The 144,179-nt window shown below is 35.1% G+C and overlaps 4 protein-coding genes and 2 long non-coding RNA genes across 10 annotated transcripts; 4 read left to right on the forward strand and 2 right to left on the reverse strand.

The window, feature by feature from the left end:
- Positions 1-2,747: 2,747 nt before the first annotated feature.
- On the forward strand, positions 2,748-11,524 carry LOC126912408 (uncharacterized). Its single transcript, XR_007707110.1, has 3 exons — positions 2,748-2,893; positions 5,185-5,498; positions 10,796-11,524. It is a non-coding gene; the product is annotated as an uncharacterized LOC126912408 (long non-coding RNA).
- Positions 3,441-4,948, forward strand: LOC126912409 (uncharacterized). Its single transcript, XR_007707111.1, has 2 exons — positions 3,441-3,720; positions 4,825-4,948. It is a non-coding gene; the product is annotated as an uncharacterized LOC126912409 (long non-coding RNA).
- Positions 5,891-32,970, reverse strand: LOC118263499 (voltage-gated potassium channel subunit beta-1). Of its 4 annotated transcripts, none has more exons than XM_050704312.1 (22): positions 32,735-32,970; positions 32,561-32,655; positions 32,113-32,214; positions 30,575-30,709; positions 25,721-25,826; positions 24,772-24,928; positions 21,740-21,813; positions 20,836-21,069; positions 20,407-20,500; positions 19,799-19,947; positions 19,636-19,715; positions 19,419-19,551; positions 19,186-19,322; positions 18,996-19,092; positions 18,800-18,915; positions 18,587-18,723; positions 18,345-18,507; positions 18,172-18,262; positions 18,035-18,085; positions 14,503-17,480; positions 7,899-9,855; positions 5,891-6,794 (listed from the first exon to the last, which is right to left on the reverse strand). In XM_050704312.1, the coding sequence occupies exons 1-17, from the start codon at positions 32,772-32,774 to the stop codon at positions 18,396-18,398; spliced, it is 1,998 nt and encodes a 665-aa protein (XP_050560269.1). In that variant the 5' UTR covers positions 32,775-32,970; the 3' UTR covers positions 5,891-6,794; positions 7,899-9,855; positions 14,503-17,480; positions 18,035-18,085; positions 18,172-18,262; positions 18,345-18,395. The 4 variants fall into 4 exon arrangements, with proteins under 4 accessions (XP_050560269.1, XP_050560268.1, XP_050560270.1 ...); XM_050704311.1 differs by having other exon boundaries at positions 18,996-19,104; positions 32,735-32,968; XM_050704313.1 differs by having other exon boundaries at positions 18,996-19,104; positions 19,799-19,926; positions 32,735-32,967.
- Positions 30,618-32,065, forward strand: LOC126912407 (uncharacterized). Its single transcript, XM_050704316.1, has 2 exons — positions 30,618-30,743; positions 31,200-32,065. The coding sequence occupies exons 1-2, from the start codon at positions 30,731-30,733 to the stop codon at positions 31,655-31,657; spliced, it is 471 nt and encodes a 156-aa protein (XP_050560273.1). The 5' UTR covers positions 30,618-30,730; the 3' UTR covers positions 31,658-32,065.
- A 3,918-nt stretch (positions 32,971-36,888) lies between the features above and the next one.
- On the forward strand, positions 36,889-56,215 carry LOC118263479 (uncharacterized). Of its 2 annotated transcripts, none has more exons than XM_035575506.2 (11): positions 36,889-37,731; positions 40,000-40,197; positions 40,506-40,638; positions 42,774-42,942; positions 43,025-43,140; positions 43,447-45,215; positions 45,300-45,441; positions 45,845-46,005; positions 46,228-46,352; positions 47,820-48,026; positions 48,261-56,215. In XM_035575506.2, exons 1-11 carry the CDS (start codon positions 37,348-37,350, stop codon positions 48,331-48,333), a joined length of 3,477 nt encoding a protein of 1,158 aa, XP_035431399.2. In that variant the 5' UTR covers positions 36,889-37,347; the 3' UTR covers positions 48,334-56,215. The 2 variants fall into 2 exon arrangements, with proteins under 2 accessions (XP_035431399.2, XP_035431407.2); XM_035575514.2 differs by having other exon boundaries at positions 42,774-42,939.
- A 767-nt stretch (positions 56,216-56,982) lies between these two features.
- Positions 56,983-61,129, reverse strand: LOC118266113 (secernin-3). Its single transcript, XM_035579492.2, has 6 exons — positions 60,563-61,129; positions 60,201-60,394; positions 59,601-59,907; positions 59,168-59,359; positions 58,959-59,093; positions 56,983-58,180 (listed from the first exon to the last, which is right to left on the reverse strand). The coding sequence occupies exons 1-6, from the start codon at positions 60,719-60,721 to the stop codon at positions 57,968-57,970; spliced, it is 1,200 nt and encodes a 399-aa protein (XP_035435385.2). The 5' UTR covers positions 60,722-61,129; the 3' UTR covers positions 56,983-57,967.
- Between the last annotated feature and the right edge of the window lie 83,050 nt (positions 61,130-144,179).

Here is a 144,179-nt window from a genome sequence, read left to right on the forward strand (position 1 = left end):
ACCATCTCGAATATTTCATTTAATGTTTCATTGATTTTCAGGTTATTTAAGATAGTAGCAAATACATAAATTTTAATTTTTTTTGAGGAACGTGGCAAATTTAAGGGAACCAAGTATGTATTTTAATTTCCTATGGTTAAAACAGTTCTTAAATGCCTTCATCACTCAAAAACCACAATTATATCAGTGTTGGTGTTCCTGCGCTAAGCTTACCCTAATGCAGTAAGACGCTTACACGGCCAACACAGACACATTCAGCGACGGAAAGATATGTTGAAATTATATGTCATTTTACATCGCACTCGTATTGGAAAAAGAAAGGTAATATGTACAGGGACATTTTCCAACACCAGTGGTTTAAGTTTGAGTCTCCAGTATTTCACATTACGCCAAAAAGTAAGTTTATGTTTAATAATTGAGGCGAGTTTTTGAACTGAAAGCGCCTCATTGTCATTACAAACGAAAAGTTGTCACGTTAAGTTAGAGTGATGTGTGACATTGCGTTATTTAAAATGTTCTATAATTTAGATTGAGACAGAGTTTTGTGTGTGTATGATAGCAGAACATTGAAATAAAATGTTGATAAATTTCCGCCGCTGACTATGTTAAGAATGAATAGTCATGATAGATGGTATTTAGACACAAACATATGAAGCAATGCGTTGTTATATGACGGTATATACCTCGTTGTTGATAAAGAAGTATAGGTCTAACGGGATTTAAGTGATTTCTCAGTCCCTTTGTGATGAGAAATTAGTCTCATTGCAGCATATTTTTATGTCTTTCATGACGACAAAAGTTATTTCGTAATTGAATGTTGATGTAAACATAAATTGTAATGTAGTCACCGCTTTGACTAACTGTTATGAACGGTCGTCCACTGTGGGAAAGAAATGTATGGAATTGCATTTTTCTTCTAGGTCCGATGTAATTTGCGAAAGTTACAGGATTTATGTTCTCATGTCTTTGGTTGAACGAAACCTAAAGTTCGTATATGGACCAAGCCAGCGGTATACTAGTTCGCAATCGTTTACATCAACATCCTAGGGGATTAAATCATTCTTTAGTGTTGTCTGTATAATAAACACCGATAGTATTTATGGTGCACGCCTTACTGCCTAATAACTACTATAACTGTATGTACAGGCTACTCGCATTATACCTATTAGAGTCTCACATAATCAACTGTTTAATTTATTATAAAATATATTTTTTATATGTTATATCTAATCATTATAGCAGATCTATATATCACTCTTATTAAATTTACGTCCTAAATACGAATATTGGATCACAGTGGCTGACCTTACTATGTTAAACTTATCCTAATGCAAGAAGACGCTTACACGGCCAACACAGACACATTCAGCGACGGAAAGATATGTTGAAATTATATGTCATTTTACATCGCACTCGTATTGGAAAAAGAAAGGTAATATGTACAGGGACATTTTCCAACACCAGTGGTTTGAGTTTGAGTCTCGAGTATTTCACATTATGCCAAAAAGTAAGTTTATGTTTAATAATTGAGGCGAGTTTTTGAACTGAAAGCGCCTCATTGTCATTACAAACGAAAAGTTGTCACGTTAAGTTAGAGTGATGTGTGACATTGCTTTATTTAAAATGTTCTATAATTTAGATTGAGACAGAGTTTTGTGAGTGTATGATAGCAGAACATTGAAATAAAATGTTGATAAATTTCCGCCGCTGACTATGTTAAGAATGAATAGTCATGATAGATGGTATTTAGACACAAACATATGAAGCAATGCGTTGTTATATGACGGTATATACCTCGTTGTTGATAAAGAAGTACAGGTCTAACGGGATTTAAGTGATTTCTCAGTCCCTTTGTGATGAGAAATTAGTCTCATTGCAGCATATTTTTATGTCTTTCATGACAACAAAAGTTATTTCGTAATTGAATGTTGATGTAAACATAAATTGTAATGTAGTCACCGCTTTGACTAACTGTTATGAACGGTCTTCCACTGTGGGAAAGAAATGTATGGAATTGCATTTTTCTACTAGGTCCGAAGTAATTTGCGAAAGTTACAGGATTTATGTTCTCATGTCTTTGGTTGAACGAAACCTAAAGTTCTTATATGGACCAAGCCAGCGGTATACTAGTTCGCAATCGTTTACATCAACATCCTAGGGGATTAAATCATTATTTAGTGTTGTCTGTATAATAAACACCAATAGTATTTATGGTGCACGCCTTACCGCCTAATAACTACTATAACTGTATGTACAGGCTACTCGCATTATACCTATTAGAGTTTCACGTAATCAACTTCATATATTTTTTTATAGAATATATTTTATATCTCATCGTTATAGCAGATCTATATATCACTCTTATTAAATTTACGTCCTAAATACGAATATTGGATCACAGTGGCTGACCTTACTATGTTAAACTTATCCTAATGCAAGAAGACGCTTACACAGCCAACACAGACACATTCAGCGACGGAAAGATATGTTGAAATTATATGTCATTTTACATCGCACTCGTATTGGAAAAAGAAAGGTAAGTTAAGTAAAGTTTGAGTTTGAGTCTCGAGTATTTCATATTATGCCTATATATATCATTTCTAAAATGATACGTTTTGTTTTATGTTTAATAATTGAGGCGAGTTTTTGAACTGAAAGCGGCTCATTGTCATTACAAACGAAAAGTTGTCACGTTAAGTTAGAGTGATGTGTGACATTGCGTTATTTAAAATGTTCTACAATTTAGATTGAGACCAAGTTTTGTGTGTGTATGATAGCAGAACATTGAAATAAAATGTTGATAAATTTCCGCCGCTGACTATGTTAAGAATGAATAGTCATGATAGATGGTATTTAGACACAAACATATGAAGCAATGCCGAGCTGTGTAGAGGTAAATACATACTTTATTGTCGATCGACCAATACACCAGGATTTCAGTGATTTTTCAGTCCCTTTAAGATATGACAACGCTGTCATTGCAGCATATTTTTACGCCTTTCATGACACCAAAAGTTATTTATTTATGAATGTTCATGTTGATGCATATTATATTATTATTTACATAGCCTGTTATCGATATCAAGATCATAGCGTTGTTTTACCTAAACTGTTCGGTATAAAGTTGTTACGGTAATCGATGACTTTTGCAATATGACTGTTTATATGTATCAGAAATTATTAAAACTGATTTTTCTGTCATTTTTAAAGTGATTACGAATTCACTGAGTAAAAATGTCTCGTTTAGCATCTTTTCGATAACTCCAAAATGTTTAATGTTTTGAATAATTATGCTTTTACCGTTTTACTTGAATGAAACCAAACTAACAACTAAATGGTACTTTAATTTTCATTAACACTAATGATTGTTTCATTCTTTTTTATTGAATATGTAATAAACACCGAAAGGTCGTATGGTGACACGCCTTCATGCCTATTAACCTACAGGATAATCCTGTTACCTATAGCAGAACACTGTTATATTTATGGCAAAGAGAAGGGGCTAAGTTAATGTTTCTCTGTTAATCAGGTCTTTTGGATTTTGAGTAGAATGCCTAAACAGTCTAATACCGAAAATTATACCAGTGACTGCTATTCCTGCGCTACGCTTACCCTAATGCAGTAAGACGCTTACACAGCCAACACAGACACATTCAGCGACGGAAAGATATGTTGAAATTATATGTCATTTTACATCGCACTCGTATTGGAAAAAGAAAGGTAATATGTACAGGGACATTTTCCAACACCAGTGGTTTGAGTTTGAGTCTCGAGTATTTCACATTATGCCAAAAAGTAAGTTTATGTTTAATAATTGAGGCGAGTTTTTGAACTGAAAGCGCCTCATTGTCATTACAAACGAAAAGTTGTCACGTTAAGTTAGAGTGATGTGTGACATTGCGTTATTTAAAATGTTCTATAATTTAGATTGAGACAGAGTTTTGTGTGTGTATGATAGCAGAACATTGAAATAAAATGTTGATAAATTTCCGCCGCTGACTATGTTAAGAATGAATAGTCATGATAGATGGTATTTAGACACAAACATATGAGGCAATGCGTTGTTATATGACGGTATATACCTCGTTGTTGATAAAGAAGTATAGGTCTAACGGGATTTAAGTGATTTCTCAGTCCCTTTGTGATGAGAAATTAGTCTCATTGCAGCATATTTTTATGTCTTTCATGACGACAAAAGTTATTTCGTAATTGAATGTTGATGTAAACATAAATTGTAATGTAGTCACCGCTTTGACTAACTGTTATGAACGGTCGTCCACTGTGGGAAAGAAATGTATGGAATTGCATTTTTCTACTAGGTCCGATGTAATTTGCGAAAGTTACAGGATTTATGTTCTCATGTCTTTGGTTGAACGAAACCTAAAGTTCGTATATGGACCAAGCCAGCGGTATACTAGTTCGCAATCGTTTACATCAACATCCTAGGGGATTAAATCATTCTTTAGTGTTGTCTGTATAATAAACACCGATAGTATTTATGGTGCACGCCTTACCGCCTAATAACTATTATAACTGTATGTACAGGCTACTCGCATTATACCTATTAGAGTTTCACGTAATCAACTTCATATATTTTTTTATAGAATATATTTTATATCTCATCGTTATAGCAGATCTATATATCACTCTTATTAAATTTACGTCCTAAATACGAATATTGGATCACAGTGGCTGACCTTACTATGTTAAACTTATCCTAATGCAAGAAGACGCTTACACAGCCAACACAGACACATTCAGCGACGGAAAGATATGTTGAAATTATATGTCATTTTACATCGCACTCGTATTGGAAAAAGAAAGGTAATATGTACAGGGACATTTTCCAAGGCCATGGGTTTGAGTTTGAGTCTCGAGTATTTCACATTATGCCAAAAAGTAAGTTTTGTTTTATGTTTAATAATTGAGGCGAGTTTTTGAACTGAAAGCGCCTCATTGTCATTACAAACGAAAAGTTGTCACGTTAAGTTAGAGTGATGTGTGACATTACGTTATTTAAAATGTTCTATAATATAGATTCAGACAGAGTTTTGTGTGTGTATGATAGCAGAACATTGAAATAAAGTGTTGATACATTTCCGTCGCTGAGCCTGTTAAGAATGAATAGTCATGATGGATGGTATTTAGACATAAACATATGAAGCAAAGCCGTGCTGTATAGAGGTAAATACATACTTTGTTGTCGATCGACCAATACACCAGGATTTCAGTGATTTCTCATTCCCTTAAAGATATGACAACGGTTTCATTGCAGCATATTTTTATGTCACAAAATGCTATTGCGTATCGAATGTTGATGTTGCCATGTTGCTCCAAAATTTTTGATGAAATAGTTTAAAGTTTTGAATATTTATTTTACGCTTTTAACGTTTTTGGTTGAACGAAACCAAACTAACCAGTTAAAGGGTACTTTAATTTTCATCAAGACTAATGATTTTTTCATTCTTATGTATTGAATGTGTAATAAACACCGAAAGGTTGTATGGTGACACGCCTTCATGCCTATATACCTACAGGATAATCCTGTTACCTATAGCAGAACACTGTTATATTTATGGCAAAGAGAAGGGACTAAGTTAATGTTTCTCTGTTAATCAGGTCTTTTGGATTTTGAGTAGAATGCCTAAACAGTCTAATACCGAAAATTATACCAGTGACTGCTATTCCTGCGCTACGCTTACCCTAATGCAGTAAGACGCTTACACGGCCAACACAGACACATTCAGCGACGGAAAGATATGTTGAAATTATATGTCATTTTACATCGCACTCGTATTGGAAAAAGAAAGGTAATATGTACAGGGACATTTTCCAACACCAGTGGTTTAAGTTTGAGTCTCGAGTATTTCACATTATGCCAAAAAGTAAGTTTATGTTTAATAATTGAGGCGAGTTTTTGAACTGAAAGCGCCTCATTGTCATTACAAACGAAAAGTTGTCACGTTAAGTTAGAGTGATGTGTGACATTGCGTTATTTAAAATGTTCTATAATTTAGATTGAGACAGAGTTTTGTGTGTGTATGATAGCAGAACATTGAAATAAAATGTTGATAAATTTCCGCCGCTGACTATGTTAAGAATGAATAGTCATGATAGATGGTATTTAGACACAAACATATGAAGCAATGCGTTGTTATATGACGGTATATACCTCGTTGTTGATAAAGAAGTACAGGTCTAACGGGATTTAAGTGATTTCTCAGTCCCTTTGTGATGAGAAATTAGTCTCATTGCAGCATATTTTTATGTCTTTCATGACAACAAAAGTTATTTCGTAATTGAATGTTGATGTAAACATAAATTGTAATGTAGTCACCGCTTTGACTAACTGTTATGAACGGTCGTCCACTGTGGGAAAGAAATGTATGGAATTGCATTTTTCTACTAGGTCCGAAGTAATTTGCGAAAGTTACAGGATTTATGTTCTCATGTCTTTGGTTGAACGAAACCTAAAGTTCGTATATGGACCAAGCCAGCGGTATACTAGTTCGCAATCGTTTACATCAACATCCTAGGGGATTAAATCATTCTTTAGTGTTGTCTGTATAATAAACACCGATAGTATTTATGGTGCACGCCTTACTGCCTAATAACTACTATAACTGTATGTACAGGCTACTCGCATTATACCTATTAGAGTCTCACATAATCAACTGTTTAATTTATTATAAAATATATTTTTTATATTTTATATCTCATCATTATAACGGATCTTTATATCACTCTTATTAAATTTACGCCCTAAATACGAATATTGGATCACAGTGGCTGACCTTACTATGTTAAACTTAACCTAATGCAAGAAGACGCTTACACAGCCAACACAGACACATTCAGCGACGGAAAGATATGTTGAAATTATATGTCATTTTACATCGCACTCGTATTGGAAAAAGAAAGGTAATATGTACAGGGACATTTTCCAAGGCCAGTGGTTTAAGTTTGAGTCTCGAGTATTTCACATTATGCCAAAAAGTAAGTTTATGTTTAATAATTGAGGCGAGTTTTTGAACTGAAAGCGCCTCATTGTCATTACAAACGAAAAGTTGTCACGTTAAGTTAGAGTGATGTGTGACATTGCGTTATTTAAAATGTTCTATAATATAGATTGAGACAGAGTTTTGTGAGTGTATGATAGCAGAACATTGAAATAAAATGTTAATAAATTTCCGCCGCTGACTATGTTAAGAATGAATAGTCATGATAGATGGTATTTAGACACAAACATATGAAGCAATGCGTTGTTATATGACGGTATATACCTCGTTGTTGATAAAGAAGTACAGGTCTAACGGGATTTAAGTGATTTCTCAGTCCCTTTGTGATGAGAAATTAGTCTCATTGCAGCATATTTTTATGTCTTTCATGACGACAAAAGTTATTTCGTAATTGAATGTTGATGTGAACATAAATTGTAATGTAGTCACCGCTTTGACTAACTGTTATGAACGGTCGTCCACTGTGGGAAAGAAATGTATGGAATTGCATTTTTCTACTAGGTCCGAAGTAATTTGCGAAAGTTACAGGATTTATGTTCTCATGTCTTTGGTTGAACGAAACCTAAAGTTCGTATATGGACCAAGCCAGCGGTATACTAGTTCGCAATCGTTTACATCAACATCCTAGGGGATTAAATCATTCTTTAGTGTTGTCTGTATAATAAACACCAATAGTATTTATGGTGCACGCCTTACCGCCTAATAACTACTATAACTGTATGTACAGGCTACTCGCATTATACCTATTAGAGTTTCACGTAATCAACTTCATATATTTTTTTATAGAATATATTTTATATCTCATCGTTATAGTAGATCTATATATCACTCTTATTAAATTTACGTCCTAAATACGAATATTGGATCACAGTGGCTGACCTTACTATGTTAAACTTACCCTAATGCAGTAAGACGCTTACACGGCCAACACAGACACATTCAGCGACGGAAAGATATGTTGAAATTATATGTAATTTTACATCGCACTCGTGTTGGAAAAAAAAGAATGGTAATATGTACAGGGACATTTTCCAAGGCCATGGGTTTGAGTTTGAGTCTCGAGTATTTCACATTATGCCAAAAAGTAAGTTTTGTTTTATGTTTAATAATTGAGGCGAGTTTTTGAACTGAAAGCGCCTCATTGTCATTACAAACGAAAAGTTGTCACGTTAAATTAGAGTGATGTGTGACATTGCGTTATTTAAAATGTTCTATAATATAGATTCAGACAGAGTTTTGTGTGTGTATGATAGCAGAACATTGAAATAAAATGTTGATAAATTTCCGTCGCTGACTATGTTAAGAATGAATAGTCATGATAGATGGTATTTAGACACAAACATATGAAGCAATGCCGAGCTGTGTAGAGGTAAATACATACTTTGTTGTCGATCGACCAATACACCAGGATTTCAGTGATTTCTCATTCCCTTAAAGATATGACAACGGTTTCATTGCAGCATATTTTTATGTCACAAAATGCTATTGCGTATCGAATGTTGATGTTGCCATGTTGCTCCAAAATTTTTGATGAAATAGTTTAAAGTTTTGAATATTTATTTTACGCTTTTAACGTTTTTGGTTGAACGAAACCAAACTAACCAGTTAAATGGTACTTTAATTTTCATCAAGACTAATGATTTTTTCATTCTTATGTATTGAATGTGTAACAAACACCGAAAGGTTGTATGGTGACACGCCTTCATGCCTATTAACCTACAGGATAATCCTGTTACCTATAGCAGAACACTGTTATATTTATGGCAAAGAGAAGGGGCTAAGTTAATGTTTCTCTGTTAATCAGGTCTTTTGGATTTTGAGTAGAATGCCTAAACAGTTTAATACCGAAAATTATACCAGTGACTGCTATTCCTGCGCTACGCTTACCCTAATGCAGTAAGACGCTTACACAGCCAACACAGACACATTCAGCGACGGAAAGATATGTTGAAATTATATGTCATTTTACATCGCACTCGTATTGGAAAAAGAAAGGTAATATGTACAGGGACATTTTCCAACACCAGTGGTTTGAGTTTGAGTCTCGAGTATTTCACATTATGCCAAAAAGTAAGTTTATGTTTAATAATTGAGGCGAGTTTTTGAACTGAAAGCGCCTCATTGTCATTACAAACGAAAAGTTGTCACGTTAAGTTAGAGTGATGTGTGACATTGCGTTATTTAAAATGTTCTATAATTTAGATTGAAACAGAGTTTTGTGAGTGTATGATAGCAGTACATTGAAATAAAATGTTGATAAATTTCCGCCGCTGACTATGTTAAGAATGAATAGTCATGATAGATGGTATTTAGACACAAACATATGAAGCAATGCGTTGTTATATGACGGTATATACCTCGTTGTTGATAAAGAAGTACAGGTCTAACGGGATTTAAGTGATTTCTCAGTCCCTTTGTGATGAGAAATTAGTCTCATTGCAGCATATTTTTATGTCTTTCATGACAACAAAAGTTATTTCGTAATTGAATGTTGATGTAAACATAAATTGTAATGTAGTCACCGCTTTGACTAACTGTTATGAACGGTCGTCCACTGTGGGAAAGAAATGTATGGAATTGCATTTTTCTACTAGGTCCGAAGTAATTTGCGAAAGTTACAGGATTTATGTTCTCATGTCTTTGGTTGAACGAAACCTAAAGTTCGTATATGGACCAAGCCAGCGGTATACTAGTTCGCAATCGTTTACATCAACATCCTAGGGGATTAAATCATTCTTTAGTGTTGTCTGTATAATAAACACCAATAGTATTTATGGTGCACGCCTTACCGCCTAATAACTACTATAACTGTATGTACAGGCTACTCGCATTATACCTATTAGAGTTTCACGTAATCAACTTCATATATTTTTTTATAGAATATATTTTATATCTCATCGTTATAGTAGATCTATATATCACTCTTATTAAATTTACGTCCTAAATACGAATATTGGATCACAGTGGCTGACCTTACTATGTTAAACTTACCCTAATGCAGTAAGACGCTTACACGGCCAACACAGACACATTCAGCGACGGAAAGATATGTTGAAATTATATGTAATTTTACATCGCACTCGTGTTGGAAAAAAAAGAATGGTAATATGTACAGGGACATTTTCCAAGGCCATGGGTTTGAGTTTGAGTCTCGAGTATTTCACATTATGCCAAAAAGTAAGTTTTGTTTTATGTTTAATAATTGAGGCGAGTTTTTGAACTGAAAGCGCCTCATTGTCATTACAAACGAAAAGTTGTCACGTTAAATTAGAGTGATGTGTGACATTGCGTTATTTAAAATGTTCTATAATATAGATTCAGACAGAGTTTTGTGTGTGTATGATAGCAGAACATTGAAATAAAATGTTGATAAATTTCCGTCGCTGACTATGTTAAGAATGAATAGTCATGATAGATGGTATTTAGACACAAACATATGAAGCAATGCCGAGCTGTGTAGAGGTAAATACATACTTTGTTGTCGATCGACCAATACACCAGGATTTCAGTGATTTCTCATTCCCTTAAAGATATGACAACGGTTTCATTGCAGCATATTTTTATGTCACAAAATGCTATTGCGTATCGAATGTTGATGTTGCCATGTTGCTCCAAAATTTTTGATGAAATAGTTTAAAGTTTTGAATATTTATTTTACGCTTTTAACGTTTTTGGTTGAACGAAACCAAACTAACCAGTTAAATGGTACTTTAATTTTCATCAAGACTAATGATTTTTTCATTCTTATGTATTGAATGTGTAACAAACACCGAAAGGTTGTATGGTGACACGCCTTCATGCCTATTAACCTACAGGATAATCCTGTTACCTATAGCAGAACACTGTTATATTTATGGCAAAGAGAAGGGGCTAAGTTAATGTTTCTCTGTTAATCAGGTCTTTTGGATTTTGAGTAGAATGCCTAAACAGTCTAATACCGAAAATTATACCAGTGACTGCTATTCCTGCGCTACGCTTACCCTAATGCAGTAAGACGCTTACACAGCCAACACAGACACATTCAGCGACGGAAAGATATGTTGAAATTATATGTCATTTTACATCGCACTCGTATTGGAAAAAGAAAGGTAATATGTACAGGGACATTTTCCAACACCAGTGGTTTAAGTTTGAGTCTCGAGTATTTCACATTATGCCAAAAAGTAAGTTTATGTTTAATAACTGAGGCGAGTTTTTGAACTGAAAGCGCCTCATTGTCATTACAAACGAAAAGTTGTCACGTTAAGTTAGAGTGATGTGTGACATTGCGTTATTTAAAATGTTCTATAATTTAGATTGAAACAGAGTTTTGTGAGTGTATGATAGCAGTACATTGAAATAAAATGTTGATAAATTTCCGCCGCTGACTATGTTAAGAATGAATAGTCATGATAGATGGTATTTAGACACAAACATATGAAGCAATGCGTTGTTATATGACGGTATATACCTCGTTGTTGATAAAGAAGTACAGGTCTAACGGGATTTAAGTGATTTCTCAGTCCCTTTGTGATGAGAAATTAGTCTCATTGCAGCATATTTTTATGTCTTTCATGACGACAAAAGTTATTTCGTAATTGAATGTTGATGTGAACATAAATTGTAATGTAGTCACCGCTTTGACTAACTGTTATGAACGGTCGTCCACTGTAGGAAAGAAATGTATGGAATTGCATTTTTCTACTAGGTCCGATGTAATTTGCGAAAGTTACAGGATTTATGTTCTCATGTCTTTGGTTGAACGAAACCTAAAGTTCGTATATGGACCAAGCCAGCGGTATACTAGTTCGCAATCGTTTACATCAACATCCTAGGGGATTAAATCATTCTTTAGTGTTGTCTGTATAATAAACACCGATAGTATTTATGGTGCACGCCTTACTGCCTAATAACTACTATAACTGTATGTACAGGCTACTCGCATTATACCTATTAGAGTCTCACATAATCAACTGTTTAATTTATTATAAAATATATTTTTTATATTTTATATCTAATCATTATAGCAGATCTATATATCACTCTTATTAAACTTACGTCCTAAATACGAATATTGGATCACAGTGGCTGACCTTACTATGTTAAACTTATCCTAATGCAAGAAGACGCTTACACGGCCAACACAGACACATTCAGCGACGGAAAGATATGTTGAAATTATATGTCATTTTACATCGCACTCGTATTGGAAAAAGAAAGGTAATATGTACAGGGACATTTTCCAACACCAGTGGTTTGAGTTTGAGTCTCGAGTATTTCACATTATGCCAAAAAGTAAGTTTATGTTTAATAATTGAGGCGAGTTTTTGAACTGAAAGCGCCTCATTGTCATTACAAACGAAAAGTTGTCACGTTAAGTTAGAGTGATGTGTGACATTGCGTTATTTAAAATGTTCTATAATTTAGATTGAAACAGAGTTTTGTGAGTGTATGATAGCAGAACATTGAAATAAAATGTTGATAAATTTCCGCCGCTGACTATGTTAAGAATGAATAGTCATGATAGATGGTATTTAGACACAAACATATGAAGCAATGCGTTGTTATATGACGGTACTAGCTTTTGCCCGCGACTTCGTTCGCGTGGAATAGTGACTTCCGGCAAATTTTTGGTTTTAACCACATAGTTCCCGATCTCGCGGGTTCTCTTCAAAAATGAGATGTGGAAAATATTCCAGGGAACTCTTCAAAAATCAACATAATGAGTTCTGCGTTTGAATTTAATAGATGTATACTCACTTAGGGCATTGAAAAAATAGTTTAAAAACGGACTTAAACTAACTTAAAACTAAAGAAAGCTACGAATTACGAATTTATAACAATTAAAAAAGAAACTATATTACAACCTATCCTCTATGCTATAATAACCAAGCTTAAACTAAATAATTTAAAAGAAACGACTTAAATCTAATCTAATTAATTTATAAATTAGACTTACAATTTTATTAAAAAATCTAACTACAGTAACTACTAATAATCGATATCAAACTAAACCTACGTTAAATAGTTTAACCAGAAAACCAGGAAAACCCAACAAATAAACTTATTAATTGACAAATACAACGAAACCAATTTAGAATATACGAAACAGCAGGACCACTACAGACAAATAATCATACGACTGATAATACACTTTTTCTACGATAGTACCGAAGCGCTCGGCCGATACCCAACCAAATGAATGTAACGAAACCATAGCGCGATCTATTTCGATCTATCGAGGATAAAGACAACTTGGATTATTTATTTATACTCCGTTCGGGCATTTTCTTTGTACTAAAAGTTTAATTATATTGATATTATTTTTTTCATACCTTTTTACTATTTATTTACTTTTTTTCGATGAATTAAAACAATAACATGAACCGAAGTCGTGTAACGATCGACATAGAATTATCTATACTCCGTTAGAGCATTTTCTTTGTACTAAATGTTTTGTTATATTGATATTATTTTTTTCATTCGATAAATTAAAACAATAACATGAACCGAAGTCGTGTAACGATCGACATAGAATTATTTATAAATAATTTATTTCTTATTTTTATTTTTTGATTTTTGAAATAAAAATATATCTATGTCCTTTCTAAGGTTCTAAACTATATCTGTACCAAATTTCAACCAAATCCGTCAAATAATTGCGGAGATTAATGGTATAAGCATAGAATGTTCGACGTGATTCTTTAATTTGACATAACTTTTTTATTTATGAACCGATTGACATGAAACAAACACTAAATGTAAATTTAAGCATCCCACAATATATTCGTGAAAACCGCATCCAACTCGGATCAGCCGTTTCTGAGATTAGCGCGCACAGACGAACAGACAAACAGACAAACAGACAAACAGATAAACAGACAAACAGACAAACAGACAAAAAAAAGTTAATTACATTTTTGGGTTCGACATCGACATAACAATAACCCCTGCTATTTTTTTTATTTTTATTTTCAATGTACAGACAGCACTTTTCTACGATTTTATTATATGTATAGATATACCTCGTTGTTGATAAAGAAGTACAGGTCTAACGGGATTTAAGTGATTTCTCAGTCCCTTTGTGATGAGAAATTAGTCTCATTGCAGCATATTTTTATGTCTTTCATGACGACAAAAGTTATTTCGTAATTGAATGTTGATGTGAACATAAATTGTAATGTAGTCACCGCTTTGACTAACTGTTATGAACGGTCGTCCACTGTGGGAAAGAAATGTATGGAATTGCATTTTTCTACTTGGTCCGAAGTAATTTGCGAAAGTTACAGGATTTATGTTCTCATGTCTTTGGTTGAACGAAACCTAAAGTTCGTATATGGACCAAGCCAGCGGTATACTAGTTCGCAATCGTTTACATCAACATCCTAGGGGATTAAATCATTCTTTAGTGTTGTCTGTATAACAAACACCGATAGTATTTATGGTGCACGCCTTACTGCCTAATAACTACTATAACTGTATGTACAGGCTACTCGCATTATACCTATTAGAGTTTCACGTAATCAACTTCATATATTTTTTTATAGAATATATTTTATATCTCATCGTTATAGCAGATCTATATATCACTCTTATTAAATTTACGTCCTAAATACGAATATTGGATCACAGTGGCTGACCTTACTATGTTAAACTTATCCTAATGCAAGAAGACGCTTACACGGCCAACACAGACACATTCAGCGACGGAAAGATATGTTGAAATTATATGTCATTTTACATCGCACTCGTATTGGAAAAAGAATGGTAATATGTATAGGGACATTTTCCAAGGCCATGGGTTTGAGTTTGAGTCTCGAGTATTTCACATTATGCCAAAAAGTAAGTTTATGTTTAATAATTGAGGCGAGTTTTTGAACTGAAAGCGCCTCATTGTCATTACAAACGAAAAGTTGTCACGTTAAGTTAGAGTGATGTGTGACATTACGTTATTTAAAATGTTCTACAATTTAGATTGAGACAGAGTTTTGTGTGTGTATGATAGCAGAACATTGAAATAAAATGTTGATAAATTTCCGTCGCTGACTATGTTAAGAATGAATAGTCATGATAGATGGTATTTAGACACAAACATATGAAGCAATGCCGAGCTGTGTAGAGGTAATACATAATATATGTACGTTGTTGTTGTTCGACCAGTACACGTCTTGCAGGATTTCAGTGATTTCTCAGTCCCTTTGTGATTTGACAACGGTCTCATTGAATCATATTTTTATGTCTTTCATGACACTTTAGTTACGTTGTTATTCTATTCGTCATTCTTTGGTGTTGGTATCTGTGTAGTAAACACCGAAAGTTGTAATGGTGTATAAATTATGCTAACGGTATGTACAGGCTACTCGCATTATATTTAATCAAGTACAATGAATCTGTGCAGTGCGGTGAGTCGTCACTTGCTTGACATTTATACAAATAAAATTTAAAAATCACTATTTTCGGTTCCTGTGCTTCTTTTTATATGTACACATCCTTAGCTTATTTTATGGAATGAAATATATGTTTATGTATTTATTATTTTTAATTTAGATAACATGTACCTACCTATGTGTCGAATAGAACTGGCCACTAACGTAAGAAGTAACAGCTGTTTGGCAATAGCTGAATGGAATTATTCTATCTATCATAATTATGCGTATAGTAAATATTATATTATTTTCTTAACTAATTCGTACAATCCTTAAACATTTTCGACGCATATTAATGCGCATATGTACATTCTTATCCTAATAGACGATTATTATCCTAAATATTATATTATTTTCTTAACTAATTCGTACAATCCTTACACATTTTCGACGCATATTAATGCGCATATGTACATTCTTATCCTAATAGACGATTATTATCCTAAATATTATATTATTTTCTTAACTAATTCGTACAATCCTTACACATTTTCGACGCATATTAATGCGCATATTTACATTCTTAACCTAATAGACGATTTTATATTATAGATTAGATTAGTCGACATAATTATACCGGTATACTTTCTAATGTAACTTTACAATTCCTATCTCATGAGATAAATCAGGGATAGTCTAGCATATTTTGATTCAGTAGAGTATTGTAGAATAACCTAAATATTACAGAGTTTAAATACGACAGATTTTTTTAATTTATAGTAATATTTGAGAAAATTGAATATTATTTACAGGTGAAACAAATATTTTGCCGTCCGCGCCATTCCATGTGATAGCCATGGTGTGCACGAGTTGCGGCATTGTTTTATCAATAAAAAGGATGATGAGATTTTTTCATTTTTGTTATATATTTATTTAAATTGATAGTTATCTGGTATTCTTTTATCAATTTCAAATAATCAAACTTTATTAGTGGTCATCACCTATTTAGCCGTTAAGTAAGAGGTAGCCCTAGATATCGTAGTTATCCTGGCTACCTGGTAGCAACTAGCCATATAGCAACGTTCAATTGTGCTACGTCGTTTGTTGTTAAAAGGACTACAATGGGTACCGATGATCATGACGAAATCAGCACCGTAACCGTGTAGGTACATCTGTACCACACTCACACTGAATTGACCAATCACACGTCGTCCCTACGTTATATTCATTTTAAAGATTATGTATGTTCGAGCCGAGATGGAAACCGAACCCACACTTGGTCGAGATAAAACTAGTATTTCTGTTATATTACTTTGATTTAATTATCTATGTATATGACTTGTATGAATGAGTATGTACCTAAGTTAAAATGTAATAATGCAAAATGTCGAAAGTGCAGAATATTATAAAAGGTTCAACTACTATGTTTAAGCCAGACTAACAACTTTAAAAGAGACGCAGTTCAGTGATTTGAAAGCCATATTTAAATAAGATAAACATTTTTTTTTAAATATAAGACTCGACTTCTCAATTCTGTATTCAAAGGAATCATCAATTTTTTCCGTAATTAGAAGTATTTACACATTCAAATATAGAACAAAACATTTCATTGGAAAGTTTAGCGCCAATCTCGATAGTTTTGCCATCCGAATATTAACCTTTCCGCCTAGGAATTGGAGACCATAATTTCCTAATATCATTTCAACGATTCGCAAATTGATTACGATTACTAAACACTACAGTGTGAAGTACTTGGTGCTTGCATCTCCTGTGGCATTCTAACAGCTGGTGAACCGTCCACAAAGTTGTATAGTGGACAATGTTTTATTCTAAGTAGTACCTAAGCACCTATCTTACGCTACTTGGTTGTTCACGACGAACATCCCCTACGCATGCAATACATTACTTGACATTGTTTACACTACATTAAAAGATTTCGAGTGCCAATTACATCTACAAGTATTAAGTATATGTAAATACAACTTATTATTATACGATTGATCCAGGATCTCATCCACCTACTTGCATAAGAAATATTTTCCATTAATCTCTAACCATCACAGACTTTTTTCAATCACTTAAAGTCCTTTTATTTAACTTGATGCCTTTGATTTACCTGTAGAGCAGATTTTATCAATAATTTGATATCAGGTATTATAAGAAAGTTGTTAAAATGTTAATGAGGCAGTTCGTGCAAAATCACGGGTTTTATAAGAACCTTATAGAAAAAAATAGCGGAAGGGTCGTTTTTGTGCTGCAGTAGGGTAGGTTATGGATGCTAATCTGTGTCTAGTCTGTGTTGAAATAACCGTAGTTTTAAGGAGAAACTCGAAGGACTGCTATCACGCCACGTTATTGTAATTACATTTATTCTACCAGTCCCTGGAACTTCTATGTAACAGTTATTTCTACACAGCAATATGTTTGCTAGGAGACGTATCGCGTTTCAGTAGGTACAAAGGTAGATGCACAGGTATCAGTAGAACGTGTACATTCAAAAGCAATCAAATTACGGATCAGCGGGCGAGTTCAAGTCCAAACGGGATTTCCTGCGGTCTTTGCCGAGGGATAACTGTCCAGAAGTGGACCGTTGCAAGGAAGAAGACCGCGGACGTGCCGTGTCAGATTTGGACTTCTTCACTTTACTGCCTCCGCTAGCTGGTTGCTTACCTTTCAACGATGACACTGATATCACGACGTCAGTGGAGACTCCATCTTGCTCTAAACAAAGAAAATGATACTGTCAGACTTAGAAACAAGTAAGTAATGGAGCCGCCTACATGAACAAGAACGTTTTCAGAACTTACCAGTACGTTTAATGACCTCTCCAGCGTTGTTTAAGAAGAATTTCGGTTTGGAATCCTTTTCTTTTTCCTTTTCCTTATCTTTCAGAGATTCCTAAGAGCAAAACATTATCAATTAACAAATTGTTTTAATAAATTTATGAACTTTATGTAAATCTCACTTTTGTTAAATTTACCTTTGATCTACTAGATTTGGAAGCAGAGTCAGTGCTTCCGCGCCACCACGGTCACTGAATCTCACAAAAGCCCCGCCCGGGCTCCTTACTGGGGGTGGATGCCTCAGGGTCAACTACATCTCCTTCAGGCTTCGGCGATCCTGTTCCCGATGTAGTAGCCCCCCTGATCACAAATACATTTATAACTCAAATTCTAGCTGTATTAGTAAAATGACAAAAAATATAATCGTGTAGGCGCTTACGTCATGTCAACCCGGACGGTATTGTTATTTTGTTGGTTACGCATTGCCAAAGTGGACACCATCGGTGGGCGTTGTGGTTTGTTCGCAAGTAACCGCTCAATCTCGATCATCATTATCGGTGTAAGCTGTGGTACAATCTGAAAAAGTATGCATTTTAAATCTTGTTCTAGTCTAATTTAAAACGAAAGGTTTTCAATGTTCGATAGCCAGTACCTGGAGTGCGTGAATGTTCTCTTTAAATTGTTCAACGCTGGTAGCACCCAGCAGCAAACAGTTGACTGACTCGTTCTTTAGACACCAAGCCACAGCCAATTGGCTCATTGAGCAATCTGTTTGAAAATAAAAGTTCTGTAATAAAGCACAAACACATAAAGTATTGCAATAAATCAATAATGTAAGAAATACAAACTTAATGTATTGGCCAGGTTCGAGAGATCGCGCAGCTTGTCTCCGTATGTGCGTGGTTCTTCTCCAGTCACTTGATCCTTGCTGCTGGAGATGGGCAACTGCAAGGAGTCCTATTATTAAAGTTACACAGTAATGACCTTTTAGAAGAGAATGAAATTAGTTATTAAGCTTTGTATTGTAGTGGTAGGTACCTCAGGAACGGCCAGATCTTCTTCACACCAGCTAAAGGTGCTATATTTTCTGTTGAATCGAGATTTTGCGAAGAGGCCAGTAATTTCCTCGCGGCCTAGACCTTTACCAGTAGTAATAGCGGACCATGCCATCATGCCTGGTGGACAAAATTAACATAATTCAAGTGTGTATTAACCAAAACGTACGGTCAAGTATTCGGTGCCTACTGCATTTAATTTTGTTTATCACTCACCAACTCCGATCTTATGATACAACTCAGGCATATAGAGTTCAGGCTTTTCTCGGCAGAACATGTGATACTCTGTTTGTTCTACTATCGGAGTTATGCAGTTGAACTGACGGCAGTTGCTGTACGCATCCATTATCTGCAAGTCATTTAACAGAGTCACCAATATGAACAATGACGTAGTGGTAAAGGAAACCAATTTAAAAAAATCTCGTTTCCTCACCTCTGCTGGTGTCCAGCGCGCTGTCCCCCAATACATGACCCATCCTTGATTTATCACGAAATTCATTGCTCGTACCAACTCTGTGGAATTATTATTCTTTTTAATCCTAATCCTACTAAAACTTTATCACCAAGCATTGAATAAATTCTGTATTTCGACTAACCTTCCATAGGGCAGACAGGGTCGACTTTATGCAGGAGGACTACATCAATGTAGTCCACTTGTAGTCTAGCCAATGACGCCTTAACACTCTCAACTATGTGTTTGCGAGAGAGGCCTCTTTCATCTGACCTGTTATTAGTATGAGCAAACCTAGTAAATGGAGAGTTCACAGCGTGTTAGCAATTAGCGAGCGAGAAGCACAGGAAAAGCGACATTGTAACACATGGTCAGCAAGTACCCTAACAGCAAAGTCAAGCTTACACCACTCATCTTTACATGGTACAATATTTTAAATACTCCTTGGTCGCTACTAAAAATGTAATCGGTATTAGTAATATAAATATGGCGACAACATCAAAATGCTTGGATAAACTATGAAGTCATACAAACCACTAACATTGAAGGTAACAGAGAGGCACGTCAACATTCAAGAGGCATAGATACTAGGTAGTCGCTAAATTCACTACGTTTATCCCCATTCCATGTAGAAAATCTAAGAAGGTCGGTGGTGAGGGACATCTATTGTCACAGGTCGTGCAAACAAGTAAATACACAGGACAATGCATTAGAGTCAGGTGAACAGTATACACCTGTGACACCAACACTTACTTTGTGCTCCAATATACTTTGGTGGTGATGATAACGCTCGTTCTCCGCACGTTGCGCTTCTTTAGTACCCTGCCCAGCTCAGCCTCTCCCTTGGCTATTCAAATAATAGTTACGTTAAATTTTAAGCTTTTGTATACAACAAAAATGACTAACTGATTCATTTAGGTACTATCAATGACAGAGCATCGTCTCGAGATTGTGCATAGTTACACAAATATTAAATTATTGACTGCACGCTGAAGTGGCTGCGCGAACGGTTACCGCGAGGTGTGTCGTGGATTCGATCACCCGTTGATTCGTTTCTGTGTTTGTAAAAGTTTATTCAACTCCCCATTGAACTGATCGTTCCTTCACCGAAAAATAGACAAAATCTCGAGATGACCTAAAATCAATCAATCTACGACTAAAATAAAATAATAAAATGCTAACCGCAATGTGCTTCCGACAAATCGAATAGGTTGATTCCGTTCTCCAGGGCAGTCATGATGACATCTTCAGCGCAATCTTCGTTTAGCATGGCCCATATTCCTAAGCCGATGTTGGGCACTCGTAAGCCAGATTTGCCCAAATTCTTGTATCTCAATCCTGGAGTCACCACTGATGGCATGGTGGTATGGTTTCCCATATAAGTTGACATGTGTCGCGACACATTTACCTCGCCGGCTGTGTACAAATTATCTCTGTCAGCTAAGTACAAAATCTATTCAATATTTTCCTACTATTGTCATTCAAATCGCCCATTATTTTGCGATCACCTTTGCAGATATGCATGTATTCATGACTATCTATAGTTTCATTCCTAGAGGTGCCAAAAATACGTGCGTGCCATGACTTCAAATTTTGTTTTCTCCACTAAATAGATACCTAATTCATTTAAAGTTATGAACTATTCGTTCACCAAATACGTTTACTTTTTAATTAAGAAAAACTGAATGAGATTGTTTTGGTTTCATAAGCCAAGTTTTTGTGGTTCTTGTTTACAATGAGTGCGGCAAGCGAATAATACACCCCTGTCTGAACAATATATCATTCAGCATCCTCGGAGTCATATGTCAACGGGCTGAATATGTTATGTAAATTTTAGACAACAGGAAATTGCAAGTCAAATGATACATTTCTAGAAATATCGACAAGAATTTTGCATTATTTACGAGATGTTTGTTGAATTGCAAATGATTTAGGTTCAGTTTTGCACTTATTACCAGCGAACACGAATATTTCTTCGATGAGCCTACACGTGAATACACAAGGAAGTTGTTGCCAAAACTCTATTTTAAAATAAAGAATAAAAATAAATATCAAAAGCCAATGTTATTATAATATTTTAACGTACCTTGATCCAACATTTGTTGAGAGTTAGCACTAAAGTCGTCCATACAATCCAGGGACGCGATGGGTGCCCGACAACTAAACAAATATAAACATTTTATAATTAGTTTTGTCGCCAATTCCAGTTTAACACAAATTTAATGAGAAACGTGTTAATGTTTATCAAAACGTATTTCGTTTTTAAAATACACTTTGCAATGTTCTGTTTCGTGCTGTTCACTGAAACAATATTACAGAACTAATTTACTTTTTATTGAAAGCGTGGCGGTGTTTTAAAAATAACATCACTGAAGAGCTAAGAAAGTTTGAAACTGTCTAAATTCTGTAATTTATATTCCGCCAGTCTATATGCTTATTATTTTTTCGATTCATATTATCTTATATTCTTTTATATTTTGAATTTGATACATAGTTATTGTAACAGACTACTGCTGTGGTGTCGTTAACGATACATTTTTTATTTACGGATGTAAAATGACGCTATAGTCTTGTAAATCGTTCGAATGACGGCTCTATTGTTCCCCAAATAACAAAGTAAATTACCTAAGTACCTATTAAATAACCTACCTATACCTAGAAGACATAATTACCTACATTTTTATTTACTAATTAGACTTTTATTTACGTTTTACTTCTAATTTATGTGCGAGCTACGTAGATGATTTTTATTATTCGAAAAAATTTAACTCTAGTTCTAAGTCTAATGATAAAATAAATTTCTACCTACTTTAAGCGTATATCGAGTTTTCTAAATGAGAAAATCGCTATTTTTAATGAGTAAGGCCTAAAGCATTTTATGTCCATGTTTTAAAGCTATGGCTAATGTCTAAAGTAGCAGTTTGTTGCCATTAGACATGATGTTATTAATTGTCGCAGTTAATGATATAAATATGTATTTACATGAAATTAATATATTACGTTGGTTTCGCTAAATTATTGTGACATGCATAATAGTCGCAATGACCGTTTGTGATGTGTTTGTCGCATTTCTATTATTAGTGTCTTTTTTATAATCGGCCTAAATCGGTGAGACGATGTTTCTTAAAATATCGAAACTGAAAGAAATAACGAAGTAAGAAGTAGATATAGAAAATAGGTACTAGGGTTATAGTGAAAGCAAGGAAGTAGGTGTTAGGCAAGGTGGTGAAGAGACAATGTGACACAGTAATACTTTTATCACCATACCTGTGGGTCGTAGCCGGCCAACTCTGTCTCTGCCATCAGCATGAGGCAAGCCAAGCGATCATATAACTATCGCCGCTCATGTCTTAGGCGGCTGGCCACCTGTGGCGAGCTGCACCATCGCGTGACGTGGTTACGTAACGCCGTAAGGTGTAACAGCCGACTAAGATAAAAGCTGTCCGTGATACCTACTCGCATGCGAAGATCGCGGTGTGCGATGCTGCGTAGTGCGCTCTCAGCTTTATTTGCCACTGGGAGAAGACATAACATTGTAGATGACAACTGCAGTTCGCGTCGGCTGTATCGCTCTAGGCAAAATAGTATTGTGAGTCGAAGACGGCGTGTCATGCGAAAGTCGCTGAGCGCAATGTTGTCATGCAGGCGCTGCTGGTGGTGGCAGTAGCGGTACGTCTTCTCCCTGTACGGCTGTCTTCGAATATACAGTTACCGATATATGGTGGGCATGGGGTTGGAGTCGACGCTCACGCTGTCTGGCGGCCCCAGGGGCGTGTGGGGAGTGCATCGGCTGATGGTGGACTCGCTGCGAGACATCTGCGAGCCCTCCTTGCCGCCGCCGACCTCTGCCCCCTTGCATTGCATCTCGTGACGCCTCATTCTGCTCCTACGCTTAGCAACGGCATCTTATCTCCCTACAAACATCTTATCTGTAACGAAACGTTCATACGCCTCCGCCGCACACCGACCCACACATATACAACCCCACAAAGTCAACTCAAGGATAGGACACGGCGGGTTTAGTTAAGTAACACACTCAAGGAAATAGACACAGATACATGCAAGCCCTACGCTAACATCTAGTCAGCTAAGGGTACACAAAACCGAGTGATCCACGTCAAAGGAACATCTAAGCGTAGAACTATCGCTCTTGAAATTAAACAAAGACTAGGAACGTAAAATTGCCGATAAGTGATCACGAAAACCGAACCGAATCCACCAGGAGTGTCGCACTCACCAGGGTTGCCTGGAGGATCTACGTACTAAACATCTGATGTTGCGATGCGACACGTCGTCAAATATACTGCGAACCTTACGAGACTGTATTGCGGGCGAGGGGAGGGCACGGGCACCGAGCCGCAGGGTGGTGCCCCGCCTGTTCAAGTTCGCGCATGCGCGATTGATTGCTACCGATTTGTTCTCTTTCTTTATTCATCCCCTAGCCGTCATTTTAAATTTTGTGTTTTTTTCAGCTTGAAATAAATATTATACAGGCAACCTAATATTTTACTAAGAATATGTAGGTACCATTTGTTGACTACGTAGATACTTAATTTGTTTTTTTGGAGCAGTAAATTATGTCGATCTAGTTCCTAGTTTAGATTTTGGATTGGATTTGAAAAAACTTAAGTAGCTTCTAAGTACTTTAATTGTAGGTATTTATTAAATTTCCTACCTAGGTACTTATTTTAAGTAACCTTTGGCTACCTACTTAAGTACTCCGTCGTCTTTTCAGAAGTATAGATTTGTTTGAACAGTTCCTAAAGAATAACTTAAGTAACTTTCTAGTACCGTTGCAGTCGCTGAAATAAACATGTCAGTAATGCAGGACTGCAGCTTGCACAGGAGTAATGTTAAACCTAAAATTGAAGATCAGTGAACCTACATTACGACGCCTGTGTCCGGTTGCTCAGCAAAGTAGATCTGGAATAGTACAAAATCCCACTTCCCAATGGCGGATACCGAAATATTCTGTGATCATTTTACACACAATTATTGAAATGTAATATAATATTCGCTTAAGCCTTTTCAGAGCATCAAAGGTTTACATTATTTGTGTGTATTTTTAGCAGAGAACATTCGGCACCAGCATTAGCAAGGGTGAAGACCACGACTTACCCCTGGCAGGAAGGCGGGCGGCCCAAGTCATCGTCGGCATTGGAACTGATATCAACGGCGGAGGTTTGCCAGTGATGCTCACTGGTGACATTACATTCAGCGCTGACTGTAATAACGCAGCCCCCCGGAGAGCCACAGTCGCTGTCTAGGGAAGCGTCTGCGAACAAAGGAAACCGTGTTCATAAACTGCTCGCGAAAGTCAATCTGAAAATGGATATACGTGCCGAGACTACCCCATTTAACGTGTGTTCTGTTTTTTGAATGAAAGCGGGTGAATGAAACTTGAAAACGTAGTAAGTACGGTCAACGGTGTGAACAACCACCTAAACCCGGTACCTATTATTTTTGGCTTTTTTGGTAGATTTTTTATTAAGGAGGGTTTAATCATATCTTGAACATGAAATCCTCATAGGATTACTTCCAACATAAACTACCTACATTTATACTTTATACCTTCATTTATAAATTATTAAGATAAATACTTAAAAATGCTAAATTACAGAATTTTTGATTAACATACGCACACAATTTTGTATTGGTGAACTACACTAATATTGTTTATTGTCACCATAATTATAACAATTAATTATGCGCAAGGAAGATAAGTGTTAGGAAGTAGATATATAGATATATATTAATAGCGACCTGTCCCGGATCAGCACGGTTAATTAGAATGATATATCTATTATTAAATTCCTATTTAAGACGAAGGTTATTTAAATGGATGAGTAAGGTTTATAGATAAATTACTAAGTAAAAAATCGCATCCAAATCCGTTCAGTAGTTTAAATGATCTAAGCCTATCTACGTAGGGACAAAAAAGTAACTAATTTTATCCTATGTTAAGACATTTTTATAAACGACCCCTAACGATTATTCCAGTTTACCTGTACTGATTTTTTCTAATTTAAAAATGATTAACATAAAATTAAAGTATATAATGACTTACCCCGGCAAGGGCCAAATCTACTGAAGTTGAGGATGATCCCATCATCGATGCTAGTGCTGGACTCCGGTTTTGTAAGCTGCGTACTGCACGATTTTCTCAACATGTTCTACGCGAAACAAATTAGTCAATTATTTATCAAGAACTTCTCATTCATAAAAATATAGAAATTCTCAAAAAATACTAACTTAGTCGAAATGAGCCCGGCCGCGGCCGGCTGCGGCGGCGCGGGCTCGGGAGAAGGTGGGCGTGAGATGTAACTCGCACTAAACCATCGGAAAAGTTCCGGAAACTACACTATTTATCACAAAATAGTCTCAAAAACATTTTATAATTTAACACAAAACACTACTAGAATAAATTTAAACTGAACTCTGAATAATTAGCACACGGTAGCGGAGCGAACGCGGAAGCCGACTTGTTGCAGCAAGGCGAATGTTGCATCTATTGCACCGTTGCGTCGCCGTCGATCCCGACAGCTATTCCCTACCTATTTTTATAGGTCAATATATTCGCGCATGTGTCGAAACCCGATAATTTATGACATGAGCACTAGAGTCCCTGGATGGCTAGATAGGGCGGACCTCCCTTCACGCCGACGGTGCAGTTTATTGATTCATCCTTCCGGACTCAACAGATACGTTCAGATTTCTATAGGCAACCGGACCGCCATATTTTACGCCCCATACTCTATTACAGAACAGTTATGTCTGGAGTATGGAACCGGCAAGAAGTTACCTGTTGTCTTAATTACGCTTTTAATTATTTTGTGCGGAGAGTAAATCTGTGTAATTAGTGTCATTTTATGTTTGCTAGAACTTCTAATCTTATCTAAGTACGTAATAAAATCAAGTGCTGATGAACTTAAATTAAAGAGTGGGAAGCTGATTGAAACCGAGGGCTCAAAAGGTAAGTAAAACCTTTGTTATTCCACAATAGACACCTACCTATATAATAATTTCACTCTCTCTTGTTTCAAAATTTCGCGCCCATTGTACGTACTTCTGGCGCGAACCACAGAACAAATAGTAGAAACTCTAATTCCGTGTTATTGATAAATGTTAATCAGCGAATTCTAAACTTGTGCCGATTTTTTCACAATCTTACGTGTGACTTATTTGCGAATTTATAATCAGATTTTTAAATTGTTTTTGCATTGTTTTATCTTTAAGAAATGTTGATCACACTAAGATTTTTACCGTGCGGAAATCGAACTTGGTACAAGATGGCAAGACGGCAGCCGGTTGCTCAGCCACCGCGCCAATCGTGCACACAAGGAAACTCAATTTACATCCCAACAAACATTATGGCTGCAAATAGAGCTTACTTTAGAACCTAAAGTGTTATGAAGGTAGAATAGTAGCTGCAATTATAGATTCAGGCGCCAAAAGAGTGTTAGTAATAAAATATAACGCTTATAGTAACAAAGCAGGTTTATAAGAGCAATATATGGAGGTTAAACGCGTAGAGCAGCGATTATTATCCCTACAATACAGACCAAAGCTTCTGTGTTATAGCTTTGAGCGAATTTTACGACTATAAGATCTATATAAGAAATTAACATTTACTATTAACTTCTAAAGTTCTAAGCAAGCTACCACAAATTCTTTCGGAGCGCTGATAGTTGCACAAAAGGAGCATTTAACGCTACTAGCTCTACAATGGTGTTCATTAAATCTTTTACAACACCAAACTCCTAAAGTGATACAAAACTCCCTTGTATGATTTAGGGCTGAATAGTAGCGATATTTCTCCCTATTATAGAACTTGTAGTGTCAAATATAGCTTCTATATTACTTAAGGTTGAATTATTGAGTTCGTTACCACTTTAGTACCTCTAATTGGTCACGTGACGAACGTAAAATGGCGTCGCAACATAGTTCCTCTCAAAAGCGTTTTAAAACTTGGAAAATTCAAAGTAGAACCGGTGGAAATAGACGGAAAATTTTGAAAGATTATCGTAATATTTTAAACTACAACGTTGCAAATGCAAACTTATCGCCAGATAACCTGAATGAGAATGGAAGTGTCACTACACGCGGTCAAGTGGGGAACTTACTTGAAGATGAAGGTTCCGCATGTAATGGAAGTGATATCGCATCTGCAAGTTTTGATGTTTCTGAAGAGGACCGATGTTATTACTCATTGAGTAGTGATGATGAGGATGATCCGAGTGAATATATTAAGAATCTTCATTTTAGTGAAAAATTGAGGGCATGGTCCATTGAGAAAAATATTACACAAACTGCTATGAAAGATTTACTGTTAATCTTAAATGACAGATTTGGCATGATTTGTAGGGTTTTTGGAAAATAACTACGGATCCCCAAATTCATGCGGCCACCATTTTTAGATACCTAATGAAGTTAAGTAAAAACCGTAAAACGTACGAAACGAAAACTTAATACAATGAAGATATTTATTTTTCTAGCGTTCTAATACCAGGGTCCCGACACAAGTCAATAGGCAAAGTTTTGTTACATATTTAGTAAAAAAATGTTTTTCTCCATGTGAAGCAAAACATTTTATTAGATAAATTCGCAACAAAGAGTGGGCGCTTCAATTATTTGCTAATAATATATACACATATTCACAGTTAACTTACCTTCGCAATGAAAATTCCGCTTCAGCTTCCACTAACAACGATTTAAAATAATACACCCAACTCCGCCATTTATTTTCGTAAACACAAAATGTGTTATGGTTGTTTGATAAATCTTCATTCATTTAACATATTGCAACGTTATAAAATAAAACATACCGCATTAGCCGGCTATGAAAAAAGTAAATTAGACGCTAAAATTTCTTATTGTAGATCTATACTGCAACTCAAGGTGTTACAATTTACCTTATTGCCACCCTCTAACCGCTCAAACAGTAAGTAAGGTACATCATAGATCTACTATGCCACTTACGGAGTTTATATTCATACATTTGCTCCCTTTATAGCGCTCAAAGCAGCATGTAGCTCTACCATACCGCTTGAGGAGTCACTAGTCACTTAAATACTACTCTTACAGCGCTTTAAGTCTCAGTTAGCGCTACTGAACCTCCACAATTGCTCTACTATAGCTCTTAAATTCATTCTGTAACTCCACTATATCGCCACTGTGGAACCTAAGGCTATAAGAACTTGTGCCCAATCCAGGGGTATAATAGAGTTATAGCTCGCTATAACTCCTATGTGATAGCACTTATTGATGACCTTAGGATCTGTTTAGCTCCTTTATATAGCTGTTATAACTCTTATATTAGCGCTTAATGTTAGTTGGGATATGCTTGCATATGGTTTGCTTATATGCAAAACAATGACTAACTTTTAATACATGAACATATGTTTCAATTTAAATAATTTAACAGAAAAGATCTGCTATTTTTAACAAAAGAGACGTTTTATTTTTTTGGTAACGTAAATAAAGTAAGAATTTTATATATGAATAACTACCTACTTCCGCACGTTTTCACCCGGTCTGCCGGGCTCCTATTGATCGTAGCGTGATGTTATAAAGTCTATAATCTTTCTCAATAACTAGACTACTCAACACAAAAAGAATTATTCAAATCGGTACAGTGGTTTAGGTGTAAATACACAGATCACGTCTCTGTAAGTAACTCACGAGTTTCTTTCGTATTTATATAGTTTTTCCGCCACTGGTCGGCTTCTACTGGGCATAGCGTGATGTTTTATAAGTATATTATAGCTTCCTCGATAAATGCACTATCAAACACAATAAGAATTATTCAAATCGGACCGGTAGTTCCGGAGATTAGAGCGTTCAAACAAACTCTTCAGCTGTATGTGTTAGTATGAGTATAAATAGAGATACATTTCATATAGCAAAATAAAAACTTTATAGCATGGCACATAAATATAAAACACAGAATATATAACACGGTTAGTAACATTTGAGGCGTTGAAATATTGACCAAGGAATATGATAAAATCGTGGAAAAGATGAAGAACAGTCTTCCAAAATATTTTTTCAAGGGTACTTCCCTGCAACTCATTTATCGCGTGGTATTAACTCCGAACTCGTCAGTTTTACTCGCATCATAGTTACTAATTAATGACACGAGTAAAACTTAACTAATCACTAACTTCAAAGCAGCATATAACAGCTTAAGTAATTAGCCCACAGGATTATCAGTTCTTAAATCAAGCTTGTTAATGAAGTCAGTTCACAAGATACAGGTTAGTTATCTAAAGATAAAAAACATAAGATGACCGAAAAATCGATAAAAATTTACTTACATTGATTAAATGATTATTGGACATTCGAAAGCAATTTAAGCAACACAACAGTGCCTCATTATTCTAAACAAAGCAGACAAAATATAGCAACAACTATTAAGATTTGATGTAGACGTTAATTGTAAAAGAATCAATTTGATTTTACCTATTAGATGAAGGTTTAATTAGTTTTCTAGGTATAGTGTACGGACGAGGCGGCTAGGTCATAGTTACCAGAACGTTATGACCCAACCCCCGCGTCGTGTAACGTTTCTTTCCTCATGATGCCAGATATACCTACTGCCTAGGTCTGCGACGGCCTTTATTGTAACTTTTGATCTACCTCTATGTACCTATTTCACAAAATGAGGTGAGCTTCTTTTATAAATCAGAAGAGTCTCCTCAATTTTTAGTAGTCAATACGGACATAAAATTAACGGTAGATTTATTTAGTAATCATTGCTATCTTTTAAGATTTTGGCAATTTAAGCTTCTATTAATTGACCAATAATAAGAACGTTAAATATTTTCTTAACATTTCATAGTATTCCATAGCAAGCAAAGTATGATTTCAAAATCATAAATCAACACAAATGCAAATATTAATTTATAGGGAAATAAAATACCCGTTGATATTTGGTTGTGTCTGGTATCGAAGGTCGACTGTGGTGCAGTCTTGCAGCCTGGCGCTGTAAGTCACAGAGCCGGTGGTGGGACCAGGACGTGTTCATGCCTCGCAGTCCTTCTACTGCCTCTGCGATCTAAATAAAGGGTCCAACACCATGAACAACGATGGTAAGCGCTCATACCAATTCTTACTAAATTAATTCCTGAAAATGGTGTTCTTTACTTATAATTATGCAATCAAAAGGAATACAAAACTACCTTTTACCTTTATATTTTTGATAAGTATTCGACTTATGGTTTGTGGGACAACTGCCACAGAGTTATGATAATGCTGAATACGAAATGGCGTGTTCTCGACTAGCAGGTGGCTACACATAATTGATTTCAGAGTAGAAACTGTCATGAGATCTTTGTTTTTATTTGACAAAAGTTCATGTACAGTGTGCGCAACTTAAATAAAGGTTGTATATTACCTATTTAGTAATTTTCAATTAGCTCCCAGAGACATACTTCAAATACGGCGATTTATTGATGTTTCAAAGAATTGTTTTAGAGAATATAGGAAGTACTTATCTTCATAATTTATCAACACAAAGAACTTAAAAATATCTGTAATATTTTCAGATCTTAACACAAACAATGAGCGAGAACCGGGAGATTTGTACATGCAATTGCTGCAGTATATTTTGTATACACCAAAAGACCAGAGACCTGCGTGGCTGGAACCTCGAAAGCCGCCAGAGGTTACAAAGGACGTATCAGCTTCTATATGTCCTCCTAATGTGAACCCAGTGGATGACACAATTGTGGTGCGGGCGATCGAGGTATGGGCGGAAGCAGGCAGGCGAAAAGATATGGCACGCGCTGCGACAAATGTGGTCACATCCACGAGATCCTATAACGTCTGCGATGTTACACTAACGCCAATTGTGACCGAGACACAATTAGGCAGCGTGGAGCAACGGGAAATACACGAGATTGGAGCTGGTGCAAGTCAGACCGAACCAAGCTATATCGGGAGTAGCCATGGAATCGAGCCGCTAGGTACATATCACAAAGAAGCGCTACTTACTAATAATTAAGTAAATCTTTCATAATGTACTAACTGTAACTCTTCTACGAACCACACAATAAATCGCTCTCACTAATTCCCTCCCGGTTCGACCCGTTTGGTTAAATATGAAAGTAGAACTAAGCAATAACTAATCCTTCAATTACTAGCTCAAGTTAATACTTCTGCTATGGAAAGTTTAGCTTATTAGCTTCAGAAGCGTATGTGAATATCTAAGCGGTAAATTAAAACACTGATAGCGATTTATTGAGCGATTAGAATGTTACACTATAATGATGCAATTACAACACTGCGGTTTCAGTAAAATATTATGTTATCCCTAGAAACGTGTACTTTGTACAATGCGATCAACATAAGTTGTCCTTTTTTTTTTAAATATTTTATAAAAGTATATGGACACAGTATACGAGTTATCATTTCAAAGGACAACATATTATACTGAACGCACTGTATTAACACAGTTACTTCTCTCTTTTTGTCCTCCTCTGCTTCTATGGCCCGCTGATGAAGAAGCTTAATATCAAGTTGCCTGATTTCTTCAGCCTCTCTCGCTTGGCACTCCTTCTCCTTAAATGTATAAATGTATGGTTTAAATTATTGAATAGATAATAGACATCTTTATAGATACTGAATATGCCTGTGGTGTAGTTTTTCATGAAAATTGGTAATTAATACCAAAGATATGTTATATACCTGTGAGGTATACTAAAGGTAGGTAAAGCAAATGATGTTTGAAGCTGTATCTCGGTAAATAAACAAGATGTTACCAACAAAGTTCCAGAATGCAGAATTTACTTACTGTTAAAAATATTTACGGCGGGGCCTCATAGTTTGTATAAGGAATCCTATACGTATTGCATGCATTATTATTTAATGTACCTAAGCTTTATTGTGTTTTAGATATGTAATGTACCTTCTGAAGTTGCTTTTCGTGCTCAAGTTTCTGTTGCTCAAGCTCTTCTTCTGGTATTGGTGGAGTCTCATCTCCACTGGACGCATGTTTGTTTCCTAAATAAATTATACACCAAATATTTAGGTGATACACAAAACAAAATACCTCCGCTCACAAACTATTAAAGGAACCTACCAGTAGGTGGGTGATACGATATCCAAAACTGATGAGCCATCACTATCAACTACACAGCACGGTTAAATTGACAAGACACTCTTTTCAGTCAAGGCCAGTACGTTTACGGCTCAGAATACCAAACGAATACTGAAACACGTATAAACCGTAAGATTTTATTCATAGACGTTTATTTTCATGGTAGACTCTGAGCGAACTTACGTTGTGTAGAACCGATTGGCAAGAGGCCAAGACACAGCGTCGCAGTAGACCCGTCCCTTACACAAAACTCGTCATTTTGACAGTAAAATTATTTCGAGTTGTTTATTTTCTATTTAGCATTTTGTAGGTGAGTTTATGTTTACCTACAGTAAGCACTTTGCACTGTTACATTGTTGAGTATAAATTAACAATAATTATCAATTTATTTTTTATTGATGATCGAAATAGAAACTCATTCAGGCGTAAACTAATAGGTACTGAACCATATTAATAGATTAATTAGTACAAATTAATTGATCTAAGTTTATAGGTCCAAACAGTCACTCATGCCAAGGAATACGCTCAGGATTTCCTTCTCATAATTATTATTAAGTATGTGATACGCATGAGAGAGGTATATAATAATATTATGATCAAATAAGTTACGTCCTATTTTTTATCAGCACGATACCGTGAAGTCAACTACTACTACTAGTACTATCTGACTCGTTGTTTTTCAATTTCAGTTTTTTCTATGTTCCTAAGAAATAATACAAATATTCTAGGGGAAGCGTAAACCAATTGGTTTCAAGGAATTACTTCGGGGAGTGAGAGAGGGCTTAAAATTATGTTGTGACAAGGATAGGGACACTGCATTACACGGAATCTATATTCCTATTCTGTGATTTGTATTATTAGGTAGGTTCCTCTAAAAAGAAAGATAAAGAAACAAACAAATAAACTTTTGCCTTTACTCGTATTATAGATTATAATTCGTTTTATGTTTGTGAAATATTGCCGTGCCCAATCTCCAAATTATCCAACTTTTTCCTGTTAAAGTAGGTTACACGTGGGACTCCGTCAATCGCTGCTTTTTGCAAAACAAACCCTCAAGGTCTGCGCGTGGAACATAACGGTCATTATTCATGTAGGTACATAATACGAGGGGTGAACTGTCGTCACCCTACTGCGTCCTTGACCCTGAGCGGGAATAATACAGAAATCGAACACCGCGTCGTTGCCAGTCGTGACTCGCAAAACCGGTGGGGTAATTTGCACAATGTTCCAGAACGTGAGATTTTTTCAATGTCAGGACGCGCGTGTTCCTTTGGTATTGTGTTAGCACTTCGTATTTTAATCGCATGTAGTAAGTAGTAATCCTACGTAGATTAGGTACATCAGTATCAAGACGTTATTTTAACTGAACATCGCAAGATTTTTTTAAAGGAATACTAACTTTCGGTTGTTATACAGGATTTATACATATAATTTACTGTAATAGCTCGAACTAGAGAAAATCCTATGATTGACCAACATAGGCTGGTAAATGTTGGTATCTGTTATGTAAAAGAAAGTCGTGTTAGTTACACTATATATAAATTAAAAACGGCTAACTCGATTTAGCTACATTAACAGAAAAAGAAGAGAAAGAACCTTCAATGCTGATGGCCATTCCGGAGACTATGAAACTAATCAATCACAGTCGGAAATGTGCTAAAAGAGTTCAGTATTTAAGAGTATTCTGCAGGAGTTAAATGTGTAGGATACAGGGTGCGATTTCCCCTAAGTTCGAAAAAACATTAGAGTGTGAGATTTCGTTTATCGTATCAGATCATAAGGCATTCGTGGTCTTGATTAAGGCTGAGAAAGAAAAGAGAAGTAGTGAGGAGTTTGCGTTTGGTCAAGAAATCACTACTTAAAATACTTATGGATATCGCGTTCAATAACATATAATTATACATTAGGTAAATCCCCTTAACATTAGAATTATTGTTGAAGACTTTTTTATACAATAATATTAATTAAACTTAATAATATTAAAAAAATAATAATAACCAGCAATTAATTTCTTCAATGTCAAAAAAACTATTACTCCTAAGAATAAAAGGTTAATAATAGATATTAAAATTTTGCACGTTTATTCCACACAAGCTCATTTTCAACTGGACTTTTAAAAAAAAATATTGCTAGAATAATTTTGGTACTTAAGGTTAGCGATTAGGTACTTACAATATAACCAAGAAACGTAGGTATTTTAAAATAGTATAAGCAGTGGCGTAGCGTGTCTTGGCGGGCCCCGTATAAAATTTTGTTTGGGGCCCCTTTTTCTCCCTGGGGTTAATAGAGATAGAGACATTTGTCTTTTCGGTTGGATCTTAACGGTTAAAGTCTTCCCCATATGTTATGTTTAAATACGAATCTGTCATATTTTATACTTATTAAACTAGAATGTAGGTATTAGCGACACACGACTGAATTTGTCGCACTTGTTGAACGTGGCAGAAGTGGCAGCGCGCAAAACGACGTGCAAATCTAATTAATTAGAGGCTGGGGGAAAGGTCCTAAGAAGATACCTCATATTTATCTTAATAGGTACGTAATTTTTTACTTATCCTAGTGTTCATTAAATACATTTAATAACAACAACAACTTGCGCATCAGATAATTGTCAGCATATTCTACCCGCATAGATTTAATAAATAAGTATGTCCCATTTATTTGTGAACTTCGAAAAATGTACAAACTTTCTACTAAGTATCATAGCATAGTTTTAAGCACAAGTCCGGTATAGATTCTCATGTGTCATAATGTCAGGTTTCGATGAACTTGCAGATTCCAGTATCGGAAACTCCTGTTGACTATCAAATATCAATATGATTATATTGTCCAATAAGTGCAATATAATAACCAACGTAGCTACTTAATACCTGTATAATATGTACCTTAGCATTTTTAACTCTAAAAATCCACTCACTCCTTTGTTTATTTATGTTACTACTACCTTCTTATTAACAGTGTTTTTCCTACCTACCTTTCGTAGTCAGCACCTACCTACCTATGAACAAATTAGCCGAAATATTTTGAATAAGAATGAAATAAGAAGAAGACTGTCATGACACCTAAGTACATAAGACAGATGTTGTAAATTGCAAGAAACATCCGTACCTTTTTTCACTATTTTTATTCTTTTAATATAGTACCTACCTAGGTGTAGGTGTTTATTTTTTTAAACATAGTTTTGGCCTCACACATTAAATCTACCGTTGGCCACCCTTAGTACCTATAAGGGACACCAGACAGATGGGCAAATAGACTACCCAATCTATACCTACACCTGAGGCTCCAAAAGTCCTCCTGCGGTTGATTGAATTTCGGCGCATTAGGCGTTAAGACGTTTGCCTCCTCGACGCCAAACGATGAGCAGGATCGGCCCTCTCACGATACCTCTGCAGCCTGTTTTTGGCATATTAGGTTGAACCTACCTTTCAAACCTAGTCTCTCAAAATGAATGCCACTTCCCTTTAGTTTTCTGTCTCTCTGTCATTTTTGGCTCCAATTACTTGTTAGGTAGGTACATAGTTAATTCGAGCTAATTTTCCGCAAATTAAAAAATTTCAACACTTATTTCCCACCAAACATTTCCGTAATTATTATATCAGATGATAAAACTGTAGTACCTAGTATTGCAATTGTATTGCATATTAAGTAATTTACATAATAATATATTTTTCATTACAAAATTGCATTATGTCTTAACGTCCAAAATTTTAAAATTCAGCAATTTTTTTGTAACACCAAGTTCAATCATTCCACGGGAAGTTCAGAAGAAAATACTTCGTCCGTAAATAATTAAGGTATATACCTACCTCAATTTATACGGTGGTTGCTACAAACTAAAATATTTATCCTTTGGTAAAATTAAATAAAACAAAACAACGAAACTGAAATCCCTAGTAGAATTTAAATTTTTCTTCTGAGTTGCCAGATCACAAAATTGTAGAAAAATCTAATAATATCTCGAGCAGTATCAATTTCTCAAAGAAAATTATATTTGTTTTACTACTTTTCCTTGCTTAAGGTACTGTAATAAAAAATATGATTAAATATTACTGACATAATGTGTATTTAGTAAGGCGAGAATGTTGCTACAAATCGCTGTCGCTCTAATCTCTACCATCAAAGCAAGAGTAGAAAAAAAAAACAAATAATGTCTACGGTTGACGCCTTGACGCTTGATGATTTTTTTCAATTTTTATTCAATTTACTCTAAGATTTTGTCGTATACGCGTGATTTAATTAGATTTCAACAAGTAATACATAAAATATTTACAAATGATTTTGATTCGGACGTATTTGGGTTTGAGCGAACAAGGACGGAATACTTACATGGATATAATGCCCGTTTTATCATTCTGCATGTGCGTGAAAGAAATGTCAGTTTAAAGAATGGTAAAATACGTAATTTGTTGCTGTGTTAAAATGTAATGCACCTGAACATATGTGAATAATACTTTTGCTATGTGATAGTGTGTGTGATAAAACAGATGATCAATTCCGTTGTAATGAAACGAACAAAAATATAGTGTTGGGTAGCTAGTTTTTGACAGCCGGCAGGCTCGTCGTAAGTGACTTACGATTGGCCCCCTATAAAAATGAACAGTCGTGGTAGTGTAAATGAATCGAATTTGGTGAATCTCTCAGGGGATCTGTTGAATCCATTGGATACGAAGGAGTCGTTAGCGCTGAGTTTTCCGTTTGATCACATATACGCTTGTCACTCGGAGGAATCAGATCGCCGACAGGCGCATCTTGACAAGGAAGTAGAAATTGCCCTCCCTGATGACAAGGAACCAGGGCCTCCTGGAGAACAATCGCTTGAGGTCAGTAGACTCTCAGAGAGATTAACTGCTGCTGAAATTCAAAATCAAAGATTGAAAAGTTTGCTGGTCTATCATCTGGATTTGATACAACAACAAAATGATCTTATAACCAAGAAAGAGAAACAAAATACAGCTCTGCAATTGGAAAATGACTCTGTAAGTAGATTTTTTTGGTTATTGCTTAGTAGATGTGCTATGTACTATGAAAAACATTGGCAGATAATATAGCCTTGTTAGTGTTAAAATAAGACTGCAAATGTTTGCCAATCTTGATGTAATTATTGAATATTATTGTAAACAGTATATGATTACTCGAGTAGGTATTGTTTCTATTCGATCGGTTGAAATCACAAAGTCTAATTTACAAATATGTCAATTTCTGATTTGAAACATGGTAGTACTCAGCGAATTGGAATAAAACCTTTTGTAAATTGTTCAATATTGACAATTAGCTACCTGATACATGTAAAGGTTATATTGAAATTTATTTCTAAATATTATTTGGTCTCATATTGGCTGAACCAGGTTAATCAATGCTTGTTTACTTCATAATTTGCTATAATAAAAACAATTCTGATTTGCGAATTTGTTTCTCATATGGACAATGCTAAACTGCAACATTATATTATAGTTATTAATGTGAAATTATAGTTATACCTAGTGCTTTGTAGCATGGTGCGGGTGACAGTTGCCTGTATGACGTTGACGTCTCTCATTAGGGATGGACATTAGAAAAATCTCTTTTTATCGCTGTCGATACTCGCAGCATACATTTCATTCTTTTTAATTTTGTTATTAAATGTGTGTGATATTTACTTGTGCAGTGTAACTACGTGACCAAGCCCTGAGGTTTTTCAGAGTTTCAGTTTTACAGAACCATGAAGAACACAAGTGTATATTAGTTTGTATATGTTACTAAAGCAACCATGACCTTTTAGTTTAAGTAGTGGCATTGGATACCACGCATTATCGAAGGCGCCGGAAATGTCTAGAAAAATGCCTACTACATATTTGTGCTCAGATAAAGTTACTGTGGTTCAGGCAGAGAGAGCCCCATCTACAGTAGATTTACCCACATAATTAAAGGTTTTTTAAGAGTAATAATTGAATGACCCACGATTTTCGTTTTTTATTCTAAAAAAACATCGACTACCTATCCATCATAGCAGTACATCCCAGCAATAAACACGATTATGGTGTTATGTTATACGCATAACACTTTACTTTATTTTTCATTCCATTTGATTTTATTTAAAGACTAGAATATTAAGGTTGGTTTTAATTTAATTAACTACACTTCTGAATGATTTAACATAATATGAATGTGGTACAGCTAAAATACTAAGGCATAATTTTTAAATCGCAGCAACTTTCAAGAGTGATATTAAACGTTACTGAATCTGTCAGCCGCACCATGCTACAGCGCACTAGGTATAAAAGTGAACAACTTAAGAGGTGGGCAGAGGTTTGATAATGACACATTTTTGTCATTACCATACAAGTTATGATGTTAGTCCTTATGTAAGAAAAAATAAATATTTTTATTTTATACAAAATTTAATGGATTTCTTTTGAAATATTTTATACTCTTGTTTTGAAATCAGCGCTTACTTGCCATAATAGGTACCTTGACTCTGATTTATAAAAATATGATGTAAATAAAAATTAATAATTGAAGTGATTATATGTTGAAGTCCTACCAATATTATAAACTAGAAACAGTAGCATCAATGATCTGAATGAAATTTTGCACAATTAACACAATGGCTACTTTTTATCCCAGTTATTATATGTTAAGCTGCTAACAGAAGCTAGTACTACATACTCCTAAATTCTAAGTAACCCCTAAGCTGAGATAGGTGACCTTTTAATATTATCAGTTTGGTTTTTACCAACCTATAAGTGACACTTGACAGTACAAGTAAGCAGATTAGGTACTATTTCACATTAGGTAACAGTATTAGATAAGGGATGGTTTGGTGGTCATAATGACCATTAGATAATTTACGAATAATATAATATAAGCACTGCGAAATTATTTTGCTTTTGAATTTGCATTTGCATTCATAATTATTGAAAAAAAAACACAAATACATACTTCCTTGCTTATGTCTAATTTGTTAAATTCTATATAGCAGTTGCCAATGTTTTAGTAGCAAATTGCGATTGATTGCAGCTATAAAAAATTGCTCAAGTAACTATATAAATATAATTTTATTATCTCATTCAATACTAAATGGCTTGTATTAAAATATCTTATAATTTTTATAGTATAAGATTATTGTATGTATCAGAGAAAATGTGTAAATAATGTATGAATCCATTACATAACAAGAGGCACTGTATGTAAAACAGTAGTTTATTGCATGCCATCATATTACCATTTTAATGTTTTATTTACATCAATTACATTACCATTTGCAGCTTAAATCTAAGGTGACACGTATGGACAGAAGGATAACAGTGAGTCAAAGGCATAATGTTAATCCTGCTCCTGTTTTAAATCTGCCACCTCCCACAAGCGTGCCACCACCTACAAGCGCTCCGGCACTTACCAGTGCAGCACCACCATCTCCGACCCTTGCAACTATCAAAACTGAACCAGGAACTTCTGACAATCAGGTAATAGTATCAGATAACATAACATTACACTCAATCTGTAGATTGATTGTAATTATATTTTTATGTGACTGACAAGTTTGAAATGTAATGACCAATATTTACTATAGTTTAATAACATAAATCTCTAAATTTTAACATCAGACTCTGTAAGACAGGCATCATTCATAGTCAATTCTTATATTTCTGTTATAAATATATTGTTATTCATCATATTCTTATTACAAAAATATACTTATTATAATAATATTTAGATATATTATAGTACCTACTTATTTGTAATCACTAAAACATTGTATTTTCTATTTCAGTTGGTCTATAATAGTATTACTGACTTTTTGGTGCCAGAAACTAGAAAGAGTCCATATCTTTTTAATAATGATATAACTAAAACAAAACCTTTGATGCCAGACGCTTTTGATTTGAATAGACCTGCAGAATCAGGTAATTTTTTTCTATTTTTTTTCATATTTATTTTGACACAATGAGTGAAGAAGCATTACAACATACTACAAAAAATTACATGCAAAATTGGTTTTAAGACTTTTGATAAATAAAGTACAAATACTGTGGTAAACCAATATTGTTTCTTTTCTATATTTTGATCAAATAATTATTTTCTACTAGTCACCCACCCGCCTGCGCCTGACTTGGAGTAAGTAGTCAACTCGGACCACATACCTACGGCCCATTTGGGACGAGTTGGGAAAATTAAAAATAAATTAAGTTTTTAGTGGTCATCTCGTCCCACTTTTTTGTATGGATCTTTAAACTTTATCAATGTTTGGTACAGTTAGCAACACAAGATTAAAAATATTTTTTTATAGTTTTTTTCTTTACTTTCGTTTTGTTCATAGATTATTTCATATTAAAATATCCTGACGAAGTAAGAACCTCTTTTTTTATTGTCGGTTAAATAAATTATTACCTACATTTTTTTAGCAATCGCACAAATTCATGTGTTTACCAAAATTACTAAGAATGGTAAACATGTGTGGCTTAAACAATGGTCATGGCGGTCACTTTTGAAGTAAATGATAACATAGATAGAATGAAGTTCCTAGAAAATCTTTTGTTTTCAACAAAGTAATAGAACTTTATTATTTCCACACTAACCCTTTTGCTACTGACTGTACCTTATCTCATTGTGGTAGTAACGTGGGACGAGTTGACCACTAAAAATATTATTTTATTTTATTTTCTGCAACTCGTCCCAAATGGGTCGTAGGTATGTGGTCCGAGTTGACTACTTACTCCTGACTTGGCATGGGTGTTATTATCCGATGACCGCATTGAATTTATATATTTTTTTTTTACTTTATACCTATCAAATGTGGAAACACGGCAGAAGAGAATTAAATTAGTTATTAGGTTAACATTAGTATTGTTAAATGAAGAGTGTGATTTTTGTTTACTTTCTCACATAACATGAGCTTACTGAGTCAACAACTGTAGCGTCTTATATTAATAAAGGTACATTTAAAAGGTCAATCGGTACCTATGACTTATTATAAACCATATTACATTATTGCACAGATGTCAATTTGTCATGCACTTGTAATGTGCAAAGTTCAAAGTATTGCCAATTTTGCCAATTATCCAATAAAGCAGTACTCACTTGAGATCTTCAATGACATTTGATTTAAATTGACAAAAGAGTAAAGTTAAATTGAATTTCTCTTTTGCTATACTGCTGTATGGTCGGGTCTACTGCGAAGGAAAGTGCACATCTTTATTCACTTAGTGTCATAATTTAGTGTTGGTACGAAATTTTTTAGCTGTTTTTGAGACTAGTACGCGTGGTGATAGTTCTTATGGCGGTTTTTTTTATTAAATTTGTACTTTTTGAGTTTATTTGTGGTGCAATTCTTGAAAATATCTGTATCGCTAAATGTATTTGTAATCAAAAACATAGTAAGGGTTGTTACATGGTTTCGTGATGCGCGGGTGGCCTGAAAATACCCTACTATGCTATATTCATGTGTTTCCTATCGATTTTACCCTATCAGAAATGTACAGAGCATTTCTATTGTCAGTCTGTTAGGTAGTTCCTATCTAGTCTGTTCTCTAAATCTGACTTTCTTTTAGGTGTCTAATGTAGTGAAGTGTTCTAGGCAGTACATTGTTTATGATTTTCTTTAGATGTATTCGTAAATTTACCCAACATTTCTTTTAAAAAAAATAGTAAGTGTATACAATATAACTGTGTGATTGGCAAATGTTAGTAGTTAGTCATTATTAAGTCTTTAGCACTTGAAATTACCCGGTGGATGTCTAGAGAACAAGAAGAGGTACTAGCGAAACTTTTATCGAAGTAACTTCAAGCATCACCGGCTACGGCAGCCAGCCTATACACAGCCAGGTCCATATGACAGTATAAATTAGATGCACAGGATTTTAGAGCTTTATTGATTATATAGATTACATGTTTCTTATGTGTATCAGCATGTTTATGTGTATCGCTTTACTTCAATGTTATTAACTTCTGAGCTGTTGTTGTTAAATGTTTTCGTATGTAGGTACTTAATGTAAAAAACGTTTGACACAGCGACTGGTGTTTTAGTACATTACTTTTTCAGATGTGCCCAACTACTTAACAGGGGACATAGGCGTGCCCTCGATTTTGGAGAATACCGGGCTGCCGTGCGACAACTTCAACATGATTGAAAACAAGCAGTCCTACATCAAAAAGGAAATCAAGACTGAACCTCGACCGGAACCGTTGTACACCGTCACGTCAAACAGGTTGTTCAGTATATTAGGAGTTTAAAGATCTTCGTGTACTACTGTGTTAACAAATAACGAGTATGTTCTATTTTTTTACTTACAGCGGCAACACCGTGATCCAGAAGATACAGAGGAATCGAAGGAGGACATCCGGAGGTTTAGGTAGTCTAAGTCGATTACCTAAAACGCCTGTTGTTAAAACCGAACCTCAAGAAAATGGTGAGCCTTAAATAATCTCTTATAATTTTATGACTATTTTCAATTCGTATTACTAAGGCTATTGCATTATTGTAGCGATGGCAAGAGCGACTTTACTTAACATATGAGATCTGGTATTTGTCGGAGGTTACTATAGCAAAAGTTAGCTTGGAATTTAGAATTAAACTCTCTGGGTGATATTATCATGAAGACTCGCTCCCTGCTGTATAGTAGTAGTATATTTTTCCAGTATAGGTTTCCATATAACAAACATAATATTTTGCTGTATAACAAATATTTAGTTTGTTTATTTATTTAAAATTTCAGTGTTTGAAGATGACAAAGCTTTCGACCGATCCTTCAGTGTTAATAAAAAATCGAAAATGATTAATACATATAGCAAGTCTAAGAATGCCAGTCTTCCAAAGAAAACACCTCACTACACCGGTTCCCTGTCAGATCGGTTACAATTGATTGATACGACACCTACTGGTGAAGACCCGTACCAACTAGGGGAGGCTGATATGAGAGAGCAATCGCCGATTCCGAAACTTATGCTTCAAAAAACAAACCACGGTAGGCTGAAAATATGCTCGGATCTTATGGGGGAGAGCGCTATTCCCTCTAGGCGAATATATGATGCGCCAGCGACGGAAACAAGTTCCAAAATGCCAAATAAAATAAAACTTGAGAAAAGATATAATTTACCAAACATGATCCCTTATTCATCTCCGCAAGCAACTACGCATACGCTTACGCACGCGTCGCTAACGACTACAGATACGGGGTCGATGATGTCCACCTACACGCACGTTCCTAAATCGTCAGCCCATACACCTAAGCAAACGGCTACTTCTAAGCAGACAACTCCTAAGCAAACAACCAGGCAGACTTCAGCGCACAGCGCTAAGCACTCGGCGGTATCTACGAATGCGGGCACTTACACGAACACGTACACGCATACTACTAGAAATTCGAGTACCCGTAGCCACACGACCCCAAACAAAGGCAGGGCGTCACAAAGGAGTTCTCAATCTGGCTCTCGGAAATCCACGCAAGCAGCAGCGAACAAACTTCTGAACGTGAGTGCGGTGAACACTGTGAGCACGGTCAACTCTGTGAACACAGTTAATGCGGTGAGCACGGTTAACACGATGAACACGATGAACACGGTTAGCACGGTCAACACTGTTAACACTGTGAACACGGGGAATACGGTGAACACAGTGAATGCGGGGAATACGGTGAACGCGGTGAATACCGTTAACGCGCTGAATACACCAAAGCCCGTCATTAAAACCTCATTATCGACAACACTTAATAATCTGCATACAGCGACACTTGCCGCTTTACACATGGTACCCCTGGCGCTCACACATACTCCCACGCAGGGTCACCAATTGCATGCTGCGATAATATCTACACCGCTCAAACAAACTACTCTTAAAGAAATTAAAAAAGAATCTCAAGATGCTGCGATGTCGACGCCGAAGACAGCAATTCTACATCAACCGCTGATAATACAACAACCGGCGTTGGTAAAGCAAGCAGGGCTAGTGCAGCAACCGGGAATAGTACAGCAGTCAGCGATGGTACAACAACCCTCGCTACTACAGCAACCCTCGCTACTACAGCAAACGGGGATGCTACAACAGCCGGCCATATTACAGCAAACTGCTAATATGCAGCATTTAACGTTGGCACAACAAACAGCGTTAGCGCAACAAGCGGCGTTAGCGCAACAAGCGGCATTAGCGCAACAACCTGGCTGCTCCAACATGCAACAGGATGGGGACGTAAAGAAAGAATCAGCCTTGCGTGTGGACTGGTCTTTGTACAACAACCTTAATTTGAGCAGTGACCCCACAACCGCTTTAACCGACTTCTATACAGAGGACCCGGGCTCACCTTTACCACAGTTTGATGTTGCCGAATTTCGGCAATTAATGGAAAACGAAGCAGCGGCGGCTGCCGCAGTAGCTGCTTTAGATAAAATGGATGCACTGGATTATGGCGCGATCGAAAAAAATGAAGCCGATCAGGTCAAAAAAAGGGGAGCACGAACTGCAAGCCTCATCGCTCCCGGTGTTCTTGAAGTATGTATTATTTTTATATTCAATTATTATCTTTACGTTTTTTTGTGGATTCGACAGAATGGACATCAATGTGTCTAATTTCAGGAGAAAGCTACGGATAACCGTCGTGGTATGGGCAGCAAACGTGGAAGGAAGCGTGCACTGTCTAGCGCTGGATTAATGAAAAATGCAAAGCAAAATTTATCGAAAGCAGTCGGGCCCAAGCCAAAAATGATTAAGGGAAAAGGTAATTTAATATTGAATCCTGTCTTTGGCGCTACTTATCTTTAAATTAAAAATTTCACTTACCGTCAGGTAAGTGAAATTTAAAGGCTGGCGATTGTGATGGCTGAGCGGGCAGTATTAGTGAACCATTGTCCTTGTAGCATTTACCAGTAACTTGTCCTTTCAAATAAAATATCATAATTTTAAAACATATAAGAATTGCAGAAAACTCGATTTTAAAATAAACTTTACCATGTAAACATGTTACATATCCATGGTAATATTATACTATAACTTGATCAAAACTGCTATGCAATCCTTTATTTAGTTGCGATACCTGCCTATTTTGCATATTGAAGATTAATGTGAAGGAATGTTCCGTGGAATTGATGCGATTGGTTTAAATATGTTTATATAATTTTCAGCTGCGTGTCGCGGCAAGAAATCTCCTCTGCCGGGAATGACAACGGGCAAACCGTATCACACTCTGGTGGGAGACCCGGACCTATCGTGGTACCTCGGTCTGGACCCCGACGTTAAGCAGGAAGACATCGATCAGGGGGACTGCAAAGCCTCCACTGTAGAGGTAAATGATATTAAATATTCACAATTAGGCATATAGTATTAACATTACATTATCATATTAATAAATGTTTTCGAATTAAATAATTTTAAAAACTAAATTCGGTTTAATACCTTGATTTGTTATATAACCTATAAAATATTGTTTCTATGATATGGGAATCAAGCAGATAACACCCATTATGCTTGATTCCCTGTTCACTTGGGTTTTCTTACAAATTTTCAGGTACCGAGATGGCGGGAAAAACCATACTCCAGTTTGTATAGTCTTGAAGGAACAGAAAACTTAGATGATAAGATTTTCGAAAAGCGTCACCAAAAATTAGAAGCCGAAGAAAGACGGCAACTAAGGTACTATTTGTTTAGTTCTACCATAATTTGTTACCTATATAATATGAACACGTATATATCTAAACTATTTTTTTAAGCGATGTTTTGGTGTTACAAAAAGATTGAGAAACTAATATAGCCGCACATCAAAGCCCTTCTTATGATTCCGAATTAATCTTTCCTCTCATGTATCCAAATCCATATCCCAATACATATGTAATAATATTCCATGACCCAATCTAACGAAGTTGATCTGTGCAGATCTAGTAGCGGGGGTAGAACCAATGATCAACAAACACCATGGACTCGTGCTAAAGATGAGAGTCTTTAACATGAAAGAAATTGTGACAATGATTGAACAAAATCACTTAATATTAAAATAAAATGTGTCAATGGGCCTCTGCTAGTTACCTTACATGTCTGGTATGCCTTCCAAATGTCTGAGACCCCATGGTCCCAGGACAGGAAAAGACACTACAGCCACACTGTGTTTATAACAACAAATCATAAAGTTAATCCATATTTCAATTAAATGCCTAATATAAATTACCTAACTTTTGAGACATTCTATTAAATATTATTATAAATATTATATACTTATGTAAATAGAGTTGTCTGAGAGCATTTCATTGCTGTATATTTTGGACTGTACATTCCAAAAGCTTGCTGACAATTGAAGGTTCATTTACGGAGGAACGGTCGTTGAAAGTTGTGCGCAATGCAACGATATAAGCTCCAATATATGAGTATGTGATCTTTCGTTGAGATACCTTGCTTTGACTTGGAGCCCGCAGTGTTCAAGTTTAGTTGCAATTCGCCTCCTTTTTAACGATACGCGCCTCCATAAATGAATCTTATTAATGAATGTATTTGTTTACCTGTCTGTACCACAGTTAAGTATCGAACAGATAAACTTAATACATTCACATTATGGCAAAGATTCAATATATGGAAATAATAACCAGTATCTTTGGAATGGTGTTACAAAATTATTTTTCTAAATTGACGTCGAAGACAACACATGTCTATCGTCTAAGTAGTCGCTAACCGTAGTTAGGAAAAATGAGCAAACAATTGGCTACTTATAATTGGCTTAATTTGAGATTGGAAATCCGGCTAAACCAGTGACAAAATACCATCGTCATGGATACTGGTTATGTAATCTGAAGTCTGAACAGCCGGTATCTTGGTCACCTTTAAACAAAGGTGGCCAAGAGAGGACAGCTTAGCCTTGGGCGCAGCTGATTATCCATAAATGATGTTTTTGCAATTAGTATATTTGGATTTTTAATTTGTTACATCATCCATCGGAAGCACCATGGTAAGTTTGCTCATTAAAACACTAATTTTCACAGAATGTTTATTATTTTATATGAATGTCTCAATTTTTTATGTACCTCCTTATCACTGCATTTATGTCTTTATTTCATTGATCATTTGTTTTATTGGATTAAAAATGTCTTTTATAAAATGTGATACAATTTACAGGTGGCATATGAGACGAATCCGTGAGCAGCGACATGTAGAGCGTCTTCGAATGCGGCAGCGGGATCCTTGGTATAGCGGGCACTCTCACTACCAACCTTCAGTATACACGATCTGGCCGCAGCCTCAAAGGGATGTGCGAATGATCGAAATCACCGATACCATACCAGTTATGGCTTTCGGGGAGGACCTGCCCGATATACCACCGGCGTTAGTATATTTTAATTTACTGACATTTAATACTGAATGAATGAAAACTATACTCTTCCGAGATGAGATTAACAAAACCTTGCTACCAAGCATTTGTCACTGGTGTATAAGGTCCAGCTAATCAGACAATAGTTTATTATATCCCGTAGAATTATTATTCGTCTGTTAACGTTGTGGAATTATGTACCACAAATATATTGTAGTCATTCATTAATTTGGATTTTTTATTTTCAGTGACTTTATGTTGCCGTGGGTGAGAACATCAAAAGCTTTGAAGAGATCTAAACGTTCGAAGACGCTACATTGATCGTCCATGGACTGCGTACCACGCTCGGATTTAGATTCCCAGTTGGGCCACTCCATGATAGGTATTTGATGTGTATTTTAACGTTCACCAATCAGAACGGATTTCTGCCAAAAGATGGGTCTGATTGGACTGTAAGTAGTAAGCCGGTATGGCTCATTCCAGAGTCGTGTTAACACCGTATAGTGAAACCTACAAGAGCATGATTAAAAGGACATTACTAATTTTGGGATGGCGTTGACACCTGTTGACGATTGCTCTTGTGGTTGTTTCGACCGTAGGATTTAAGAATACTATTGTCGTGTTATATGGTCAATGGTCGCGGCTCGTACCGGCTCTTTATAGGAAAGTTAGTTGACAACTATACCTGAGTCGATAAATAATTTCTCAGTCTAGTATTATTCAGTATACTTATACTGAATAATAATAGAAAATATTTCAAGTCTCTTAACTGAATAAAAAAGGAGTTTAAATGTTTAGTTTTTGTTTGTTGATCAACAATAGAGTGATATAGAAATTAATGTTTTAGGATCAAGCGTCAGACATAGTTCTAGGCATAATAGTAAAATCACAGATTATTTATTTGTGTCTACGATAAGTACTTACTTCGTAGGAACTAAATTTTCAAGAAATTTGAAGTTAGTAATACATTTTGTAGTGTATTATAATTATTAAAATCAGTGGAATGAAATTAACATATGCCAGGTTTTGTAGTGGTTTCAAAGATTAAATTATGATGTTGGTCATCTCGATTATAATAGACTAGATGGTAGTACATGTTTTAAGTACCTAAACTGTATTAGTCACTGTCTTAAAATTGCTATTCCGTGTGAAATGATATGTTAAGCGATTTCAATTTAGATAAAAACCTATATCAATCAACCCTTAAAAAAGAGATAGCATCTCAGGTTAGTTCTTACATGTGCACATTTATAAGAAAACAAAAAATAAAATTAAAAACAATATCAGTGTTTACAATGTAAGGCACATTAAAATAGTAATTCACACTGGTTTTTTATAATAGACTCCAAGTACTTAGATCAATAATCAATAATATTAATAAAGTTATGATGCTATACATGGAAATATGAAATAGATCCTCATGTACTTCCATTTTTCGTAGTATGTAGTACAGTACAGTACTATCAATAGCAAAAAAGCTTACGGACTTTACGGCAACCAGCCCTTGACTAAGTACACCACACGTAGGAATCTTACGGCCATACTCCAGAGTTATTTAATGATTACTTAGCCCACTCCTTAGCAATCGTTTTCAATATGGGTGCGGCAGTTAAATTTTGTTTCATATACGATTCATATTCGGAAATCTTCGTAGGTACTAAATAAATATTCAGTTGTCGTTTAACCATTTTGACGCTGGGTTTCAAATGAAACCCAAAGTAGAATTCGTTAGAAACTATCTGTCACATACTTTTGTACCATAGATGTGAGTATGGAAGTACTTGGGCCACGGTATGAGGGGATTACAGCAAGGTGCGGTAGTGTCCGGGTCCTAAGCTTAATACTAAGATACCATTCAGATGCGATACAATAATACGGCTTTAAATTGCCTGATACAAAACAAACAATGTATTTTTGACGATGACTCATTGGTTTAATTTAATTTAAAGCTCTCTATAGCTTTGTTTACGAGACAAAATAGTGCATTTTATATTTTACAACGTACTACTTTGCCACGCAAACTAAATAGGGATATCGTTAAGTGTTTGTACCGGATTTACGTTTTCTATGTGATGTGTGGGCACCACAAACCGTTGTGCAATGCCGCCACAAAAGTTTATATATTTTTGACATTTTTTATATAGTTTTTGTTGTAAATATTTCATTGATTATTATTATTGACATTGTTGTAAATATCGAACATATAGGATATGTTCAAATCATCGTTTACTTTTGTACTAATTACTTAAGTTTTACTTACAAGTCAAAACTTAATTGTAACATTTTCGCAAGTTATTTAGTGATCTAGTTTCCACCGGTACCTTGGTCTGGAATGAATGTAAGGCCGCTTCCGTAAGGATGAATGGTCCATAATTAAATTGTTAAAGGATACATTTTTGACTGGGTATTATATTTTCTTATTTATTGCACAGTATAATACATACTTTCTTCCTTAATAATCGGTTTTAAGGTCATCTCACTTCAATTACTAATATATTATTATTTATTTTGAATTCTACCTTTATTTCAAATTCCTTCTTTTTACTATACAAAATATATATTACAATCATACTATATAAATTATTAAATTAAGATGGCTCAAATTACAAATTAATATTTCGGTATGCCAGTTCACATTTGATTCTTTGTCGTACATAAAAAAGAAAATAAAAAAAAAATACAATAATATAAATAAAAAGAAAATACAATTATTTCCGTGATTATAAAGAATATAAATGAGTAACATAGCAGAACAGATTTTCTTTTTTTTTTCTCTATTATTTGACATACTTTACTACTTACTATTTTCCCCGTAATACATTTACGGTTATATATTTTTACAAGTACACTTCCAATAAATTACTAAATGCAATATTTTCGCATAATATATTTTGTCAGAACGGGCATCGTACTTCAAAATGTGGGTAACTCCTGTATGCTTTTACTAGTCGTAGAATGGACATAGCATCAAATGTTATAAAGCTATACAACTGTTCTACATGATGCAATTATGTTAGCTTTACAATGATCTAAACAGTACTTTGGATTTGAGAGTAACACTTATACTTAAAGTAACTGAGTGTTCGACCGTAGCTAGTTGTGTATCTAATAAATGAATTCTTGTTTTATTCGTAACAGGTATATGAAGTACTGCGACGCATTGTAAACCAGCGTTGTTGCTTCTACTATTTGTAGATTTTGTGTTAAACTATAACCGCTGTATCTAAAGTCTTCGTATCCTAGAAACGTGGATAGTTATAAAATTACTGCTCTTATCGAGAAATGTAAATAATGTTGTACCTAATATAAAGACACGCGGGAGATAAATGAATGGAAATCTGTGATTATTGAAGACTGCGCTGGGAATATAAGTAAGTCTCGTTACTTTCATGTCGATGGAATGTAATCGCATTTATATAGTGGAACGGCTAATTACTAAAGTACGGGATTCGCGTATTAAATTATGAAATAAATATATACGTGTACTGTATGTATGAACTTAGAACTTCTCTCGTCATCTTTACTTATTGTTTTTTTGCGTACCGTAATGAAATAGGGAGGTTTAGATTAAATTCAATGAAATTGTAGATGGTTTCTTTCACCTATGGTAGTTTATAGAAACTACCATGACGAATAATAATAGTATTCGTCAGGCAAATTTCTTACGATTACGATTTGTTTGCTTAAAATAAATTCGTAAGTAATAATACGATCTTGGCTAAGTCGTTGTTTAATGTATGTAATTAGGTTCGTAAATATAAGTCAGTAGTAGGCTTCCTAAAACAGTTTCGTCTCTGTCTCCCAATAAACATTATGATAGAAATTATAGCTTAAAGGCAAAATTCAAAATATGTGCCAATATTAGGTACTTATTTATTAAAATCAACTTCTAATAAAATTTATTGCTGGTATTTCGAATAAAAATTCATATTAGCAGTACGGAATATTAACAGACTCCGTTCTTTATTCTCCATTAAAGAATATTTGATTAAACTTAAATTTAATGTATGTAATTGTAAAAAAGGTAAAAGGTGTTGTACTAATATTAGCCACAAGCCGCTGATAACATTTATATTTGTAATTTAACACTGTCTTTCTGTGTTCGATCGTTCGGTAACTTTGATAATCATGTGCATTTTCTGAAAGAAAATTATTCTATTATAGTAAGTTTGATCAATATTACTCTGTGTTCAGGAAGCGTTCGTTGACACCCTATTGACGATTTGTAAAACCAAATTGGCTTTATGTCAGGTTGATGTAAATAATCTGTAACCCTGTGTAAATAAGGGTAGATGTACCTAAAGATAATATTCGTGCAAGTTGCAATTTGAAATGTGTTGCGAACAGAACAATAGACACGTGGGTACGGTAACACCCCTAATTTTCTTCCTTTATGATAATAATTATAGCGTATAGGCTATATCCATGTGTTCCGAGCAGTAAGCCCTCTGTATACAATATATTTATAACCGCTTAGTAATTATCGTGTTCCAAATGTCCATGTACAGATAATTCTGCTATTCTGTAACACGCTTTTTGCGCATTGGTGTAATTATGTACCGTGTACTATAGGAATTCGGTCATGTTCACCAATGCATTGCCCATAGAGGTTGCTTCGCACATTGTCCGTTTATTTTCAATCCTTTTAAGTTATTTCAAATCGTGATATTTATTTCATACATTCCTTGCTTTATCTCCAAAATTTTGTCACACAATTAACGTACCTGGAAATTTTAGATAATTCAATAGTTTAATGTTTCTTATAACTTGCTGTTTCCACGAATAAAAAAACCTATTCTTAAAATTTTTGAAAATAGAATTACCATATTTAAATCGTAGTTATATGTGTTTTTAAAGTTCTGATAATAGAGAGTAATGGTAATTTTATTGTTCGTCTATTTACTTAGAATACCTGCATTACATTTAGATGTGATATGTTTTAAGAAATATGCTCCCTCATTTGGGAGAAGTGAGTCCCAGTGGCATAAAATATATGTAGTAAATAAACATACCTGTGGATAGGTAGGGTATATGTTTTAGTCGTTTACAATTTTCAAAAAAATATACACTTATTATATGGAACCTTTTCAACATGAATGTACACGAGCCTAAAAATGTGAGGAGCTTTTTAACGAGTATCTTAGATGAAGTATTTGCGTGTTTAGGATGTTTACAGAGGTTTTGGTTACCATAGACGTGGGCACTGGGCAGTAGGTCCCAATCTAGACCATTATAATTTACCCAATTAATTACTAACAAACCTTGTTGTATGTTATTGTACCTATCATTAATGATATTGGAATTAATTGCAAAATACGTTCTATGGCTATACAATATGGAATTATCATTAGTAATAAATAATAAAATATAATTATACACGCCTTGATGATAAGACAACACCCATCTATAGTAACATCTTCGTATTTATTATTTAAAACCTCTGAAACGGTAATTGCAAAGTCAGTTGTAGGAATGTAATATGATCTGTAACATTAGCTAGAAAAAAGCAGTTTTAACAATAGGAAGATCTTGTGTCATTAGTTGTAGAAAGGACCAAAAAAATCGGTCGTTTATTAAAATATTTAAACACTATCTAATCGATCTACTTTCCAAAAGATAAGAATTTTTTTCAGATTAGATAAGGCATATTTAATCAATACGTGTTTGTAATCTTTTGCAATTTGAGACTTATTCGAGTAATGTTGAGGAGCATAATAATATATCTATGCACTTGAAGCAAGTCTCCTTCAAGTAAAAGCCAAATATAAAACGTTTAAGTAACATTATATGAATGAAGTTTTTTTTTTTCATTTTTATTTATTGGGTATAAATTCTTTTTGTAAATGAGCAATTAATTGTTATGCTATTATGAATCACCATTATATAATTATATTTTGAAATCATGAAGTGGTATGTAAATATTTTGTGGGCGATGTTAGTTAAATAAAGTACGTCTAAATTGCATACTACGTAACTACACATTTATGTTAGAAATATCAGTTTTAGATAACTGATTTAACAAGCATTCATTGAACTGTTCTGTCATCACAATCAAAGTTATTCTGATCCTATAGACTGTCTGACACGTAGAACAGGCGTGTAGGTCTCGTGGCCACATCGGAGATTTGCTCATTTCATGAAATACTTGAGTAGTTTATAAAATGGTTATATTCCATAATGTAGGCAACTTAATTTGACCCGAAAACTGAATCGTCTACATTTCATACCGCTTTGTTCACCTTGTGTGGTATCATTTAATTGGGTACCAAACTTAAAAATCTATCTAGTCTGTCAGTTAGTCAGTTAAAAAAATATTAACACTTATTTTTTATTTTGTCATATCAGGTTAGAATACTAAAATACGTGTATTACCATTTTAAAACAATCTACCTGACGGACAATCTACTTTAGATACTACCCTATTATTCCATGAAATACTCAAGGATTTAATGAGGTAAGCAAATCCACGATATGGTCGCGACACAAGAATGTGTACTCAACAGAGCCAGACAACTACATACGTCAGGTTTTCTCATAAGCTGATGCAGTGTCGGCAGATAACTAATGCTTTAATATATGTTTTGTAGTACTGTTTATTTGGATGTCGCGCATCGGATGTAATGTAAAAATATTTTTCGTTTCGAATATTTTTTGTTTGTTATTATATTAGTACGGTAAAATAATTAATAGGAATCTTTAATATTATTTTTGTATTCGCACGTGTAAATGTTATTTGATTGTAAATAATCATGCTTATGTTGAATGATCTTTCTTTGAGACCGAGTTGGTCTTCATTATTTAAGCCATGTAATTAAATGTTAGCGTTTTTAATTATTTTTAAGTGTCGGGAACTTAATATTATTATCTTGAGTTAGAGTATTTATGTCAGCGATGTCCTGTTAGCATTTTACGTTGAAAGCCACAAGTAAACATTATGTTAACTTTATTTTTTGTTCATAGTCATTCATTTCATATTATTTAAGTAAATATAATCAATTTTACATAGGAAGGGCATTGTGATGTTTGGTGTTACTTAAAGATATAGTGGTGATTAAATGTCCTTTTAAAGTATCGATAGAATATCTAAACAATATAATCCATAGTATCAGGACAAATTGGTTATGGTCACAGAATAAAAATAAATTTGTTACTTTTTCAAAATTATTAATTAAAAAAACTACAAACAAAAATAACAACAACAACAGTGTATTAGATAATACTAAGTGCCACCGTACCCTTCCTATGTGGAATGAACTATTGCTGTTCTTTGTGAAAACAATAGGGACGGCTAGGTGAAGGAGAGAATAACGCTAGGATGGTAAGATGCCCGGGCGTTTTAGTCCGAATTATCTCCATTATTAGTTATTTAATTTAATATTATAGTTTCGATTATTTTATTTTTAAAATTGCGAGTACTTTGTCATAATGGTCGTTAGTTAGCATTCGAGTTACTTGTGGCTGTGTGGTGGACGGACTTACGTTAAGTTTAAGTATTATATAGATTACATTGTTGTTGAAGAGTAAGCTTATTATTATAATTTCTTAAACAATAGCTGTTAATGTGTAGCGTTGCAGTGCAGTTAAATTGTTCCACTCGAGTATAGACACAGTGTTACGAAGTAATTGTTAAACGTTTCGATTAGATCCGATACTTACTGCACTCACCACTTGGCATAAAAATAATAAGATCTCATTAATCGTTAATTAATAATTTGGAATTTAACTGTTCTTTAGATATTATGGAAGTAAAGTCGGGTACACTTGGCATAAAGTGTAGGTACAAAATGTTCTGATTGAAATAGCAGCATTGTACCGACTATAAACAATAGGAAATTGCATATCAATTTAGAGAAATGTAACATCGGCGACTTCAATAACTTTTGTCTGAATAATACCTTACTTTGTGTTTGTAAACTGTAGTTGTACACTAGTTTGTTTGTTTTTGATTATTCAACAAAAAATGTGAATTAATCTGCTGTGTAGATACTATTATAACGTGGCATTTATTAAATAATCTTTAAATATATGTTTCAGTGTACAAGTTAGTAGTGTATATAACACACTATTAAAATTAGGTAGCTTAAATATTTATCTTCCCATATATTTAAGGCTCCTAACTTCGGTTTAATTACGAATTCATGTGATACTTCAGACTAAGTTGTATAAGTACATGGAAATAAAGGAACTTTGTCTTTAGAATTGATTCCAGACTTTCATTTCTCTTTGTACCTTACCCAAAAAAAAACCCAGATGTGAAGAAAAATTTTATCGAAGGAAATCAGATGGTTGGCGATGAGATTCTTTTACGTCCGCTTCATTGTGCAGTCGCTCAAAAGCTCTTTTTTAGAGAAAGACAAATAACGATTTCCATTTATACCTGCCTCCTGCCTCTCCACAACATTCGTGACCATGTCCCTGGTACGTCATCGCCAGCTATTACCGCAAAGTAATATCCATAACATTGTTTGAACAATCATGATGTTTTCAGACCAGTTGATACACGTATCCGGCGGGCGTAAGCAGACATAATTACACTCAATTACACTGCCGTACCGTAGCGTTGAATGCAAATCTTAGTTATTTAATTTAATTTACACCCAGCACACACTCATTAAAAGTCACAATAGTAAATATCGTTACAATACTGTACAATTATCTTTAACACTTACAATACAAAAGACGAATGAACTATTTATGAAAATTTACCTACGGTCGTAATGTACGAGTAAGTCTCAGGTATTGGAATATTTGCAAGCAGTGATCAGAGAACTGAAGCGCTTACGTACACGAGGAATTTTGAAGGGTTGTTCAAAAATTGTTAGTTAACATAGGTATTTGTAACGTAAGTAGGTAATATGTAATAATACCGTTTGTAAATAACCTTTTGGAAAAGGGGTACTTAGGTACTCTTCGCTCTTTAGTTAGTCAAACCCAGCATTTAACACTCCAATTCAAATAAAACCAGATTAATTAGTTATATGTATTTATATTTCAATAAAGTCAATCATTCATTACATAAAGTAACCCGTTACAAACAAAATTAAATACAAGAAACTACTTGAGCTTATAATTAGCACCAGATAGCCCCAATTACGTTAACATATGCAATCAAATTATAATTATTGTAAATTTAAATATTAACTACTAAGCACTAAAATAGATATATAAATAATTACGATTTTTGTAATACATATAAATTACTAAACTGCAACATTAGCAAAATATAATTATTTAATAAAGGCCACAAAGGTATTTAGCATACATAGTCTCTTTATAATACTGCAATTTAAAATATGTTTATTGAAAATAGATTTCCGTTCTGAATTATATTTTTTTAATTATATTAACATATAATCCAGTTACCTGCCCTTGACGTGTCAATATCGGCGTAGAAAACAATTAAGAGTAGTTAGAGAGAATAGCGAACATTAATTTGCCATCAGTGAAGAACGTCGTTTATTATAATTTTTACGGGATTTTGTTCAAAAATATATACCTAAAACAGGAATTTATTATCTCCCAATAACTGCAGAATCTACACAGAATCTACAGCTACCAAATGACTGGATAATTTGACTAAATTCACATATTTTAGTAATATGGCAACCAGAGAAAATATCTGTAAAATACAATATTCTGTTATATCATAAAATTATCTTAACATAGTATTACTAACAGCTATAAATTATAATAGTCAATTACTATAACAACAATGATTAAAATGGTTCAAACAAAACACCCAATTAGATGAATTTTCCCCACCACAAACTAATATTGTATAATAAAAGTAAATTAAAATAACTAACATAATAGTGATATTTAGGACGATATAGTCCTTAAATTTATATAATATTTAGTCATAACAATTTTACTTGAAACTTTGGTGAAAAAATAAGTTTTATCTAATGAGAAAACGTGTAAATAAAATAATATTTTAAATTGACACAGGAAGACTTTAAGCATATAAATTTACTTCAGTCTCTACACAGTCTTTGAGTACGTTATCAAGTTTATCAGTGTTTTGGTTGGTAGGATTATCATTCGCATATTTCTCGATATCTGCAATGTGTTCTTCTTCTAGCTTTTGTATAGCCTTGGCAATATCGTCATTATCGCTTGCAGATATGCGTCCCATATGCAACTTATAAAGGTGATGTTCTCTAAGTGGCTGAAAAGAATAAATTTATGCTTATGGTAAATGGTTTTCGTTATGATTTAAATTCTTTATATTATGTTACAAACTAGTATTGTTTATTATAAACAGAAATCATGTATGACGGAAATGTTCTCCTTAAAATTGTTTAAAAAATATTCCACGACAGCAAATGTCTATCTTTTATGGTCGACTCACAATAACACGTATAACTCCCGATAGCTTAGCAGTTCGGAGCTTTCTGATTATATTTGTGTTATAAACGTAAGTGTACGTTTTTAACACTCTCTTTCATTATGAATATATATAATAGTGAATGAATCATATTATAATAAATCTGTAAAAGGGTCAATTCTGTACATTGAAAATATTGAAAGAATAAATAGCAGGGGGTTTTACTGGATCGATACGAAACCCAAATATTTTTTTAAATATTTTTGTCTGTCTATCTGTCTGTATGTTCAGGCTTCACGTTATTATACCTTATTATCCTGGGCATAAATAGGATACTTTTTATCCTGGAAAAATACGCAGAAAAAAATCTTTATTTTTCAGTTTTATTCTACAGAACGCGAGCTCAACAGCAGCATAATTAAGGAGCTACTGAGCTCAATAGAGGCATCTCCTTAATTATTATGGGCCTCGCTGTATTTAGGTCCAATAGATATATATATATAAGATGTCATTGTCAGAGTTACTCAAAATGGAGAAATAAAACTTCCACGCGAAGACCAATTTCGGGGGAAGCTAGTAATATAATAAGAATTAATGCATGGTATATAAGTAATATTACCTCATCCGGGCTCACGATAAGTGGAGAAGCTTGGGCATTTTTAGTGAAAACGAATGGTTTGAAGCATGACAAACTGGGGTCCGGTGTAGCAGTGAACCAATGAACACTTATTGTTTTATCTGAGAGGCTGGACACCTGGAAACAAATCAATTTATTTAATTAAGTAGATAATGATTTCAATTAATTGTTTATTTTGTGGGACTTTTTACCTGACTTCCTTGTGTGGGGAAGGTGTCATCACAACTTCTGCAAATACGGCTGTCCTTATGTCTCAATACATTCATCATGTCCCTCACATCAAATGTTGATGAAGAGCTTCCCTCTTTCAACAATCTGGCACCTTCTTGCTGCCTTTGTTCATCACCACCAGATGAGAAACATCTAGTAAAATTAAATTCACTCTGGAAACAATAGAATTACACTATATACAACACTTATATTTTAGTACCCTCATGGTCGAGTGAACATAAAGTGCAACAATCAAATAAGAATATAAATAACAAGGGCAATATTGCTTATGACCACATTTTTATTATCATACCACCACATCTTAATCAGCTTTAAATCATTTATTCCATAAAGAGAGATGTGATATATATAAGGCATTATGTTTTGTTAGTATATTCAAAATTTTAAATGTACCTGCCCATCCCAGAGCCCCAACCTCTTTGCCTTTTCCATCAGATTGCTGGAATGCTTATCAATCTTTGTTGCAATAGTAAGACCATTGGAGATGTTTCTGTAGCCACTTGTGACTCTTTCAGCTGCCCATAACTTGCCACTGGTCTCCAAAACCCAGGCCTCTTTGGTGTCTGCTATCAGGAAGGAATTGTGATAGATGTGGCTATCATCATGTTCAGAGCAGGGACCACCTTGACCATACTTTTCAAGCAGTGATGTGATCACATCCAATGCTCCTTCTGCAGTATCAGCTCTCTCTAATCCTAGACTAAACAATAAAATGCTGATTAAACAAAGTTCTTTATCATGAAACAAATAAGCTTCATCGATGAGGCAATTACACAAAATGCCAAAGCAGTCAATTTATGTGTACACTAGCCTATTAAATAATTGGTGCTATGTAATTGTCTTGATGACTGAACATTCATTTATTGTGTACTTACAGCAATATTAATGGACTAGCTCTAGATAAATAGGTTTAGAAATTAAACTTTGTATTTTTGCATTAAGATTGGTTTATGCTTTTTTTTATAGTGTGTAACTGTTGTATATTAAACTTACCGCACCAAGTCCATTCCCAGCAAGCGCTTGGGTTGTGCGTCACCTTCTCCTTCATTGTTGTTAGTCCAAACAGCCTCATTGCCAATAACTACATTCTTATCATTAGCACCCATCTCAGCTCCCCACATCCAAGCTGGCTTGCTCAATATTACTGTATTTACTGGTGAAAACCCATCTATGGTGATGTAAGTGCACTGGAATGTAAATTTATATTAAGATACACTCCTTGTATGAAAGTCATGAAACCTGTATATTTTCCTTATGTCTATGGTTTTACTCTAATGGCATCTTTCACATTCAATCAGTATTTCTTTGGTTCATTTTCGTCTTTAAATATATGTCAGATATAGGTTCATAGTTACCTTTTGCTTATCATTCCGGGTCCCTCCTTTGATTAAAACTACTTCTTGAACTTCATTCTGTGGACGATCAGAGTTTTTTCCAAACACGACGGATTGGTTTTTTGTTAACGGCGGTAACACAACAAATGTATCGCATGATTTTGGCAACTTGGATAACATTGTTAACTAGTGGAATCAAGAAGGCAAATAGAAATTACACAACTGAACTCTGTATTAGAGTGGCGTCAACTGGATACTATAAAAAATATTTCCTCTTTATATAGGCTAGGAAACTGCACATGAAAAATTGTAAAATAATTAAAAAGCCCGCGCAATACAAGTGAACTGAAGTAATCTATATTGTCATGTCAAGGTGACAAGGGTCACCAAGTATTTTAAAAAGGTAGCACTATCCGAGTAATAATATAAATCATAGCAGCATATATGGCGATTGTTAAACTAGTTTTACAAAATATTATTTAAAGTGTTCATCTTCATTACAATATTGCGCTTTATTTTTGCTTTTTGTTTTGACGTACGACCTTACGACGATGACATAGTTTTGTTTATTGACGTTGTCACTATATTGTCAAATGTCAAAACTAGAGGTGAGGTCGGCATTAAAGACTGGTTTAGTCGATTTTGTTTGCTAGTACAGTTTTGTTTTTACGTACTAGCATACTAGATGGCGACAGTAATACGGTATTTGGATAATAATTTAACATTGAAAACTCACAAGAGTTTAAAAAAGTTAGGTGTCAAAAATTTATTGGACATACTACGTATTACTTTTCTTGTTATTTAAGTACTTTTATATTCATGTAAATGAACAAACTTTATTTCGTATTTAAATATATTCATAGTAAAATAATAGAGTAGGTAAGTATCTGCCTGCATTCTTTCATCCAATATTCAAGATGCACAGTATACTTTGTTGACATAATAATGCTGGAAAAATAGATTGTTAGTACCTACATACTTATTTAACATAGATACATATTTATTACATTTTATTTTGTCTTCTATAGTGTAGGTACCTAGATAGGTAACCTAAGCTGATACTAAGAAAATAGGCTATCGATATTTTTCGATCAAATATTTGTAGATAATAGGTAAACAATGTTGCAGATAATAAGAGTAGGGAGGTACCTACCTAATACTTCCTGTTTATACCAATTGTGTCTAGATGCATTGTTACACAACAAAAGAACATTATCTAATAAACAGCTCAACTTTGTTGTGCCAAGTGATACAGATCACGGAAATGTAGGTATCTAGCTGCACAACAACTCATGTAGGTATAAGGAAATGTACCTAGTTTTTATGTGCACATTGAAACATAATAAGTAGAACTTACCTTTTCTTATTCAAATAGCACGCAAAAAGGTTTATTTCTGTTCATTGGTGGAGGTGCAGTCAATAGCCGTGAGTAGAGGAAACAATATGGGGAAATGTTTTATCAAATTATTCTGATCTTTAACTCAATAATTTTATTGACAGTAGTTAGGACACGACGACGGCGAGCTCTCGCGTCCGGCGCTAGTTTAGGCCATGGCGCGGAGCTAGGGGTACTGGGATGCCGTCTTTTCCTTCTGCGAAGCACTCATGTTAGCTAAGGAGGAGGCGAGACGCGTGAGAGAACTAACCTCCTCACGCCCCAGCCATCGTGAGAGACACTCCTAGCGTTGGGGATTGCGTGACGATCTCCGGCCACCGCGGCACCGTAAGTGCGGGTCTGCGGACCGCGAGCAAGCGTAGCTTGCCGCCCGACCAGAACCAGACCCGTGCGTACGGCTCATCAGACAACCACAGACGGGGCCCAGTAGCAGACGATGCCTGATCCGTAGCTACGGACTACCTAGGCGTAGTCCGGGCTTACCGGGGCTCCGGCTTGAAAAGCAGGAGTAGGAACGGTGTGGTTTTTAGTCATTAAGAGTCCGACACTCCATCTCGCCTTACCCAAGACGAGAGAAGAGACTGATTGATTTTCTCCCATTCAAAAAAAATAATACAGTAGTTGTAGGTATGTATAGATATATCTACCTCCGGTTGCTGTAATGTCATTGGAAAGGGACTAACACCTAAAAATCCTGTTTGTGAAGTTAATGTGGTTGATTTATTGTCCTCCACTGCTGAACGTGACTTTATCTAAAGAGAGCCACCACATTACCGCAGTACCTTCCTAATGTCTGTGCGGTGGACTGCATCTGTCTGCTGTTTTCATTACACATTTTCATCAAACCGTGTTGGTCCCTCACATGAAAACCAATACTTCTTAATTAATTAGAGTACCTAGTTAAAAATATTTATCCAAGATTTATCCCAAAGTTGGTTCTTCGAATTTGTATTGTATTATAATACCTACCTACTTGTAATAAACAGGTGTATTATGAAACAAGGATGTTCACCGTCAATTAAAATGTTTTCGCCCTCGGCTCGCCCAAAGAAAGCCGGACTCGTAAATCATTTATGTAAATCAACAACAACAATGAAGCAAAATAATATAGAGAGTGCTCTATGGAACGTCGCGCCGGATGTACTAGCGACTTCCCGCCGGTTTCTGACGGTTTTACCTCCTGTTTCCGCTACGGTGGGTAGGTTACCAACGCACCCTGCTGCGAACTTGCTTGTGTACTCTTAAATATCGTATAATCATATACTTAAGTTGCCGTATTTATGGCCAGGTAGATTGTCTGTGCCTGGGGTTTCAGCGGGTAGCGCAAGCATAAACGTTCGCTTTTATACATTATGTGTTATACCTGCATACGTTGTTAAAATGAGGTTTGCTGTTTTAACTTGTAGGTACTTATCGGTTTGTGGGAAGTGAACTAGCAGTTTTTATTTGTTTATTTTGTTGTTATACGATTCTGTAGTGTGCATGGTAGTATCTACTACAAAATAATTCTCAGTATGTTTAAGGGCCCCATATACGGTACGATTCGTCTGTACGACCGATCTGATTAAAATCGTGACGATTGATCGCATAAAAAATGACGCTCATACACGAAACGATTGGTCGTAATGATCGATCATTTATTTGTTTGAAACTGACGTATAAACACATGTTCAAATAATTCAGCGATATTTATGATTGCATGGGTTTTTGTTGCAATTTCCGATATCGTCTAAGATGAAGTAAATCGTTAACGATCTTGATATACACTATCGATTCTTCGTTTCGATCAGTCTGAAGCGACGGATCGTACAGACAAATCGTACCGTATATGAGGCCCTTTAGACAACACTTCTTGTTTAAAATTAAAAACGTCAAAAAGCACGTGGTAAGCGGAGTTCTCTGTTTTTGATTAATAAATTCTCATTTGCAGCTGTAACCAACATGCTTTTTGCATCCTGTGTATCAAGAGGCATAAAGTTGGTATTCTGAACATAACCGCTCAACTCTTGACTACCTCTGCTATTAATAATAGCTATGTTATAATGTAACGTAAACTAAATTAAAGGGAGCATTCTATCTTGGCCGCTCTTTCACCGTATCATACACTTTTATGCCAGTGCTGAAGTTTTTAGTAGGACTGATTTATTTATGCATCATTTATCATTCCCAAACTTCGGATTGAAGATTTGACATTCTTGACAGGCCTCATTTAATCTTCTTAAGTGTCTAATACACGCTCTGCTGAACTCCCAGTCAATTCAGCACTGAACGGAACGTAGCTTCTTACAAAAAAACTAGTGCTTAAGTAGGTACCTACTTGCCTAAGTCATGGATTGAACTACAAAGTACTTAGTTACATACAAAGTGAAAACACTTTAAGATCTAATTAAAAATCTTATACCTACGCTGTTAACACTATGAAACGGAATTTTCTAGCTACTTTTCAAATTCTTATAAATTCATCTTAGAGTGCGGATTAATATAGAATCAGAACACCGAAAGCTTGTTTGTTTAAATTAAATTAAAATGTGCAGGATATTATTGAGTCGGTAGCATTATTTTATTGTGCATGTGTGTGTTTGTGCTACACAAGTTGACGGTAAGTAGGTTTGTAGCAATCAGCGCCTTCTTGGTGCAATGCAGTGTCCCCTACGTGTTTATGTTTACTCGCACATGCTAGAATCATAAGTAAATAATGTAGCATTTACGGCAAGAATTTTAATGGATTTTCGTAGCAATTTGAATATATTTTAATGAGCGTGCGTGAGCCGGTGTGCCTTCCGGTCCTCTATAATTATATCAACGGTTAAGTAAGACCGGAAGATTCACTTTCCGTTCGCGGCCTATTCTTATTTTAGTCTTAAGTGCGTTCGATGCAAAAATTTTATTGCTCTTAATTTTTGTTTTCTTTTTATAAAATTCTGCTTCAGAATTATGATTGCGTGTTATTTCCCTAAGAAGCAAGTAAATTTCCAAATATCTACCAAATGTATTTGACTCTGGATTAACATGAAGCAGGTTAGAACAACATTCTTGTGCACGCTACATTGTGCTGTTTACGCGCTGGTGCGTCCTATAAATTCATCGCGTTATTGCTGTGTCTAAGTGGTTCTCGGCCAATGCACTGAGCATTACAAGCTTCCGTGCGACTTGTATCTACGGAGCTCACAGATCTATTGTGTACACCTAGCTTCCGGATTTGGAAGCTCATTGTTTCAGACTTAAACCAGCTCAGCCGTCGCTTCGAGATTGATACCGGGAGTTTAGAGCAGGTGATTAAAACCTGGAGCTACTCCAGATAAGGCATTCCGTTTTTACATTTTATTTTTACAATATACCACAGGTAGGTCCGAAAACAAAACAATGAAGAGTTTTTGGAGAATTGAAAGATGATATTTCTGTAAAACTTTTTGGGATTAAGTCTTAGGGGTTATAGGGTTTCAGGATAGATTTCGTTACCCGATTGTTATACAAATCAACCTTAAGGTTGCTTTTTCACTAGAGATGTGCTATGCTACGTTACTGTGGATGCGTGTGGCTTCCACCAAACATATTCACAAGTATACATAGCTTAGCACGGGTGGAAACGGATCTAACTAAGCTACGTTTTTTATATGGAAAGATGCTTGCTATGGAATCGTAGTATGAATGCGTGCTATAGACATGTGTTATGAATAGTTTCCCTATTATTGATACATCGCATACGCGAGCATAATATTTCTCCCACAGGTACATAGCTTAGTATCAGTGGAAACGGCCACATAGTTTGACAGCTCCGCTATTACTTCTTCGTAGCATAGTTACATAGCCCATCTCTGGTGGAAAACACCCTAAGAATTACGTCTTTGGCCAGTGTCTGTTACCAGCGTTGGTGTTGGTCGATGAAGATGTAAATGATTCACGGCGCAGCGGAGTGGACTATTCTGCGTATTTCAATAACTTCACCCGTATAAATGAATGAGGAAAAAGTTTTGCGTAAACGTAAAAGTTGTAATAAATGTTTGTGCCATTGTTATTATTGGGATAACAGGACATTTATTTTATTGTGTAACAACACCTACGTATTCTATTATTAGAGGATTAAAACGTTACTGATATCCATATTTTCGAAGAACAATTTGACAGTCCAGTTGTGGTCAACTAGTTGAGGTGGTTTTTGAAAACTTCTTTAGGCGCCAATTTATTTCTTTAATTTATTCTGATTTCTATTTACATAAGTACAGGAGATACCATAATGTGATTGTGCACTGTGATTATAAGTAAAAACCGGCCAAGTGCGAGTCGGACTCACCCATGAAGGATTCCGTAGCAGCAAGTAGATGACATGATATAAAACTTATAAAATAACTTGGTTTTACATAGTGTTTGTATGAAAGACAAAGTTAGATCTGCGGTTTTTGAAAATGTTTTATTTCTTAAAAACTAATAATGATATCTCGTTCAAACCAATTTTCGTTAAAAGTTTCTATTGAAGTCAACAGCATATATTTTTTTTTTAGTTTTCTCACTCTCTTATTTTAAAAGTTAGAGGACACTCATTTTCCACTTTGGAACCGTCTAATTTTCTGGTTTTAGGAACCTTAATGTCTTTTTTAAAGACCTATCCATAAACACCCATCACGGATATTTTAGTTGAAAAAATTTTTTTTTATTCAGTTCCATGTATGGAGTGGGCACTCCATACATGGAACTGAACTCCCTTTAATTTTTAAATTTATTAATTTTTATTCAAAATTCGAATAGCGGTTACTGAAATACATCATCCTACAAAGTTTCAACTATGTAGGCCCAACAGTTTGGGAAATAAATGACTGTGACATACGGACGGACAGACAGACAGACATGACGAATCTATAAGGGTTCCGTGTTTTGCCATTTGGCTACGGAACCCTAAAAGGTGTAGATAGGTTATAATGCACAGAAAGTGAGACATTAAAATGTAGACAATTGGCAAACTGTGATTTCCAAATCGTTTGCCTCCACAAGGTAAATAAAGGGGGGTTAAGTAAAGGATGATGATGACTTCACTTTGCACAGGAAATCTATTTAGACACAATTAATGACCAATCTAGAAACTAATCATATACCAATAATTGAATTGCAAAGCACTCAACCCCTGTGTTGCCACTAGCATTTACTCACTTAGGTCGTCGCTAACGCTATTCATAGAACTCATCGGAACCATTTGTATAGGAAGCATAGGACGCTTAGTCCACACTTACCTAACTACGTTTGTTAAAGTATTTGCAACGATATATTTGGATAGTAAGCGGTAGTAAGTAGCTAACTACTTATTGTGAAATAGCAGAATCCCCGAAGAAGTAGACAGAGGTGCATAATTATTATAGAATGTAACATCCTCTTTTCATAGTTGATGTTGATTAATAGGTCTTATAATACATAATAGATCAAGTTTGGTCCAAGTTTGGAACCTGAGACTCCTTGCTTTACTTTACTTGACGAACAAACGGTACTTCCTATATTTAAATGTAGATGAGAGCCTCTTCACGCATACAATTTTAAACAATAATCCGTCAACAATCCCATTAATTTGTTGAAATTTTCAACGTACAATAAATTCAACAAACAGTCACAAGTACCTCTACCTACCTACTTAATATGTACGTAAATTCCACTTCGTTAAATAGGTAACACAAACGCATATCTGAGCAACCCAATGCAACGGCTCACTCGTGTAAATCCGATGTTTTCTATCATAATAGCAATTATAATTATTGATTATTCATTTATAACACCATATTCCGATAAAATCTGGACGGGCAGTAGTTTCAATGGGGAAATAATTGTGAAATGGCAATGGAATTTACTATAATTTGATTATGAAGACTAATTGATTGATCAATCATTTCTGTTGTTTACGTTTTATGGACAAAACGACTAAATGTTTATCTACAATATAAGTATTTACATAAATATGTAAATTCTAAGTACGATGGCCTCATTTCGATTAAGCTTAGCATGTATCAGTAAAAGAAAAGTTACAAACATCGAGGGAACAGCGAACTACTGACGAGGTAACTCGCAATCAAGAATCAAAAGAAAGATCCGACTGGCTTTTCTATGAGTTTGAATGGCACCTCCCTCGCTATATTTTGTGACTCTGGCACAAAACGAACATGGAGGATACAACTTATACCTACTGTGAAACTCGGACGGCCGTTTATTTAAAACTTTCTATTCGGAAAAAATGGGGATGCTCTGTCAAAAATAAATTACTTCAACTTTGTATCTACGTATCTATTTAAATTCTTCATTTACCTACTTTTATTACAAGCTTTTTTAAGTTAATTCTTAATTAAAACTTAATCCTTTCTGATTCAGTTACCAGAAACGAGTAAAAAAACGGATTAATTTCTTTGCAAATGACAAGATGCCGCCTCGAAATTATTAAATTTACGCAACGTACTTGTTGGTTGATAGAAGCAGGATCTCGACACGATTCTTATCAATATGGAATGACATGGTTGAATGGTAGTACGAAATGGAAGCGGTTCAGCGACGCATCTCCGATTTTAAATATTGCTTTTTGTTGCCGATATGCGCATACCGACGTATTGCGATTGCGTCGTTACGAGAAACTTTTGTCTTGAGGGAACAATATCGCTCCAATAACTGAGACAAACAGGATACGTTTGATACTTTTACTTCAACAAACACTCTAGATATGGCGTTGTTATTGTAAAATAATAAAGGATATTGATTTCAATAAATCAGATAAATAATCCGGGAGTAGTTGTCATCGCATACTTAACTAAGTTGACTTTGATTTGATTTCGCGTACCTATGGTATCTGGACTGGACGTTTTGTACTAAGTTATGGTTCCACTAGAAAATAATGGATCGTTTTTTTTTTGAGGTGGGAAAATGGATGATTTTCCCACCTCAAAAAAAAATCTTCTCCCAACTTAGGCGAAGGACTGTCACACTCTTACTGACTAAGAACCACCCCGTTCCTACTCCTGCCTTTCGAGCCGGAGCCCCGGTAACCTGCTAGACAATCCGCAGCGAAGAATGTAAGTTAGCAATACATACAGTAGTGTTATATTTATTTACATTTTGAGAGTAGTGAAACAATAGTCAAAGGATTCATAAAATCAAATAAAGTAATACATGTGAACGTAAAACCACGCCATTGCTTAAGTATTGAAGCAAGCATGAACAATTTCTCTTTCAATCATTTATCGAGGGCTCAACCAATCATACAATAGTACAAAATAAGTTTCTCTACGATGTACTATAAAAATGTTACGTAAAATTGTGGGTAAGAGTGGGTATCAAATTGGAAACCTAATCCAGTTTGGAGATGCGGGCTTAGACCTCTTCGCAGTGAAAATATTATTTTCTTCCTTTTTTCTATACATGCCTATACATATACTAATCATAGTGGTACGTGTGATGTGAATCCATATACTTACTTACCTCCTTAAAAATGTTGTAGACAATGACAACCCATGCTTGAATGGAAAGTGAAAACTTCAGTTTGTGAGTTACCTACGCTACGTGTCGAATTGAAAATTCGTTTTACGTTTCCGTCCTTTTATTATTAATTACACGAGGAAAGCTGCCCTAAGCTTCTAAGAGACCCAAATTGTTTAAATATCACTTAGTTAATTTTAAGAATTACTTAGGTAGCTTCTGGTATTTAAATATTATTCGACATTGTTTTCAGTATTTCTCGGCATCTGGCACCAATTCGTACAAGCCAACAATCGGCTTAAATTTATCGAATATTTTTAGTAGTTAGTGTTCCAACATTTAGTATCAGCTGTTCGGCAATCTCCTTAGATTGATTGATCACTTCAATCGGCCTTTAATGTAGGCTAGGTACTGGTGCATCGGCCGCTCCCGTACTCGTTTGGTATCAGTCTACTATCGAACCGTCGAAGCGTGACTATGGTTCATAAACCATCATTTGCACGAAAGTTTTTACTGGAAAAAAGCAACCATTTTGGTCATGCCTTTTATTTTTAAATTCATGTAAAGTAGTTTATTGTGAATGAAAACCGAAAATACTGCTTATTGCACTATAAAGTAGATATCATTATAGATACGTGGTTCTGGATAAGTAAATGAATATCCTCTTTTATATTGCAATTATGACTTTTTAAGAGGATTATGTGAAGAGGAGGATATTTTAAAAGGAAGAGAGGACAGGTAGACTCAATTACATTAAGGCATGTGAAGATACGGTATTAAATTCTGTACTGAAACATTAATTAAAATAATCTTATTCATTTCATATTTTGAATGCAAATTGTATTCATTGCAATGCAGTGCGAATGCGAGAAGTAAGTATGTAGTTAATTGGAATAAAAAGTGTATAAGTAACGTTTTATTTTTTAGAATAATAAGTAAAAGTCGTCCTCATTCGCTGGACATCGGAGTTACGAAAGCGGCAGAGCGTAAATCGCATATCCGTGTACAAATAAAAATGAAAATGAATAAATCTAACTGTAAAAGACTAGCGAACTGTTAAGGTCCTAGTTCATTAGAGCCACGCGATATGCTTCGCCTTGAGTCGTTAATATTCTTTATAATGAACTTCTATGGATACGCGCTTATTACATCAATTGACGCTCGAGTTAAATGATCGCCTCCCTCCGCGCTGACTACGCGCGGACAACGGTAACGGGTGGCCCACTCGTTGACAACTCAACGCATACTTGCCTTGCGCGGACCCACGAATAATTCAAGAGACAACTATGAGGACCAATTCAGGGGTTGTAATTGTTTGTTTGTTTTTTGTTTCGTTGACCACGTGACGTTCGCCCGTTGACCATGCGTCGTCCACCCGTGGACTACGAGTTGACGCCGAAAGGCGAGGTATTGATGACATGTATAATGAAAATCTATATTAAAAAAAGTATTAGGAAAAAGTGTAGCAAGTTGAAAGGAATTACGTACTTTATAAGAACTCGTATCAACTTATGATTGTGAAAGTAAAAATTGGAACTTTATTATAAAGCAATTGAATCTTTACCTTTTGGCGTATTGTAAGATTGGTTTCATTCAGAAATTGCAGGGGTAAGGAGGCATGTAATTAATGGATTCGTAGGAAGGTGTGGGCACTCGGCAGGTCACTAGTTTATTTCAGCACCGTATGAGGCATTCCTTAATAAAATTGTTCTGAGATCAATCTCTGCTGAATGTGTCTTATTTGAACCATCCCCACCCTTATAGGTATTATGGTATATCTAATTGAGAAACTGTTTTTAAAATATAAATCTGAAGACTTTTAATTGGTTTGAATGTACTAATCTTCAGAACTATATTATATAACTGTACTATATTTTTTATGGCATGGGGGGCAAATGAGCAAATGGATCACCTGATGGTAAGCGATCAGCTCCGATCTATTACTACTGGTCCAATTTCAATATATATCATTTTTCGAGAAAGGCTTTAAGCTATAAAACATCATGCTATGACCAATAGGCGCCGAGTAGCGGATGGAACCACGCGGGAGATTTTTCAGCCATCGTCGTCCCACCACAGGGCAAAGGCCTCCCTACTCTCCCTCCACCTCCAGTCCTCCCTGTGTAAAGCTTTTTAAAGCGCGGGAGTAGCTAGAATAATATTATAAAGTTAAAAAAACGTTTGTCTATTCATCTTTTCATTAGTACCTTTTAGAATATTAGCTGTCATTCAAGATATTATTATGTACCTCCCTATGCAAAATATTTTAAGAGTTCAAAAGATCTATTTATAAAAGTTCAAACTAAAGTGATGTCACTCTTCATTTTATTGACGTTTATACTTATTTATTTTTTGACAGACAAAGTGTATATTGAAGTACTAGTATGAAAATGAATTGTTTGTTTGTTTCTTTATGGTATTTGTTATAGTTACATTGGGTGATCGTATTGGGGACTCATTTTAAGCAAGATGTGCTTATATTAGGAGACCCCGCTTTTCGATAGATATTTTTTTACAAAATTAACAATTTTAGTTTAATAGTTTTTAATGTTTACTAACATGAAAGGTATTGAAAACAAAAAAGAAGTATTTGATTGCCGACAAAAAACTGTGGAAGGCATAATTGATATTGACTGTTGCTTGTTTTGAAAATCGTACAAAATTAAGCGCTACGTTGGTTTCTAGCAAAGTTACAGGTACTGTGATATCGGGTCGCCTAAAATCTGCCGCCAGTAGAAATATATCCGGCTAAATCTGAATAAAACTCATTGGTGATTCAATCACAAGATTGACTACTCAAAATGGAATGGTGGAGCGATCGCTTGAAATATTCGAATGATTTCCGACTTTATCGAATTATACGTACCTATCTAGGTAATATTTTTTTTTGTAATTAAAACTTTTGAGTGTATTTGTTTTTTCTAAACTGTATATAGTGTGAGTTTGATTCAAATGACAGATTACTTTTTTTGGCAGTAGTCAAAACATTAGGGGGAGTCCGGGAGAGTCGAACCACTTTTTGTTTAAAGCATTGTATTTTTTTTAAAATTAAGAATTAGGGATTCAGTTATAGTATTAAACCTTAGCTTATTTATTTGGGTTTACTTATGCATAATAACTTTTTGGCTTTTATAATACTGAAAGATACATACTTTAATGAAAAATGGGAAATGGCTCAAACCTCCCCACCCCGGGGGACACTTGACCCGGGATATGGGGAGAGTTGAACCTGGTTTTTTTTTATGATACTGTTAATTGTACACCTACAAACTGTGAGATAGAATAAACGATTTATTGTTATAGGAGATAATAAAAAAATAAACAGCTTAAATCACATATCATTTATTTGAAAAATAAACTAAATGAAATTAAATATTCAACAAGGAGTTTTTCTTCAGAAACAGTAAATACTTATGACTGTACTGACTATTTTTTTCTTCTTTGTTTAGTTTTTATTAATTTAATTTATATCGTCTTATTGTAGACACTTCTAGCAATTCCATGCTTAATAGAAGTTTTTCTTATCGATGCGCCCTCTTTTACCTCACGTGCAGCGTTTTCTTACTCAGTGGCGGTACCTATATTTTTTTCATTGGCGTGTGTTTTCAGACGGCTTGTATTTAAACGGCATTTTTTCCAATTAACCTATAACGTAATAAAACAAGCAAAACACAAACCAAACTCCAAAATCCGTCACATAAACACTATAGAGGGAGAGTAAAACCACTGAGCATGTCTCCCGACCTCCACATGGTGCAACTCTTCTGCATATACTACATTGATATAACATTGTATTTATAGGAAAACCTTTCAGTCTTAGCGAAAAAGCACTAGGCTCATGTTAAACAATAATAATCTGGCAATATAATAGTAACAATACTCAATACATACCTCTATAAACATGCCCGTAATCTCAAAACGACGAAAATGAAAAAAATGTACTCCGCAATAACGAAAACACCTATCCGAACCTGACAGACGAATAAACAGGCCATTGTAAAAGAAGGCGGCGTGGTTGTTACTGGTCTGACCGACTTGTCGTTTCGTTAGCGCGAAATTCTAATCGAGTTTTTAAAGATGGTTCAACTCTCCCACCTGGGAACGTCTTCCGGACTCCTCCTCCTAAGCATGATACTGGCAATAGCTGAAAAGCTGTTTAGGATTAATTTTGTCATCTGTAAATTTTTTGTTGGCTGAAATAATATTAGAGTTCCAAGTCATATACTACAAGTCACGCTAGTAGTTATTTTTTAACTTCTGATATGGCTATATTCCAACTTTAGGGTCATTAACACTATCGTAGCAAAGCGTGTGATATTTTTATGTACTTAACGATAACATGATGCATTGATATTTTAGAGAGTATTCGTTATTTAATCAAGTCAAATACACATTCATACTTATGTACTTACTAATATTATAAATGTCAAAGTGTGTATCATGTCTGTTTATTTGTTCGTCACGTCAAAAAGGAGCAACGATTTGACGTGATTTTTTAAATGGTGAAATTAAAGTGGTAGAAAGAGCCGTATGCTACTTTTTGTCCGCTTCTAAAGGTGAGCCCACACAGCAGTTATATAACGTTATACAACAATGTGTAACAATATAACATTGGCAATAGCGTGTAATATACTCTACAATTACTGTTATAATTTGTTTAAACACATTGTTGTATAACGTTATATAACTGCTGTGTGGGAGCACCTTAACAGCTACTTCCTTAAAATGTGGGGTGGAAGTTTATATGGAGACTAAAGTACAGCTTAATACAACGTTATCGTTAGTTTTACACTTCTTTTTTTCGAGGGGGAAAATCATATAGTGATTTTTCGCGTCTTGGGTAAGGCGAGAGATAGTGTCAGATTCTTGCTGACTAAAATGCACCCCATTCCTACTTCTGCTTTGAAGCCTCGTTAAACCAGGATCAAAATGGTTGCATGCATGGATAAAAGAAAGAGACTGGATTGGCCTTGTGGGCGGGCCACACGCGCCGAGGGTGCGAACGAACGTGCATACCGCTGTCGTAACGCTCAAATGTTCATACTTACCGGCTAGCAATCGCTGTCATGTTTTGACAGCGTACGTATCTCCGCAAAAAATATTATATTATGCCGTCTTGCGCTATTATAACGTGTCGGAAAAGAAGCCAGGTGTGTAGCATAGCACGAGAAGGAATTTCTTTTCACCGGTAAGTCCAAAAACATAAAAATACTTGTGATATTTGTAATTATAACATTAGCATTATGAAATTTATAGATAAAAACGATATAATCGCAAGCAGACTAATAGTAATACATTGCTTGCGATAGATGAGTACAATCTTGCACTACGTGAAAAATCGCGCAATGTATTACGTCCATCGCGAGAGTCCCGAGTACCGAAACAAAAGTTCATTTCCTTCAAAATCTATGACATCGATAGTGTTGGGCAAATTTGTAATCAATGTCGATTGTTACTATGATACAGTCTATTATAATCAATAGCACACTTTATAATTAAAATAATAAGTATTATTTATTACGACTAATTAGTAATATAGATTTTGAGTAAGTTTTATGTTTTTTTTTTATATAGAATGTGACATATGATTTATTTTAATATTATGTTTTAGGTTTCCAACAGAACCAGGTGTAAGAAAATTGTGGATTGACACAACTGGTAGAATTAATTGGATTCCTACTAAATGTAGCATATTTCGTTATAAATATAACTATAACCATGTTATTTCAATGTGTTCTGTACTTTATACAAATTTATTGTAAATGTGAGAGCCCTGTAATTAGCTAAAATGACAATGCCAGAATCTCTATAGAGCTTTGCCTCACCAAAAAATATATTGTACATTCATGCCAAATGTAGCATTCAATTGCTGCTCTATTAGTGATAACTAAAAACATGATTAAAAGCCTTTAGAGCTTGCGGTTTCTATATAAATCTAAGAACAAAATATTACATTTAAGTACCAGTTTAGATTAATTGCAGTTATAATGGTAGAAATAATTAAATTAAGTGCTTTATATTATTACAATGCTATCATAGGGGGTTTAGCTATGGAAGGAAGGAATTTCATCACCAATATCACCTTTAGTAATCCTACTTTTAATTCATAGTCATAACGAAACAACAATGTAAACAGAACAGACAGAGCGAATGTCAAATAATGACTTTTTGGACGTAACTGACACACGCATGCCAATGACGTTTCGTTACATCTAATCACTAACGTTCAAACACGAAATAATAATTAGAATATGCATTCATTATAATATATATTATAAAAAAATAAATTAACTAACAGTATGTATTTATACCAAATTCATATTAAAATCCGTACACATGACATTAATAAATCCTTTTTTTATTGAATGACTCTTTGTGTTCCTTTTGCAAGCGTACTAAGAAACGCAGATGGTCGCGATATATATATATAATACAGGAAGCAGGCCTTGGGTTTTTAAATTCTTTTTATTTCCAATTTTTATCCGCAACTTTATCAGGATAATAATTAAGTAACCAAACGTCTTATTTTCATTGCATAATATTCATTAATTTTACATTTCTTGTACATTGATGAAATTAAGTGGGGCAGGATCTGGCATTGTCATTTAATTAGACTAGTAGAATGCATTTGTGTCAGCTTAGAGTTGTCATGCTCACTCAAAGGTCTCATTGGCGGTGGCACGGGCATTGGATCGTTCGATTCCCTGCAACATGGTTGAGTTGGACGGTGCTGGTGTACGTGCCATGTTGGTGAACGAGCGCTGTCAACTGGGACTGGTCAGCTCCAGACTGTATTAATTTTGTTGTTCTTATGGTTTTTTTTTCTCTCGCTTTGACTGAATATTAGTTTTACATTGTTCTCACATAGTTGAAGCAATCGATGCAAAGAAAAGCAATGTAATCAAGAATTGTATTGTGAATCTGATTGAAAAAGATCGAATGAACAGATCTTCGTTCTTCTCCATAGGAATCTACACTTTGGAACGAGCAAATAGCTTCACTAGAGGGCTGACCGACAGACAGACGTTATTAATATTATTATATTTGCTTTGACGTTCAAAAGTGCCTATGATTTAATTTTTTTACTGATTTTTAACTTATTGAGTAAAAAAGTGGTTTTAAAATTCAGTTATGTATTTTTTATTTATTTTACTTTTATTACTTGGTTTCTATTTCGCATGAATACAATTTCACAATATTCAACAATACTTGTAAAACAAAAACAAGATTACTTAAATTTTATCGATATCAACAATCGACCTTTCTCTCGCCCTAGCATACATGAGTTTTTATGCGTGTTAGAGTGTACGTCAAATGCAGTCATTGCGTTTGTGTGACAACCAATAGCAAATTCGAGATTTAAATGTGTGTTATTTATTTGTGGGGGTAATCCGCTCAGACATTGGTCTCTTGCTTGTAGTGAAATTAAAGGGTGGGAGAAACGGCGACACGCGTTCTGATACAAATCAGGAACTATTTCATTTCTACTCTCTTTATCTATTCTGTGGTTGCATGCGAATATGTTTTAATGTACCAACGCCATAAGGGTTTCCCTTCACGGGGAATTGCTACGTGGTTTTCTATTGACAACCACATAAGTTTCGCAAAACAAGTGGTCCAGTGACATTTGCCGATTCTGGCGCTGACATGGACAATTTCACAACTCCTTTGACCCAAGGAGCAATTTAAGGATAACTGTAAACTGGCTTCAGTGTTTACCACTCCAGGATCTTAACTATAGAAAGGTACGTACGTACTAGTACTTACTTACGTACCTAACTAGTAATCTAAATAACTCCGAGAGTGAGTAACCTAAGCCTTCTAGCCGAGTGGACAATGCACAACAATTCAATTTCACGTGGTTTTGAGAATTAGGTCAGACGCGCGTGTCATCAGATGAAGTTATTATTTAGTAATTACAATGGCCGCCTTCTCTATTTATCTATCCTTTGCTTGTACATACAGTGAACTTTAATTTTTTTTTATTTAAATTAAAAACGTTGCCCCATATTAGGATTTTCTCCTGTGTCGTGGGTGCGTTTACAAACATACAAGTTCACATACACATCACACCCAGACCCAAAACAACAATTTGTGGATCACACAAAGAATTGTTCCGTGCGGGAATCGAACCCGCTACCCGTTGCGCGGCAGCCAGTTGCCCAGCCACCGCACCAACCGTGCAGTCAAATTACAAATTAGTATTATTACTTATAAATTATGTATAACACATTAAATTAATTAATAAACATAATATAATTATGCGTGGGAGCATAACCATTAATTTATTGTTAGTCAATATCAAAAATCAAAATCCAGTCGTTATTCTACTAGTGATTATTAAATTTAATATTATTATTTTATGCTTGGGCCTTCCATTAATTTATATTGACAACATTAATTTACGCAGCGCACTTTAATGCATCGCTGCAATATATGTATAATTAGTTACAACGTTGCGTACGTACATACATGTGTTTAATTGATGTCATTCAAAAAACGACATCTGTGTGCACTGTTGAAACACATTTCAGCATTTATTTCATACTGGTATTATATAATTATCGTCATTTATTTTTTACTTATGTTTTTGTATTACGATTGTTGTGTTAGGCACCATAATTTGTGCGTACTCATTTGTTCACACTCACAGTGTTTGGAACGGACCACACACTGTGAACACTTATGTGGCCAAATAGTAGGCACATGTCTGGCGCCGACATTAGTGTAGGGTTAGTGGTTTAAGGTCAAAAAGCATACATATTATATGGGCAGTAAGATATTTATTTAGTTCATTGGATGTGGTTTGGAGTTTGAAAGAAGGCCGATGACGGGATATGAAGTACATATCGTCGAAAGCTTTTGACTTCATAAAAGTTGGTAATTATTTTTTTCGCATCACTCCTTTTTATCGAGTACACTTGGTTTCATTCGCTCTGTTCGGCTCCTATTGATTGTAGCATGATGTTTTATATACATAGATAATAACCTTTCTCAATAAATGTACTATTCTACATAAAAACAGATATTCAAATCGGTACAGTGGTTTAAGCGTAAAGGAGAGACAGAGACGTGAGTTACTTTCGTATTTTCATATTTTTTTACCAACTGCCTGACTCCTACTGGTATTAACGTGATGTTTTATAGTCTATAGCCTTCCTCGATAAATGCACACACATTTTTTTTTAAAAAAACGTTTCCCCACATTAGGATTTTCTCCTGTGTCGTGGGTGCGTTTACAAACATACAAGTTCACATACACATGACACCCAGACCCGAAACAACAATTTGTGGATCACACAAAGAGTTGCTCCGTGCTGGAATGGAACCCGCTACCCGTTGCGCGGCAGCCAGTTGCCCAGCCACCGCACCAACCGTGCAGTCACACATATAGTTTCACTCACTAAACACATAGGTACCTAAAAAGTAACAAGATATTATAGAATTAGTTTCTGTACTCTTCTTTATTCAGCTTACCTAATTAAAGGTACAATAAAAATAAACAAAACAATTATTATATTTCAAGTGGATGTGACTTCGGAGAAAATAAATTTTGTGTCTACTGTTCACTAAAGGAAGGCAGTGTCTTTGCACAGTAACAACCCCTAGAGGCTCGGGGTTCTGTATATTAATCCACCCACGACGTACGAAGCAATTTTAAATTTCTAATAGCACACCTATTTAATCGTATTTCTTTGCCACATAGCCGTATTGTTTTGGCTTTGAATCAAGTCAAAGAGTTTGTAGTACATAGGTACGTTAGATAAAAATCATGGTTGTTATTGCTTGAAATACAATATTGTAATTTGTCAAGTCATCGTAATTTATCTGCCAAGTAATGGGGTTAGGTTTCGGGTTTCTGCTCGGGTCATGGAGTCTTGAATTGGGCCCTAATTACTGTCGAGAAAAATGAATAAAAAACTACTATGTATATCGATAGTCAAACTCTAAATTGCCTGCATTTATGCATATTGCGAGACATACTCTGTAATATTTTATGGTGGCCTAAATACTTCTGTGCGGTTTCACCCTCTCTGCTTGGCTTCTATTGATCGTAGTGTGGTGTTATACAGCCTATAACGTTTCTCGATAAATGCGCTATCCAAAACAAAAAGAGTTATTCAAATCAGACATGTAGTTACGGAGATTAGAGCGTTCAAAAAAAAAAAATACAAGCAATCTCTTCAGCTTTATGTATTAGTACCGTATAGATGTGTTACATAGGCTTTCTAAATTTAGATGATAGGCCACATTTCAATTACCTACGTTCTATTTCTGGTTTCGAACTCTGTCCAGCAGGACTGCATACGTCATCGTTAAACTGCCTACATAATATGTATCTCCTGGGTTTCTACCTGCCTCAAATTAGGTCCTAAATTCATGTTTCATTGTTAGACGTACGAATTAGCAAATCCTTTGTAGCCCTTAATTTGCCTTTGTATTTTCAATTTTGTAATTTACAAAGAATAAAAAGAGTCGACTTCTTATTTATTGTAAATTACGTTATTGTAAAATTACTTAGTTAACTTGTATAATATGTACAATAAACTTTATAGCTATACTAGCTTCTGCACGCGGCTTAGAAAATGATGAAAGTAGCCATTTTCTTTTTTTTTTGAATGGGGTTATTATACAATGACTTGAGTAAGGCGAGAGAGAGTGTAAGGCTGTTACTGAATGAAAAACACCCCGTTCCTACTCCTGCTTTTCGAGCCGGAGCTCCGGTAAGAAGTCCCGCTTGGTAGTTAGCAGCTCCGGATCGGTAATCAAAAAAGTAGCATTTATGTGTTTAATTTATCCCTGTTCTAAATTTCACTTCGATCCCTTCAACCGTTTTGACATGATTGACTAACAATCATACACACTAACTTTAGTATTTATAATATTAGTAAGATAATAACGTAAAATTATTATGTAGGTATAGTTCCTAATTAACGGATTTTAACGTTATGATACTTTCGTTATGATTAATCACTACATAGTATAAAACAAAGTCGCTTTTTCTGTCATGTGTCATGTTGTCCCTATGAACGCTTAAATCTTTAAAACTACGCAACGGATTTTGATGCGGTTTTTTTTAATAGATAGAGTAACTCATGAGGAAGGTTTTTATGTATAATACAGGTATAATATATCACCATTGCACCCATGCGAAGCTGGGGCGGGTCGCTAGTATCTCATAAATTGTAAATTTGTAATCATGTATGGTGGCCAAATTGAAGCGCTAGTATCATTAATTAAATGCAATTAGTATTTTACTTATTTTCAACTTAATATGTTGGAAACAAGGTTTTATTAGTTCTAAGCAGGAAAGTTAATAGTAAAAACCAAAATGAAACGGATAAGGTGTATTAACAAATAGTATTTTTTTTATTATATTTATAAATATTAGTTCTCCGCGGAGTCGTGATCCGTGCCCTTGTCATATTATTTATTTGCAATAACTCTTATGAATATTTATAGTTCATACATATGTTAAAAAAATATAGTTCTGAGTATTACAACTTTGTATTCTTAATTTCAGAAATCTCTGATTGCATTGATGAACAGTTCAGGATATGACTATTATTTATAATATACAATGTGATAAGGGTGAGACTTCTAACCCGTTAAGGCTGAATACTACATCTAATTTTATCGACAAAAAAAAAAAATGGGAGTGGAACCCCCTCACCCTAAAAATTATGGCTATTTTAATATTGTTTTTAATTTATTTGATATCAAAGGTTGTATGCGTCGTAGAAACAAAAGAAAAAACGACAAACGGTATCTTATAAACTTGGCTAACTAATTCATTACCTACCTTTTTCATATGTTCGATAATGTTATGGTGAGAAAAAAATCATTTCTGAATTATTTTTACCGAAAATCGCTCTTTTTCAATATTTTCAATTAGGGGTTCAACTCCCCATATTTTTTTGTCGATAAAATGAGACGTAGTACTCAACCTTAACGGGTTAGAAGTCTCACCCCTATCACATTGTATATCTATCCATGCTAAATGCCAATAAGCAATTTACGAGTCGAAATAATTAGCCTACTCTTAGAATAATTATTCTACCAATCTAATTCAGTAATTAGTTGACGTAGTTAACTGAGTTGTCTATATTAAGTATGTGAATATCTCTTCATGTAGATACATGGTAACAGAAGAAGTTAGTACTGGCTAATGTACAGACAGATATAACAATCTACGCATCGCAGGCTGTTCCGTAAATATACCTACTTAATGAGACAATGGAACGCCAAATGACAAGATTCTCTGAAAATATGTACAAAAACGGGGCAAGGAAGGTATAAAATAGAAGCAATGTAGTAAGAATGTCGTTAAATAAAATGAATGTTGAGTATAATTTCATGTTGAACCTAGACTAAGAGGTTCCCAAGCAAGTCTGTTTAAATGCCAAATTATTTACTATTAACATTTTCCTTCGGCGGACTTAGAGTATAAGGATGTAAACATTATTTGATGTTTTAGGACGGCCTCCATTAAAATCGGTACACCAAAGAGCCGAGAGTCAAGAAGTCTTGGGGCGCCTCCGCCGCCTCTACATGCAAATATATGTATATTTGTGTTTAAATGTTTTTGTACTCTAAGGACGAGGGCTACCGATCACCGTTCTCTTTTAAGACGTCGTTATAAAGTACTCAAGTGGCTTTCGCGTCTACTTAATGTTATCAAAAGCGATGATGCGAATTTTATTTTTCATCTCAGTAATCTAAGTAAGTACTCAATTCAGTTTGATAAGGGCTGATCATGTTGTAGTGTTGCCAATTATTATATTATTCAATAGACAACAATTAGACAGCGCAACACGTTACAGTGATGTGATGCGATTAGCTGTCACTGAGGCGTTTACTTAATGAAGGTCGTGTAAGTAAACAATGAAATTATTCATAGGAGCGTTCCCGTGACAATGTAAATGTGGCGATATTGGCGGCGGCCTACATAAACGCTTGCTTCGCGTTCTGCCTGACTAGGCACCCCATTTGTATAGTTAATCACACGCAATTAATGCTAGATATTAATCAATGGCTATTGATTGGTACGTGTAGTGTCGTGGGTCGCGGTACTACCGCGTACTGGGTTAGCAGCATTTTTGGGTCTCAATGGAGTTGGTGGGGTGTGAGGCGGCTGTTTGGTGGGTTCGGGGGTGTCGGATATTACAGGGGAAGTCCCGAAGCCATCGATCATCGTTACTGTCAGATGAGCGAAGCGCCTTTTAACGAGGTAGGTGGCCACGACTTGTTGGCCGTCACGCCGCCACGCACCGGCTTATCACTACCTATAGGTACGCAGTCGTCGCATAATATAATACTGATTGCCTATAAATGACCATTGACCGGTGTCCATCAGCCTAATTGAATAGATAAAGTCGAGATCGGACTCGTTCAGCTTTATTCATTACCGCGCCGGTTACAAGGTCGCTTCGTTAGCTCTGATTGGCGAATTTGTTTTAATGTACTTGCTAATGCTGGAATACCTGGTCCTCTAACTATTTCATTTGATATAAAGTTTTGTATGAAAAGTTGTTAACATACGAATGTTCATTTTGTTGAATATAAATAAATATGATTCAGGTGTAGGTGTAGAACTAACGACCTTTTAGATTTTGTGACAGAACTTATTTGTTAATGTAATTATGAGTAGTTAGTTGTGGGATATGGTGTTAATCATGAAGTGGTGGATTCAATACCCTAACCGATAAATATAGTACTATTCAGAGCAGAAACATAATATATAATCCCATGTAATACGGGTTATACTCGTACCTGATTAAAGTTACTACCTACCCCTATAAGGGTAGCGCATAAAATGCTTGATATTCGTGAGATTTTGTTTCACGAGAAAAATAGGTATAATATTATAACAAATATTGTAAGTCCGAGATTGTGTTTGTTTGTCTTTTTTCATGTTGCAGCGGAACAATTTTAAGGTATGATTCTAGTATTTGGACATAGTATCAGAGTGTAGATAAACATGATAGACAGACACGCGAGCAATGACGCGGGTAACAGCTAGTCACACTTAAATAATTATATATATAAAGTGAAAGTTTATTTGTTTAGATGTTTGTCCGTCAATCACGCTGAAACTATTGAACGGATTTTGATGAAATTTGGTACACAGACAGGGTATGAGCTGACTTGGGTGATAGGATACCTACTTTTAACCCACAGAAACACGGGCGAAGTCGCTGGCAGAAGCTAGTCTATTACATATGTTTTTGTAGCCTGTCTGTACGAACCATATAATTAAGTTTGTGGTTGTGATAAACACGAAATGTATAAAAACACGAAAATTGGTGTTTCAAAAGTAAATTATGAGAGTTTCTAAGTAAATATTGGAGATGGTATATGTACGTTGTACGGGTAGGTAGGGCAATTGGTTTTGATTGAAGGCGAGTTCAGATCTTCAAGAGTCATTTGTTAGATAGTCGATGAGGAAAGTTTACTGTTAAAGAACTTATCACCAGATTTATTAACAGTTGATAGCTTTTGAAATGAGATTTCCTTCGACTCTAGTTTATTTGGTAAAAAGTCGAATTACTTGTGTAAGGACCTATTTATCTTATACCGAGTACTTTGATATATTTCCTCGTGTAAGATAACTTAGGTTATTATGAATAAATATGATTTTATTTCTATTGCCGGAGACTTCAATGTTGTTTGGAAATTATAATATAATTGTAATATGTAAACATTCATCACGCCTGTTATTTCCTTAATGAGTAGGCAGCATTAATATACAACACAGTACACTATTTTATTAGTTACTTTATTATTTCGACTGTACAGTTGACACAGTGGTCATACCAAAAATACTATTACGGAATATTGTATCATACTTATTCAAACACGAACTTTTGAACACCCTGTTAGTCTCATAAACATAACAAGAAGTCAACTAAATCGGTAGAGCCGATCCAAAATAATCTTTCATACATACGGCTACGGCAAATTTATTATTAGCTACTTACTTATATATGTATAATACGTATACATACATATGTCACGAATAAAATGTTTTACAGCCAAGACGATTGGATCGGAGTTTCAATGTCAATAAAAACTTTTTTGATCACACTCGACTAAGCTGTAAGGTAGCTACTTATATTTGACACAGATCAAAGTATGTTCAATCAAAAATGCGGAAATCTTTTTTATATTTTTCTCCCAATCTCCATACCAAGTATGTTGTCAAGTTTCGTAACAAAAGACGTTCGTATTATTGTGTTGTCATCGTTAGCATGTTGAGCCGAATCAGGCGAACAGCGAACTTGACGGGGATAGAAATAACTCCTGTATTACGTAGACACGTGATACAAGCACGTCATATTGACATAATATTTGATATGTCGTTTTGTTCGACACATACGTTTTTGTATATTGTATTTTATTAGAATTTGTTTCGGTATTTTTTTAGTAGGTAAGTGAATTGTTGTTTCTTAGCTTTTATTTGGATAGACATATACAGCGTAGGAGTATAAGTTAAAATACTATTTTTGATTACATTCTGTTGGTAATATCATCAAAACGATACAAAGAAAATGAAATGAATGTTACCTAATCCAAAACAAAAAATCACGACAAACCGTTGAACTACTTTAATGTAATCCTTCATTAAATTAAGCCGTTTGCGGGTTGGAGCGACGTATCAACAAACACCTAAGTAGTGTGAAGTAGGTAGTAGTTATCTCAGATACCTGCTAACGGCGGAGTTATCAGATTGCGGACCCCGTAACGTGTACTTTGAATAATTCCAACTTCGGATTAACTCAATCACAGCTTTAACTTTGTTACAATTGGACCATTCGTCCTGGTGTTGTATGTAATTAAATCGTCGAAACCCCTTCTGAATCTATCATTGAGAAAGTTTTAACTGTCAATAATTCATTTAGAACTTTGTGCTAACTTATACCTTCTTTAGGATCAAAGCGTGCCCGTATTCTTGATACGATTTAACTCAGTTGCTTGAATCAATCTCTGCCTACATAAATTATTTTAGATAAAAGTTTAAGAGAACGGAGTTGACTATTGTAGGTTTGGTGCTCAAGCCAAATGGTCTGGCGAGTTTATTGTGATGACGAGCAGTTATAATTTGATCACGTTACGAATCGAGCTCGAGTGCTCTGAAGTGCACTGAAGATAATGCTGCAGCCTAATTATTCAGCTTACTAATTAGGCTGGGTCAGCAGGATGCTCGCTGACGACGGGGAAGGGAGCACTCTCGGCCGTAATCAAGAGTTGCAGTGTTTCAATTATTTGTTGGCCATTTGCTTGTTATTAGTCTGGAATTTCTAGCCCCTTCCATTCCTGGGTGCTCGTGTAGTAAGTGGCGCAATAACGCCGTGAGTGTGCCGGCCGACGGTACAATTGTATTGTTATAGGTACAAGAGCTTCCTCCACTCATAAATACTAGCTTGGAAATCAATGTCGACGTTGTATTCACCGCTTTGTTTTTCTTAACGCGAGGTTATGTGGCGCTAAGTGTTATTCCATTGTCTTTAAGTATTTATGGTGGGTAGTATTTCATTTCTGTTTCTTGTTTCGTGTAATCAGAGTTCTTGTGGTTATAAATATAAATCATAATTTTGATTGACAAATCTATTAATAGTCTTTAAGTACTCAGCTTTCATTCAAAGTTCAGAAACATTAATTGTGAAGAGACATTTTATTCGGCAAAATACGTCCAAAAATAATATTACCAAAATATTAATTGAGTGTAAACATTGCCTCACTGTGATCACGAAAATCTTCAATTCGTGTTTAAATTGTCCATCAGTTGTTGACACGAACAGAGCGCTTGTCGAACAACATAAAACACTTGATCTATTAATCAAATTAAAAATCTGTGCGAATTGATTTCGTTAATCTGTCACCTGTCCATATTTTATCCGCTATCTGTCGGTGATTCAATTAAATCCATTGTTCGTCCCGTCATTGCAGTGATTCAAAAAATAATAGCCCGTATCACGATTATATTGTGCTCGCAAAACACATAGGAAATTCTAAATAAGTTTGCTTCGACATCCGAAACTTTTCTAGTTCACTGTTATCTTTGAAATAAAAGTAAAGGAAACGAAATAAAAAAGTTTCAAACGTTACGCGGATTCAGATGATACAGAGAGGCGATGTTATTTATTGTACGTTGTTATAGCAGACCGCAGGATCTTGGCGACCTGAGGCTCATAGATAAATATTTCATTGAGTAGGCACAAGATGTTAATTTTGTGTGTTTGTTATATCAACATCGGAACAACAGTTGGACTTTTTAATTGGACTCAAGCATGTCTCAACGCGTTTCGTAATTACATTAGTTTAATTTCATTATAATTTTATACTAAGGTAAGGTAAGGCCAAAGGTATGCGTGTTAAAAGGGCTACTTTCCTTAATTTGTGGAATTGTCTGTTGATATTCCCCTCATAAGCAAGCCAGGGCCGCGTTCCCTCCAACAATTATGTTTACCATGGACAAAACATGCTTACAAATTTTAATATTATTACGGACGGTTCAAAATAATAATAATAACTGAAGAAGTTCAACTGTGGGTACTTCGTAAAGTCTTTTAAACTTGTTTCACAGTTTGTTATTATCTTGATGTCACGAACCATTTGCCAGTTTTTTATACATTTACATAGTTTGTAGTAAGTTGAAACTCATTGTGATATGCATATAACAGATGCATACATAATATATAAGTGAAACACGCATTTTAGAAATGCATTTTACATTTTGCAAATAACCTTAGAAAGTACATAATATAACTCGGTAAACGTCACATTGGTACCTGCTGTTGGTAGGTCGAACCGGCACCCTCAAGCATGATACCATCACGACATTTACAGTTTTTACCAATAGTTAAGTATTATTTGATGATCCGTACCATGATATTTATTCGAACAAAATTTGTCAAGTAAGCGTTGTGAATTCCTAAGTCTTGAATCTAAAGTTTAGTTTTAAATAAAATCTGCCAAGAATGGAAAGAGGGAAGTCATGCGGATAGGAGTTGTTTTACTGTATGCGAGTGCAATGATAAGATCATACAAATGTGTCGTAACTTCTGAGCTGAGTCTAGTTTTACGAGACTTTTCAATTGTTTTCTAAATAAGATTAGTAAGTTTAGATGTTATGTCTTCTAGATGAATTATTGTAATCGATTGCATACTCATATATCGCGAGTAACACAATGCTTTATTTTTATGATTTTTAGGTTGATTTTAGAATGTAATAAAGTGTTGTTGATTTACATGTGTAGTTGTTTGTGTTTATTTCACTCACTTCAAGATTTTAATTAGCCTATTCAGTCGAGGCGGTATACTACTATGCTATGTTGTCTCGTTTAGTAAGTAGTAGTTCTGTGGAGTAATAGTTCGATGTATGTAATCGTACCATATTTTTTGCCTTCTTTTACGAAAAAGGTGTCGCATTCGAACAAAAAAATGTTTTTTAAATGGCAGGCCTTGTGACGTGATGTGATGTGATGCCCCATGATGTTTGCAGATGTACTTTGCCACTGATATCTGTAAAAAGATAATTATGTTGTAATAAAGCTCATGGATAAATCTTTTTGGAATACATCGATCGGACAGTCTGCTATCAAAAAATATATCTTCTGGTGTTGCGGGTGTCCATGGGCGTGAAGTGAGAGCTCATTTGCCCGCTATTTAAAATAAAAAAAATAGGGCTTTTTAAAGTTGTATGTACACAGATAAAACTAGTTGTATAACTTTAACAATAAAAAAGATATGAGTATGATGAATTGTACCGTATAGTGCATGTAATATTAGAATACAAATGTAAATCTACTTGTTATTTAAATATCGTTACATTATATGTATCGAGTTACACTCATATAACTTATGAAGACGCTCTTGAGATGTTTAATGTCTTTCGGCCATTAGAGATGTCAGCTGTTCTTTGAACTCAAGTCTGCATATAGAGTCAATGATTGTACTGAAATATGACATGTCTTTTAGTCAGAGTAGGAGGCTTTCTATAAACTTAAGCTTGCTGCGAAAAATCACATGTCTCTTTGTTCTTTGTGTTGATGACATCTGTGAAGGTTTTTACATTATATTACTCCTATATAAAAGCAATATGAACAAAGTATTCTTTAAATGAAAGAATTTTACTCCTACACATTCCATAAACATTAATAAGAGCCACTGTTATTGACTACGCTTACGCTACGACGTAGCTGACACGCTTGCTACGGCGTAGTAGCCATTGAACTAGAGCTACACAATTGCTACGAATCGCCTTGAACTTTATTTTATGCCACAGTAAAGTTCAAATTTTACAATACCGTTACGTAACCACACGCCGACTGAACTACATTAAAAACTTTGTTTTATTACACGAAAGCCAAAACAAGTGGGCGAAAGGAATGAAGACTTTCGAAATTAGTTTCCATGCAAAATTAAATGTCTTTTGACAGCAAGTTAAGCTTATGTAATACGTTTCTTATTTAATTATTCCACAGCTTTATCTTTGTTGTATACATTTACATGTTTGCATGTAACATTATTCATTACGTTTAAGTACTTGAATATGTATTTGAACACTTTCTCCTGAGAAGTTTAATACACATAAGTCCTGTATTATTGATTTGGTTTCAACAATAATTACATCAGTAAAACGTATATACAATAAAAACTCTTATTGCGTACTTTGGTATGAGTTACAGATATACGAGAACGTACGTAGTAATCTTTATAAAAGTTCTTGGTATATCTTTATCCAGCCTAATTCGTATTTAAGGCTCGTAGAAAGCAATAATGTTCCCTCAGTCATGAAAATGAAGTTACAGGAGAACTGAGCATCCATGACTGACTTCCTGCTTCCTAGAATACGTACTGAGAAAAAGTTTAATGTGATCTTTACGCTCTGTAATATCTGTAATACACCTAAATGTTTGTATACTGTATGTATTTACTGTGCCTACCTTTTTCTGTGCCTACGATTTTTATTACGTAACTTTTTAAGCATTCATTTTCTTCTACGGTTCATATTATTCTATGATCTATAATAATGTTTTGCAAACGAATTTAAAATAACTACATGCTGGCACTGCAAACTGCCGGTATGAAAAGTATTAAAAAATAAAAAAATAGATTTAACCTTTAAATCAAATCACTGTAGAAATAAACCCCTGTAGACGCTAAACCGTCTCGAAAGTCAATAAAAATATTTAAACAAGAAAACTTTTTAAAAATTAAATATTTATTTAGAAAAGGAAGTTATAAAAGTTAGTAGACAGTGTGAATTTAAATACATTAATCGAGACGTGTTGCAGTAATTTGTTCAAATAACTTTCTGGAGTTCCAACCAGTTCGCGACCAGTGTCAATATAAACGGGAATTAGCTAACAGTGGAGGTGTTGAGAACATTTTCCAAGCATTTATTATTCTGTAGCTATTTATGTGTTGCAAATACAAAATGAATGAACAAAGTGATTAGTTTAGATTTTTTTTTTAATGTTGGGATAGACATTACCAATAAATTTAATTGCTTTAGAACGTGGAAATGTATACAGTATCGTGTCCCAATCAAAATATTAACAACATTAAAATATTTAACAGTGTTATAATGTGTAAACAAAATTATGTACATCTGGAATTAATGAGAAACGATACACTATATACGAAATTAATTATTTAGTTATTCAATGTGAACCAACGCAATTTTCATCTACATCAACTGTTAAATCAACAGTACATTAACGCATTATCTACGCCTGTAAATGCATTCCCCGCCGTCGACTAGCCTCTGTCGAATGAACCTCAGTTTCCATAGATTTCATGTTGAAAGAGCTCGTGTTTGTACCTTCATATCAGCATATCAGTCCAATGCTCACTTCTGCCGTGTTCATCAATCCCTATTTCAAATTTCGAAGCCGCTATTGTTCATACGAGGTCAGTCAGTTGATGCGTTCACTTCGCCACGAAATATTGAATCGATGAGATTTTACGCTTGGGTATTGTTTAGAAGCTCCAAAATACTTTCCAAGTTTGTGTGGGATACATACAACCAATCCGCGGGCTAGACACGTAGGTTTAAGTCTAAATTTATCGTCAAACTCTCTGTCTGTTGATAACAAATAGGTTTATCAAATTGTTTTAAGAAATTTGTCTCGAGTTCTACATTATCCGACATTCGAAAATTAGTTTTAAAATGAAGCTCTTAATAAATAGAAAATGTACGTCGTTTTGCTATCACTAATTTTGACCCTAATAGCTTTGATTAGCGGAGATGAATAAAAGCAGTTAATGGGGGTTGCACGGGGACGTTACCTAATGGCGGCTAATTATGTCCACTTAGTTTTTAACCAGATTTGTTATGAAGTGGATGGTGATTATTAGTATCGGAACCTGTCATTTGGAATTATCTATTTACACATTATGACAGCATTTTATGATTATGATTTAAGCGGATAAATAATATGAGTTTTCCATCTATGCTAGAAATTTGATACAGTGTTATATATTCCATTTATGCTTAAATGAGTCTTTTATTCACGCTTAAACGTTAATATTTAGTTATGTTAATTATTTATGTTATTAATAACATACAGTCAGCCTCCCACCGGTAACGGGGGTTGTCCAAGTTACCCGGTAGTCCCAGCTCTAGAGAGAGGAATTTCCGGACAATATGCGCTGAGTACAAGGTCTTTTACTTTTCCTGTCAGCCTAGTTGTTGTTAGAATTACTGTTCTGAAAGTTTTGCTTTCATAGGAATATATTATATATTTAATACTTGTATACCATACCGCATCTATATAATTTTCTTTCTTTAATCATGTTAGTAATTTATCCGAACGAGTAAGTGTTGAAGTGTAACAAGTAACTTCGTGCCTTAGTTAGTGAGATGTAAGCACGAGATGCAAATCAAGAAGGATTATGTTGAAAGAGATACATAAGAACTACTATGTAGTATGCAGAAGTAGATAGCTACGGGCGTGTCAGACGAGGCACTGGTTTGTATACTCAGCGGTGGTGCTATTCTGTTTCCTTTATGATCCTGTACTAAATTAAAACCGCTGACAAGCTAAAATGGCAATTGTTTCCATCCATTTAAACATGTGAAAAGGGATTCCAGCTTAAAAATTTTCACTTTTATGGCTACATTGCCGACAAGAGGATGATTTGTATGACGTTACAATGGCACTAACGAATCGTCCTGTCGTCTTTTGTTGTTGCCGTCTTTGTCTAATCAGAAAACATTGCCATCATTTATCTTTTTCTTTTTTCAATAGAGGAAATGTACGAGAGCAATGTGAATTTAGGAACTAGTCAAAGCTTTGCTTTGGCAGAACCTGGTAGTAGTATTTGTTGAAGGCGTAGTACCTACGTGTTTCGCGCAATATTCAGTGCTTAGATAAACAAATCAGTATGCCAGCCAACTTGTAGCCACCGGGCATCGTTCATTTGTACACCAGTGTATTGTACTGAAGATTGCAGTAATGTGTACATACTAACGTATTGTTAACCCACTAGTCACGATGACCCACTTGCACCAACTGATGTCAACTGATTCGTTCTACTTTTGTTTACATGCAATCAGTTGTTCTATTCTATGTCCTATTATACGTCATTATTATTAGTGACATGTTATTAATTAGATCCTAATCAGTGATCTAAAAAAGTTAAGAGGTAAAATCAGCAATATTTTAAGTGAATTATTATTCCATATACATATTCTAAAATGACATTTTTAAATATTTAAGTGAATTTATCTTTATTTACAAAAAAGCACAAACACAATACGCCAGTTTAATTGAAAATAACTACACGAGAAACCAATAAGTTTCTGTCTGAGCTCGTGAATGCTACGGGATCCCTGACTCGGTCTTACACAAACAATAAGTTTATAGTTACATAACATGTCGCCAATTATCAAAACGCCATTGGCGATGTAATAATGGTTGTGTATTGTCATTCAATAGGGTTGTGCTCGTATTATTGCGTAAACAATACACATGATATGTTGTTAGGATTTGATTAAATGTTTGTCTTTACGCCGCATTGTTTGTACCTTGTAGGAGTTTATTTACACGACAACTGATATTGATGCGCTGACAATGTTTATTGTTAGTTTTAAACGCTATTTTATGTTGCCTTACCGTTGGTTTGTTTTCATTGCTTTTAAGCTTCATTTTTTTGCGTAGGCTTTATTGTAGGTGGTTGATTCATTTTCCTTATTGAACAACTACGTAAATGTTTTCTCATGATTGTTTAGATGTTTGGCTATTATATTCTCTGTGTAGGTATCCCTAGTTTCAACATCTCCCGTACAACCCCGTAGACGCGTGTAGGGAAATTATGTGAAAAGGTTTGGGGAGACACTCCGAAAATGAAGAGATGGTACATTTTTTCAGTTCATCGTGACTGGCATTTTTCGATTAGTCTTTTATGTGGACAAGAGGGTATCTTAGTGACTGTGTAATAGATACTTTGTGTTGTACGTAGGTGTTTAATTAATTAATTGAAGCGATGAGCGTGCGGCTAATTACTATGTTAATTAATTTTCGTATGTGAATAATTTTGCGTTCCTAACATATTTATGACTGCCGCGCTTTCTAAGAAAAGCTGGTACAGAATATTCGGCCATTGTTGTGGTGTCAGGCGACACGGGTATTGACCGTAGGCAATATTAATTGTGTTTTCATATAAGTATGCGTTAATTTTAACTTCAAGGGCCAACACACATATCTAGTTTATTTTTAAAGCGAAATATTTATATTAATTATAGAGTTAAAGTAACTTTTTCTATTGTCTATTATACTTAATATATAAAGCTTAAGAGTTTGTTTGATTGTTTTAACGCGGTAATCTCCGGGACCACTGGTCCGATTTGAATAATCATTTTAGAGTTGGATAGCCCCTTTACCGAACAAGGCTATAAAATATCACACTATTATCAAAAAGAGCCGAGCAACTGACGGGATTTCATTTCATAACGGGTACTTATGAAATGAAATCCCGTTCAATAGTTACGTGATCAGACACTGTAACTGTAGTAGACCTTTTTTTTGGTATAAGCCGGTAAACGAGTAGACGGATCACCTGGTGGTAAGCAATCGCCGTTGCCAATTGATACCCGAAACACCATAAGTGTTACAAGTGCGTTGCCGGTTTTATTGGATTAAGGAATTCAAGGGTTATTGGGAAATCAGGGATTGGGAAGGGGGGCAATTGGGCCTCCGGTAACCTCACTCACACAACGTGTTGTTCCACGTCGGTTTTCTGTGAAGCCGTGGTACCACTCCGGTTGAGCCAACCCATTCGTGCTGAAGCATGGCTCTCCCACGACCAGACCTGTGAAGACGCAGAAAAACACTATAAATACCACAATACTTGTATCTATTTTAACAGAAAAACATATCTGCTTATAACGATTAAGTTTTGTGGTTAGTTATAATCAGTAGCCGTACTTAAAATAATATTGTTAATTGAGTAAGCTCAGCCATGCATATTGTGTCCCACAGTACAATTGACCTGTTTTTAATGTACCGTAAACTCATTTGAAACCCTTAATTGATACAGCAATGTTTTCATTTTACAAAATTTTGTAGTTTCAAAACGATTACGGTCTTTGCAAAATGGTAACGATGGGACCTACATATTATATTGATTAGTACTAGATTATCCTAATAGGCTCACACAATAAGTCTAAGGATACCGGAGTATTACGTTTTGCACCTCTACCTAACCCTGCTAGGGATAAAAGCTCGATATTACGTTGTTATTACGACGAGCATGCATGAAAAGACTGATGACTTTTGATGAAGCGAAACAGGTATGTAAGATTCGTAGCAATTGGCGTTTCATTGTCTCTGCCTACCCATGGGAGGCAGGCGTGAGGCTATGTATGTATTTATCTTTGTGTTCTATTTTATAATCTTTTAGGAAATATTATTTACGCATCATATTGTCGGTAACTTAATTAACGCAACAAATGAATGAACTGACCCGAACTACTATCACTGAGAAATAATATCTTGATAAACCAATAACAAGAAATAGATGCGTAATTTACCATATATTACATATACATAGATATATTTGCCAAAAAGCTTTTCCCAGAAAACTGGGTTAATTAGAGGAAGAGTAAAAGAAATCTCAGACTTGAATGAATATCATTTTTTTTTCTGCCAAATTAGGTACGTGTTTGAAAATGAGACCTTATTACCTGTGTAACAAGCATAAATAATGCGATGGCAGTCATTCTACGAAGGCGAGCAAAGGAACATGTGAAATAACGAATTATCAACTCTTATTAGTAATGGAAAAGAATAATTAGTACTAATCTAATATTTACTGCAGTACTCAGAGATATTTAATGATTACTTAAACTATTTCTTAGTAACGATTTTGTATCAAAAACAATTACTAAGGACTGAGTTAAGTAACCATTAAATGACTGAGTATGGCGGTTAGATACCTTTTAATTCAGAACTGTTGCTAAGTAGCTATACTTACAAACTGGACAATTCGCTTACGTGGTTAGATTTCTATTTCAGAGTGCTGAACCCCAATAATAATCTAAGTGGGAGTAGTTAGAACCACATTTGTTTAACCTTTCGAGGCTAATTAGACACGTTAAATGCCAAATCGTAGATACTCTGTCTACTAACTAAAATTATAAGTAGAGATCTGCAGGATTTATATAGACGAACCAGAAACTACATCGTTAGTTTGCTAAATCAAACCATTATTCTGCTAAAACTATCTTTGGTCTATTTGTGTAATGCGCTTAAATCTTAGAAGCCCTGATTCAGTTTTCAGTTGCATTCAGAGGTAGTTAAACTGTTTGAGCTCTGATCTTAACCACACGTGTATGTATCTACAAGAAAGGATAATCTTCTCATAATTGGTAACTTATAATATTAATTTATTCATTAGTAAAAAGACATGCATAATTTTACAGCTTGAGTAAATACATTATACAGTTAATGTGATATAAAATACTTCACATTTTTACTTTTTATTATTTAAAACTAATTCATCTTATCCATAATTGGTGACTTATGATATTAATTTATTCATTAGTAAAAAGACATGCATAATTTTCCAGCTTGAGTAAATACATTATACAGTTAATGTGATATAAAATACTTCACATTTTTACTTTTTATTATTTAAAACTAATTCATCTTATCCATAATTGGTGACTTATGATATTAATTTATTCATTAGTAAAAAGACATGCATAATTTTCCAGCTTGAGTAAATACATTATACAGTTAATGTGATATAAAATACTTCACATTTTTACTTTTTATTATTTAAAACTAATTCATCTTATCCATAATTGGTGACTTATGATATTAATTTATTCATTAGTAAAAAGACATGCATAATTTTCCAGCTTGAGTAAATACATTATACAGTTAATGTGATATAAAATACTTCACATTTTTACTTTTTATTATTTAAAACTAATTCATCTTATCCATAATTGGTGACTTATGATATTAATTTATTCATTAGTAAAAAGACATGCATAATTTTACAGCTTGAGTAAATACATTATACAGTTAATGTGATATAAAATACTTCACATTTTTGCGTTTTTATTATTTAAAACTAATTCATCTCATCCATCTTCTTACAAAATCTTATGACAGGCTTTAATTTGAAGCAGGTTATCAACATCATGGGTGTCATTTAAACCAAATAAAGTCAAAGTCAAATAATTTATTCCAATTAAACCATATACTTTTGGAACGTCAACAAAGAAAAAAATAAACAATAGTCTGCCAGTCTGTTCGTCAGTGAAGCTAGGTAAAGTTTAGACTCAATCCTTTCACTTTGTGCAAGTAAGATTCATATTCGAAATATTTCATTATTGAAGTGTATCTGACTGTAAGATGGTCGTTCAATCTTCTCCTATAGACATATTTGTGAATACGTCCCGTTGGTTCTTTGGAGTACGTCTCAGCTTAGAGCCTGATACATCCAATTTGCAACGCCGTTCACCTTGTAAAGGACTTCGCTTCTGTGGCTATGTCTGAACCAAGATGAGCCTGATCACATCGTATTCTAGGAACTAACTAAATGAACATGAAAACGTTTCAATGTTACCTACCAAGTTAAATTCTCTGGGACAGGAATTTTTAATATCAGTTTACTCAAAAATGAATGTATGCGACAAACAATGTTAACACAAAGTTGAATATTTCAACATGTTTTTATTAAATGGGAAATATTTTTGTTAGAGGTGTGCCGACTGGTTGGTGAAGCTGACTAGTCGACTAGCGGCTGCTTATATAGTATTTCTCAGAATAATTTACGTTAGTTATCCGATTGTCCGATGAACGTTATGGACACGCTTGTTTTTCTCTTAATATACGTTGTTTTTCTCAATTCATCACAAGATACCTACTATTTTGATAACGTGAATGTTCAATAGAATTGAATTGTAGGTAGGAAAAATTGTGGATGTAATGATACATTTAAATTATCGAACACTAATGAATCGTTTCTATTTTTGACAAATAAACCGTTAGGATGTTTCCTTAGGGAAAAATATTTTTATCGACATTCATTGCTTTCATATTTTACTGTTTTTTTTTTTATAATAGGTATATATAAACTATTCGACTAACGTCATTGCCGACAGTCGGTACATCTCTATTTTTAATATGACTCATATTTTCATGGCAATTGTGATACAATACGTTAAAATTAAAAATATTTTTAAGCAGATCCCATGTGAGCGTGTATATAAATATTTTCAAAAAGTTTTTAAGATATTCTGCTATCTAATCTTGGAGTAAGTAAAGTCCCCTATGTTAGACGTAGACGTTATCTAGATAACTACGTTCAGTGGTACATATATCATGGTCTGTTTAACATTCAATCAAGCGGGAAAGCCCCGCATGACGCGGCATGACGTGATGGGAAAAGACGCGAGTTAACCCTCCGTACGGCCCTGAAACCCGACTTCTTTCCAACTAAATTGTCCAACTGGGCATGAAAGAAAACCATAACACATATATCAAGCTAATATTTTCACGTACCATTTAAAAGAAATGGTTAAACATCTTGTTATTTAGTTTCATTAGCCTTTTATTTTAAATCTAAGTAGTAATATGGTTAAGTACAAAAAAAAATGTCCAGTCTGCTACATATAGTTAGTTTTAATTTTTCTAGAGCACTTTAGTTCGTAAGTCGGGGTAAAGCTTCCACGGAGTCCGCTAACATAGCAACACACTTAAACGATTACATAAGTTATTCTACAAAAGGCAGCGACCGACGTGGGCAGTGGGGCCGTGTGGCCGTGTCTGGACAAGACATGTAGTCTGCTTGCAGGTCTGACTCGTGACGTGACACGGGTGCAATGTCACACATTTATAGGCACTTTGAGGTAGAATTGTGTATCACGTAATCTCTCAATGTTGCTATCAACATTTCTGTATACACAACTCTCGACTGCCTCTCTAATCACGTTCCGGCCAGGTTTCCTAATTGATTGCAATATTCAGCAAATTGAGCAGTCGTCAGAACACGAGGCCTAATGGTTAACAGTCGCTGATATAATATTACTATTCCACTACATTGTCATCCAATCGGATTAATAAATTGATTGAAGAGGGAATGCACTCGGTGTGTGTCACATACATTTCACGTAGTACATAGCCGATGGAATGTAGTCTTCCTGGTATGTAATATTATATTATCCGCAGGGTATGCAAGGCGTGTATCATACGAAATGATATCCATATTGCTCACGTTTAGGCCCGCATTGAGTTCAGTTGTTGCGCCGTCAACTACTTTGACTTTCATTTCAAACGCATGGAACACGCTTCTTCGAGGTTCAAGTTATTACTTTCTACAAATTCTTTGAGAAAAATTGTGTGAAGTTGTAAAACGTATACTTCTGGATTTCAAAGCTGCCTTGAAATATTTCAACTTTTGGTCGGTACAGTGACGTGTTCAGTTAGTTACATAGAAGTTATGTAGGTGGATCAGCATGTCGTTTGAAGTTTGAAGGTTCACAAATAGCTTTTCGTTAGTCAAGTTCGCGTCAAAAAAGTGAGTGATTGTTCCCGCCGTAGTATTTGGTCGCGCGAATTGCTTTGAACCTGCCTCGACGTGGTGGTGACTGGTTTTGTGTTATCCGTGGCTATTGATACTGTAATGTACGCTTGTACTTATGTGTGTGTAGGGTGCCTATTATACTGATTTGTGATAGGAGTTTTGTGTTGAAGTTGAAAAGAGTAGTTGTCGAAGGCTTGCGAGTGGTGTATGACTCAGTGTGAACGTTCCTTCGACGCCGTAATTATTCACAAAAATTTCTACTCTTACACAACTAAATTATGGTTGATAAAATTTTATTTATTCGTTTATTTTGTTACACTCACTTCATTTCGCAGAGCAAAATTTCCATTTATTTTAAATTTATAGAAATTAGTAATAAATATTTCTCCACCAAGAATGTATTGTAAAAAAAACGCCAGCCAATTAATTTATACATAAAAAAACACAGTAGTAAGCCAATTAATTTATACATCAAAATACGCAGTAGTAAGTTAATTAATTTATATCTACATAAAACATTTCGAATCCCGGTATGGATACCGGGATTTTACAAAAAAGAAATAAATTGAAAACTGAATCGTAACATGTAATTGGCATTTAGAAATAGCCTTTATGTACGAGAAATCAGGTATTCGTATTGGTTTGTGTGTACCATAATTTGCCTCAAATTGACCATTCCTGATAGAATGTGGGTTATGGGAACGGAAATGAGAAACTACAGCGGTATTATTCAGGGGAATTGCATCAATTCCAATGCAATTGTTCCATATATGAGAATATGGTAGTTTTCCTATGAACTACATTGACTTTAATTCGCTTCAACAGTAATGCCATGTTGGCAATTTAAGGTTAAATTACTTTTCGCTATCACTTTTATTCTAGGCATAGATAACAAGTTGTCATACATTGAACTATGGTTTCGATTTTAATGCGGAGTAATAAAGTAAAAATTAGGCGTTTATGAGCACGAATATTGTAAAAAAATGTTTATTACGTACCTTCATAATTTTTGACATATCATAATTTTAGTTTTTATATGTAGAGGCTACAGTTAAAACTGAACAATTACCTACCTACATGTTAAGGCTACATTTACAACTGAACAATTTTATTGCTATTTTTATTTTTGTTACTACGTTTGATCTCGATTTCTCTTCACGCGTTGGCTCTTAATCAGTCGAGGTGTCACCTCTCTTTCAGCGCCAATTTAATAACACCGAATGTTCATATTTCGTTCGTTATCTATGACGTTGCGACGAACCCTGGAGACTACCAATCCCGGCCTCCCTGTAATATTAAAATAAGTATTCGACATAATAATCCAGCCTCTGTCTACGGTCATGTTCTTAGATAAAAACAATTTTCTCTCCACCATGAGGGCATTACGGAGACTTGCACTAAACTTGTTAAAGTTGATTAAAGATTATAGGCTATATTGAAAAGTCTATTCGCTAGCAATGACCAGTTTTCATTGAACCCCATTCTTACACGCATTCTTCGGTACGAAGGTTAGTGTAAATTGGTTATTGATTGAATATTATCAGACTTTTTGTTGGAAGTTCTTAGGGTACGCAAACCTAATCAAGTTGCATTTCTTGAAGTTTTTCAAAGTTTGCAGTTTTTGTTTTTAATTATAAACGCTGGGGGCGTAATTAATCCTGACTTCAGACTTATAGTGTCTTTATAAAAATAGTTAAACTTGTAGTTTTTTTTTATAAAGAAAAGATTTGTTTGTGTGCCGTGTCTTGGCTTGAAGCTGTACAGCTTTTAGTAGTATATTAAATTACGACCAACACACACGTGGATAGCATAATTAGCAAAGAACTTTCACTTCAGGCTTATTTGTTTAGTTTTCTGTGCTCGTTGGCTTTAGCTGCTCAGTTTTAGTTAAAATATTTTTAAATTTTCTCTGTCCATTAAGGACATGTTTTTCACATTTCATAGATGGATACATCTAATTACAAACCCTTTAGTGTACTATTTCAGGTATATATTTAACAAGACGACATTTTTTATATACTAGTAGATATTCACGCAGTATTTAAATTATACATGTATATAGGTATATGAATGCATAGGTTAAATATTAGTTAATTTAATGATATAATGAGGTATCATTATTATTATAAAATTAACAAATATCTGCATATTATGCAAATTACACATAAAGTGTAATGGAAATGTCAAAACGTGTCTTTCTTTACGCTGCTTTTCCACCAGAGACGTGCTATGCTACGTTGCTGTGTATGCGTTTGGCTTTCACCTATTATATTCATTAGTACACATAGCACAGCCCTGGTGGAAACGGACTCAGCTAAGCTATGTTTTTTTATATGGAAAGATGCGTGTTATGGATGTGTGCTTTCCTATTATCGATACATCGTATACTCGAGCTGCGTATTTTCCTCGCACAGCGACATAGTACTAATGGGAACGGTCACATAATTTCACATCTTCGTAGAATAACTACATAGCACAATACATATCTGATGGAAAAGCAACCTTCGATAGGCTCACGACATGTACTTACTTTCCGTGTACAACATGGTCGTTGTAAAATGAGTAAGCCGATTTCCACCCACACAAGTCTACGACGGCTACTTATTGACACAAATGGAGTATTTTAAAAACATTCGGTCTAATCAAAATTTTGTTCCACGAGTGGCTTATTGCCGGCTCCACTTGTAATATTTACGACATTTGTCCTTTGCGTCTTTGCATAACACAACGCAGCGCAACGGGCAAGTAGGTCCGGGGCCTTAGTGTACCCATTAGGCTGTCAAAAACGTGTAAAATCCTAACATTTCACCTATAAATAGTTTTAGCTTTTTCACCTTGTATTAATGTATGTTCTAGTGTTAAACTATTGGATATATTAACCAATAAATTTTCCCTATTAACCCCTTTGTTTTATTTCTTGACCTCTTTTTATGAGATTTGGGAAACGTGGGCTCTAACAACCTCTACGAATTCACTAAGGAATAGAAGTCTGGTTCTAATGTAAAACTTTATTTCATTGCTAGTCGCTAGGTTTTTTTGTAATTGTTCTATACTTTGTACGAGTTAAGTTCTGTTATTTTTGGCGTCGTTTTAGCCAGTGATTGATCATGCAAGGAAAACTAAAATATTTTGAGTATGACTGTGCTAACGTCATTACAAAACAATTAAATTTTTACCAAATATTTACTGGATAATTCATTTGTGTTTAGTGGCTGGCCTGAAATACAAGGAAAAGTCAATATTTATGGTCTAAAATAAATACACGAAAATTCCTTTTATGTAGGCGCCAGAACGTAAACATTTAAATCATCGCTCTATTTACGAATCTAGGCGCTCTATAAGATAAATCATTTATTCTGGTTGTTAAATCTTCTATCATAACATCTGTTGGAACTGCAAATTAATTACATGTCTTCTCATCTAATACGACGGTAAACTTGGCTTCGGCGTTTATTATGTACTTTAACTTATTAAATCCTTAAGTTTACACTCCCATTTCAAAATATAGCCTGAATATGCGAATCGGAAAATGAATTAACATCGGTAACGTAACGAACCGTTTAGTGCCAAACGGAATATTTGAATAATTTCATAAGTCTTGAATCTGTTTAAACAAATGTTTGAGGCTGACAACATAAATATGGAATTGAAACTGGCGACAAACAGGGAACAGGGTAATACAACAAAGTAATGGTAGCGTCGGATAAACCGCAGTCCGCAGTATTATGTTGACGGCACTACCGACCGAGACTAGGCCGCGGAAGGTCGACACAGTCATATATTAATGTTCACGTGAAGTTCAAAGAGTTCGAATAAAAGGTTCGTGCCTAAAGCTTTGAGCTCGGTGCCGGCGTCTTGATGTTTCCAGGATTTCAATCGGCTGTGACTGCGACGTGACCTTCACGAAGATTAGAATAAATACTGTTTATATCGGTTGCCCCTGGAGAAGAACATTTTAACAGAAACAGCGTGATCCTAAAAGCTTTGTACTTAACTGTAATAACAAGTACCGAAGACATTTGTCGACATTTACGTACCTAATTATTAAAGTAAACGCTCCTTCACTGTGTTTAGTTCTAATTTATGAATGTTTAAGTATTCGGTCGAAAGCTTTATTATACTCACTCAAAATGCGACCAGAATTCAGCGAAATTCCGAATGTATTTCATCATTTGTATAGGCCAGAATTTAAGTCCGAAGCTAAACGACCACGCTGCAACTTTTATTTGTTTTTAGCAGCGAGAGCGTTATAATGACTGTCGTTAATTTTGAGCTCGGCAATCCCAACGATTTTGTTAGATCTCAGTTTTTATTATATTTGCAGAAACCGGAGCAAACGTGAACAAAAACCTGTTATTGTCCCTCCCACATTTTATGTTTTCCAGCTATGCGAGTATTTCAGATATTTTATATTGAAATTACAATATTCCCCATCATAAATTTCAATAACATTCAGTTAAATCAGAGATACTAGTATCCGCTCGAAGATAACGATGAATTCATATTTAATTTGTATTTGTTTGCTTCCGAGTTACCCGAGGTAGTAGCTGGAGATCGAGACTTCAATAATTATTATTTGCTGGCTTTTGTATCGTTTCTAGTAGCGACTAGCGCGCTATTGTTTGTGTACTCTCCGCGTACAAGTAAAACTCGAAAACCGGGATTAACGATTGCATTTGACAGAGAGCTCCGTCGACGGTGACTCCGTTTTATCTAGCGCAAGCTAATGCCAAAAGCACTGGGAGTAGGTATATAGATCTTTTTAGAGAACTACTGCGGAAATTGCTAGCGTTAATGGTTACAAAAGAACGAGTTCCGTTTTAATTTATTTCCACAAGGCATTAAATATTTCACTTGTTGGGAAAAATAAAAAGATAATTATGTAATACTTGTTTGGCCATACACGTATAAGTGTAGTGGCGGTTACACAAGGAGCAGGGTCGCGGTGCAAGCCAGACGTTTTATTGGGAACATCGGACTTGAACGAAATGGGCTAAATCCAATTACGGTTATGTCAGCCTTTCGGATAAGCTAACAAAAAATATTATTTTTGATAATGTGACCTGGGCACGCAATAGTGAATATTAGGAACCGACGTTTTGGAAGACATGCAAATGGTTTTTAAAGTATCCGTCTTGATTAAACATTGGAATTTTCGTGTCCTCAATAGTACCAGACATATCTACGAATCAATACAGTATACTTGGCTACTGGGAAAGATATACTGAAAAAAAATTAAACATTTTTAACTGAGACGTATGTCAAGGCAATAAGTTAGTGTAACTGCGAGATTATTGCTCATAGCGCTCACCCACGATGCCCACTTCTGAGCCAAGATCACGAAACACACATGATTAAATATCACAAAGCACTGCTTCTCGAATGATAAACGCGACGTCATGACATATCCTGTGACGTCAATAAATACTCTTCATGTGAGGCGACGTCATTCTTGTCACGTCACGTCACGTCAGGACGTCCGCGTCATGCCTCGTCATCCGCGACTGCTACACGCGTTGTTGACTTGCCAAAATTGCCTTGTTGTGATGAGCCTGTGACTTTTTAATGTAAGCCTATTTTCTCCTTTGGAATCTCTTTTATCCCTAAAGATAGGGCTTTGAAGTGGCCGCTTTGTACGCCCCACCGTGTAGTTGTGATGGAAGTTTTTTGTTAACCCTACGCTTATTAGTTTGAAAGTTTCCTGACATAAGGTCACGATAAAAATGTGTTCAACTTTCGACGTTAGCAATATCTGAATATGGCCCTTTGAATAAAACGATCATTTTTATTCTGAACGATTGCCTATTACGTAAACTTGAAAATAAATTTTGATTCCATATTACTACTGAGAATTAAACAGGTACCTAATACAGATTAGAACCAGTGAATGACACGTCTACGTGGCGTGATCGAAAATATTGAAATCTATAAAATCACTAACACACGAAAATATATTTAAACACAGCTATAATACTTTGCATTAAAGATTCACATTTGCAGCAATGTCGTGATAATAAAAATAATACCATATTTGTCAAAAAATCTACTAAAGCGTACAAGCACAGCGAGTTATAAGGCCCAGACTCCATCGAGACGAGAGATGTTTTTAAGGTCGGATGGTTCCATCTTCTTCCATATTTCTTTTTTATTTTTTGGTAGCAACGAGATGTCTATATCGTAGCTCGCATACCCTTATATCAAGCTCACAAGTCAAATCCCAGCTCTGATCACACCACGCTACCCAGCATGCCAGTAAAGTACAGCTCACATGGCTGATTTTACCACGCTTTACAAATAGAAGACATCTCTGTTCATGGATCTACTGAAGTTGAGTGGCGAGGAGATGTGTGTAACCATATTATATTGATTGTTTAAAAACATCTCCATTCCTCTCAGCCACTCATCTTGTCTCCGCTTTGGTGGAGCCCAAACCCTAATGTCACAAAAATAAACAGGCAATTTTCTTTCCAACTGTTATTCTATCATTTATTTTGTATGATGTTTTACATTTTCAATGAGAAAACATTTTCACTGTGGAATTCTATGAAATGAGAAATAAAGTGATCTCTTTATAAATGAGCGATTCACGCATAATTTGTTTATAATGTTTTCTGCATAATTAAATTATAAACGATTGGCTCGTAATTTAATTTTGCCATTTTAGTTCAACGTGCTTTCTGTTCGGGTTTAATTACCCTATTTAAGTTTTATGGTATATAATTATTTTTACAAGCTGAAAGGGGTGTATTTTTATGTAATATATTTTATTACTATATTTTATTAGCTTAAGTATGAACATAAATAAGAATGCCGTTCGGAAGAGCATGCCTGTTAACTATTTGTTGTTTATTGAGTGATATGAGTTTTATGTATAAGTTAATGTTAAAAATATATTTCGTTTTTTGTTCTAAAATATGGTAAAGTTGCCTTGTTTTACGGTACCCATTGTTAGATTAAAACAATAGCCATGTTACCTACAAGCCACGATTGTTATAATATAGAATTTTGTTTTTTTCTACTACTCAAATGGCATAAGAAACCTATTTGCGCACCTTCTTTTTTTGTAATTACTCACAGTGTGAACGAGCTTACACGAACACTTCAGAACAAACAGAAAAGTATTTCGGGCATACGTAAAAGTAACTCGCAATATTTAAGAACGTTTCGAGGTCTTATTGGTTCCAATATTTGCCAAACTTTTGATTTCAAATATTTTCTGTTCAAGATATCGCGTCCCCGTTTACTTGCATTCGATACTGTGGAATACTCGCACACCAGCGCTTCGGACGCAACTTCGTTCACGATAAAGCTATTTTGCGTAAGAAAGGAATTTTTGAATACTTCCCAAAGTGTTCCGAATAACTAAGGTGGCGGTAATTTCATATTTATAACATAAAAGCAATTTGTGTCTTGTTTAATCTTCGTACATGTTAAGATAAATAACATCTTAAGCAAACAGCAAAGCTCTACACACACAGAAATAATTGGATTCGAAGATGGAATCCTTACTTTTAAATAATTTCTCTATAACTTCTGAACTAATTGGCATTTGACAGGAACTTTGTAGTTTGTTAATAGTTAATTAATGAAGATGGCAGTCTTTGAGTATTTCTCTTAGCAAAGGTGTTCTTTGGTAGATACCTACTCATTTTCTCTCAAGCCTTTCGGTGTGGTTGACTATCTATATCAAATTCCTTTGGTATGTTGCGGTTAAGGCTGTAGTGTGTAGACATGTTATAGGCAGCTTTCATCCACTGTTCGTGCTTTGTGCTGCTTGCATCATGATTTGCAGGAACGTAGATATTCCAACCACCTAAATAAATGTAGTATTTGCGACGACCATACGCCTTAAGACGACTTGCCAGGTGAATTGTAATTTACACAGGTATCTGCGTCATACATGTACCTCTAATTTGAACGAGAGACATATGTGGTACTCATTTGAATATTATCGCTGTCCTAATATACAAAGGCGACGTCACAAATAACGGTCTGATGATATTAAGGGCGCGTTCCACCCCGAAATAAATGATCTTGAAAAGCTGCAAGCTTTAAAATAAACCTGACCGTGCATAAATTTAAACTATACCATTATTTTGGATACAATTATGACGGCATGTTCAAACTAAGTGTACCAATTAGTTTTTGTATTCCAAAAGCAAATTAAATTAATGTCGAAATTGTCATAGCTTTGATTTTCACAACGCAGATGGATACAAGTGGCTATGAGTACGTTCATGTAGTTTTAGGACCATTGAAAATACATGCAATTTACATGAATATGTACATATTGTTATTTTCATTTTTATTAAAGTAAAACGCTTTTAACTTTGTTTTTAAAGTCACTGAAGGGGCCTCTATTAGATTCCAAATATTTTTAATTCAGTAAAAAAATAATAGCGCTTCCATTAAAAACTTTTTAGTTTTGACGAAGATTATATAATATTAATAATTATGTTTTTAATTAATACTTTTATTTTTAATCATTTTTCATCAGCTTGGTTTTAACTTAACTGAAACTTTGATTACTTTTTTAAATTATAATCAAAATCACCGCTGTTATTTCATTACATTTTTGCATACATTGTTTGTAATGGCACAAAGTTACTCTTAATTGTTAAACCAACTTTAAAAACTAAAATTAAACTTTATTTCGAAAGGCTTTAGATTACTATTTGTTCAATCTTGCTTCTTAAGCGTACCCTGACATACCTATCCCATCAAAAACATCCTGTAAAAAACCCAAGTCTCGCAGCTCAGTCTTTCTACCGTCAAAAGTTGTGAGATCCATGTAATACCAAGTCGGTTAATCTATTTAGTGTCTACTTGAAGGACCTTCTGTCTTAAGTTATTACATAAGTTATTATCATGCCAATATTAAAAATATTTAACGTTTTAAACAAATAGATCGACTTGGACATCGCATGAAAACAAAATGAATATTACAATATTATATTAGATTCTTTAGTCTCTCGCGCCTCACGCGATTGAAACTCTCGTTCCTGTTGGTCGCTGGCCCGTCGTGCTGTGTAGTGTGATACATACTAATAATCAAATCAAGCGATGTCCAAGTCGATCTATTTGTTTAAAACGTTAAATATTTTTAATATTGGCATGATAATAACTTATGTAATAATAAATAAACTGAAAATAACTGAAAAATTTAGTAGTTCCATCAGAATGGAATTTGGAGTAGATAAATGTGCTGTCATGCATGTGAAGCGAGGAGGGATTGTGGAATCTGAGGGTCTAGAACTCTCAGATCTCACAAAACTAAGAGCGCTCTCCGCAAATGATACTTACAAGTACCTGGGTATGTCAGAGGGATTAGGCATTAATGGACCGGACATGAAGCAATCGTTACGGGAACGCTTCTTTGGCCGCCTGAATAAAGTGCTGAAAAGTTCATTATCAGGCGGAAACAAGGTGCGAGCCTATAACGGTTGGGTCATGCCGGTTCTGATGTATTCTTTTGGTATACTCAAGTGGACTCAGACTGAACTTGACACCCTGGATAGGCGAGTCCGAACACTGCTGACTGCAAATCGTATGCATCACCCTCGTTCATCGATCATGAGGTTGTACATCCCGCGGAAATGTGGGGGTCGAGGCTTATTAAATGCTAAGACCCTTCATAACCGTGAGGTGTGCAACCTCAGGGAATATTTCCTGAAAGTAAACGAGGGTATGCATCGAGAAGTAGCAGCAGTGGACAATGGATTCACTCCACTATCTTTAGCAAAAGAGAACTGGCGCAAACCTGTGGTACTAAGCGTCAATGACCGCAAGGAGGTATGGCATAGCAAGGAGCTCCACGGACGCTTCTTCCGGGCCCTTCATGGACCTAGTGTAGATTTTCTAGCGTCTGTATCTTGGCTACGATTCAGTAATCTCTTTGGAGAAACTGAAGGATTTGTCTGTGCAATTATGGACGAAGTTATCCTTACGAATAACTACCGGAAATATATTATTAAGGATGGGACCGTTGACATATGTCGGGCATGTCATAGTCCTGGTGAATCCATAAGACATATAATTTCAGGTTGTGGTCGTTTGGCTAATGGTGAATATTTGCATAGACATAATCAGGTGGCCAAGATTATTCACCAGCAACTTGCTTTGCAGTACCAACTTGTTGAGTTTGAGGTTCCATACTACAAGTATGTGCCCGATCCAGTTCTCGAAAACGGCCATATCACGTTGTACTGGGATCGATCTATCATCACTGACAGGACTATTGTAGCCAATAAACCTGATATAGTGGTGATAGACCGACAAGCGCGCCGCACGATGATAATCGATATCACCATCCCTCATGACGAGAACCTCGTGAAAGCTGAAAAAGATAAACAAATAAAATATCTTGACTTGGCTCACGAGGTTGTCGACATGTGGAATGTGGATTCGGCTATCGTTGTGCCGATAGTCGTGTCGGCCAATGGATTAATTCCCAACAGCCTCGACAACCACCTTAGGAGGCTGGGGTTGGGCGGATGGATCAAGGGCCTGATGCAGAAGGCAGTACTCCTCGAAACGGCACGTATTGTGAGGAGGTTTCTGTCTCTGGAGCCCTAACCACCGGTGGCTTGGACCATGCTCCCGCTACTGGTCGGCTCCTATTTTTATATTTTTAAATATTATTTTATTTTATATGTGTAGTATTTAAAAATGTAAATCTAGAGAATGTTAAACAAATAAATGAACAAATATGTAATAACTTAAGACAGAAGGTCCTTCAAGTAGACACTAAATAGATTAACCGACTTGGTATTACATGGATCTCACAACTTTTGACGGTAGAAAGACTGAGCTGCGAGACTTGGGTTTTTTACAGGATGTTTTTGATGGGATCTCACTTCTTTTTGTAGGAATCCATTGCGACTACTAGTACTGGTAGATATGCAAGATGTAAGAATACAATTAATACTTAAACGTAACTTTGGTCTCGTTATTTCGACCGACACTATTAAGTAATTATATTTGAAGACTAAGGTATTTATGTAAGTTCCTTAAAATTAATTATCAATCGAAATTATAAATGAAAATCGCAAACTTATAGGTTAGGTTTCGAGGCACATCCGAACAGCATGAGGGCGCTCGCACGTATGCGTGCGGCTGCCGCTCGCTCGAAGGCATTCACATTTCATTGTTCTGTCATTTTGGCGTATATTTTGCTTGTCAGTCATAGAGTAAAATAGAGGCCAGTCTGTCTGTAAGGAGGCTAGTCGCGCTAACAATTTATATATAACAGATTTAAATTATAATATATTGTTTTATTTTAGATTTTCGTACTTCAAGACATGTCCAATCATGTGTTTTTCATTACGTCGACCATTTTACAAGTAATAATGTTGTTCAGTTTCATGGGCTAAACACACCCTTACCCACCCTATACCCCCTCCCTTGCCTCATATGGTAGGTACCTATCTACACCTATTAAATTTATAACCACCACCAACCACCAACTGCATAAATAACTTTGTAATCCTATATATTTATATGGGATTACAAAGTTATTGATGCAGTTGGTGTATTTGGAAAACTGGACCGAAATTACAAAATATTTAAGTTTTCCCATGATTAAGACACTAAACTCTATATGTATTCCAAATATGAAGCTTCTAAGTCTGCTAGAAGTGCCTTGGACTTTTGACGATCGGTGAGTCAGTGAGTGACAAAATTTAGAAACTTTAACAAGTTGTCATTCTTAAACTACTGGTTCAAATTGACTGAAATTTTAAATATTCCGTGTTTATACAATGCCGGATTAGTTACTGAAGATTCAGGTTTCTTGCTTTATCCACAACCGAATTATAGGGGGTCGAAAAAGGCCCGAATTGCTTCGAGAAAAGGATGGTACGGCCGTGCCGCTTTTTTTTTGCTCGACTTGGCGGGGGCACTGCCGTGCCCCCAGATACAGTGGTACAGCACTGTGGTTAATATGATATATTTGTATACGTAAGTACTTACTTCGGCAATAGTTCTATTAGATTTCAGACAAATAAACTCAATTTCAAGATATGCGCTTCTAAGATTGGGTTGCCTGCCAATCCGAATTGATACCGTTGTACGAAAATAAGCAGAAAATACTATCTCCTTCCCGGTGAAACTCGACATAATCCCTTTGTGACAAGTACCCTGTCCGTCTTTCTTACGGATACATCTTATTCGACAATTGTTTCAAAGACTTTCTTTCAAATTGACTGCTAACGGGCGAAGACTTCAACTTATACAGGAACAGTGATTCTATTTGCAGTTACTTTATATCTACATATGAAATGTAAATAAGTGCGCATATTTTTGCATTTTAGATCAATTTTCCACATGCAAATAATAGCTGTAATTTACATCCGCCACTGCAGGAGTTGGAACAATTAGTTTTGATATGAACTATCATGTTTTAAGCTTATGTTAAGTCGTTATCGTTTACCCTTGGGATTCCGACGTGATTTTACAACACGTATTATTTAGATCGATGTTCTGTACAATATATTTTATATGATACTTCTTTCGTGGCAGTCCCGAACAAAAGACTTCAAGTTTCTTTCCACGGCGGACTAGCTAACATTTTTAAGATTTTGGCAACAACTAGTAAAGTGAGCACGAATTATGTAACATAGTCCAATTTAAATAACTTGCCTCTTTTACATTACAGTTATAACAGCATTAAATTAGAATTATCGAAGCGGCGGGATCAGAATTCCCTAAAGGAAAAGTTACTGTTTATCAATACATATTGCCGATTTTATAATTTTTATGTTTATAAAACTTGGGAAATTTATAGGTATCGAATCCGCATCTTCATAGTTGACAATCGGGTACGTTCACCTCCTGACTACTTCATACAAAGAAAGTGATTAATTGTCAAATCTAAATCCATTGACTGTGATAAATAAACCAATTAAACAAAAATAATTAGATATAAATACTTATTACATTTTAATACCAAATATTTATAAGCATTGTACTTTTCAAAACCGAGTTTACATTTCATGTTTAATATACGAAAACATATTCGGTTTTATTAATTGTCTCATATTTACTTGTCAAAGGAGAATATTTCATTTCACAGTCGCTTGAACTTTATTGTAGTGTGTTGTTTCAATATAGTATCAAATTAGGTTCCATATAAGTTTGGATCCTAACGTTTTTTCTGCATGAACCGATTTATGTTACGATTATGTCTGTATTTTTACTGACAACATCATCTTTTTCTAACTCCTGACTGTTTTGTGGTTAGATCTCGTTATATTTTACAACATCTTTCAAGCAAGATACGGCTCGTTAATTGTATATTTTGTGTCGTATTACTGAAACGGAATTTTATATAAGTAGATGTACTTAAGTCGATATTAGAATATCCTTTACAAGAATATTACTTATATATACATAATCAGAACTTCAGACTTTGTTTGAGTATAACGCGTCTAACCACTAGTTACATAATTTCTAATGGGTCACGAAAGTAAGTTTGAAGTTTGCGTCCCTAAATTACGAACAACTACACCGTCAAATTCAAAGGCATTTTTGTAACTAAAACACAAATAACAGCCCCACCTATGATACTATAAGCGCCTAACTTTTTATTAAGCAAAGGGTTCCTTATTTGACGATAAAGAATCACGTTATAATAACTTTAAGCAACCATTTACAGCCAGAGCGTACAACAAAAGGGAAATAAAACAAAACCACACAAATTTCTTAGACATTAAGTTTATTTCAGGTTCAAAAAACAACAAAGTGTTTCCCCAAACAGATTGATATCATAATTATGATTGTTGCAAACAAAAGGTTGCCAGTAGTCGTCGGTCCTGTTAAACGTTCTGTTGCAAATTCTATTTGTTTCGAGCTCGAAAGGTTTGATAATGGCAGCCATTAATTTAACGTCGCCAATCCGACGCTCTCGGCGGTTAGCGTTTCTTATCCGTGATCCTTCAAATGCAGACAATTTAAGAATTGTAACGCGAAATCCTTTAAGGAAAATTTTGCTTAATGTCGCTTAAAAAAAGAGGTATTGTTGATCGATCATGCTGAATGAGGAACATCATAATACGACACGTGAGAAATGGCGGTAGGTGTTGCACTCCCACCCTTAAAAGTTATGAAGTCTCACGTGTGGGCGAGCTTGTTAATCTAATTGATTCCATAGGCATTTTCCCCAATACGAAAAAAAATCGATAACACTTAGCAGAGCTGAAAATAAAATGGATGTCTTTGGGGTATTAATAAAAATACCTCGAAGCTCTTACAACGTCTAGACTAACGAGGTAGACAAGTACCTGAGAAATCAAACAGGAATAATATTAGATTAATTTGTTACACGTTCAGGAAAGTTTTAATCCTCCCTCAAAATGTCTCGACCATAATACGCTGACTAGGTTTTAGGTTAGCCACCTTTCTTATACCCTACTATTTACCTACATGCAGGTAGGCAAAATAATATAAAATGCTTTATGTATAACAGGACCTAACGCATTATGCAAACAAAATATTCAACTGCGCAAAATACTTGAATAGAAACAAATTGTATTCGATTTCAACGTCAGTGACGAGTAAAATGTGCGGGAAATTGTTCCTCATGCCTGATGCCACTTACCGCGCTGAGCGGATTACTAATTTCAATGATTCACCGCGTACAGCTTGCAAAATGCATGCACTACATAGTAAAATAATTTTGTAATGGAAACAACTGCGGAATTTCGAATAATGTATGTCCACCTGTTAATTCGAACTAATTCATTAATATGCGCATCACTAACTGAGAAATGCTTTTAATAAACGAAGAAATTCAAAAACACGCCCAACAATTGATGGACCCGAGATTTATCACGGAAGAGAAATCAAATAACAAATAAATTACTCCGCCGTGAACTAAGAACCTCATTGCATTGCAGTAGCGCATCCAATATCAATTTACTGTACCAACAGCACTCTGCAAGACGAATCAATTAGTCCGTAATTGTTTTATAACTAGCAAAATAACTGTTCTTCTTTGTTTATTGTCCCTGAGAAGAAGGATTGGATATTAAAACTGCAGCTCTTGATGAAACGAAAATACCTTATTATGTTCTAGATTATGGCTTTATTGAAATACTAAGATAACAAGTCTGTATTCTAGTCTAGTTTGCTCAGGTAATTGTCACTCGAGCGTGTCTTGCTGAAGTAATATTATTTGCGCGAGTTGCTGCTTGCATACGTATACGTGTTATTATTACTGTAACATAAACGTGTCGTTTCTCGCGTAGGAAGCAAGTCGCGAGCATTACCTTTGATACCGTAACGTTCTCACTTCAATAGTTGTTCAAACTTCTGATTTTCTTTTAAATCCCCCTCACAACTACACGTGGACAAGTTTCTTTTATTTCTTGAATTGTCTTCATATAAAGTTGTTCAATAAATACGTTACTAAGTCGATACGAACACTTGTCGATATATATGAGGATATTAGTTTAGTAACAACACTACAGAATCCTGTCTACAAGGCAGATGCTACTGCACTTACTGCAGTACCGACTAGATTCTAGTTAGACAAAATAAATGATTTGTAGTTAAGTAATTTCCTAGATAGTAAACAAAAGCGGCCCGGAGGGCTTGACTAAACATGTAATATATTCGGGATTTTAGTATTTCGACCCATGTAGCACTAAACTATAACACAAACTAGTGTTGTCTTGCTTGATGTTTAGTTAACATTTTCCCGTGGTTCGTGTTGACGGCTGTTAATTGAAATACCTCTAAACCAGAGCTTGTCTGGTTATGACAATGTTCGTCATGCAAACGCGAAGCGAATGCAGCAACATTAACACGTTGGATCGGCGAAATGTTTAACTAGAAATTAATTTACCTAAATATCGAATTTACATGGACTAAAGTAGATATTAGTGAATTAATTCTGTGGAATATAATTTAATGTTGTTCGCTATTGTTCCACATAGTCTTTTTATGGTATAAGCCGGTAAACGAGCAGACGGATCACCTGATGGTAAGCAACCGCCACCAGCCGTTGACACCCGAAACACCAGAGGCGTTACGTGTGCGTTGCCGGCCTTTTGGGTGTTAGGAATTTAAAGGTTGCTGGGGAATCAGGGATTGGGTAAGATTAGGAAGAGAGGTAAATTGGGTAACTCTGGTAACCTCGCTTACACAACGAAACACAACGCGTTGTGTCACGGCGGTGTGAGGCCGTGGTATCGGTCGAGCCGGTAAATTCGTACCGAAGGCATGGCACTCCCACACTTAAGTTCAACCAAATATCCGAAAGATTCATATGAGGTAATAGTTATAAAGAAGTCAAAGAGTACAACTGATTGTCCTACGATAAACATAACCTACAGTCGATTTTATAAAGTACCGGAACATATTATAATAATTGTCGCACAACAACCTGACAAAATAAAACATTTCTGCCGTCTGTTTATGTACTGCAGATACACTAATCCATTTTACGTGTTTCTTTATTCATTTATTATTATTTTCTCTAAAGTGGTGGCTCTGATAAAATATAAACGTGAACAGCGCAGCGCAAACACTATTTAAATAAAGCTGTTGCACCAATTGTTTACATCACACATTCTCTGCAGCTTACAATCCGTTTTACATTTACATAATTAATCACTGTATATTTAAAGTGTATTAATTACTTCATGCGTAAATCTCAAAGCATTTATTTTCTAATGGATGATGTATTTGCTAAGTAGGAAATTTACTGTTTTCAATTTACAAATATGCACAAAATAAAGCTAAATATGTTCGATATTGCTATACTGATTGCTCAGACATATTCATACCGGAATAAACTCAGAGGTCATCTCCTTGACCTATGATTTCTGATCTGAAAATATTTTCTCGACCCTGAGGCCTAAAGTTGAAAACTTTTGCCCGGTGGTTCTACTTACAACATTTGATTAACGAAGCGGAGGACATTAGGGAAGGTAGGTAAGTAAAGTACTTACTTAAAAATATTTAAGTTATTTTCGAAAATAGACTGGATAACATTGAAATATGTTTTCATTATTGCAGTTCTCAAAAAGAATAAATAATGTACAATAAATACATCTGTTCTGTTTACGTTTAATTTTTTAAACATTCTACAACTACTTTCCTTTTGTAATCAGTTAAATGCAGTGTTTACTCCTGCACTATCAAACCGCGTTGTAACTGCACTAAGTAATTAAAACCAGTATCCATCAAACATCGAATGCTGCCACTTATTAAAAAGGTTCCAGCCGAAAAACGAGGGCAAATGAACAGCCACGTTCCAAAAAATGACTTATCATAACAGCGAACGATCGAAATTTAAATTGCGCAAGTACGCCAGTCGTATTAGAATGTGCATGCATCTGAATAAATTTAGCTCCACGGTCCGAGATAGACGGGAAAATTGGATGGGGGACGCCCTCCCCCCTCGGACCGACAGGTACGCAACTAGAGCCATCGGGAAACGGAGACAGTGGCTAATCATTAGCTTCCTGACACTTTTCTATATAAAGAAATCTTTAATTGCCTTAAATGACAATTGATATTGCTAATTGATAACCATTTATTTGTAAGGCATACACATCACTACCAATGCGTTCGTGTGAATTCATTCTTACAAGAAATTATGTCTACAATTTTACTCTTTATTGACTGTTTGAAAAAATGTTCAGTTTTTGTTTTGCTTCTATTATGTTTACTGTTAGGGCAGCTACAGTAGTCAAGTAATAGTAGGTATTTTCTTTTTAAAAACGTAGCCCACGCTAGGATTTTCTCCTGTGTCGTGGGTGCTTTTACAAACATATTTGTACAATTTCACACACACGTATGACACCTGGACCCGGAACAACAATCTGTGGATCACACAAAGAGTTGTTTCGTGCGCGAATCGAATCCGTGACACGTTTCACGGCAGCCAATTGCCCAGCCATCGAACCAACTATGCAGTCATAATATTATAAAAATGCAACCATCGTGCTAGACTCTTGAACATTCTGTATAACCTCGACTCAAAAGATATTGAACGCTTGTATGAATTCTCGCAGTTTCAAAATGAAATCTGAAGAATAGTTGCTGACCACGACATATGTTTGATTGATTGTTCTGTAGAACTAATATTTTTCAACGGATGCAGTATTATGATTGATGAATAAAAGCATAGTGCTTGGCTATCTGTTAATACTGGTGTAACAGATGTGTTCACATTTTGAGGGATCGAAGTTTTTGTCTGCTTCATTTTGGGCGAGTGCGTCAAAGTAATTTTTCTGTGCAACGGCAACGTCGGAGTATCTACTTGCATTTTTTGCAATAGCGTCATAGCAAATTCGGTCTGTAGATATTTGTTTCCCATATTTGGTACTACCTAACGTGTACGATGCGTGTAATTTTCACACACATCATGTAGAGATTTACTCAGTTTCTCTCTACAAACACTGCACTATGCTTTTGTATTTACATACTCGGCATGTGATTGCCTGGACATTATTCCAAGCGTCTACGAAAAGCGGATTATAAGGAATCACGGCCTCATTACGAGAGCTGTGTGCATGGCACCTAATATTCGACGTTACTTTGTCAGATTGAACAGATTCTGCAACGCATTTCAAATGTTGGAAATTTAGTTCGGAACGCAGTTTACTAATTTAGTAGCGTGATCGTGAAATAGTCAATGTGGTTTCGTGTGAACGTTAAATGCCTTGTTTAACGCGATATTTGAGGTCATACAGGACCTGACTTGTCAAATAAAGGTAGATAGTGGTGTGGTGAACTGGTAACGAGTCGCGAATGTTAGTGACGTCGCGTTGTCTCGACGCAACATGGACAGTTTGACCCCACAGCTGTTTATTTTTGTCAGTGGTTACCCTCGCTGCAATACTTCACATAGAACCTGGCTTTATTATACTGGTGGATTTTAGTTTGTACCCGGGAATGTATTTAGGATTTTTTACAATTTTCCAAAAAAACTTTGAAAGCAAACACTGTGTGTCGACAACAAGCTTTCAGATTTTCGATGGTGTGCAGTGTTTGTAATACAATCTGGTATTTTAAGTGGCTTGGTTTACATTCGCAATAATTAAAAAGCGGTATGTTGCTTGCATCTGCTGCGCTAAACTAACAGTAAAATACAATTTCGTGTTCTACATTAACTCTGATTTTTTGCACTGGAACGCGTTTAGTCTAGCTAACTGGGGGGTAATGCTGAAACCAAATATTTGAATGTGTTTCTTCTAACTGTTTAGCGACACAACCTATGCAGTATCTGTTTTGTAAATTAGGCGATGCAGAGTCCTAAATTTGAGTTTTAATTAAAATAACTTTTTACATGGTAATTATAGCGTTGTAAAAGTGAACCTGGAGCTCTTCCAGCAAATAAACTGTGAACACATATAAGATTTATTAAAACATTTATTTGTGAAGCGACTCGGGTCGGTCATGGCCGCTTCATCATCGCGATAATCCCAGGACACTACTAAATTATTCACAGACAAGAAGAGCCATTTTAAAACGCCATTCGAAGCTTAACCCGGCGCATTTTGCACAATGCTGAAACGAATTTAATGGATTTTGAAAGTCCGTGTTAAACCAATATGCAGAATCCTCGTTAAGACAACGTAAATCTCGTATTTGCGGAGAACGTGAGGGGAGAAGATTTCGTGGTTTTCGATGCAAGTTACACGAGATTTGTTTCTATATTTTTTGTGTTATCGCGTAATAAAGATGCGATCTGTAGCGACTTCCGTGTGTTGTACATCATAGTGATGTTACGTGCCTGACTGCGTAAGCCGCGTGCCGACGGATATTTGGCCGATAATTCTGACTGCGCTGATTATCAGCATCAGACTATTCAACTCGCTGCTGGCTGCCAGTTAGCCCGCATATTATTCTTTCTCCTTAGGATGACTATATTTTCAGGAGATAAAAAATCAAGTTTATTTGCTATTCAAGTTTTACGTTTAAATGAGCCTATATTTTATAAACTACGCAATAAAAATCGACAAAGTGCAAGTCGAACTCGAGCACAACGGTCCCGTACCCAACCTGGACATTTCTTACAAGAGCCACAATTACATAATCTACAAAAAAAATTATCTATCTATTGCCGTGCACCAGAATCAGCCTGGTTAGTAATAGACGGACAACGAAGTTCCAAAAATATAAGAGTTCAATTTTTATCCTTTGGGGTTACCTTAGAATTAACTCACATTCTGGCACAGTAAAGACGCAATTGGATAAAAATATACTCGAATTGCAAATTTTAATAAACAGGAAATGAAATCATCATGGTCGCCATTAACCTGAACGAGTGCAGCTTACACACACAAATATGAAATAAAAACAGTGATATATTTAAAAACAGAGCCTAACACTCGACTGGTCTAATAATAAAGCTGACGGCAAAACTTAGTACTGTCGTAAATCTTTAATAGTGAGGAGGCTATAGGTAGGAAATTACTGGTTTAACTCAGGTTCGCAAAATGGATTGCTATAATAAAGTTGGAATTTCGCAAGCGTCCATCAAAAGTGAAAACGAATGGCCACCATAAGAAGGCTCACCATTTATCACGTTTATCTAGATTTCGCACCGGACCGCATCATTTACCGCACAGAAAATCTATAGCGGGCACATTTCAAATACGATTAAATAGGTGTCCTACAGGCATTTTGTTACAACTCGAAGCCGGCGCCCGGACCGGAATTTATTGCTAACGTTATCATACTTGACTACACTCTCCATTGATAAAGGACGGACAAAGTCATTGTATTTAATATACAGTCTGCAATATACAGTCCACTGAGCCAATGTAGTTTTGCCCATTTGTAGCTGGAGCTCTTAAACTTCTGCCCACCCGTGAACAACTAAATTCGTGAGGAAAATGTTAAATGTCCTTGACTCCATACAAAAAGTAGTCCCTATATAAAAACGCCTTAAAAGCCTTTATAAAAGGGTGATAAACTTTTATGAGCTTAAAGAGGTCTTTTAAATATTCAAATATGTTTTAACAACCAAAGGACTGCATTCATATTACATATTTCGGTAGGTGTCTTTTGATAGTGAGGTACGGTAATAGTATCAAAATATCGGTGAAAAATTATAAAGAAACTTGGTAAGAGCATCTATGTCTACTATCCTGAATGGTTATTTGAAATATTAATCTTGAATCGAGAAGCTGTTGGTAATATAGCGGCGACCTTTGTGATAATGACTTACCTGAGAAGCGAAGACGATGCGGCGCGGTGTGCGGCTTGCGGCGCGCCGGCCGTCGTCTTCCAGGAGGCGAACTAATTCCGAATTCAGCGTGCGTAGACTTTTGATGTGTAGAAAAAGTGTTGGTCTAGCCACATAAACCTGGCAGCACTTTGGTTGAGTTTTCCGTGGCCGCCCCGCAATGAATTATAGCATAATTTGTTCTGGTTGGCTCCCACACAATAAGGATACAACACGAGGTGAGAACCGTGAAATGTGTTCCGTATGTAGAATGGGAATTGATGACGAGATATTTATCGCATTTCGGGTCGGTGTCACTTGTTGGATCGAAGTGTCGTGATACCTTATGTACGCTAACAAGAAAAATAATAATTTAACATTTGATTTTTGTTGTTTATGATATAAATACTGTAGTATTGTTTTTATAAAGATAGGTGTTAACTAAGATAAATATTCACCACAATAAATAACAAAACAGTGTACCACTACTGTGCACAAACAACCAACATAATTACTTAATCATACACCACATCAATTAGGATCGCATACTTTCTTTATCTCAATAAACCCTCAGGCTCGGAAACTAGGCGAGATAAATCTTTAAAATTCCACACGGATGAAACCATAAAGGAAAAGCCGGTTCATTAATATTTTAATTGATAACAACACGATGGAATACGCAATCCAAGTTGCATAAGTCAGATAGAGAAATGCAGACACAGACGTGCTTGGACAAAGGGCCGAGAATGCCGGGAAATTGATAATCCGATTAAAATGGAAACCTGAGAAATTAAATCACTTGGCCAAGCTCTACGTACAACAGCGTATATATGCTGCACTGCTATAGGTATTAGGCACAACTTATAATTTAATTAACAATTATGCAGACTTACGAATTCAAAACTAAGCCATAAAGAGTCGGTCTCGCGCAGTTAAACTTCTTACTGCATGTCTACTGCGTAAGTTTATTGTTTTCGTATTTCGTAGGAACGTGTTGAAATGAAGTTGAGGCAAATTGGTGAGGCGGTGACTATACGTACTGTACTGACTAGATGTAGAATTTTAAAAGCAGTACGAAAAACTTTTCAAGCCGTTTTGGCAAACAAGTAACTGCTATGAGAAAGTAGGACGGCGAAGTAGCGAGACTGAGGCGCATCTGAAATCCCGATGTTCCGAATACAAAGCACAACTAACTATTGTGACATCCATCTATCTAGAAATGCGCCATTTGTCTGTTATTATATCATGTCTCTACTGTAGATGTGTTCGCAGTCTAGCAGTAATTGAATGCCGCGCGAGTGCTGTCACTTCTTTCTGTTCCAAGACGTCGTTTTCTCGAGAATTGCATCAATGTCGAGTTTACTCCTTCTGGAACATGAAAATAAAATAGACGGGTTCCAATTGAGTTGCGGTTAGAAATACTCACAACTTTTCTTAAAATGTGTGTGCACTCCAAATACGTACGTATTTCCTAGTCAATTTAAACAGAGGATTATTACTTATCGTAGGTTTTACAGGACATGGTTTCTTCATGACCAACAATCCTACTGACTAAGGTCTTCTAGGTTAAGCTACGCTTGATTGAGTTGGTCAGAGAATGGGTGGCCATTTTAAACATCTGCAGACGCTCCGAGATACGAAGGAAGCTTTATGTAGAATACTACTTTAAGCCAAGAGCTAGTAAAACTCAGTGACGACCCCAATATAATTGGTAAAAAGCCAGGGGAAGGAACGTAATTTATATTTATCTATTTTGTGTAGAATTTGTCGAAGAATGATTGCCTCGCTACGCCAATGTTATTGAGTGTAAAGAAATCAATTAATGGCGCCCTTTCAGCCTGCCAGTTCATTCCGTTCAATGATTCGAAATAGATTCAGCGTCGGGATGCTACGGCAGCGTGTAGACGTTGCCTGTTTAATTATTATTATACCCCTGTACACTTTCTATTTACTCGCAAATATTTCAATCGCATTTAGGATTAAAGGAAATACACGGTTAATGAATCTGTTTGATTAGAAATAAACATTTTAATACCTAACACACTGAATAAAAAATGTTTAGCAGAACACATGCACATTATTTATTGAACTGATCTATCTTTAAATTTTCAGAGCTATGTACATAGGTATCATAAAATCAAGCCAAGCTTCCATAATGTAAGAAGGTATTTTGAAAACAGAAAGAAACAACATTAACTACAGGAAAAAAGTTCGATTGTTTCGATCCTCCAAAATATCACGGTATTCATAAGAAAATTCTAGAATGTAAGCTTTAATTTATTCGTTTTTGTAACAAAATACATACCTACTATTATTTGAGTTCATATAATTGCAAGAACTAGAATGAATCACCGACGTTCTTAAGTTTCGCAAATCTCTGTAACTGCCCGGCTGGTGCGACAGCTTTGCCATTCGTGGGCAATTTGCCATTCAATTAAACAAAAAATATACACATTGTATGCAATATAAAGTTTTAAATGTTAGCCTACATCGCCATAGCTTCCCTCATAATTATTTAACACTCGCTGAATATAAAAGTAACTTTTCCAAACGGATTAACAGGATATTGAATATTTCAAGAGATTGTCAGATTGGGCGTAACCGCGCGTGCAGGTAACCGTAACATGGGAACGTACATACCTACCCATCATTATAAATATGTCTGTGGTATTTGTATACATCCTGCCCGAAAAGGGTATCTATTATATAACGATTGGTTAGCTTAAGGATGAAACGTGAAAGCTAGTAGCTAGGCACCTACGATTTCATACATGAAAACTGCCCGTAAACGGTTCATAATCTTGCCCTCAGTCAAAACTTTTGTACAGCTCCGTCTATAACATCAATGGCGTGCCACGAAGTAGTTACTCAAGTTTATTCAAATCACAAGTATAATAACATGGATATTGAAGTTTTGTATAAAATCACAAATTGCAACTCGTATGAATTGCCAAGACTATCCCCCGCAGCCTGAATACTATGTAGTGACATGTTAACGAAGAACAAAGTTATGTTCCAGCCACATGTCAGCTTTTAATAGTTGCAATATTGTAGCAGTGGTGACGTGCCGGGAAATTGATGTCTCCGCCGTGTGAACAGACACCCCGCGAACGTCGTCGTACAACTTACTAAACGAATATTTTTGTTATTCTACTGTGATTCCATGGTACCTTTTAAGATTTACCAAGTGACTGGTTACGGTAATAGCCGTGCGAAAGCGACGTAATCAATCATCGATGACTATCGACTAGAGGGGAGCCCAGAGTCGTTTTGCCATTACTGAAAAATGAGGAAAATACACGCCCTCAGGACGATAATGTTCATCAGAGTCAACAAGACGCAGCGATAGCTCAGCTAATAACCACGGGGTAACGATCTTGCAAATTGGAAGTGAATTAAATATTAATTAAGTATCAACTGTGACTGGCTGAGCATGAACTGTATTATCCAATCAGCAGTTTTACTTTTGTTATCAATACCGACAGCGCCGCGCGCCGCCGGCTTCCAGCCCTCAAATAAACGTTCTTAGAGTTTTGATTTTGACTCACTTATCTTTTGCTTAAATAAACCGTTCATTGACTTGCGGCTTCGGATATTTCTCGTGATAATTGTATTAACAATCCGAATTTTCTCCAAGTGATTTGAGTAAATATTAGAATACTCAATGAATATGAATTGTTTGAAACACGACATGTTGTGTTGTGCATTCTAAATTATTACATTAGAATAAAACGGTAAAATATACTTTAAAATGACGCCGGTTTCAGCGAGTGCATTCCGTGGCTCGGAAATGCGGGGGCCGGGCTTCGCAAGAGATAAAAGCCTTCCCGCTTCACAGGTGCCGTTTATCAGTAAACCACTTAAAGCAGCGCTCCTCGCTGTTAAACTATTTTCACTCGGAAGAATACTTCTTAAAACTATTCTTTTTTTTTGTAAAAGACACCGTTAGAGAGAAACTTAAGCTTTAAAGTAACAATTAAAGGTACGAAGGAATTTTAAATACAATACAAAAGTTGGTTTTACACTTTCCACTCAACGGAGACACAAGGTCACAAAATATAACAAAATCAATTTTGTTATATTAGGTAATCGAGTTTTACTATCTTAGACCTAGAATTTTATCTTATCAATCATTAAGGTAGGTACTGAATACAAAGAAAGGTCCCAATGGAAGACTCATTACTTTCAGAAGTTATTAGGTACTCACTGTTAATAAGTATAGGTATTACTTTTCCTCCACAAAACCAATTAATTGCCTTATAGCAAACATTGTGCTGCCAAAGAAGATGTTCAAAATATTTACTTGTTTTTTTTACAAACGTTTCCCCTCACTAGGATTTTCGCATGTGTCGTGGGTGCGTTTACACTCATGACAACCAGACCCGAAACAACAATTTGTGGATCACACAAAGAGTTGTTTCGTGCGAGAATCGAGCCCGCTACACATTGCACGGCCAGTTGCCTAGCCACTGCGCTATTCAACGTAAAATAATGCCATCCATGTTACACGTACCGGTTATTCGGTACCAGATCCTGAACGAGCGCAACACTCAGTACAAACGCCGTGTCAATGAAAATTCTGTCTTCAACTATATTCGGTATAAGCTACGTACACTGAAAAGGAAATTGAAACTTACGCATAGTTTACAATATTATTTTAATTTAATTAAAAGTTCATTTTTTATTATAGAAACACAAGTTGCAAAATTATTATCAGTTTCCTTCTTTTTCCCATTAAAAATCAGAACGTGGTTACAATATAGAAATGTTTCAAGTTCTCAATCACTTAGGGCTGCAGATATCTTTTCTTTTTCTTTCTCTGTAATCTTTGCACCCGTGACTGGTGATTAGTGAATGACGACTATCGCGACTCTTGAAGCCCCTCCTCTTATCCCAAATCTCACCTATTTTTTACGTTTTGTTCAGTAATTTCGTCAGCATTTTTTACTGTTGAAACCTTTGTCACAAAAATGTACCGTTCTTATAAAACTTTTTGTTACTTCAAACATTCGCACCTTCTCATTCGCCTCGTAATCCCATATTTCATTTTAATACTATTGCGGCGTTATTTTATATCTTCTAGGTATGAATGCGAATGCGACTTTTTGCCTTTGAAATCGCTAAGTATAGTTAGCAGAAACCCTTTACATAAGTAAAGGTAAGGAAATTAAATTTACTTCAGTCAGTAAGTTTGGAGTCAGTACCGACTGCATGCCGACAGTGACTTTGTAATCGAACTCTAATTTCCTCGAATTATTTATCTCAATATTGTGGTTAGCTCTCGACCTCTTTGGAAGACTTTGTTTTGCCGTCTGCGGAAGCGCCTTTATTAAACTTTCAAACCAGAGTAAAATAAATAAGCAACGATATCTTACTTCGTTTTAGCTAGATAAAGCTCGCTTTCATTCAACACTAAAAACTGTGATCCTTAGGAAAGAAAAAAGAAGCCGACAGTTAAAAGAACTTAGCAATAAGTTCTCGAAACATCTATCCTAAGAAAGTTTGTGTTAAGTACCTACTGTACAGTGTACATTTGTTGCAGAAGTATTTAGGTGTTAGTAGCGAGAACTCATACATACATATGTACATAGTTAGTAGCTACAGTTAGATATGGCATTGCAGTAAAATAGTCGATACAAAGTTGTGGCCTTGGCACCTAGGTAATATTGTATTTTACCTCCCCGCAAAATAACTATTACCACAAAGTGCGAACAAATTGTGAGGGGTAAAGGAAAATATTTGTGGTTCTAGGCGCTCATCTCGGAAGTGGATACGATCGGGTCCGACGCTGTTTGTATTCCTAGTTCACTTATTTGACTTACATAAGAAAAATAAACCTACAAATTGTCATGAAATCTACGATAAATATTTTTGTGACAACTTCACAAACAACCTCGTGTTGGAGAGCTTACGTTACAAATTCGATTGATTTGGATTGAAATAAGTTTAATCGGTCATTTGAACTTTGATGTTTTAATAGTTTATTCGTAAAAAACGTGTTCCTTAAATGTTTTATACTCATAAGTCATATAAGAATCAATAGTGCTCGTTCACGGGTATGTCCAATTTTCCGTCATATGGAAATTATGGAGTAATAAATTTGGTTACTAGGTACTAATAACACTATCAAAAAGTTTAGTTTTAGTATCAATGTTTTTGTATTTGTACAAAAACTATGGCTATGGCTATAAAAATTGTGGCTAGCTCAGGTAAATATATTGAGAAAAGCTATACCAGTTACTCATGAGCAGCGTGGGCGGATATAGCAGACGTCGCGTAGCCAGTAGCGTAGTTTATGTTTTTTGGTTATGTATAGTGTAATTCAACGTATCATAACTAGTATATACGGTATTGGTAAATTGCCAAGCAAGGTCACAAGATACAGTTTGCAATTTATAATTTACGTTTTATCCACATATGTACATAGGACAAGCAACCACACAAATACAGAAAGCATTCTTGAAGTCCTATTCAATTTCTCATAAATTATGTAAAAAGATTTAAAACAACTACTGCGGGCTAAGATTGGGCTCAAAATACAAGTGAATTAAATCATTTCGGGTGCTGCAAGCGTGGTAACTACCTCGTCATCTTATATGGTTAAAGTAGTTTGTGGGCAAGTGTGACATGACCGTAAGAAGCGATCGAGCAACAAATGAGATTATGCACAAGTTTTGATGATACGATGTTCCGCCGGGCCGTAAAGCACCGTAACCTTTTAGTCACTTTAGTGCAAATATCTAACATGTTTTGACTTGTTCTTTTTGATTGACAATCGTTAATATTGTTTTATGCATAAGTAAATAGGTCTACTGCAAATATCTTACTATAAAATATCGAACTATAAAATATCCTACGGTAGTGTTATTTTAAAGTTCCTTTTTAATAGTGTATTAGGTCCCACACGAAGCGCTTTGCTTCAAGCTTAATTGTGCAAACTGTTAAGGAGCAGAATTCTTTCAGTCTGTGTTTCTTGATGGACATGTGTGTCTTCAAAGCCCGAGTGAATAGGTTGCTTGTGGGTAGACAAGCTCCATCGTAGACTGCATGATCATTTACCACTAGGCGAGCGGCCAAATGTTGATCCATCAAATATAAAAAGATATATTTTATCTATAAAACCTTACGTACATTTCAATTATGTATATTATAATATCGAATAAATATAAATCTATAATATTTGTACTCGACGTTACAAATCATGCGACGAGGTCGAAACGAAACGGTATATATCAAAAAAGTTCTCGGATTCCCAGGGGCCCTTGGTATAATGTATCTATCGAGATTATGTGGGTGTTGACAAAGCCGGTGGACGGATAATAAAATCATTGACTATTAAAATGAAAAATCAAGTTCTCCGATCACTCATTTCTTACAACTTGACGCTAGTATTTCTTCTATACCAAGTCTTTTGTCCAGTTCATTCCTTTGTACCACTTGGGTTTTATCTAGAGATAATTACTTGGGGACTTTGCTTAAAAAACACGTCGTTTCATGTAACGATTTCACACGCTGCTACCTACAATCATTAATGGAAACGAAAAAAACTGCTGTTGTAGGTAAAATTTCCCGATCGCTGTTGATATTTTTTCGATTCGTTTATTTTTTTGGCTTGCACGTTCAGCCCAATAATACCAGGCTGATGGTTCAGTTGCATCGGAATTTGCCAACCAATTAAAATTTTATGAAATCGACTCAATAAAACACTTAAATTTGCTCACCGTTTATTCTTGTTGATCGCTTTCATCCTGTTCAAGTCTACACCGCCGCTGGCTTTATGTGAACGTACAGGAATCTACTTAATAGTTTGATGGATTGATATTATTTATGACTTTTTACATTACAGAAATTGATTATAAGAATGCGTAGCTGCGTCTTTTCACTTTGGGGAATAATGGTATACATCATTACATATATGTATATTATAAGTTGTTATTTACAATCATAAAAACTATTTGCTCCTAGTAAGGCAATCTTTTAGTTACATACTCACATAATTAAGTAATATTTCCTTATTCACCTTAAATTAAAATAGTAAGTTATTTCATGCAAAAAAGTGACGACGTAGCATTATTATCAATAATATTATGAAATAGATTTGTTCCTATAGACCATACATAGTTTACATAGAAGGTCATAACTTCAAACGTAACATATTTGTCGACTAGTTTTGTCGAAAACTACTGAACATCAAGTCACTGCGTCAGCATTAAGTTCGGACAAAAGAAGTAATGGTCGCATTTCGTTATATATTTCTTTTTGTTTTAGTGACATTTTACTACGGTACTTATTCCTCTTATACTTTTCACAAGTTTCAATAACTTCAATTGTGATAGGTATGAGGTCTAAACTGAATTATTTATGACCCTGTTGTCTAGATTCGTATTTAAAATTAATGTGTTCTTTACTGTCACCTGCATTTCATTTGTGTAAATGTAAAGCTTAATTTAAAAAAGGATAGATTTGTTAATTATTCTTACCTACCTAGCTACTGTTTCTGTTTCTAGACACCATTTTGGCCATTTTCGATTTGAAACAATCGAACCAAAAATAGAACATTGAAACGTCTGCTGTCTTGAATAAGTAAGAAGATTTCGATCCAAATTAAAATGGTTTCAACAGATTTCTGTACTTAATCTACTCAGTGACAATCTGTATTTTATGATGTTAAGAGTCTAAATGAAAATAGATTTTATGAACAAACACAATTTCAGGCATCAATCCAAGCATCGTCTCCATAGCTGTTTTGAACACTCAATCATAAAAATCCCAGTGATACGTCACCCAGATCGTGCATTGAACCCAGTGTTAAGAAGGACATTAACTCAAGCGTAAAATACTTTTAGCCAAAACTTGTAAAAATATGAGGAATATTTTAGATATATACGCAGCTTTATAACCGATGTATTGCAACGTTCCGTTCCGCCATCATTCATAAAACAAAGGTAAAGCAGTTTTGTGGGAAATTTTCCGGGAGCCTCGCTCATACATCGTCGTGAGTAGTTTGGCTCAATGACAGGTTCGATGTCAGGGCCGACGCGCGACGACACGGCCGTAACGCACCTATACCCTCCATATTTATCGAAACGGAGGAAGGTAACAATATTCCCTCCACTTACAACCCTGCTCGGCTATTCAATGAGTTCAGACTTTCTCTTTTTCGACCCCCCGTAATGTGTGTTCGTGAGCTTTGATCAAAATATACACCATTTGTATGTTGCCAACTAAATACGCGTATATGTAACATACGATTCTTTTATCTCGGTTATAAAGATCTCGTTGATAAATGTTATGTGGTTTGTAACCGAAATTAAATTATATTATATTAGGGATATTATTCGTTTATACATATCCATTTTAATATAATGTTACGTTTTATATGACTGTATAATTCTATGTGCCATAATTTTTACGCCATTATCCCTCGGCGCTATTATAAAATTATCTGAGCTAGCTAGCTACTCTAAAATAAAATGCTCCCTCTTTAGGGATAAAATAAAGTAAAATGGCAGAGATTGTGGTGGTAGGATTGTTAACAGTGTACCTGCGGATGATATTAATAGCCGGCATCGCATCGCTGTCCGTCGGAACGTGTCGTCATACATCACCGACCTAACACATTTCAATGACGACACTAGCAAAGTGCTTCGCTGGGAGCTCGCCGCTAACAAATGTGCGACTGACATATTATTACCAACTATATTTCCGCTACAGATTTATAATCTCCTATCCAAAGACGTTTAGGACCGGCGCGTCATTTTCACGACCCTGAGATCCTGTGTGGGAATAATTCATGTGCTCAGATTTGTATATTTATCATCGAACTCACATGACCTACGCGCTAACACGGTCGCTTGAACTTAGTTTTATTTCTACTTTTCATGCTGAATAAGTGATACGAGCAGGTATCGTGAGATGTTAGGCAACATCAGCTGAATTTAGTGGGTAGTAAAAAAGTTGTAGATTTTCCGAGGAGAGAACAAATATTTTGAGACTTAACGCTCTTGTAGCATGCGGTGTGCCAACACAAATCATACTTACCTATTTCCAGACAAACCAAAAAATCTTACAACCAGTGATGAATCCAAGATTTATATCTCTAAACCATTGGAGCACCCAGATGAACTCGACGAATAAAACCAATAACTAAAATTGATTAGTACTTTATTGAATTATTGTTCCTAAATGCGATTAGATTGCGAGTACAAGTCTACTGTTAGTAATTAAATCAAGTAAATGTTTTAATTTTGGATTTCGAAAGTTGCTTAATTGATGTATCAAATTGTAGGTACCTTCTATATTTTCTTGTTACCAAAATTGCTATAATACAACATCCATCGCATTTAAATAAAAAAATTACTGAAAGTTGTTCTATCTCGTCTATTCTTTGTATAGAGACCTGATGTCACATTATAATGTAACATCAAATCTCATATCCAGACAATTTCCAGCGCCAAACAAAGAAACGTAAGTAGTCGGGTTTTGTATACAGTGTGTAATATTTTTAGGCCACACGACCTTGTTTAAAAGAATTTGTAAAGAGACACAGGCTTGTGTTGAGAATGACATTGATGAGTACCTACCGCGAAAAAATTGTGAACAATGTCATTGCAAAACACAGAGGTCCAAAAGTGTTTAGAAAAGCTCTTAAACTCAGTACTCAAAAAAATTACAAAGCTTTGTGACTGAAGATGAAATATTACTGCTGAATGAAAATGACTAATAAAGCTTGTAGAGGAGTACCACTAGCACTTACATAGTACTAGAAACCCTGAACTGCTTAGCTTGAAAAAACGGAAAATACTTTGTACACACTATTCACTAAAATTATAACTATTTGAGTGACCAAAAACTTCACTTCTACTAGCCAGGCGAACAAGCTAGATTTAGGAGTGGAATACTATAAACCACGAAACAATGAGAATAAAAACGCCCACAAGGAAGACTATGATATCAAATTAACAGCTGGCACGATATAGATGGAGGTTTCTCAAGGCCGAACGAGAAGCCAGACTGACTGACTCAGTTACTTACATCCTAGTGGTGAGCTGCGATGCTGCAGACTACATAGTGGGTTTACCTACGGCTACGGCTCAAAAAGCAAGAGTAGGAACAGGGTAGTTTTTAGTCAGTAAGAGTCTGATACTCCCTCTCGCCTTGCCTGGGGCGGGAGAAGTCATTGGATGACTTTTCTCCCCTTAAAAAAATACAGAATTAAAGAAAGAAGAAAGAAGAAGTGTAATAATTTTACCTTGTAAAACTCTTAAGGCCGTCACAACTAGCAACGAGTATCTATGAAAAAGTCGTTGACGATGAAGGTTTAATTAAAATCGGTTGGTGTTATTGTTACTCGGTCGGTTATGCGCAGACATCAAATAAAAATTCCATCAACGATGTACAAAATGGTTAAAAAGAGTAACTTTTTATAGTACGTACACGTACATTCTCATACACTGCAATGTACGCGCTTGTCCGACGATATAACGAACTCAAAATGCTGGCTTTTGTTGAAACATGTTAATGCCATTATTTGTTTTGCTAGTTGAGTACCGTACCTATTAGGTACGGTAACAAAGTAGTCGTAGAATACGAGTCACATTATCAGAATGTAACAACCAATCTTCGATGTGTTATGAGGGTCATACACAAAATGGCTTAAAACAATATTAAAAATAAAAAGTCGTTATTTTTTGTTCAAAATAGTCTCATTTGTTAGGTAATGTTACTAGTAATAAGATGCAAAAAAGATAGTCAAAAACCAGATCGTTGTTTAGATTTTAGCAAGTTATTTAACTTTAAATTTTTTATATGCCCACAGGAAAGATTAATTTCGACAGAAGATAAGTTATTTGTGTGATTTGTCATTTATTTGCTTTTTAAATTTGTTATAATTAACAAAAGTTATTCAGCCTAGTACCTATATAAGTACTTTGGAAAATACAAACAAAAAATCTAACATTTCCTTCGATAGTTAGTTATTTTTTATACTTCATCTTAGTTGTAATCTTAGCGCATGGTGTGGTCTCCTATATGTGAAGGAGTACACCTACAAAGTATCCTATATACTTTAATGTATAATGTGCATGTAACTGTACCTGTGTATATCCTTTGTTGGAGATCCTAAATAAATATATAAATTATATTGTGTCAAATCAAGGTTTCAAACTAAAATTATTTGAAATATTATGATTATTTTTAATTTTAGTCCTTTATCATAATCTTAATGAATACAACGTCAAACTAAATAAAATATAATTTACACAAATAAAAAAATGGGTATATAAATTAATAATATAAATTACCCAAAATAGGTATAATATAAAAATATATAGGGTTGTTTTTATCTTCTTAAGTTAGGTTTATGTTTTATTATTTATTTTGCTATTTTTGCTATTTATTGTATTTCAGAAATATGGGTAACATCAACAGGAATAATTTACTAATGCTAATATACTTAATACTATACATAATTATCCTTCAAGCAACTGACATAATGGTACGAGAGCTAGCAACGTCGAAAAAACAAGCATTTTAAGAAGGCCAGTTTTTAGATATATTATGTCTCTCAGTCTCCCAGACATCATACGGGCTATCTGGCACCTGGTAGTGGTTGCGTTCATCAGTGCGCATCGCATTTGTACAGGTAAAATTTCAATTTTTCAAACCATTTTAAGAAGTTATTTTTTATTATTATTATTTTTATTGAACTTATAGTAACATGAATCTCTTATTGCCAGGCATTTTTCATGTTGTTTAAGGTCTGCCAGGCGCCAATTTTGAATTAAAAATAAAAAAAAATTCAAATCATTTTAGTATGGCTGAAATTTTAGTATGATGTTATTTAAGTAAGAAAAGACCCAAAATTAATTTGCCAAGTAGTTATTCGGTTGTTAACCTTCAGCCAGACCGATCTAAAACTGAAAAATGATGTAGTATCATTTCGCTTGGTCTAGAAATATTTGTCGAACGAATTACAGAGAAAGGGATTAAACAACCGGCCAAGTGCGAGTCGGACTCGCCCATGAAGGGTTCCGTAGCAGCAAGTAGACGACTAAATAAAAAAGTTATAAAATAACTTGGTTTTACATAGTGTTTTTATGAACGACAAAGTTATATTTGTGGTTTTGGAAAATGTTTTATTTCTTAAAAACTAATAATGGTATCTCGTTCAAACCAATTTTAGTTGAAACATTTTATTGAAATGTATAGCATTTTTTTTTTTATTTCCTTACTCTCTTATTTTAAAAGTTAGAGGGGGAGTACACTCATTTTTCCACTTTGGAAGCGTCTAACTTTCAAACGATTGATTTTGACGAAAAATGGCTTTTGGAACCTTAATGTCTTTTTTAAAGACCTATCCATAGACACCCATCACGGATATGTTAACTGAAAAAAATTTTTTTAAAAATCAGTTCCATGTATGGAGTGGCCCTCTTAAATTTTTAAATTTATTAATTTTTATTCAAAATTCGAATAGCGGTTACCGAAACACATCAACCTACAAAGTTTCAACTTTGTAGGCCCAACAGTTTGGGAAATAAATGGCTGTGACATACGGACGGACGGACAGACAGACGGACAGACAGACAGACAGACAGAAATGACGAATCTGTAAGGGTTCCGTTTTTTGCCATTTGGCTACGGAACCCTAAAAACTATCAAATTAATTCGACTAAAGCTTCTAGCATGGCTAGAAACTAGTCGAGTTCCTCGTTTTCATGTAACCATTCAATTTTATGTTTATTTTTATACTTAAGATATCTTAATTTTGTACAAAAATAAATCAGTATTTTGATACCGTATTAATTTACGAATTAATTTGATAGTTTTTAGGGTTCCGTAGCCAAAAACGGAACCCTTATAGATTCGTCATGTCTGTCTGTCTGTCTGTCTGTCTGTCTGTCCGTCTGACTGTCCGTCCGTCCGTATGTCACAGCCATTTATTTCCCAAACTGTTGGGCCTACAAAGTTGAAACTTTGTAGGTTGATGTGTTTCGGTAACCGCTATTCGAATTTTGAATAAAAATTAATAAATTTAAAAATTTAAGGGGCCACTCCATACATGGAACTGATTTTTAAAAAAAAAATTCATCTAACATATCCGGGATGGGTGTCTATGGATAGGTCTTTAAAAAAGACATTAAGGTTTCTAAAGCCATTTTTCGTCAAAATCAATCGTTTGAAAGTTAGACGCTTCCAAAGTGGAAAAATGAGTGTAACCTTGAGAGGGGCCCTCTAACTTTTAAAATAAGAGAGTGAGGAAATTAAAAAAAAAATATGCTATACATTTCAATAAAATGTTTCAACTAAAATTGGTTTGAACGAGATACCATTATTAGTTTTTAAGAAATAAAACATTTTCCAAAACCACAAATATAACTTTGTCGTTCATAAAAACACTATGTAAAACCAAGTTATTTTATAACTTTTTTATTTAGTCGTCTACTTGCTGCTACGGAACCCTTCATGGGCGAGTCCGACTCGCACTTGGCCGGTTGTTTAATCCCTTTCTCTGTAATTCGTTCGACAAATATTTCTAGACCAAGCGAAATGATACTACATCATTTTTCAGTTTTAGATCGGTCTGGCTGAAGGTTAACAACCGAATAACTGCTTGGCAAATTAATTTTGGGTCTTTTCTTACTTAAATAACATCATACTAAAATTTCAGCCATACTAAAATGATTTGAAAAATTTTTTATTTTTAATTCAAAATTGGCGCCTGGCAGACCTTAAACAACATGAAAAATGCCTGGCAATAAGAGATTCATGTTACTATAAGTCCAATAAAAATAATAATAATAAAAAATAACTTCTTAAAATGGTTTGAAAAATTGAAATTTTACCTGTACAAATGCGATGCGCACTGGTGAACGCAACCACTACCAGGTGCCAGATAGCCCGTATGATATCTGGGAGACTGAGAGACATACTATATCTAAAAACTGGCCTTCTTGAAATGCTCTCTCAAAAACGTTGCCAGCGCTTATACTATAACTTTTAATATTGTAGATCTCTTTTCCATAGAAACAAAATTGTCATATGTTACCCTACCGTGACCAGACGATACTTTCAGCATTGGAGATTTTGCTTATATGTATAACTTAAAATTGTATGAAACATAGTTTTGTTCCGAAATTGTGTTGTAGGCACTTAAAATATGTAATTCCTTTAAGTGTGGCGAGATCTTTTTTTTTTCAATTATAGGCGTCAGTTGTAAGTTAATAAGAATGGGATCGTCTTAAAAAATATTATAAACTCCTTTTTATCCTTCAGTTAAGGACCTAGTTCGATTTAATCGAGCCGTTGTACCTAAAATAAACCACACCATGCTAAGTGCCCTACATTTAGAAAAACATAAATCAAGCACTCGTTTTGGGCGTCGATACCAATAATGCAGTATTTAAATCATGCTACATTACTTGTCCGTTTGTTTGAACAATATTTTAGCTTTGTTAGCACGAAAATCAGTGAAAATGTATTTTTTGTGGACGTGCCGCTTTCCTGTGGACCTTTAAAGTCACAGGAAAGATGACCACCAAAGAGAGATTTTAAACTAAATTCCAAGCAGACATTTTGTTATTAAGGTTAGAAGAGAAACAAAAGACATTTTCATACTACTACTCAGAAGGCACATCGGCAGCATATTTACTAAAATATTAAATAATAACTTACCAAAATACAACCTAAATAGAAAAGCAAAAAAAGCACTGATCTTGGACAAAAAAACTAAATTTTATTTTCAAATTTCGTAAGTTAGATTATAATCCGTAGCTGTAATTATAACGACTCCAACAAACGACAGCTATCTAGTTTTGCTAATTTAAAAAATATTCATTTTACGGTAGCATTAGCAGACACAAAAATTTGGTGGATTTTTAGGTCCACCAAAAATACCTAAATTCCTATAACACCATGTTTATTGGAAATAAAAAAAATATCTTCTGCAATTATTTACAACTATCTACTAAACATAATATTCATTATATATCACTTGAATACAACAGTATTGTTTTATAAATATGTGGCAAAATTATTCACTACATCTATCTAAATATATATAATACGAAGAGACTTTTGAAACATTTAATTTTTTTTTTAATATCGGATTATTATTTCGTAGGTGGAACCATTATGAGTAAATAGAAGAGTGACTATAATTTAGGTAAAAAATAAAAGTCCTCAAATATGGACATATATTTTCAAGTTATTTTATCTGAACACCCGTATGTGGATGACCCATGAGTCTCATAATTATAATTAAATGCGAACCACACTCCGGCCACATTTTGTACTAAATAAGGTATAACTGAAAGTTTTCAACATCTGAAAAATCTAATAGCTAACTTATAGCAGTTCATCATACAAAAAACAATTATGTACATTGACTTAACTGTTTGATAATAGTGATAGGTGATACTTTTTTTCTAAATGTAGGTACTCCTTCCTAAGAAAATATAAATAAGTGTTACATACACAGGCTTTTTCGACAGCCAAAATGCTAGAAATAGCCTAGAGTCTAGACTGTGTTCCTGGTGTGTCGTCGGCTCACGCTCCTACTACGTGAGTCCACTGAGTCCACTAACATAATTGTTAATGTCACATAATTTTAGACGTCTTAATACCCTAGCTGAACTAACATGGTTCCGTGTCATATATTGACAGCTTCTGCCTTCATGCCTGAAGTGGTCCAAAAATTATATTTTTTTGTTACCTGAAACGCTAGATTCTAGTTTTACAGACACAAACCTAATTATTTCTAATTGTGGTACGATTAATTCGACTAACTCATATTATTAAATAAAATAATAGTTACATTATATTTTCATCAAACTAATCATACTTTAAGATTACTGACCCAAGAAGACAACGACGTTATTATCGAAAGTGAAACTACACCAACAGTGCGCTGCTCATGATCCCACGTTTGATTTATATAACTGCGCTCCTTTGAATCAACACACAAAGGAGCACGAACAACGTATTCTTCACTGGAAAGAAGTAACGTTCAACTTGAACAAAAATAAAAGAGTGCTGAACTAACCGCAACTATTAATAGGCACTTAAAGAAGAAATTTGTGAAGTAACAGGCATTTGGCAAACGTCTAGTTTGTGCAGTACTCAGCATCTAAAGCAATAGCTAGAACACACAAGAACCCGACTATTGACAAGTAAAGTTGTTTTAAATTGAGATCTAGTTCAGCGCCTTGTACAAGTTCTTGTGTGCAACTCGCAGAAGCAAGAACAATGAGTCTCAAACTTTTAATTAGGTAGGTGAGTATATTAAAACTGGCGCTTACACACCAACAGTTTGCAAAGCTTTATAAATTATTACACAATTCCCAGTGTTAGAATTTTAAACGAGCATTATGTAAATAAAACTTTACCCTTTATTTAAAGTGTTGAAAATGCTAATTAGTACTTATATTTAAGTAACTACGCCAATAAACTCCTTCGGTTCCAAGTTGCTATTTTCTTGAATCTTTTTTTAATATTCCGTGTCTTGAGTCTAGAAACTTTGTTCCACATAAGTTTGTTTACATAATGCATAACTTGTTTTGTAAAAAATGAACAGAAATACAAACACAAACCAAGTAGCGTTGAAGTAGTTTGCGAAACTCGGAGACATGTACGTAACATTTTGCCGAAATGTTATAAGTTTTTAGCCAACAAAACAATATATTCCCGACGAAGCCATAGAGCGACAATAAAAATAAACTTTATCTGATTTCAATATTGGGCGTTCGGGAAGTTTTCACTGCTGACCCTAAGTGGTCGAGTTGTAAACTATGAGCGTAGATATTGGCTTTTATTTTATGTTATTCACTCAAAACTCATTCAACTTCAGTCAAACGTTTATATATTCAGCGCTTTATTCAAAGTAAAATAGTTGCGTATTGTAAGGTGACACGATGCTGTAGTATTGTAAAATAAGGTATTGGAGCTCTGATAGAAATGCAACATCGCTTTGTATTGGAAAAGGCAATTTAACAGCGATTTTCTGAAAAGAGAACTTCATAAACCGGTTCAATGCTTAATTTCGTCCAAATAAAAGTTTTCAGAATAGAATTTCAGTTTTGAGAGGAAAATGTATGGGAAGTGCATAAAAAGCGGTGCAGGGTATATTCGGAGATTAATGATAAAGTGAACAAAAGAAACGTTATCGGAACGTCCGATAGCATAGGCCGCGTGTGGGGTGCATCGTAAAAACAAAGGTCCAGAACGACAGCTGGCAAACGTGGCGCAAACTTCATTAAGGACGGCGCGCGGTGTGTCGACGCACAGAGGAACCATCCGGCAAATGCCCAGACACAAGAATTTAACCACGACTCCGGCCCAGAGTAACATTATGTTACAAACATTTCATATTTTATTCTGCACCGTCTGATAACGTTTAAATGGAGCGAAGTTGTCTTGAAGCCCGCCCAGTGGTTTCTCTTTTGTAATAGAAAATAGAATTAAATAAAATATAATATTTTATTTTTCCGGCAAATAGTGGGACGCATACGGGTTTTTACATTTTATGGTCTGGCCACGGCAGTGACTGTACAGTAACCGTAGAAAACTGGACATACAATAATTATTGAGCTTAGTAAACAGAAAAGTCGCCGCAAAAATACTGAAATGAATACAATTTACGAAAATCACAACATCAAAACATAAACCAGGGTCTATTATACCTTTAGCTTTACGCAAGCAAGCTACAAAATTATTGATAACTGGGAAAGCATTCATGTTATATCAGTATTTCCGAGATTCGTTTGATTAGTTCCACTGTGCTACGTCGGAATACTGTGACAAGTTCTGCCGTTATCAAAACCAGGCTCTTTCATACAAAGAGACTATTCGCCATGCACCGGTCTATGTATACTGTACAGCCTTTCAACCTACTCCTTTCTACCAAATTAGATTTTCAATTTTGTACTTTTGATATAAAGTCGAAAATTCAATGAAAAGAATAGTCATATTAGAGTAGGTTGTCATGCTGGTGTCTAAAAAACTTGCTAAAGAACCCATACGGTTATGGTTATTCCAATTAACTTGACGGGAGCTACCACTGTGTACCTTTGTTACTTGTGTCCCATACATGAGACATTATAATGACGTGATTCATGCACGTTTAATGGTATCACCAAGGCGGCAGACGGTGTAATGTGACGAATATATGCGAATTGGTTAAATATTAATTAATTAAGCAGGTATTATTTAGTTCTTACTGTTAAATAATTTTAATTTATATGAGTTAAGCGTAGATCTTATAAATGATTGAAAGTTATGAAATCATGTTTTTCTGTGTAATAAATAATATACAAGTTTAAAATACACTATCAACAGAATAATATTGTACGCATTGTTTTATTTTTGTAATGTTTATTACGGCGAATTGATTAATATAGGGACTAAGGGACGCTAAATCAACCATTTTATTTTTTGGCCATTACTTTTTAGATATTAATCCAATCCGTGTTAAAATATTTTAACATTTCTTAATAACTTAGGAACCACAAATTAGTTTACCTTCTGTACTAGTAAACACATTTTACTAACACATTTTAACTAAACTAAATACTTACGAAACGTAGGTATTTTCCTGTAATACAAATCATAACTTTTGTTATCCGCGTTTGCCATCAATTTCGTGTCAAACGTCGATTTTAAACGTTAACACGTAACTATGAAGCAAATACAAAGAGGAGATGTTATAACTGGATATCCCTTTTAATATGTTAATGCGTGACTCTTTACGGGGAGTGCGAGACGTTACAAGCCACGCCCCTCTCTATTTTCCACCCAGTGGTTCCATACTATAAAAACATTGCCCATTGTTTACGTTTTAAGGTGCCGCTTTTTGAACGCTTATAACCTATTTACACCTGTTACTAATAATATCATTGGTCAAGACAGTTTATTGTGTCACAGTACACAACCACATTATAGCATCACCCTTTCAAATTACTCTATACGCGTAACATTTATAAACTACTACAAATCCAAAATTATACAGTTCTTATAGAAGGTCTATAAATCTCGTATGAGTACATAAATTATCTCACACAAGGATTGAGTATCCCTAGCCCTGTAAATGTATTCAGTCGATATCGACTGACATACATATTAATGTCTATTGGGGGATTAAAAAAAAATAATTTCTATCTAGTAGGCTAAATATAAGATATGTATTTAACATATATTTTTTCTTTTGCTACGCAATCAATACTGTAATGTCGTACAATACTCAGACACATTTAATGATTACTTAAACTATTCCTTAATAACGATTTTGTTCCGAAAACAATTTCAAAGGACTGGCTGAAGTAACCATTAAATGACTCGGAGTACGGCGGTTTAGACGATATACATAATTATTAGTTTAAAATGTCTCTTACAAAGCCTTTGTTTTAAGTTTATCGAGGTAGGAATATTTTCTTTCAAACAATAAAATGCGTGTCTACAAATAAATTTTAATTTATATCTCTAACTGAAAATCTAAATAGATGTGTAATTTTCGTACCTAAAATATAATATTATAAATGAATATTTGTAGCCGTAGTAGAATACAGTTTGGTAAATTACCTTCTGGGTGATGTGTTCCGTACATGATATAATGAAGCTTAGTACTTAAGTGAAACAAGTTGATAGTATCAATCATAAAAGAAGAGACAGTTTACTTTTACTTCTATATAATAAGGTATAACAGATTCACGTAACAGTACTACATATATCAATTTATCACGTTTTGTTAAGAAGTTAGTCTATTACTGATTACATAAGTAATTTCCCCCACATATCAGTAAGGGAAGTACCGGTCACACAGATAGGTGTAGATAGGCGCGGAGGGTACGATGTCGCGGACGATAGTACACGCTACACGCGTCTTAGTATTCAGTACAGTGTCCCCACAACCGTTTTTATGCGTATCCCTAACAAACAAAACTTTCCTCATTATAAGTTTGGTTTGAAACAGTAACGTAGGTATTGTAGGTACAAGTAATTGAATAATGAAAGGTTCAAAAGTGAAAATTATTACCGCAAGCGGTTAATTAACTTAAGTAATAAAACATTAATGAAATAACTTGAGATACTTTTTAACACAAAGTCTGTGCGGTAGAATGTGATGTAGGTACTCGTAGCTTTGTAAATATATACAATGTTGTATGTAAATTCTATGTAGCGTCGGTAAAGTAAACAAATACCACTTCAAATATAGGCACACAGTATATATGTCAACGGTCAAATGAACACGGATATATGAAATTGAAACTAAGATTTTTTTCACATATCCTATGCCATCAAAACTATATTTACTTTACAGCGTTTGACAAACCACATTCCCCTTGATACTCGTAGCGAATAAAAGTTATGAATATTTCAATTTATTGCTCTGCGCTGTTATTAAAAAACCTATCCCCTATGCGATGTGTAAAATGTCAGAGCGTCACAACTGTATCGAAAAATAGCTGCACAGTCACTGCAGTTCAGTTAGTTATTCCGAGTTTTTAAAGCTAATTATGCACCTGTAACTTACCCTTACCTTTCAGAATATACCTGGGACTTCTAAGAACTTAGCATGTTAAACGCGTAGTTAAAAGTTTGTGCAGAAAACACCGCCAACTTTAAATTCCGCCAAGAACGCCTTCGCATAGAGCTAAGGGCAGTGTAGGCTGTCTGCGAAACGTTTTAAATGCTACGAAGCGCTACGCGAGATCACCGTAGCACCTACACGTCTACGAGCTACGTAGCATCTACGTAGCGCCCACATAGTGTTACAAAGACGTTAAAATAAACATGAAGAGCGTATGCTTATTGAATGGAATTAATATAAATGTTTTATAATGGTGCTCACAATATTGCATTTTTATTGCATTTATATTATGAAATTTTACAGGAGCACTAAAATTTGATCTACGTGTGCCTTGAACTTAGACCTTTTAAGCTCACTTTAGTGCTATAACAACATTGAAGTATGTAAGTGATAATAGTATCAAAGAACATCTACCAAAAACGAAATTAATTTCACTTCAATCTCGATTTTTATCCGCTGCTAACAGCGGATCAAATGCCTTGTCAGATTAATATTTAGAACAATAGATGAATACTAGAAACTACTCAGAAGTGATAATAAAACAATAATTATTTAAAACTATACGCGTATATGGTACGTTAAAAATCCACACAACATTATATTTTATTAAATAAGGTTTCTCGATATTTCGTGATAGCTTAATAAATATTTGCTGAAGGCGAGAAATTAACCTCCAACACGAAACCATTGCACAGCCCTGGCGACGATTTACATTTTATATTTCTGTAAACAAAAATGGATATTTACCAATTTATTTATAAATAAAATAAATTATTAAATCACGGAGCATGAACAGTGGTGTAATAATTTCTTAATAAATTTTCAACTTTTACCACGCTATCAAATTGATTGAAAAAATGTCTCTCAAACGGAATTCGGGAAGAATCAGCGCAGGCGTACGTACGCTGAATCGTCTCAATGAGGCTAGTGGACACAGGTGTGCTCTGTTCCCTCGCTCTCGTAGTCTGATGGGACGGTAATCCGACCCGACCGAGAGTACAGCCGAAGGGCCAACGGCTTTACCTACGTGATCTCTACGACAGAGGTCGCACCCTACCTTCAAATTATTATATCTGTTGTCCTTTTTTAATCATTACAACAGTTATTTCATACCTAAAATCAGGTTAATAAGTTAATCCTATTATCAAAAAGATACAAACAACTTGAAAATACAAAAATCAATTATGAAATTCCAAATATCAGTCTCCAAGATCCCTAAGGACGAAACTCAAACAACGCCAGTGAACAAATTATCTCTTGTGGCTTATTAACAGATCTGCTAATAATAATAATATTACATAAAACAGAAGGAATATTTGCGTACCTTCTTTGTATCATCGTATTAGCAGGTACATTTAATTAAAAAGATGTTAACAGATGAGGCAAAAAGAATTCCTTAGTTTTTCGCACGGTCGTAGGTCAGCTTCTAACTACAATTTCATTTAGCGCAGAACATTTGCCGAGTATAATATGTGAAGTACAGTAATGCCATCAGAGTCCGGGCTCCGGAAGCCTGCATAATGCATATATGAAGCATACGAATACGCTACTAGCACATGTACGTGTATACCACAATTACATTAACATTAAAGGCTTGGAGCATTACAGCGGATCCATCTCACTAAGCTAAATTTATACGTAATTAATGAATTAGACAAATTTAATGTTCGCCGCGACAATGAGCACGAGTCAGGCCGCGAATAATTTGTAACGACGTAATCACGACAAGTGAAATGATAATTTGGTTACAAGTGCCTCTTAATTGTATGTTCCCGAGTAAACATACGTGTACTGAAATATTTTACTGCTTATTTCAAAGGGTACTAACTTACAGCAGTCCCTTCTGGTCGTCCGAGTTTCGCTAGTGACAGATGCGAAGAGCCCTAAAAGCGATTTTTAAGGAGATAAGACTTTAGCTGGACGGTTTTTTGTTTCTGAAAATCTCTAATTCGAGTAATCCCTAAAAACAGCAGGGACTGTTTCGATGAAACTAATAGGTTGAAAGCGATATAAATTAATGATACTAAACATTCTGGAAGCAGAATTAAATCTTTTGAAGTGTTGTTTATGTTTTCTGATTCTTGAATTATTGGAAAGGTAAAATCAAAAGTTAATCCCAATCAAGGTTACGTCAATATAATAGAAAATCAAATTGGTGTTGACAGTCCACGAAATTGCGAAGAGTAAAAATGTAAATTGACGGTGTTGTTGTTTGTGTAATGAAATTTAAAGTAAACAAAGTTGGAAGGTGTTGAGGCTATAGCTGTGCAAGTTTATAAGTAGCTATGTGTGGTGTGAAGGTTTGTAAACCCCAAATCCGAAGTTTCGGCTTTTCATTACAACATTTACCTGATGTGGTTTCAATAGCCTCCCAGTTACTATTTGTTAAATGAATTGTGAAGTTCTATCAACGGGAAAATTTATTATTTACTAGGTTCCGCCCGCGACTCCGTCCGCGCGGATGTCGGTCTTCGCGTGGAAGTTTTATTTCTCCATTTTGAGCAACTCTGACAATGACATCTTATAAATATCTATTAGACCCAAATACGACAAGGCCCATAATAATTAAGGAGATCCCTCTATTGAGCTACTGCTCTTGAGCTCGCGTTCTGTAGAATAAAACTGAAAAATAAAGATTTTTTTTTCTACGTATTTTTCAAGGATAAAAAGTATTTTATTTTATGCCTAGGACAATAAGGTACAAATATACCAAGTTTCATCGAAATCGAGCCGTTAGTTTTCACGTGATGCCTGAACATACAGACAGACAGACAAAAAAAATCACATATTTGGGTTTGGTATCGATCCAGTAACACCCCCTGCTATTTATTCTTTCAATATATCAATGTTCAGAATTGACCCTTCTACAGATTTATTATAATATGAATGAATGAATGAATGAATGAATGAGAGTGTTATAAACGTAAAAGTAGACCAATATAATCAGAAAGCTCCGAACTGCTAAGCTATAGGGAGTTATACGTGTTATTGT

This window comes from Spodoptera frugiperda, chromosome 25 (assembly GCF_023101765.2).
Source record: "Spodoptera frugiperda isolate SF20-4 chromosome 25, AGI-APGP_CSIRO_Sfru_2.0, whole genome shotgun sequence".
Taxonomy (NCBI): Eukaryota; Metazoa; Arthropoda; class Insecta; order Lepidoptera; family Noctuidae; genus Spodoptera; species Spodoptera frugiperda.

What these genes read in the sequence shown, in the direction of transcription:
- LOC118263479 (XM_035575506.2), top strand. Translation starts at nt 37,348, where the DNA reads ATGAACAGTCGTGGTAGTGTAAATGAATCGAATTTGGTGAATCTCTCA. An exon ending in AACCGAACCTCAAGAAAATG is followed by an intron (nt 43,141 to 43,446) that starts GTGAGCCTTAAA and finishes TTAAAATTTCAG; the next exon opens with TGTTTGAAGATGACAAAGCT. An exon ending in GAAGAAAGACGGCAACTAAG is followed by an intron (nt 46,353 to 47,819) that starts GTACTATTTGTT and finishes TACAATTTACAG; the next exon opens with GTGGCATATGAGACGAATCC.
- LOC118266113 (XM_035579492.2), bottom strand. Translation starts at nt 60,721, where the DNA reads ATGTTATCCAAGTTGCCAAAATCATGCGATACATTTGTTGTGTTACCG. An exon ending in TCCCCACACAAGGAAGTCAG is followed by an intron (nt 59,094 to 59,167) that starts GTAAAAAGTCCC and finishes ATTTGTTTCCAG; the next exon opens with GTGTCCAGCCTCTCAGATAA. An exon ending in TTATCGTGAGCCCGGATGAG is followed by an intron (nt 58,181 to 58,958) that starts GTAATATTACTT and finishes TATTCTTTTCAG; the next exon opens with CCACTTAGAGAACATCACCT.
- LOC118263499 (XM_050704311.1), bottom strand. Translation starts at nt 32,774, where the DNA reads ATGGCTCATCAGTTTTGGATATCGTATCACCCACCTACTG. An exon ending in ATCGTATCACCCACCTACTG is followed by an intron (nt 32,656 to 32,734) that starts GTAGGTTCCTTT and finishes TAATTTATTTAG; the next exon opens with GAAACAAACATGCGTCCAGT. An exon ending in ACACAACCAAATATCAACGG is followed by an intron (nt 25,827 to 30,574) that starts GTATTTTATTTC and finishes TGTTTCGCGTAG; the next exon opens with AACATGTTGAGAAAATCGTG.